At 43.5% G+C, this 144,179-nt stretch overlaps 1 protein-coding gene across 4 annotated transcripts; it reads right to left on the reverse strand.

The window, feature by feature from the left end:
* Nucleotides 1-341: 341 nt before the first annotated feature.
* BOC (BOC cell adhesion associated, oncogene regulated) lies at nt 342-79,661 on the reverse strand. 4 transcript variants are annotated; one of them, XM_077118368.1, is made up of 20 exons: nt 79,137-79,661; nt 74,517-74,602; nt 42,351-42,532; nt 41,388-41,666; nt 26,151-26,297; nt 24,242-24,385; nt 22,502-22,795; nt 21,854-22,126; nt 20,006-20,304; nt 16,476-16,635; nt 16,031-16,141; nt 15,320-15,526; nt 14,780-14,961; nt 7,684-7,789; nt 7,233-7,355; nt 4,501-4,719; nt 3,541-3,776; nt 3,263-3,339; nt 2,545-2,738; nt 342-1,430 (listed from the first exon to the last, which is right to left on the reverse strand). In XM_077118368.1, exons 3-20 carry the CDS (start codon nt 42,445-42,447, stop codon nt 1,243-1,245), a joined length of 3,336 nt encoding a protein of 1,111 aa, XP_076974483.1. In that variant the 5' UTR covers nt 42,448-42,532; nt 74,517-74,602; nt 79,137-79,661; the 3' UTR covers nt 342-1,242. The 4 variants fall into 4 exon arrangements, with proteins under 4 accessions (XP_076974483.1, XP_076974484.1, XP_076974485.1 ...); XM_077118369.1 differs by having other exon boundaries at nt 74,474-74,602; XM_077118370.1 differs by lacking the exons at nt 74,517-74,602; nt 79,137-79,661 and adding an exon at nt 51,894-53,925.
* Nucleotides 79,662-144,179: the final 64,518 nt, after the last annotated feature.

A 144,179-nucleotide genomic window follows, 5' to 3' on the forward strand; every position in this document is an offset into this window, starting at 1 on the left:
CGTGGGATCTTGTTCTCTAGTTCTTAGTGGGGCGACTATGAAGCAAGGGTCTGGCCCTAGGACTCCTAATGAGATTGTCTCAAGTGGCATTTCATTTGCATCGCAACACTACTAAAATCTATAAAATAGTCTGCCCCCCCCAACCAGTTCCAGTTCCAGAAATAAAGGCTTTAAAATTTAGATTTAAAATAGAATCTATGGTTGATCTTTTTTTTTTTTTTTTTTTTTTTGGCTGGACAACAGTAAATAAATACTGATTTTTAACAACTAGTGAGTCAGCTCCTCTGGCAATGTTTAGTGTATTTTTTGGAAGGGAAGTGAGTTTTATCAGGCACCATACATTCATGTGTGGTAACACTTTAATATGGTATTTTGGAGAAAATATTTGCTCTTCAACACACCCCCTATAGGGTTAGTTTCATTTCTTCACGCTACCACATCTTTACCTCAAGTCAGATCCTTAGGAGAACTGCAAATCTGCTTCTCCCCACCCGTCTCCTTCTTGGTTTAAACCCCATGGATGTTCAGTGTTTAAAAAGACACAAAACCGGAGCCATCTGCTACCTTTTCTGGATCTCATCTCTTGATCTGAAAATGTCAAAACTGAAGTCCACCATCTAGAGAAAATGCTGACTCATGCATGACCAAGGGGAAGGTCACAGGGAAGGCTAAACGTTTATTTAGAAGTTACAGTATTCGTTTTTACAGAGATACGTTGCCACAGATTATTGATTCTGGAAGGTCCGTTAATGCTTATAGTACTGTACACATCTTAAGTCTGTCCTCATGGGCACTTTATGAAAATGTTTCCCCCTTGGTAAAAAAGTCGGCCATCCTCACGTGTCTCTGTGACACAGGGGGCTTGGCTTTTCCCTTATGGTCAAATGGACAATGTGCCTGGGATTCTTCCTCCCACCAGGTTATCTTGGGGCTTCCCGCACCCTCCCAAGGCAGTTGTTGAAGTTCAGAGTGAAGGTCTGTATTCTCCCTTAGGCCTGTGTTCTGGCCAGTCTGGGTTAGTCTTGCCTGGGGGCCTCCTGTTCTGTGGCGGCTTCTTTGTTCTCCCTCTCATACCTCAATCGGTAGGACTCCCTAGGTCTCTCCAGAATTATAAAGACACATATACATTTATTTACAAGCGTATAAATATATAAATATGGCTATTATAGAAAAATAAATACCAATTTTCTCTGTCTCTTTTTAAAAAAAACAATATAGAGTCTTTCTGGGATACTGGCTTGCCTAAATTGTGGGAGGTGGCATTTCAAAAGACACATGCACCGGTGGGCTGGGGGACAGCCTAACCCCAGGCTCCTGTCCTGTGTAGGACCCCACGGGGTGCTGGGGACACCAGTCTCCTCCACGCACTCGACAGGAGTCAGGGCTGTCCACCTCTTCCACGGGCACGAGGCCCAGGCAGCACGGGTGCCCTGCGAGGAAAAGAGGTGGAAACATTAAAGTCCAGACCGAGGAAGAGCCAGTGCTCAGTGACACTGAGTAAACTTCCGTCTGTGATGGGAGCTAGTTACACAGGCCCTAAGGAGACAGAAAATTACAACGGCATCTACGTTCTTTTCAAGGTGGGCAAGGTCTTCCGTCACTACATTTCTTTCACGTATTACCCATGTTCCACCTAAGTATACCAGCGATGCAACCCTAGAGACTCTCAAGCACTTAGCCTGCACCCCGGGGACAGGAGAAGGCAGCTGAATCTATGAAAATGTGGGAAAAAGCCCTGCTCTTTCCATATGTGGGCTGTGTGTCTACCCCTTCGTGGTGACTTGTGGTTATGGTCATCCCATCACAACTCAATCCCCTATATCCTCTCGACTGCAGCAGTCCGGTGTAAATGAGTCTTTCAAAATTTCATCTCCCAGAGACAGGGTCTGGGATGTGCTCTTGAACTGACGTTCACACCATGCAGGCTAAGGAACATCAGTTGATCCTCTGTGCCAGCCGGTGCCCACACTAAGCCTGCACTGGTTTCCAATGGGACTGGCACAAAGGAGGAGAGTGGGGCGGGGTGGTGTGCATGGCTTTGAGTCCTTTGGAGTAAACAAAGAGTTATTACGATGATATTCTTAAGAACTTGGCTCCTTAATGACTGATGCAACCTTATTCCTTAATTAAGAGACAAGACCTAACAAAGCAAAGTATTTCGGAGTGATTAGAGAATGACTCTTAGTGTGATGTGAGGCAGTAGGAGTATATTAATGGCCTTGAAATGCAGAGACCAAAAAGGCTGTTGCGTGCTCTATAATGCAGAAGGGTTGTTTTTCTCATCTCTGAGGTTCATGGCTGGCATTGCTGGAGCAGGACCCACCTGGTACACCTTGCAGATCTGCTGGGCCTTCAGTCAAGCGAAGTGGCCAGCTAGCCTTCATTCTCCTGCCCTTTCCCAGATGAAAGCAGTGGATGGCTTCTTATTAAACATTACCTTTGAGGACTGTTGCAGCCCCCACCTCTGAGTCACTCCTAGGTAGAGGCTGCTTTCCTCAGGCCATCCCAGCCCACTCAATTTCCCTACCCTGTACTGGCTCCAACCTGAGTGATATGGAGGGTCCCACGTTGCTTCCAGCCCAGGACTCCCAGCTGTGCTCCTCATTCCTGACTGGTCTGTGGCGGTGGGCTGCTCCTGGAGGTGGCAGCTGCCTTGGTGGGGCTGGAGCAGCTGGTGCGTTGAGTCATCGGGCAGCGTGTATAAGAAAGAGTCCTCGTCTGGGCTGGGCTCAGCAGCCCTGTGTGGCGTGAGACCAGATGGGAAGGTGAGGTAGGGCAGAGTGGCCCATCTCCCCACACCACCATTGGCTACTTCCCTGTCTGGAGGGCATAAGTGCTAGTCAGGGAGCTCAGAGGGGCCAAGGACTGCTCCTCTTTGAGCACTGAGAGGCACTGCACTATTATGGCCACTCGCCATTCTAATCCATTTCCATTTTATGCAGTACAAGTCCTGAAAGTGTGGGAGGGTGTGAAGTCGGGAATCCAGAGACCTAGGCTCCAAGTTAGTTGAACAGGGGTGCATCTGGGCTGCCACGTGAGGGTGGCATTCTGAGAAGCAGAAAGGGCATCATTATTGTGAACACACAAGCTCCTACCCATTAGGGTAATGGGCCAGCAGAGCAAGGTTGTTGGATCTCGTGCTTCCTGAGTGAAACACTGCCACTCAACTTTGAGTGGCTGAAGTTGGGTTTGAAGAGCTAAAGATAGAGTGAGGCTCTGGGGCTCTGCAACAAAAGGAAGGGATAGGGTGGGGCCTAGTTACCTGGTAACCTGGTGACTTTGGGGGTCACAGACATTGCCAAGAATGTTCTGGCTCAGCAGGCTGCTATTGTCATCCTGCTGTTTAAAAGAGAAGTTAATGACCAAGTCATTTCAGAGTTCACAGTTTTGAAGGATGATCTAGTTCCTGAGTGAAGACGGTCTGCCCCAGCAGCCCAGCAGCCCAGGATCAGAAGGGAGAGGAGAGAAAGCCCCATGAGGCAGCCCGACCACTCCCTCCTTGGCCCCATGCCCCTGCCCACATGCCCTGGGGGCTGTTACCTGCTGATGGTCCCCTGGGCAGTGTTGCTGAGGCTTCATGCCTGGGTAGCCCAGCGCAGCTGTGGGGCAGCCCCTGTGCCCACGAACCCCACTGGCATAGGCCTGTCCACTGATGCCACTGAAGTAGGGCTGCCCATTGGCTCGGGGGCCCGGGAGTCCTCCCAGTGGCACCATGGTATATTGGCAGGAGGAGGAGAGAAGGGCACTTCGAGGAAAAGCCAGGTCTGTAGTATGTTCTGGAAGGACAGGAAGACAGAAGTATGCTTGGCCAAAGAGGCTTCAGGCAGCTTGAAAAAGTCCCACATAAATCTCAGGAAACTCCAGGCCACATGGGGTCAAATGAAGGAGACAAGGAGTTGACATTACCCAAGGGATAGAAAATATTCTCTAAGGAATATCTTTCCTGTTACACACTTCTTCCTAACAGCTACACTTTTTTTGCTGATGGCAGTGGGGAGAAGAGCAAGGAGATACAGGGGAGTAAGCGTTTGGGGGAAGGAAGTAGTGAATAAACAGAATAGAATGAGCAATATTTAAATGAGGCAAATTGACCAGACCTGTTGCCATTTGAAGCAGAAACGCATGGATAAAAGTGAGGTAAGTCCACGATAAGGGGAAAAGGTCAAGGCAACCCCAGATCCAGGGAAGAGCAGAAAACATTTGGAGGGAAGAGAAAGGGCCAATGATAAGCATGAGCATGACGTCAGAGAAGCAGCTTCAGATGTTAAAAGAAGATGGAGCCAAACAGCTATTGACCTCCAGACGCAGAAGAGACAGACCAACTTCCAATTCTTCCTATTCTCCATCAGCCAAGAACACGAGCTGGAGGAGACAGCTCGTTGCATGAGCATTCTCTGCTCCCCGGGGAGCGTGGGCTCCCATGGAGCCAGGCCCATGACCCTGCCTGGGTGGTGGCCTCCCTGGGGGGTTGCTTTGTGCCGAGGAGGGTCGCCCACTCACTTTGCTTGGACCAGGCCCTCCACAAACAGAAGGGGATGAAGGCAACGATGATGAGGACGATCGAGCCCAGGACGACACCAACAATCAGATAGGGCAGGTCGCTGGAGCGGGCCACCATGGCCCCGGTGCTCACAGGCCGTTCCATGGTTTCGGGGGGTGGCGGGTGTGGTGGGGGCATCGTTGGGGGTGGGAGACGACCGGGCTGACCAGACTTCCGAGCTGTAAATGTGGATAAAACTCACTGTAAGTATCCATTTCTTTCAAGTTTCCTTTGCAACAAGTAGAAGAAAACAATAATTCCATGGGTGGGGATGGTGGGGTCAAACTCACAAGTTAGGTCCTCAAAGGCCCTTACTGGAATGACATCTTCACTCATCATGAAAACAGTGTCTGAGGCAAAAGTCTGCATTGTTAAGGAGACCCAAACCTTATACTTCAAAATGAACCCTGAGATATCTGTGAACCCAGCTGGGTTCATGAGTCAAACCCAATCCTTTGGGCAGGCTTTCTGAAAGTTATTGGGGAACTTAGGAGAAAAAAATATAAAAATGCATGAAAACAGAAAAAGAATTGAGACGGGAAGAATTTAGCCACAAGTTTGCTATTACTGTGCTGATTAAGGAATGTGAAATGGAGATGACTTCCACCTCAGGTCATGGAGCAAGGACATGGACGTTTTGGGACTCAAGAGCACAACCACAGTAATTGTGAAATGCCAATTCAGGAGTGAGAAGTTAAGATCTTAAGCGCCTCTTCTGGGTCTTGCTGTTTTACCAGTGCAGGCCTGATATTAACTCCTTTCTCCTTTTCATAGCCACTTTCTCCCTTGACTTTCTCATAGTACAATCACATGGTTTTCCCACTAACCACTGCTTTTTTTTTTTTTTTTTTTTTTTTTTTTTTTTTTTTTTTTTAAGGAAAGACAGAGAGAAGGAAGGAAGGATAGAAGGAAGGAAGGAAGGAAGAAAGGGAAACATTTTTAAACATTTTCTTGTTTTATTGTATTCTGTTTCTCCGTTTTTGTTACATGGGCTGGGGCCGGGAATCGAACCGAGGTCCTCCGGCATAGCAGGCAAGCACTTTGCCCGCTGAGCCACCGCGGCCCGCCCACCACTGCTTTTTATATTTATTTATTTTTCCTACTTTTTCCTTTCTGACTTCCCCTCAGACACTGGGAATTCTTCCTAGCTCCTCTCAGCCAACTCTCTATGTAGTTCCATCTATTCCCACGATTTCAACTAATGTCCTAATGACTCCCAAATCAACAGCCCCAAACCCAGACCTCTCCCCAGGGCCAAGGGCTCTTTCTATTATTGGACACGCTCATGTTGATGTCTCAGAAGGATCTGAGACTCAGTACATCCCTGTGCAATCTCAGCTGTTCTTTTCTCATGAAATCTGTTTATCCTCTTGCCCTCCCTATTTCAATAAATGGCAATATCATCTGTTGTTACTTTAAGCCAGAAACCTAACTTAAAGGAAAGGAACTCCTTTCACGTTCTCCGAGCCCCAACATTCAATTAGTAGCCTGGTCCTGCCCACACCTCCTCAGAAAACACGCTCAAACCCATTCCTTCCCTCTACCTTTTCTTGGCAGCTCCAGTGTTCTCCCTTTAGCCCATTCCTTGAGTGGCCACTAGTGTTGCCTCTCAACAATCAAATTCAATGATGGCCCTCCTCCACTTCACTGCCTTGAGCAGCCCCACTGCCTGCCCATGCTAGCTTGTCCCACCAGGTCCTTGATGACTAAAGGCCCACCAACGTGTCCGGCTGCTTCCCTGAGCATTCCCTCTCTGGCCCTCCAGGCGCTGTACACTCCAACAACCTAGAGCTGCTTCCAGGCTTGTCCTGGAAGCCCCCAAGTCACGCCCTCTTCATTTCAGCAGAAAGTCTGATGGTTCAGAAAGAGCCAGGAGAATGTTGCCTCCACTCTTTCCCCTGAACTCCACGCACAATTTGATGTGGGGCTTTTGACTGGATAACTATCTGCCCCCTCATGCCACTGCACATGATAGAAGAATACAGGAAGCGGACATAGGAGGCACACAATAAGTACAGGTTCAATCAGTGATTGGAAGTGGTATAACAGTTGGGGAGATAATGTTGCTGCTTTTGATGATAGAAAAACGTGTTATTTTCTTGTCCCTATTCCTACTCCTTTATCATCTTCTCAAGATTATGTTATTTGCAATATCCTGCTTTACGTCACTTTTGCTCTTTGCAAAATGGAAATGATGATATCTACCTACTTGACCAAGTCTTGATATGAATATGTTTAATACTGTTTAGTGTGGAGAAAGAACCTTGGTTTGTGCTGGATGGATCTGGCCCAAAGGTGCTTCCCACTGATTGGCTGTGTGACCTTGGTTAAGGTATATCATTGCATGACGTTCGGTTTCTTCCTTATCTCATGAGCACGCAGTTAAATGAACTAAACTGACCAAATGTTATTGCAGGAATAAAGTCCTTCTAGAATGTTACCAACATAAGAATGGGTTCTCCTCCATGAATTCACATATGAGTTAATTTCTACATTTCTTTGCAGCTGCAATGGTCTCCTCAAATCTGTTTTGAGGGCAACCATACTTTATGTGTGGCACAAGAAAATGAGCAGAAGGGCTAAAAATGACAAAGATTGGAATGACAAAACCAGAATGGCTCATGGAATAGTGATTTTCCCCCGTTTACTAGAAACAGCAAGAGAGGAGAGCAGAGAACCCAAAGGGGATCACCTTTGGTTTCGCAGATCATGACATTGCTGAACTCGCTTTCCCCTCCTTCATTGAAACATTGCATCTTAATGTCGTAGGAGGTCTCGGGCTGCAAGTGGCTGATGGAGTGCCAGTACTTGTCCCCTAAGGAAGAGAGTGGAAATGTAGAGTGTGATAATATGTTTCTGGTTTGCTTGGACTCCATCTCATAGTCAGACTCAGACAAGGGCTCCAGCACAGAGACCAATTTGGTGCCATTGGAGGAAATGTTCTAGGTGCTCACCCATCACCATTGGAAGGAAATGTGGTTTTATGAACTTGACGGCCCCAAATGTGTCATGAATGAGTTAATGGTACAGGAACAGATGTATTGTGTCTCCCCAGACCCAAGTTTTATGCTTCACTGGCGACTACAAACACTCAGAGCCCTTTGCCATCATGGGAAACTGTGTCATGCAAAAGCGTTTCTCACCTTCCACCATGTCCTTCTTATAGTCACTATCATTGTCACTGTCTGTGGGTCGATAATAGATATAAAAGCCATGGATTGGGGTGTTGTTGTTACTTGCCGGAATATACTACAGGGAATGAAGAAGAAATAAATTAGCAATGAAACAGAGAAATCATCTGAGAAAAAACACTGGTATACAGGAATTTTAGCCCAGCCTAAGAGTTTGTAATTCCCTGGAGGCCCATTACAAACATTTCTGAGGCTATTCCAATGGTTCTCCGAAGAGTGCTAGGGAGAGCACTTATTTTATTTAGCTGAGAGGTCACCAAGCTTTTGGAGAGAAGAAACAAATTTCTATGACTCCAAATACATAAGTCCCCTCTGAACCTTCTTGGGAATTGTGAGTGTATCTCTGGCTTAAAAGGGACCTAGAGAGGGGCGGGGCCAAGATGGCGGCTTAGTAAGGTACGTGCGTCTTAGTTCCTCCTCCAGAGCAACTACTAGGTGAACAGAAACAGTGCAGAACAGCTCCCGGGGCCACGGCAGGGAATGGACACACAGCGTACCCCAGTCTGGACTGGCTAGTCTGACTGCGAGACTCTGCTGCGGTGAGATCCCTGAGCGGCGCGCGATTCCTGGAGCAGCGGCAGCTGTGGCGGCCGGAGCTCCTCCCTCCCTCCTTCCCGGGCCGGCTGAGAGTCTCGGAGAGGCAAGTTTCCCAAGCCACGGTGGCCGGCGCCCCTCTTTTGCGGGTGGCTTCCTGGACCGGCTACGAGTCTTGGATCAGAGGGCTACCCAAGCCACGGTGGCCCTCCCCCGCGGGCGGCTTCCTGGTCCGGTGGCGAATTCCCCAGGCCGCGGCGGCTGGTGACCGACGCCCCTCCCCCGCAGGCGGCTTCCTGGTCCGGTGGCGAATTCCCTGGGCCCGCTGCGGCCGGCGACCGACACCCCTCCAGGGAGAGGAGGGAATTTCCGACAGTGGCAGGGACTGGGTTCAACCAAACACCAATAGGGGAATTAATAAAGGAGCCACAGGGTCCCCTCAAGCTGCGGCGGCTGATGCCCCCACCACGCGCGGCTCCCCGGAACAACTGAGAGAATTGGATCGGAAATTCCCAGGCCGCGGAGAACGGTGACGGGGGGGGGGATCCCTTCCAAACACGTGAGACAAACGTGTGTCACGAGCGCCACCTACTGGGCAGGATAAGAAAAACAGAACCCAGAGATTTCACAGAAAAATCTTACAACCTTGTTGGGTCTGACACCCAGGGAATTCTGACTAAATGCCCAGACGCCAGCAGAAGATAACGGTCCACGCTCAGAAGATTGAGAATATGGCCCAGTCAAAGGAACAAACCAATAGTTCAAATGAGATACAGGAGCTGAGACAACTAATGCTGAATATACGAACAGAAATGGAAAACCTCTTCAAAAATGAAATCGATACATTGAGGAAGGACATGAAGAAGACATGGGCTGAACAAAAAGAAGAAATAGAAAAACTGAAAAAACAAATCACAGAACTTATGGAAGTGAAGGACAAAGTAGAAAAGATGGAAAAAACAATGGATACATACAATGATAGATTTAAAGAGACAGAAGATAGAATTAGTGATTTGGAGGATGGAACATCTGAATTCCAAAAAGAAACAGAAACTATCGGGAAAAGAATGGAAAAATTTGAACAGGGTATCAGGGAACTCAAGGAAAATATGAACTGCACAAATACACGTGTTGTGGGTGTCCCAGAAGGAGAAGAGAAGGGAAAAGGAGGATAAAAACTAATGGAAGAAATTATCACTGAAAATTTCCCAACTCTTATGAAAGACCTAAAATTACAGATCCAAGAAGTGCAGCGCACCCCAAAGAGATTAGACCCAAATAGGCGTTCTCCAAGACACTTACTAGTTAGAATGTCAGAGGTCAAAGAGAAAGAGAGGATCTTGAAAGCAGCAAGAGAAAAACAATCCATCACATACAAGGGAAACCCAATAAGACTATGTGTAGATTTCTCAGCAGAAACCATGGAAGCTAGAAGATAGTAGGATGATATATTTAAATTACTAAAAGAGAAAAACTGCCAACCAAGACTCCTATATCCAGCAAAATTGTCCTTCAAAAATGAGGGAGAAATTAAAACATTCTCAGACAAAAAGTCACTGAGAGAATTTGTGACCAAGAGACCAGCTCTGCAAGAAATACTAAAGGGAGCACTAGAGTCAGATACGAAAAGACAGAAGAGAGAGGTATGGAGAAGAGTACAGAAAGAAGAAAAGTCAGATATGATATATATAATACAAAAGGCAAAATGGTAGAGGAAAATATTATCCAAACAGTAATAACACTAAATGTTAAAGGATTGAATTCCCCAATCAAAAGACATAGACTGGCAGAATGGATTAAAAAACAGGATCCTTCTATATGCTGTCTACAGGAAACACATCTTAGACCCAAAGATAAACATAGGTTGAAAGTAAAAGGTTGGGAAAAGATATTTCATGCAAATAACAACCAGAAAATAGCAGGAGTGGCTATACTAATATCCAACAAATTAGACTTCAAATGTAAAACAGTTAAAAGAGACAAAGAAGGACACTATATACTAATAAAAGGAACAATTAAACAAGAAGACATAACAATCATAAATATTTACGCACCGAACCAGAATGCCCCAAAATACATGAGGAATACACTGCAAATACTGAAAAGGGAAATAGACTCATATACCATAATAGTTGGAGACTTCAATTCACCACTCTCATCAATGGACAGAACATCTAGACAGAGGATCAATAAAGAAATAGAGAATCTGAATATTACTATAAATGAGCTAGACTTAACAGACATTTATAGGACATTACATCCCACAACAGCAGGATACACCTTTTTCTCAAGTGCTCATGGATCATTCTCAAAGATAGACCATATGCTGGGTCACAAAGCAAGTCTTAACAAATTTAAAAAGATTGAAATCATACACAACAATTTCTCGGATCATAAAGGAATGAAGTTGGAAATCAATAATAGGCGGAGTGCCAGAAAATTCACAAATACGTGGAGGCTCAACAACACACTCTTAAACAACGAGTGGGTCAAAGAAGAAATTGCAAGAGAAATTATCAAATACCTCGAGGCAAATGAAAATGAAAACACAACATATCAAAACTTATGGGATGCAGCAAAGGCAGTGCTAAGAGGGAAATTTATTGCCCTAAATGCCTTTATCAGAAAAGAAGAAAAGGCAAAAATGCAGGAATTAACTGTCCACTTGGAAGAACTGGAGAAAGAACAGCAAATTAATCCCAAAGCAAGCAAAAGGAAAGAAATAACAAAGATTAGAGCAGAAATAAATGAAATTGAAAACATGAAAACAATAGAGAAAATCAATAAGACCAGAAGTTGGTTCTATGAGAAAATCAATAAGATTGATGGGCCCTTAGCAAGACTGACAAAAAGAAGAAGAGAGAGGACGCAAATAAATAAGATCAGAAATGGAAGAGGAGACATAACTACTGACCTCACAGAAAGGAGGTAATAACAGGATACTATGAACAACTTTACACTAATAAATACAACAATTTAGATGAAATGGACGGGTTCCTGGAAAGACATGAACAACCAACTTTGACTCAAGAAGACATAGATGACCTCAACAAACCAATCACAAGTAAAGAAATTGAATTACCATTCAAAAGCTTCCTAAAAAGAAAAGTCCAGGACCAGATGGCTTCACATGTGAATTTTATCAAACATTCCAGAAAGAATTAGTACCAACTCTCCTCAAACTCTTCAAAAAAATCAAAGTGGAGGGAAAACTACCTAATTCATTCTATGAAGCCAACATCACCCTCACACCAAAACCAGGCAAAGATATTACAAAAAAAGAAAACTACAGGTCAATCTCTCTAATGAATATAGATGCAAAAATCCTCAATAAAATTCTCGCAAATCGTATCCAACAACACATTAAAAGAATTATACATCATGACCAAGTAGGATTCATCCCAGGTATGCAAGGATGGTTCAACATAAGAAAATCAATTAATGTAACACCACATCAACAAATCAAAGCAGAAAAATCACATGATCATCTCAATTGATGCAGAGAAGGCATTTGACAAAATTCAACATCCTTTCCTGTTGAAAACACTTCAAAAGATAGGAATACAAGGGAACTTCCTTAAAATGATAGAGGGAATATATGAAAAACCCACAGCTAATATCATCCTCAATGGGGAAAAATTGAAAACTTTCCCCCTAAGATCAGGAACAAGACAAGGATGTCCACTATCACCACTATTATTCAACATTGTGTTGGAGGTTCTAGCCAGAGCAATTAGACAAGAAAAAGAAATGCAAGGCATCAAAATAGGAAAGGAAGAAGTAAAACTATCACTGTTTGCAGACGATATGATACTATACATCGAAAACCCGGAAAAATCCACAACAAAACTACTAGAGCTAATAAATGAGTACAGAAAAGTAGAAAATCAATAAGACTGATGGGCCCTTAGCAAGATTGACAAAAAGAAGAAGAGAGAGGACGCAAATAAATAAGATCAGAAATGGAAGAGGAGACATAACTACTGACCTCACAGAAAGGAGGTAATAACAGGATACTATGAACAACTTTACACTAATAAATACAACAATTTAGATGAAATGGACTGGTTACAAGATCAACATTCAAAAATCTGTAGCATTTCTATACACTAGTAATGAACAAGCTGAGGGGGAAATCAAGAAACGAATCCCATTTACAATTGCAACTAAAAGAATGAAATACCTAGGAATAAATTTAACTAAAGAGACAAAAAACATATATAAAGAAAACTACAAAAAACTGTTAAAAGAAATCACAGAAGACCTAAATAGATGGAAGGGCATACCGTGTTCATGGATTGGAAGACTAAATATAGTTAAGATGTCAATCCTACCTAAATTGATTTACAGATCCAATGCAATACCAATCAAAATCCCAACAACTTATTTTTCAGAAATAGAAAAACCAATAAGCAAATTTATCTGGAAGGGCAGGGTGCCCCGAATTGCTAAAATCATCTTGAGGAAAAAAAACAAAGCTGGAGGTCTTGCACTGCCTGACTTTAAGGCATATTATGAAGCCACAGTGGTCAAAACAGCATGGTATTGGCATAAAGATAGATATATCGACCAATGGAATCGAATAGAGTGCTCAGATATAGACCCTCTCATCTATGGACATTTGATCTTTGATAAGGTAGTCAAGCCAACTCACCTGGGACAGAACAGTCTCTTCAATAAATGGTGCCTAGAGAAGTGGATATCCATATGCAAAAGAATGAAAGAAGACCCGTATCTCACACCCTATACAAAAGTTAACTCAAAATGGATCAAAGATCTAAACATTAGGTCTAAGACCATAAAACAGTTAGAGGAAAATGTAGGGAGATATCTTATGAATCTTACAATTGGAGGCGGTTTTATGGACCTTAAACCTAAAGCAAGAGCACTGAAGAAGGAAATAAATAAATGGGAACTCCTCAAAATTAAACACTTTTGTGCATCAAAGAACTTCATCAAGAAAGTAGAGAGACAGCCTACACAATGGGAGACAATATTTGGAAACGACATATCAGATAAAGGTCTAGTATCGAGAATTTATAAAGAAATTGTTCAACTCAACAACAAAAAGACAGCCGACCCAATTACAAAATGGGAAAAAGACTTGAACAGACACCTATCAGAAGAGGAAATACAAATGCCCAAAAGGTACATGAAGAGATGCTCAATGTCCCTGGCCATTAGAGAAATGCAAATCAAAACCACAATGAGATATCATCTCACACCCACCAGAATGGCCATTATCAACAAAACAGAAAATGACAAGTGCTGGAGAGGATGCGGAGAAAGAGGCACACTTATCCACTGTTGGTGGGAATGTCAAATGGTGCAACCACTGTGGAAGGCAGTTTGGTGGTTCCTCAAAAAGCTGAATATAGAATTGCCATACGACCCAGCAATACCGTTGCTAGGTATCTACTCAAAGGACTTAAGGGCAAAGACACAAACGGACATTTGCAAACCAATGTTTATAGCAGCGTTATTTACAATTGCAAAGAGATGGAAACAGCCAAAATGTCCATCAACAGACGAGTGGCTAAACAAACTGTGGTATATACATACGATGGAATATTATGCAGCTTTAAGACAGAATAAACTTATGAAGCATGTAATAACATGGATGGACCTAGAGAACATTATGCTGAGTGAGTCTAGCCAAAAACTAAAAGACAAATACTGTATGGTCCCAATGATGTGAATCGACATTCGAGAATAAACTTGGAATATGTCATTGGTAACAGAGTCCAGCAGGAGTTAGAAACAGGGTAAGATAATGGGTAATTGGAGCTGATGGGATACAGACTGTGCAACAGGATTAGATACAAAAACTCAAAAATGGACAGCACAATAATACCTAATTGTAAAGTAATCATGTTAAAACACTGAATGAAGCTGCATCCGAGCTATAGGTTTTTGTTTTGTTTTGTTTTGTTTTTACTATTATTACTTTTATTTTTTTCTCTATATTAACATTCTACATCTTTTTCGGTTTTGTTGCTAGTTCTTCTAAACCGATGCAAATGTACTAAGAAACGATGATCATGCATCTATGTGATGATGTTAAGAATTACTGATTGCATATGTAGAATGGTATGATTTCTAAATGTTGGGTTAATTTCTTTTTATCCGTTAATTAATTAAAAAAAAAAAAAAAAGGACCTAGAACGTTGTGTTAGTAACTGGAGAAGGACAAAAGGGACACAAGGAGGTGGGGCAAAACCTGAAATTGGGAACCAACTTGGAGGTCTATACTAGGTTAAGCCACCAAAACCAAGAGGAAAACACTAATGGCAGTTCCAGCTAATAAGAGCCCTCCCAAAGTCCAACCACTGGGCCGTCAGGCATATTACATGGGAGAGCCCAATTCCCAGGCACACAATGGGTAGACGGGCACTTAGGGCGAGGGGTCTTGGAAGAGTTGAGGCAGAAAAGAGATTTCCTCCAGCCAGCTCTGCTCCAACATGAACTTCAGCGCCATCTTCCTGTTGCAGTCTTGTGGCCCAGGCCCACTTACCATCCACTTAAGCATGATGGTGGTCTCATTGACCGCGTCCGTGAAGGTGATGTAAGGGCCGGCCACAGGCCTCTCATACATGCGGCCGCTGTAGCCCGACACCACATAGGGCCGGGAGGGGGCGCTGGGCTCGCTCTCCCCCAGCATGTTCAAAGCCCGGACTCGGAACTTGTAGGAGGTGCCTGGTGAGAGAGACACTCAATGAACCCAGGAGCTGGGAAATACCTAATTCCTCCCCAGCCCATCAAGGCCCAGGATTAGGGGGATAATCTAGGGAGCCCTTCCCCCATAGGAAGCCCTCACAGGACTTGCAGGAACTTCTGATTCAGAAAGGAGCAACACAGGAAATGGCTCGGAACTCTCTTGTGGAGAGAGGGAGAAAGAAAGAAGTGTGGGGCTCAGGTAAACATCCCAGGGGGCATCAGGTGAGATGGTAGAGGACAGAGCAGGGGAAGTGTCTCCAGAGCTCCCGGCCTCCTTCTCAGGGTGGCCAAAGGGGCAGCTGGGGGGTCAATGGGAGAGTGGTCTGGCCCACCCTACCTTTCTCTAGGCCTGTGATCTCCACAGAGAGCCGAGAGGGAGGGATGGCACTGGTGGCCAGAACCCAGTCCCCCACTTTCTTCAGCTTCTTGTACTCCACGCGGAAGGACTGGATGGGGAACCCACCATTCCCACGGGGAATCCAGGTCACGTACACTGAGGTTTCAGAGGCCATGGAGATGGTGGGCCTGTCCGGGGCTTCTGGAGCTGGGAAGACACCAGTGGGGAAGGAAGAAGGGAAGAGGGGACATGATGAGATGACGGCTGTATTCCAACCGGACTTGGCCTGCTCCTCCCCACAGCCCTTCTCCCCTGCGGCCGTGGGATCAGATCTTCCTAGGGCTTCTTGGGCCACCTTCTCTAGGAAGGGGACCTTGAGTTCTGATCCCATAATGTTATACTTCTGCAAAGCCAGAGTATAGAGGGCCAGAGGGCCAGCTGCTCTCTGGATCCACAGAGCCAGCAACTACAGCATCAGACACCAGTCTCTTATTTCTAAAACTTGAATGTACCTTTTCTCATGATGGTTATCTGGAGAGATGCCAGGAAAAGTGTCATAAGGACTCCTGAACCAGTAGGCTCAAGACCTCATTTAACCTGAAGCAATAGGGTCTCAGAGGCAGTGGACCCAGTTCCAGTTCTTCTGCCTGCCTGTCACCCCACCCCCTGCACACACACACCCCGAACCCCATGCTGCCGTCGGGGGCTTACGGGAGAGGCGGCCCTGGTCTGGCTGGCTGCTACTCTGGGGGCTGGCTCCAGGGTCATCTCTCTGGATCTGCTGCTCCTTGCTGGCCACGATCTCAGGTTTGGGTCGCCGTCCTGGGTGGAAATGGGCTGAAGTCAGCAAAGGAGCGAGAGCGCATTAGGTCTCCCCTCCTAGGGGGTTTGACAAAGAAGAAGAAAAGACACTAGAAGGGTGGTTCGATTTCTAGCTCTGTCTGCTCTGCCCTGGTATTGCAGCTGGTCTCTGTGTCAGAGAAGGCCAAAGGGATGCCAGAGAGGCTTGTGGTGACTCCCCTCCTGGAAGGTGGGATCTTAGCCTGGGCACACAGTGAATAGCTGGGGTGGGGTGAGGAGGACTTCCCACCTGGGCCGGGGAGGACTTGTTTAGGCTCATGGAGACCCCAGGCCGAGGGCGCCACCTGACCCTCACCGGTTCGGAAGGTGACCATGGCCGTCTGGCCCTCGCCCGCGCAGTTGTACGCTGCCATCTCAACTTCATACAAGCTCCCGGGGTCGAGTCTGGTGAGGGTCAGGCGGTGCTGGCTGGCTGGAATGCTGGAGATGGTCCAATCGTCAGAGATATTTGTGACCTGTTGGAGAAAGTGGACTGTATGAGGACTAGCGTCTCCATCTGGAAGTACAGGAGGGCTGTAGTTGGTCAGGAAAGCCACCTAAGCCCAAGAGGGCAAGAGGTGGGAAGGAGTGGGCCAGAGTGGCAGAGGGGCAGTGCAGAGCCCAGACTGCCCCTGCTGGCTCTGGGACATCCATCCTCCCTGGAACAGTAAAGCCAAGGTGCTGAGCTCCAGTCCAGCATTCCCACCAAAGCAAACTCAGTGGGGAAGGCAGAGGACCCGACTGAGAACTTCTTCAGAGACCTCCAACTCCTGTGCTTCCTACACCCCCATTTTAAAATTTCTTTCTCTCTGCTCTATTTAAACCAAACAGTTTCTGTTCTTCAGTTTTTATTCTAATGAGAGATGATGATGAAGTAACAGCAACAGTAGAAAGAGCAATATTTGCTGAGTTCAATATGCCAGGCATGGAACTCGGCACTTCTTATGTAAGAGCTCATTTTTCCTCACAACAGCCCAAGAAGTCAGAGTTCATGTTATTTCCACTTCATAAGTGAGTAGACTGAGGCTCAGAAGGATGAGCATTTTGCCCAAGACCACATCGCTGCTGAGCAGAAAAGCCATGACTTTGACTCCAATGCACACTCAGTCGTAACTTACTCCAGATAAAAGAGTCTCAGAACCAGAAAGCCTTGGGTTCAAATCCTGATTGTGTCTCTCATAAATTGTGTTTTGCGGAGCAAGTTCCCTAGCCTCTCTGATCCCTAAGCTTTCCATTTTTAAAATGGGGCAAATAAAATCTCTCAGGGCATTCTGAAGATTGTATTAGATGGTATGTGCTGTGTCTAGCACCGAGTCTGGTGCACAGCAGGTTCTCAATAAATGCCTGTCCCCTCTCCTGGCAGTCCCACACCCACCACCCAGTGAGGTTTCTGCCACTTCAACCCTCCTTTCTCTGCTCTTGCCCTCAGCACTTGCCGTACTATTTTTCATTAATCTTCGGTGGTTTTGAATTCCTAGCCCTTTAAATTTCAGTAGAAAAATAAAGGCACTTCAGGTTGTCTACCAGTGATGCTTGCAGGCCTCTCCATCTCATCCGCCCTGTCTTTTGGGACAACAGGCTTCACTGCCAACTGTTTACATCACAGAGAGCCTGCTGGAGACCGAAGCTTTGCTGAAGGAAGAAAACAGCTGGTAGGAAAGCCTCTTATTCTGAAGCAGAATATTCAAACGGAGAACAAAACTACCATTCAAGGGACAGGGTTGGTCTGGGCTCATTAATGTCGGGTTTCCAGGATTTGTTCCAAGGGGAGAAGTTTTACAAACTGAGAATCCCGCAGTGGTGCTGGAAACCCAAACACAGTAGCCCAGGGTGTGCAGATGCACCAGGAAATGAAACTTGCTTTACGCACTTGAAAAAGTGAAAATTAGCAGAACGATTCCCAGTTCCCGGCAAGAGAAAGGGGAGGAGGGTGGAAAAACACAACCCAAACACTGACTTCTGATTTCAAAATCCTTTCTTGCGCGGTGATCTTGAAGACACATTAGTCCCTCAAGCGAGAGAACCGTTTTCAAGCCCTGATTTCTGCTTTGGCAACGTCCAGCAAACAGTTCCAAGCACCCCAGGGGCCAGAGCCTAGCAGAAGCCGGGCTCAGCAGGGGCATTGTCCTCTGACTTCCCCGGCGCCCCTTTCTCCCCTGTGCCCTCCCGGCGTGGCCTCGCACTTCCACTGGGCCCAGCAACGAAAATAAGCAATGGAAGGGCCATTAGTCACTGTCACACACACTGGGAGGCTGAATGCAGCAGCAGCTTGGCATTTCCGGATGACCGCGGCCTGGCCTTTGCCAGCCTGCCTCGTGGTGAGGCAGTTTTGTGGCCACCTATTGGCCTGAAAAATATTATTCTTGCTATCACACTGGATCTTGTCTCCTGGGGACTGAGGACATTTGGCCTGCCCCAATCTTTGTGTACAGCTCCGATGGAGGTGTCCAGTTACACGGGAAGATAAGGATTACTGCCAGCGCTGCCCCATAGCCTGTGCTGAACAATGCGGCTTTTTGTTTAAAACCCATTCATCCCCTTTGCCGGCTGTCCGTGAAGAGGCCAGCGGGCTGAGGGTTAATGAGAAATGGGCCCCTGCTCGCCCCTGCCCGGGAGGCAGCAGGGGGGCAATTTGTGGAGGAGACTATCCGCTTAGGTGCTTAGGTGCGTCCCTCGACAATTCCAGGGTCAAACCCTAGGGAGCGTGTAAAGGAAAAGCACAGAACGAGAAAGGCCACCAGGGTCCAAAGTAACACTTTCCACCATGCAGGGTGTTTATGTTTGTTTGTTTTGTTTTGTATTTTTTGGCAGAGGATGGGGTGGTGTGGGGGAGGGGGGAGAAAAGTAGATAAACACTTTCAGTTCCACATTTACATATTTTCCACATTTCCTACCGAGGACACGCAGCACCTTTCTAAGTGAGGAGAATATAAAGGCACAATAAAACTCAACATTCTGTGATACAGGCTATGTTACTTAAGTAATTTAAGAAAAAATCCATTTAAGAACAATAATTTCCTACTGACTTAGGGGCCTTCGAAAGAAAAGGGCATGTACTTGGGATAAAGGAGAATGTTTTCAAGGAGACTTTCTTAAAGGGAAATGTCCCCATCCCCCGCAGGGCAGCAACAGATAAGAGTGCAGTCTTGAAGGAGGGCAGCAGCTGGCTTCCCGGTTCTGCCTCACCGGGTGCCATGTCCAAGAGAGTGGGGCTGGCTTGGCTCAGGCTCCTAGTCCTGTTCCAGCCAGAGTCCCAGTCCCGGCCCCTGCAGCTCTGACGGCTCCCGAAATGCACACGGGGACAGAATTCCTTCTGCCAAGCAGAAACAGCTGCAACCTGAATAACGCGATGTGCTTTTAGCTCAAATACCTGCTTGTCAAACCCAAATCATGATGAAGCCTGAGGACTGAGGGGGTATTTTATAGAGAAAACACTTGTTCACAAATATTTGCCTTTATTTTCCTGGCTTCAGCTGTACCAGAGCTCCCACAGGTATGTATCTTCCAGAACATGCTTTGGTTAAGCGAACAAAACGGCACCGACAGCAAACGATGGGGAAAGAGGCGAGGCGGGATGACGGTTAGCAAAGGGATAGCACTCATCTCTCCTCCCCACCTGGAGGCTGGTGGTGGTAGCTTCTGGGGCCTGAAGGCACTCGAGAGGCATTTTCCCCATCAGATCCACATGGGATCTGTCGGGGTCGAACGGATCTCCCAGCCAGCTTCCTGGGAGGCAGTGGGAATGCACCTGGGAAGGGACATATTGGTCTGGGGGGGATGGCGGGAGGCAGAGCAACCTCCAACCGCCGCGCAGAGAGGAGGGCGGTGCAACGCCGGGGATCATACCTTGCGGTGCTTCACCACGTAGCGGAGGATCGGGGCCCGGCTCCCGCCCTCGTGCCGCGGCCGCCACACCAGCTCGTACGAGTCGGTCTTGGACGTCCTGGGCGAGCTGAGGATGACCGGGGCCTCCGCGGGAGCCACCTGCCCCTTCTCTCCCGGGCACTGCGGGGAGGCGGGCTGCGCTGGTGTCGGGGGTCCCGTGCGTCCCTTCAGCACCTGCTCAGGGCTGCTGGGTCTGGAAGGTGGCGTGGGGGGCCAGGCAGGGTCCGGCTGAGCATCCAGCCCTGGCCTTGGGGTTGTGCCTGGAGGACCAAGCAGGGAAGACAAGGGAAGGAAGAGGCCGGTGAGTCACCCGGGTTTGCCTGCTGAGCTACTGCCCTGAGGGAGAAAGCAGCCAAAGAAGTCCCAGAGAAGACCTGCTGCTGGCAAGTGTTAGGGGTTGAATTGTTTCTCCCAAATATGCTGAAGTCCTAACCACTGGTACCTGAAGGTGACCTTTTTTGGAACTAGGGTCACTGCAGATGAAATTCGTTAAGAAGAGGTCCCGCTGGAGTAGGGTGAGCCCTTAATCCAATATGAGCCATGTCATAGAAGCAGGGGAGAAGAGACACGGGGAGGAAAGTCGTGTGAAGACAAAGGCAGGGACGGCAGTGATGCACACACAAGCCAAGGAATGCCAAGGACTGCTGGCAAGTGCCAGAAGCCAGGAGAGCCAAGGAAGGCTTCTCCTCTACAGGCTTCAGATAAAGCCCAGCTGACACCTTGATTTCAGACATCTGGTCTCCAGGCTGGTGAGAGAATACATGGTTTTAAGTCATCCAGTTTGTGGTACTTTTTAATGACATCCCTAGCAAACTAAGACAGGCAAGAAGAGCTCAAGTTCAGGAGGTGAGGTGACCATCAGCCCATCTGACATGCAACCAGGTTCTGGAGGAAGAAGAGGCATGCTCCTGCTCTTCCAGGAGGGGAGGTGGCCTGGCTGCATGTCCAGGCTTCTCACTGTAGCTCAGAGGGCAGCAGGCAAGACACACTAGGTGTGTCTTGAGGGAACGATCTCAACTTGCTCCTGAAGTGCAAGACCCTAGCACCTCCCTTTTCGTGTTGAGACTGGAGATGGAGGTATGTCCCTTCACTGCAGGAGCTTAAGACCTTGGTACAGCACACAGCTTTTCCTACACCACTGAAGTGATGTAGAAATGTGAGACATGAAGTCTGTGAATCCCCTCTGAGAATCTGTGTGGTGAGGAGAGGCAGCACTTCCTTCAGGAAGCTTCCATGGACTCTGCCAACACCAGCCTCTCCTTTCCCTAACCTCCCACATCATAGGATGTTGGAATCTGGTCATGTTGATTCAGCATTTTATTACACATTGTTGTATTTTCTCAAATTGGTTCCTTGGTTTTATTGCCTCCATAAGAAAGGTTTTGAAAACAGGGATCTGGTCATGTTTCTCTGCATTCTCCATATTACCCAGCCCAGTGCTGGGCATGTGGTGACTGCTTGATAGTTACGGATGTCAACTGAAATTGAATCAAGTTGAGAAGGATGGGTTTCCTGTTCTTTGGTCTAGAGTAGTGGTTCTCATACTATGGAACCCTAGAAATCCACAGATTCTACAAAACCCATTAAAAAAATTTAAAACTACTATATATAACTACTATATATAGTAGTTAATGGTTTATTTTCCTTAGTAAAAATTTGCACTTTGTATGTATTAATAAGTTAAGGTACATTTCAAATTAAAATAACTACTTTCATCTCTTTTATCTACTGGGGTCTGAGTTCGGTTTCCCTGGAGAGGAGGCCTGTGCGACTGCCCAGCCGGGGTCTCAGCATGCGGGCTATACTCACCCGGCCGGGCGGTCCTCAGCTGCACCACGGCCTGGGCACTCCCGACTTCGTTCTCTGCCATGCACTGGTAGACGCCTTCGTCCTCAGGCCCCGCGCTCAGCACCCGCAGGGCCTTGGGGGACAGCCGGAGGCGCGGGCTGGAGGCCAGGGGCGCTGCGTTCCTCAGCCACAGCACCGAGGGCGGAGGGTTCCCGCGCACCTCGCAGGTAAGCTTGGCGCTCTGGCCCCACGGGATGACCAGCTGGGACAGCTCCATGGTGACCTCGGGGGGTTCTGTGGGAAGCCAGAGCAGGGGTGAGGAGGGCCGAGTCTTCCCGAGTCAGGGCAGGCCGGGGAGGGGACTGCAGACAGGGATCAGCTCCCCCCTTCCCCTGGGCTTTTGGTATCTCCTAATGGAAGGGTTGGAGGTAAGGAGAGGTCCCATGTCTCCTCCATCGGAGTGATGACAGGAAACGGAATAAAGAGGGCTTCCTGGATGCTATGCCATCACCCCTGGGACCCAAAGACCTTTGGGCCCTTTCTGTGTTCTGCTACCACTCACTCAGCATGCGACAGTCATAAGGACTAATCCCCTCTGAGCCTCCACAAAGGCCACGGGGCACTAAGAGAAGGCCGAAGAGCAGGCGGGGCCCTGCAGGAGCCGCTCACCGAACACCTGGACGTGGTAGAGGATGACGGCTGCCCCGGGCTCCCCCACCCCGTTGTCGGCCATGCAGCGGTAGGTCCCCGAGTCCTCCTCGCTGGCGGCGTCGATGAGGAGGTTGCTCAGCAAGAAGCGCGTCTTGTTGTAGCCCGCAACGCTGGAGCCGTCTTTGGCCCAGGTGACCCGCGGGGGCGGGATCCCACTGGCCACACACTCCAGGATGAGCCCCTGACCTTTGGTGACGATGATGGTCTGGGCCTCCGGGGGGTAGATGATGCGGGCAGCCTCTGCGGTGGAGCCTGGGTGGGGCCACAAGGGAGTGAAAGCCAGCATGTGGGAGAAGGACAGCGCGCAGAGTCCCCGGCAGGCAGGCCTAGAGAGCCTGGATTCACCATCAAACAGCCCTCCCGAGGCCTGCTGTCCACATGAAGTGGAGCACGTTATGTAATTCCCCTGGGCCTTGCCTGCCTTCTCTGAAACAAGGATTTTCTTCTGCAGATTGCTTAATGATTAATATATGGGATAATACAGTGGAGCAGCATCATCAACACACTTAACATATGTGTGTTCAACGTTGTGTCTTGACTAAGTGAGAAAGATGAGGGGGGTGGAAAGAGAGAGAGGAACAATTTAAATGGTGCAGGTGATTTTTCCTGCCTGCCTTCAGTAAGTGCAACTCTGAAAGCGAGGACAAGCTAGGACACCCCATGGGTCTCGGTTTCCCAGTGTCCCCACTGTGAACATCTATCTGAGCTGAGTGGGGCCTAGAACCTAAAGATACTCATTTCTCATATTGCTTGAGCTCAAATGCAAAGCAACCTTCTCTGATGCTCAGCTGAGGAAGCAGTGATCTTTTTGCAATGTACTGAAGAGCATCTTGGTCTTACAACATGCTACCTCATCTGGGACTCTCAAGGACTAGCCGACTGTGTGAGATTTTTCATTTTATGTGGAGCCAGGGGGCAGATGAGGTTTTACAGGACTTGAACTTAGTTTGGGAAGCCCTCTTTAAAAAGAAGAATACAAAGCTACAAATGCAAAAGTAGGCCTAGGGCCTCAGGAGGAGCCAGGGCAAGTGAGGGAAGTTTAGCTTCACTAGCTTCACAGCAAATCTGCCTCTGGTGCTAACAGTAAACTAACTTCAGGTTAGACATGACTGCACTGAAGATGCAAAGAGCCCGACTAGGTGCTCAGAAAGGACAGGGGAGCTTTGAAGGCTACCATGAACTTGCACTAGAAGGCAGTAAAGGGCTCTCCTCAGCAGTCCAGACAATGTGGGCCCAGCTAGGCCTTGGACAGGGAAAAATGGGCAGCCCAGGGCCTCACACTCGTGTACCAATGTGCCATCCTCTTTTCTATAGATACGCTGTGTCAGCTGCTGAGCTTGAGACCCTTCTGCCCCAGTGCACTCATCCCGATTCCCTGCTCAAAGTAATTCAGTGAAGGAAATGTCTCAGGAGGCAGGGAATGGCCCCCACTATGCAAGCACACACCAGCCTGAACCACGCCACAGGGCCATGTGCTGTGAGAGGCTGGCACTTGGCTGGCCAGAGGGGAGAGCGCCCAGCCTCCGTCCTGAGGGATGCCACCCCCTGCACTGGCCCGAGCCCCATAACAACCCCCTGGAGAACAGCAGTCCTTGGTGCTTTGATGGTGGCATCCCCAGGCTCCCACCTCCCTTCCCTGCCGTGCTGGCCCCTCCAGCAGCGGGGACCCTCAGCCAGGAAGAGGGTGCTGGCCCTTACGGCGCACGCGCAGCCTATCGCTGGAGCCAGAGGTTTTCACTTCCTGGGTAACAGGGTTGTAGGCCGCACACTTGTACATGCCCTCGTCCTCCTGGCTAGCGTTCACAATCTGGAGGTTCCCCGATGGCATGATCAGGTAGTTATCTGTGGAAAGGGCAGGGCGAGGGCAACAGGAGATGAGCATGGGCCCAGAACACCGTGTGCAGCAGCCCCCCGTCAGCGTGAGCCACAAAGGAGAGGAAGACAGGGGAGGACAGGTGGGGCAGGAGGCAGGGGCAGGTGCACACCTGAGTACCAACCAGCCCAAACCTAAAATGTTATCCTCCCCATGAAACCTTGAACTGAGAGAGACAGAACCAGCAGGGAGAGAAATTAACCAACCGACCAGGTAACTAACAGGCTAACTGCTGACTGTCAGAATACAGGTCTCTGGAAGAAAATTTTCTGCTTCCAAGGTTGCTGGGCTAGTGAAAAGAAAGCAGGATTTGGTATCAGCCAGACCTGGCTCCAGCTCTGGAGTTGCTGGGCAGTATGTGACCACGGGCATGTTAAATAACCTCTCGATCCCATTTCCTCATTTGTAAAGCAATATAGCAAATGTCTCAGAGCCACTGTAAGGATTGAAGGACTCAGGCTACACACATGGGAAATGGGATGATCATTCCTGCAAACCAGGGAGGAGGGAATTGACTGTGGAACTTGCTGTCAAGTCATAGTCACAGTTCTGAGCCACCCTTACTATGGAATTTCTGTTTGTGGAGAGGAATACGATAGCCTCCTTTCTATGAATGCCACCAAAATCCTTCCCTCTGTAGCACTGGCTCCCTAGGTTTTGCTGCTGGCCCAGGGGTGCCATGGGGTGATGCCCCCACAGTATGTTCAGGTTCTTTAAACTGGAGGCAGATTCCCAGCGTCTGGACCCCCCGGTGACTGGTGTGCCTATCAGCTACCTGGTAGGCAAAGCACTGGCCACCTGCTCTGAGCTGGAGGCAGACCTTGGGAGCTGTGGTGTGCCCGCAGAGCTGACCCACTGAACGGGTGCCTGCTACTGCTGGGCCGCCCCAGGTGTGCCCTGCTCAGGCAAGTGCCAGACGAAGCGGGGAAAGCCCTCCCAGGGGCCCGCTGCCAGGTTTCTGCTGGGGCCAGGAAGGGTTACTTCTCTCTTCCTCTGCATCTCCAGCTATTACTAAGTGCCAGGATCAGGGATTTTACCTTTTCAAAGAATAGTTTGGTGTCTTTTCTAAATTTTCCATAATGAACACATACATAAACCTTTCATATCAGAAAAAGTTAACAAAAAATATTTTAAAATACTGTGAAAGGTTTACATTTTTAGCAGTGGGTTCTAGGACAGAAGAGTCTATTTGGCTTCAAGGGCTGGGTCACTTGTGGAAGAAGCTGACTCTGTCTTACACAACCCCCTCCCACCAGTACTCTGTGGACCAAAAGCTTAGATCCCTTGAACTCCCTGTCGTGCTCACTGCAGACCAGAAAGGAAGTAGCAGATGCTATGACAGCTGAGGGGGGCTGTATCACCAGGAAAATGGGGAGAAGAAAAAAAGTAAAGTCCACTACAAAATTGCTCTGCCATGCAGGAAAATGTTCCATTCCCACTGGGGCTCCCCAAAGCTCCAGAAATGGCCAGGTTGGTCAGGCAGCCTTTCTGCGGCAACATCTTCCAGAACCTCAAAGGATGAAACAATTCCTTATAGTGGGGCTGAGTCCTCCATAATGGAGAGAAACCCCTTTGGGATCCTGCAAAGCTACTTATCAAGATAGAAGACAGCTGACCAACATAAGGAATGGGCTATTATTGAGTTTATAGCGGTAGCAGCAGGTGACAGTTTTGCTGGGTAGGAAACCATCAGGGGCCAGCCTCAGCCTCTGGGTCCTATTCCCACTCACTCACCTCTGGAGGCCTCCAGCCACTCTTGTTTGACACTATATCGGACCTGGGCTTTTGGGTGGCTCTCTGGCAGGTGGCAGGCAATGACAGCTGTGTTCCCCTCATCCACTTCAATCACATGCTGCACATCTAACTTGAAGTCCTGGAGGTCTGGGGAGAGAAGGGGAGCTCAGATGAGGAGAGGGACAATGTGACATTTCAGGCTAGGCTGGTGCTAATGAATCTTAAGTACCAAAAAAAGGCTGCAGAAGCTCACACACTGGAGGCTGCCAAGGGGTGGTCCAAGTCTTTCCTCCAGCCTCTTATTTATCTAAAGAAGTTTACAGGATGGACTGTATGGCCCTCTTCCTTCCATGCAGGCTCATTTTGTCATATATTAGCTGGCATAGTGAAGGTAGAGAATTCCATCTAGAGCTTCCCCTGACACAGACCAGCCTTTCCTATCCCATGAGACATGGGGTGGAGTTGGCTGTGCTCATCAGCCTGATTCAACTTGGCTGGAAATGGGGTCACACGTGCTGGCACAGCTGTCCAGAGGCTTAGCTAAAGTTTCTGATGACAAAGGGACCAAAGAGAGAGAAAGCCGATGTCCTTTCTCCAGTTTAATCAGAAACTTTCCAACTTCTTCTCAGACGTCCAAAGTGAACAGTACCTGACGGTTTGCTCAATTGTCAGCCGTGGTTATGACCAGAAGGTTCCTGCCACCCAGGAGCCACCCTCAATGTCATGGCTAATCTAGTGGAGGTGGGGGAAAGGGGATGGATCCATAGAGGCTGTAAAGAGTTTCTAGGGCCAAGGTCTCCTGGGCCAAAAGGCAGCACCCCCTGTGGCTTAATGGCAATAGAATGTGGGGAGCTGAGCTCCTGACAACAAGCTACAGTCTCTGGCAGCAGCATGTCTATGTCTTCCGACTTGCCTCAGTGGTGGGGAGACTAGAACTAAAGTGGGAGAAGATGGAGATCCATCCGGAACAAAAATGGAATGTTTCCCAAACAATCCAACAGTTCAAACAACAAAACTCTCTTTGTATGAGCCAAATTACTGATGTTGCTGAACAAAACAGGGCCCATTTGTACAACAAAACCACATTCCAAGTTTGGTTTTCAGGATTGTGGCTGAATTTACTTTGAGGAAATAAAACTAATGGAGAACAAGAGAGATGAACTATTTTAGCCAGATGCTTCAGGTGCTTTCTGAATAAAGGTACTAAAAAAGCCCTGAGGCCCCTTCTATGAACCCTGACCACACCAAGTTCAGCTCATCTACCAAGAGCCGATACCATCGGAAGAGCTTATTGCAATTCCACTGCAAGACTCCACCTGCCTGTGTTGTTGTTTCCACTGGAGACCCGGGAGAAGGCAAGAGGAGCAGATGGGAATCAGGTTTCGCATGGAAGACAAGAGGCAATTACCAAAAATAAACTACTGTCACTACAGGAGAGCCTGGTGATCAAGGCACTCAGCAAGGTCAGGATGTCTCCCATTTAATGGAACTCTCCAGAAGCCTATCCTCACGCCTACCCAGGGCTGGAAAGCTGTTTCATTTCTATGAAAAGATCGTTGTCCCTTTGACTACAATACTAGACTGTGAGCCCTTTAGGGATAGAAACCAAGTCTTACTCATATATGTCTCCCCTGAACTGAATCCAAGGTCTGGCCCAAGTAGAAGCTCAGTAAATGTGGAATGAATGAATATCATGACAGCAGTACTCTACAAGTCAGGATATAAAGTGTCCATTCATGTTGCCTATGAACTTAAATTCCCTAGTTGAGTCTGGTCTACGTTGTAAGTTCAAAAACAAGGACCTAGTACAACAAATGTTCTATGGACATTTTAATTAAGCACAGCCAATGGAAGCTATCGTGAAAATACATTTCTCGAGAGGTTTCTTCTTGGGTCAAAGGAAAGGTGTGAAATAGGTCTAACGAATGTGGAGTAGGAAATACATTGATGGAGTGGCATGGTAAAAACAATGACCCACTGCCCACTTCAGATCTTCTCTGGCTGTATTTCATCATCTAGGCTGAACAAGTGATACCCATGAGTCAAAGTGAGATGGCTCACGTGGTCCCTCCTTTGGGTGGGTGTTGGGTGTCTTGGACTTTTAAATCGTTTTCTCATCATTTAATTTTGTATGTATGATACCTGATCCTACAAAATTATAAATTCCTGGTGGGACGCTTATGGCTTTTTACCCCACTCCCCAATCTCAAGCCCCACTGGACAATATTCAGGGTACAGCAAATGCTCTCTAAATTCTTGCTGAGTGATGGCTTGGAAGGCTTCATGGTATGTGACTACAGTCTACAGAGTCCAGTGCTTAGAAGGACCTTGTGCTTGGTTTAATTCTCTGTTGTTGCTGTTTTGAAATTCTTAATAATTCTTAAGCAAAGAACTGCATAGGCATTCTGTGCTGGACCCTACAAATTATGCAGCCAGTGCTGGCTAAGCCTCCTGGCCAGGACACTGGTTTCCTGTCAGAGAGGAGGTAGAATTGAACTGTGGGAAAGGGTGGATTGCCTGTTCTCAGCGTGTTCTAACTAAATATTGGTAACTTTGTTTTTGAATGTCAATGCACTTCAGAAATGCAGAGGCCCTAATCCTCCTCAGAATAGTGTGTGCCGTACCTGCCAAGTCAGGAGGCTCCCCACAAAGTGAGCTGTGAGTGATTGAATGCTCAGGGGCATCTGGAAAATTCTTCAGTCACTGAGAGGCATTTTCTTCCATGGTCTAGTAAGTCGAAAACTACTCTCTCGCTCTCTTCTTTTCTTTGCCTCATTCCAAGGAAATCTGCCTCAAGCAAGAATATACTTAAACCTGGCAGATCATTTTGTGAGAAAGTTGTGAGCAACTGAAACAAATCTGGCATGAGAATGCCATCGCTATCTCAGCAGCCCGGGGCTCCAGCCCCTCTGTAATTGAGGGATTATCCAGGTACAGGCTCCTCCCAGCACCCACTGATTGCACTAACCCAATGCTAGAAAACACGATGCCTCCCTTAAGCTCCTCTAGGCTCCTTCACCTTTCGACAATTGCTCAGTTTGATGCAGAAGGCTGTGCAGTGGGGGAGGCACAAAGCTGGGCACCAGTTAGCCAGCCAGCCAGACAGTCCCCCTCTGTTCTGACGCCAACATGTGTGCGGCAGCCTGTGTGGGCAGTACCAAGTGCACCCCAGCCTTGGTCCTCACAAGGGCCCACTGGCAGGCGAGTCTTCCTGGCTTTAAAACCAATAAGCAGCAGTTTTGTCCTTGGCCCTGTCCCCTCCCTGTGCCTCCTAAGCTTATGTCTTAGCTGTTGCTTCACTAGACAAACACTCCTAATTTGGCTGCTGGAGCAGAACTTGAGTTGCACTGAGGGATCAAAGCACAGTAATGAAGTGAGGAATGCTCTGAAAATCGGAGCACCCCTGCTTCTAGTGGTTTTTCTTTGGTTTTTTTGAGCAGGAAGGAGGCCAAGGAGGGATGGAAGCTTCATGATCAATAACAGCCTAATCAGCCATCAGAGGCAGAGGCAGAGAGGAGATCTAGTTGGCCGCATATGAAGGGAAGCAGCCTGTTCCCAGGCCCCTTTGTCTGTAGAGTGGTTTTCCGGGCCAACTAACTCCCTGCGCTGCTGAGCCTGCCTCCCTGGGAATAAGGAGCAGGCCCTTCAATTACAAATGGAGTTAGCAGACCTCAGCTGCAGCGCGATGGATCAGGTTTCACAAGGAAATGGTTTGCCAGGACACCTGCCCTTGCCTGTAGGCTGGTGTGCGCTTGAGAAACCCATCAGAAGAATGTTTATGCAGCTTTAATCCTCTTACCTTCCCTCATGTCCCTTTTCTGCATCCTCTCTTTGTGTGTTCTTCCTGCTACTTTATTAACTCGTCCGCATTAATCAAATGCCAACAGGCCATCTCTTGTTTCTCAACTCTCAGCAGGTCAGAAGCCCTGGTCTCTGAGGCCATCTGTGAGTTTACCCATCTTCCTTTCTTGTCACGGAACTTAGTGCTTTCTGAGAAAGTGCTTTCTGCTTTATTTAGGTTCCATACAGAACTCTGCCCCACTTCTTCCTTCTAGGAGCCTCAGTTTCTTAAGGGACGATGTATATTCTCTTATATCACATCCATGGGTTCCCTGGATACGCAGATTACAACCGATCTGTTCAAACACAAGACACGTGTTGTGTACTGTGCCACCTCCGTCCATTGGGCACACATCCACTTGGCCACAGGAACAAAGGAGGAAAACAGATGACTTTTTGAGGCACGTGGGGGTAGCTGCCATCACCCATCATATGTGAAACAACAGCTATATTTTATCTTGAGTGCCTTTTTTTTGAGTAAGCAGACAGAAAGTGTATTAGGTCCACATGTACAAAGACATGCAGGCACTCTCACAAAGACGGTGAGGGAGGCGAGGGGCAAGACGCAACGTGGGCAGTTTGTTTTTATAGATTCACTTCATCCTCATCTTGTCCCCGTGGCAACTTGCTGGGACTACGACTAATGTTAAAACCCCACGGAAAGGATCCACCCTAATGGAGTGCTACTCAGCGGCATGCTGGCCTCATGGCCATTCCTGCATCTCAGCCCCTTTTTTAAAGACAGCAAAGGTGCAGGGCAGGTAACGCTAATAACAGCCTTCTCTGGCAGAGCCTGTGGCTCACTGCTGTACAGATGGACTTGGATTTGGAGTCTGAGGAAGTGGAAGGTACTTGACAGTGTCTCCCTGCATGACCTCTGGCAATACAGGCCTCTCCTGCGCCCCCAAATGCTTCACTGATGGGCAAAGACTCACAACAGCGCAATCTACCTCACGTTGCCTGAGGAACTGTGGCTGGCATGACTCTAGGTTTAGTCCTCCCAACTAACGTGCTCTGCAAATGCAAAACCACAGTGCTCATCTGCTAAGGATGTGGGCAAACTACAGAAGCAGAGTAGATGCTGGAGCCTGATGGGGCTTCCATGAGGCCAAAGAGCCTGGCGCCTGGTGAGTGGACAGTGTTTACTGTGGGCGAGCGACTGTCTCAGAGGCCACGTGTTCTGGGTAGTGACCAAATCTTTCCTAGTCTGCAGCTCTGACACCCACACCATGGAAGCCAAACCTAACTGTATCCCACAGGGCTGGGCAAAACCAACATATTCTGCAGTCAGTGTTTGCACAGTATCATCCCTCCAGGCATGCTTGTTCATTCACTCAGCCAGTCAGGCACAGCACGATTCTGCCTACAATGCCAGGCACTGCAGAAGATACAAAGAAGAATGCAGCCTAGCTGCTAACCTCAGGGGACTTCTCATCAAATAGAGAGGGCAGATGAAAACAACACAGGAGGCAAGAGATAATTCACAAGAGCATGTCCCCAGGTGTGGTCCCCACCAGCTCCTCCAGAATTTTAGCCTGTCAGGTCACTGTAACCTACAGAGAAACTTCTGGAAAGGGGGCTGACAGAGTGAGTACTGTTCCTCCGTTAGCAGCCTGCAAGAGTGCATAAATACATTTGCTTTCTTTGGGATTTTTTTCTGGCTGTCCAATTACAAAAATGGCAGCCATGGAAACATGACACAAATGTTCTCCAATATACTTCCTGAGGAAGGCAAGGTATACTCTCTCTCTTCAAACAAAAACAGTTTCCATGGGAGGGGGAAAAAAAATGCTTGCAGAGGCCAAACACAGGAGTTGTTAAATCTGTGTCTTGTTCTCTGAGTTGAGATCTAGGGTTTGTACTCAGTCTTGACCAGTGGGAGAGAGCCAAAACTGGGGTAGAGATGAACGAGATTGAGGATGAAGGCATAAAATCAAAATAAATAAAGGAGGGAGAAAACTAAGGTGGGCAAGAGAGGATGTAGGGCATAAAAGGCAGGCGTGTAAGAGAAAGGAAGAAAGAATAGAGCCTATTTTGCCATGTCATGAAATAATTTGCAATAAATTGGTCTTATACTCCAGAATTTCTTGGCTTGAAACAATCAAATTATATATATATATATAAAGACATAAAAGATAAGAACTGTGACAAGTAAGGATGGGAGCTGTGTCTCTACTGAGCCTAGCAGCCAAGTGAACACAGAAGATCCTCATTTATCTGACTTCAGTGCTATGAGGTAGGGCTGGTTAGCAGAACTGGGAAGTTTCTTTTGGACTGGAGGAAGGAATGAAATTGTTTGAAAAAATACACTGAAGAAAGAGAGAAGAAGGGAAAAAAGGATTTACTTGCCAGCAATCCACATCACAACCAAATATAAACTATAAACTTAGCACTAGGAAAATTAATGTGAATCCTGGTGGTCTGGACTCATCAGAGCCAAAGCTGGATCCTGGCACAGGCTTTGGCAGGGATGGCAGGCTGCAAAGGAAGAGCGCGAGGAGGGAAAACGAAGGCCCAGGTGCTCATCAGGAGAACGGAAAGGAACAGTTCAGTGTAGTTCTTATCCTGAGGATGTGACCCTGCCCCCAGGCAGTGGGACCCTCTTCCCCGGAACTGCATGCTCCCATCAGCAGTCTTGGCTACTGAGCCCATCCACTCAGCATCTCTGAGGCATCTGGAGGGAACTGGAGCTACCACATTTACTATCATCTCCCTCCAAAGGGTCCTCTGAACATCTCAGTTACCTTTAAATGGACGTTGTTTCTGACATCTGTCAATTTTTCTAAAACCTTCTTTAATAGATTGGTACCTTCAACCTGTTCATATCCTGAATTCCTGCTTCAGCTTTTCTGATTTATTATCCTAAAACTTTTAAGTTATCAGAATCTGGGGAAGAAATCTTTGTACAACTTCTGTATACCCTTTTTGATCTTCTAGATTTCAAACTCTCCTTATCTGGGACTCTTCCTCTTTCTGGATATCCCACGAGGGTCTACTGTGTACCAGCCCCCACGTAAAGCACTGTGGACGCAGAGATGGATGTTGCCAGGTTCTGCTCTCCAGGCAGAGGCCATGCCAGGAGAGGGTTAGAGTGAGTGATGTGAGGAAAACTGATGGCAAGTGGGGCGGAGAGCTGGGCCGTAAGCATCAGACCAGGTGTGACTGTTATGCTGTGGTCCCTGGACTCACCAAATGCTTTTAAGTGAAAGAGGTGCACAATCACTTAAAATGAAGCATAACTTTCCCTAGAGAAAAAAAACAAAACGCTGTTTCTGCTCAGAGAGTTTTTTTTTTCCTTTTGCTTACAATTTTTTAAGTATTAACTGATTAAGTTATTAAGTATTAGTAATTAAGTATTAAGTCCTTTGTGTGATGTGACTACTTTATCTCATTTTCAGGGAAGACTCGCCATTCTGTAGCTTCCAGGATTCTGACCAGATTCCTAAAATGGATGGAAATCTAAAAACAAAGTCAAAGTAGAAATAATCCCTCAACTGTTCCACAAGCAAAGAAAAAAGGGGGGGGGGGGGCAGCCAAGGGATTCATTTACTCTCTTGTTTTTTCTTGTTTTCATTTGAAAGGGGCCATCTTGTATCAAGTTCCTTAAAGGATTCCAATGATTTCAAGTCAGCTAGTCAATCATTCCCTTATCTTCCCATGCAAAGGTTCCTCGAAGTCTCTTTTGGCTCACTAAACCTATAGCTGGCACCTGCTTAAAACATTCTGTCTCTCCTTTTCTCTTACCTTAGAAAACGGACCTAGGTTTTTGCATAAGTATGTGACTATGTGTGCAAAGCATTGACTGAGGAGGAGAGAGGCGCTGGGTAGGGGAGGGGGGAGGGTCCCAAGCGTTTCCTTAGTAGAAGCTTCACCACAGACTTGAGGTCTTGGTTTGGTCAATACTGACCACTGCTAAATATGGAATGGGGACCCTTGATGTTTAGAGTTGACCTTTGCTGACAAGATGCCCTGAGCAGAGTTTACCACACACATCTGTATGGGATTAGTGCCATCAATGCCACCTTCAAAATTTTACCAGAATGTCAGGAAAAATCCTTCTGAGGCATGAGTTTCTGCCCATCCCTCTACACAAATCTGGTAGACAAAGGGGTTAATGTGACTTTGGTCTAAAGCTCTGAGATATTCCTTATTCATCACTTCTTTAGATATTTGCATTGTTTAGCATCTTTTGAGTCTAAGAATAATTTTCTTGCCAAAATAACAAAATAAAGCATACTTAATTTATGGCATAAAACAGCTAAATTTCAAGCTAGAAACTAGTTTTTCTCTTCCAATTATATGCCCCTATGTGGCTCTGTCTCTCTCTCAAGGGCAGAGGCAGACTCACAACCAGCCTAGTAAATATCTTTAGGCCCAGCTTTTAGCTGCAGACTCCATTCCTCTCGTGGGGAAGCCAAGGAAGCCACCTGTGTTTTCTTTCCTCCCTCAACTCATCTTCCTACTGCTACACCTTCATCCCCAAAGCAAAGGGCTTATACAGGACTCACTGAGAAGCCCAAGCCAACACACAAATGTTTTCCCAATGTGGCACCAACAGTGCCTTCTTGTTTTGTCAGGGAGTCACTGGCTGACTGAACCAGACTGAGGGGAGGAGGGTAAAGCTGGAAAAAGCATTCAGTTTCCTTTTGTAATCAGAAAATATTCATCCCCAAATGGAAAAAGAGGTAAGAACCAGTTAGAAATGGGAGCAATAGGGAATGGGATGGCTGTAGAAAGAGAGAAATAATCACCTGGTGGCTGCATTGAGAAGTTGACTGAACTCACTATGGAAATCCCAAGCCTCTGAGCCACCCTGAGGGTGCAGTGGGAGTAGGTCAAAGCATGCAGGGCTGACAGGTGAATTTAGCTTTTGCAGGTCTGAGAACAGGGTATGTGAGAACTCAAAAGAATCAGAGATAAAGTTGTTTCACTTGGTCTTCAAGGCTCAGTTTCTGAGTCTTCTTTAATCCCCTGAAATTGAAAGGAATCACTGCTACCCTTTGAGCGTTCATTAAAATCTGTTTGCCTCTCTATCAGGCAGCTCATGGGTCTGATCTGTTTTATGGCTAAAGGCTTAATGCAGTGTACCTTTTTACTAGACTGAGATGGTCAGTGACAGGGACAAGGTCTTGCTGTGCTCTGCTGGGAATTCTTAGCACTCCCCAGTTCTCAGGGCACCAACCTCCAAAACATCCAAATATAGAACTCTGAGTGGGAGAGCGGATGGTCTGCTATTTCCCAAGTGAGACAAATCCTGGCTTTGTCTTATTTAACAGAAGTCTTTAATGATAGAACAAACACACTATTAAGTGGTAAAGTACTGAGAAAGAAACTAAATTAAAGAGGCTGGCTTATAAATTGTGGTAAGAAAATTTATTCTGGAAAGAACACTGTAGTGAAATTGGAAATGAAAGGTAAATAATTTTTATTTATTTATCGCTTGCCTTTTTCTCCTCCCTCCCTCTCTACTCTTCTATTTCACAGAAGATTTGAGGTGGATTATAAGAGCATATAATACAAAATATAAACTTTTTAAAGTAAAAAAAATCAAGACCCAGAGAGATATAAATTTAAACGAAAGATCAAGATTAGGGGGAAACTGGAGTTTAAAAATGAAGGCCCTGGTGAAATTGTCAAAAATGAACTAAGATTTCCGCTCTGAGATGCCTGTGGCCAAAGCAATCCCTAACAACAGGCCTGGGCAAAGGCAAGAGACTTCATAAAGCTGTTCCTATAACCTCGGGAGGGGCATCCTGGGAGGGGCCAGGGTGTCAGGGTGTCTGTGTCTGTAGTTTTCCAATTGTGCAGCTTCATTCAAGGCCAAAAGCTAAAAGTGCCAGAGGAATGCGTGGAGTTTATGGCTCCATAACAATTAAGTAACAATAATTGCACCGGCAGTGTAGAAACAATTTAGGTCTAAAGGCACCAATAATGACTCTTCGTGTTGGACTTAAAGAGAATCTAGTTTCTTCACGTCCCTCCAAAGAGACATATTCTTAAACTACCCCAGGCAGATGGTGTATTTGAGGTAGATGGTAGCTAAAGGAAGCTAGTAATATTTTAAAGAAGAAATTTTTCCAATGCTCCTTAACTGCCCATATTAGTTCAGGCTCCATGCCTGGAAGACCTTAATGAGGTGTCTGATGGGAATCACAGCTAGCGGAGTTGAGCAATGCTAAGACGTGGCTTCCATTTGTGAAATCCACTGTGCCAAGGGCCAGCGTCAGCCCATCCTGCCGGCCGTAAACCAACACTGCCTGGATGGAAGAAAGGGCAGCAGTGAAGCAATGGAAGTAAAAATGGGCAGCTCTGTGGGCCGCACTAACAACATACAATGCGGTGGCACTGGGGGTTGCCACTGAAGGTGGCTGTGAGGGTGGGATTCTGTGCTGGAGAATACACAGAAAAAAGGAGCTAAGGAAGTCATAGGAAATGGGGTAGTTGGCTCTTCCTAACCAGTCAGCCCTCTCTCTTGGCTCTGGCTCTGATTGGAAGCTTTGCCTCTCCCTGGACACAGTCACCCTAAGAGCTGCTCCGGGAAGGGAGGTGAACAGTACAGAGAACCTAGTGCAAGGACACATTCCACACATGCCTGTATATCAAATGAGTGAATGAAGAAAGTCTGCAAGTTATAAAATGCTTCAAAATATGACTCTCTTGTAATATCATATTTGATTCTCAAAAACCCCATGAGGTTGGTGATGTAATTATTATCGTGCTCATTTCACAGTTTTGGCAATCTGAAAGATTAAGTAACTTGCCCAAAGTCATGTAATTGTTAAGTGGCAGAACAAAGACTTAAACCCATGACTTTTTTTTAATAGTTTCTTGCTTTTACCACTATGCTAGTTAAGCTCTTCACTTTACTCAAATGTCAAATGTTGGTAACAAAAGCCGTTGGTAACTTTCAGATTTTCCCCAAAGTCACAGAGTCATAGAGAGGGCTTCCCCATTTAAACTGCTGCCTGTCTTCCAATCTCTGAAGCCAGGGGGAGAGAATAATACAGGTGTTAGTGCTCAAAGGCTTTTCGATGGGGTTACAGATCCATTCCCAACTATACCAGCACCAACTGAAGATGTTGCATCAGCTTGAGAACAAAAATTCCTACCCTATTTTTATTTCTTATTTTATTTATTATTAGATAGTTGGGAGAATTAAATAATTAAAAAATAGAAAAAAGTTAAAAATAAAGAACTAAGTAGGAATTTATTTGAATGGTAGATTATTTGATTTCAAATTTGTATGCCGGTTCTGGTGGCCTGGTCCTGCCTACATGCCATGCTTTGTTGAGAACAATTCTGAGGCCAAATCAGGGCCCAGTAAGAAAGCGTGCTGTGTTGAGTTGCCGGTGTCTGCTGGTGGTTGGGCACCTGTGAGCCACCTAGTGTGGTTGCCCTCCCTGATGCCAAGTCTGTGAAAAGAAAGGTCAAAGGAAGGGGAAGAAAGGAAGTCAAAGTCAAAACACACTTCAAAAAGCAAGAATTAGATGAGGTGGTCTGAAGAGAGGCACTGATAGCAAGAGAGAGACTTACCAAAAAAAAAAAAAAATTAAGATTGAATAGAAAAAAAAAATGTTCACAGGGGAGAATGTGATGGGAGGCTCCACAGAGTGCAGACGGCGGTTATCCACATAGCCAGGACAACCTGGAGAAGAAGCTGGAAGAACACAGATGAGGTGTCCAGTGGAGGTCTCAGCTTCCGATCCATATCAGTAGCTGATGTCACCGCCATATAGGGGTGAGGGCCCGGTGGATCCAATGGCCCCAGCATCAGAGTGAAAGAGATCTTGGCAAGGAAAGCTCCTCCCTACCCCCTAAATCCTCAAGCCAAGTCCCAGTCCCCAACATCTAAAGCTTCAAGTGATCTCCAGGAGTCAGATGAGGAAAGGTAGACCCAACACAACTGCTTTGTCTGAGGTTGAACTCTGAGCATATGCAGAAGGGTCCAGAGGAAAAGAAGACTTAAATGATGTGTGTATGTGTGTGTGTGGGGGGGGTGCTTGTGTATGCAGAGACACAGCACTGCCCTGCCTTTCCCCTAAATGCAGACCATGCTTTCTGTAATCCCATCTACCGCTCAGCCTCCCTCGTACATCAGCCAGCCAGCAAAACACAGCCCCCATTCTGCTCAGGAATGTGCTTTCGGAAACTTAATCTAACTGCTGAATCCAGGCCAAATCCCCCAATGGCATTAACCCAAAGACAGCACCCCCTTCTTCCACTCCCTCCCACCTTCCTGCCTCCCCCACTGCCGCCTCCAAGTTTGGGAGGCAGCAATTCCACTCCACAGACTCCCTCTTCTCCTTGACGTGGCCAGGTTTCTGTCTTCCCAGCACTCCTCCATCCTTCTAGTCAGGCCCAAACATTCATGTCTGATTCATGTCTAAATGACAAGCTAATAGTTCTGGCTTTCAAACAGGACTAGCTCGGCTCCTGCACAAGCCCTCCGCGGTGCTTTCTTGGGTAGCAACCAAACCCAAACCTTTGTCCTCACTGCCAAGGGCAGATCCCTTCAAGCACCAGAGAAAGAAGCAGCCAGGAATTTTTCTTTTTAATAAAGGCTATAAATTGTCTCTCCTCACATGGATACACCTTGAAGCAGAAAGAGGGCTCCAAAATAAATCGTCTGCTCTCCAACTCTCCTTTCCTCCAAACAATAAATAAAGTTTCAGCCTGGCTCCTAATTAGGTCAAATGAATGGTTATGGTATTCCTTGAATTGAGTCTCCATAGACACACGTGCTGACCATTTGCAGATGCAATCTTCCCCCTAGAGGAGCCGTGCTACCCTTAAAAGAAACAAATGCTGCTAAAAGTCGCATCTCATTTTGTAATAATGAACAACTGAAAGCGACCTAATTGCCCAGCAATAGGAAAGGGGTTCAGTGTCAGTGCATTTTGAAGCCACTGGAGGGGGTGTTCTAAGGCCACTGATAATGATGAATGTGCTCTAGGGGTGGTGTGGATCAACTAGGAAGGGGCATGAGAGAGCCTACTGGAATGGGATGGGAACGTGGATGGATACATACAGTACATATGAAAAATGCAGCAGGTTGTTCACTTAAGATTAGTGCACTTTGCAAACTTTATGCATTTTATACTCAATAAAAAAGAAAAAGACAATCATGGTCATACGGCCAATGAAAAATGCTTATCATACCATATCATGGGGAGGAAATAAGGACAGAAACTGTATGTTCAGGAGTATCATTACGGCAATGTAAAAATATGAATATGGATAAAGAGTGGAAGGGGAGAATCCAAAATGATAATGGTAGGGGCATGAGGATGGTGGGTTTAGGAGAGACATTATTATTTTGTATATTCTGTATGTACTATGATATAATTATGACAATTTAAAAAAATAGAAGAGGAAGATGATGATAGGAAGTGTAGCTCTGCCCCAATGAGATGACTGCCCAGCCCCCACCTACTCCTCCCCACCTTCCTCACCCATGTCTCCTGGAGCCCGGTCCTGAAATGCGTAGTTGGCAGGGAAGGGCCCCACTGACCTCCCAGAGCCTACCCCCTCCCTGAGCACTCACAGCCTGCTCCCTGGAAGCCTGGCCTTGGCACAAGACGGGTGCTGCCCCTGCCACAAATAAAAGAGGCACCCACTGTCAGGAGGCCTCCAAGACACAGCCCATGGTCAGCTTAGACTCCAGGGGAGACAGTTGGGGACACTCCCTGCCCTTCTCCCCAAGAAAAGAGGATGGTTGCATGACTGTTTCCCAAGAAAACAGGATACTCCCTGCAGCCTCCATTCTCCCATGGAGTGAAGTCCCTCCAGGGCTCTGAGGACCAGAGGGAAGGGAAGGGTCTTTTCTTCTTCTCTATTTCTCACCACTTTCTTCCGAGGACTCACATACCCCAGGGATCCCAGTCGGCTTTGATACAGAAGCATTTCAGAAGTTTGCTGCCTTAGGAATGACCCATAATATTAGGCGCCAACCTCCTGGAACCACGTCATCCACAAGGATCTTAAAGTGAGCATCGAAGTCCAGAGCAGGACCGTCAGAGATAGAGGTCACTGCTGGCATGAGGGAGCAAACTGTGGAAATCTTCTCAAAGTTTAACTTCAAAGACCACTAACGTAGCCTATTCTTTTTAGCATTTTCTTATTCTTTACAGATGGGGCTCCACGAAAAGGGCCAAATCGAAGGCACTTGTAATATTTCCTGGCTAAAGGCTCAGCATATAAGAATGGGCGCTGAGGCAGTGCTGCAGCCTTCAGTAATTTATTTAATCGGTAAAGTCTCATTTTCCCAAATGTGTCATGGGTAGAAATTCGGGTAGTGTGTGTACTGTGCCTAGAACATGGTAGACTCAGATGAGAATCACGTGTAATGGTAATCTGAAGTCTTCTTCATCCTCCTTGGACAAAACTCAGCTTATCTCTCCCTCTTTTCTGTTTTATCACTTTTCATTATATCTATTCAAATGCCAGGTATGTGGAATAGGTCTGACCCTCACAGAAAGTAAGAGGGCGAATCTGGGATGGTGGAGTGTTGGTGACTGAATCTAGTACCCCACAAAAGGCATGTTCAGGTCCCAACCCCTGGTCCTGTGACTGTGAACCCAATTTGAAGATATTATTAGTTAAGGTGTGCCAACACTGAATGCAGGTGGGCCTTAATCCAAGACAGCCAAAGTCCTTATAAGCAAAGGAAATTTGACACAGAAGGAGAAGCCATGAAAAGCTTCCAGAAGCTGGAAGTCAACAGGATCCAAAAGAGAAAGGAGATGATGCCACCATGTGCATTTCCATGTGACAGAATATCCAAGGACCAGGGATTGCCGGGAGCCAGCCCAAGAATGCCAGCCTTTGGGGAGAAAGCATCACCTTCCTGACCCCTTGATTTTGGACTTCTCCTAGCCTCAAAACCATGGGTTGATAAAGTTCCTTTTTTTAAGCCAACTCATCGTATGGTATTTGTTTTAGCAGCTGAGAAACTATCAAAGGGAGGCTCTGTCCAGACCACTATAGCCTGAGTAAATGCTCTGAGGGTCAACTGTGGGAATGGAGGGAGGGAGATGGAGGGAGATGGATGAGCCATTGGCATAAGCAGAGGGTGACCAAGTAGAAGGGCATGGTACGGCCCAGCTCAGGGGCTTCCAGAAGTAGTTCATCCTTGTCAAAAGCGGTGACCACTTCGCGCTCTAAGAAATTCCAGGCATTGCCCCTATTCAGAATGAAGCTTCCCAATAGTACAATGGTCCCTCTGCCAGTGGGATTTTTGGGCAGCTACTATTATCTGATTTGAAATTTCAGCTGCCATGGCACTTTTTATAGTAAGGCTAATGACAAGGGTAATGATGTTGGGAAGTAAGAGAGATGCAGAGAGAAAGAGAGATTGCACCCACAGCAGAGGGGTGAAGGAAGGAGAGCAGCACTCACTAGCTAGCGTCACAGTGGCTGGCACACTTGCCACAGCCCCTGCAGGCATCCGGGCCACACACTGGTACCGTCCCACAGTGTGGTTGTTGAGGGCCATGATGACGAGTGTCCCACGGGTGATAAGAATCCCCAGAGCGTCGTCTGAGCCATTCAACTCCTTGCCGTTCAGGCGCCAGGTGATGTTCATTCCTGGGGGCTCTACCACGCAGCCCAGGATCACCGTCCCTCCAGGCTTCTGGACGGTAGAAACAGGCTGGACAGTGACCTGAGGAACCTCATCTGTAGGAAGTACAGGGATGCAGAAATGAGCTGACAGTTCCAAGAAACCAAGAGCTGGATTTATCAGAAGCTCATCACTGGGCGCCCTTCCAGGCCTGAGCACTGCAGATGATTCGCTTGTTCTCTGAATAACTCCACTGCCCTTGACCCTTTTCCCAACCTGTCCTTGTTTCTGGAAAGTAAGAGGGGCGTGTCAGTGTGATGCAAAGGTGACATCTTAGGCTTGGCATTGGACAGATTCCAGTCTGAATCCCAGGTCCACTACTCCTGAGCCGTGTGACATTTGCCTTCTTGAGTTTCAGTTTTTTTATCTATAAATGGGGCTAATTATACTTGCCTCACAGGGTTATTTTGAGGCTTAGAAACAGTGTGTGTAAATTGCCTGCCATGTCTTATATAATGGTGCTCAATAAAAGACAATAATAATAATTATTATTATTACTGTGAAATATCTTTAGAATAAACACTAAAATACAGTCAATATAATGCTGTTGTGATTACTTCTCATTTTGTATTCTTGAGCATGTGCCTGGATACTAATAGGAATGAAATGTTCTTTGAAATCCAGGAAGAGCTAGGCCTTTTTAAAGTGTTACTGCGGAATGCTTAATGCTTCCATTTTACATTAGGGGCACAACGTTCTTCCAAGCCGGGCAGGCTAAAAAAGGGAAGGAAAGCACTCACTCAAGTCTGCAAAGCAGCCTGCTGTGGCTAAGATGAGGCAGGCAAGTGTGACCTCAGGCCTCTTTCCTCTCTGAATTGTTGTCATCCCACGCAGCATGGTGTATTATTACAGAGGGTCCGAAGTCAGTGTCCCATCAGCCAGGTGCGACACTCTAGGAGACACTGCAGTTTCCTGCAACACTCTGTTGTGAGACAGACAAAGAGAGAAATAGCCACGGTGAGCGTACTGGGTGGAGTAGTGTCCCCAAAACTTTACACCCGCTCAGCATGCGAACTTATCTGGAAACTGGGTCTTTGAGCACGTAATCAGTGAAGTGAAGAGGAGGTCATGCTGGGCTAGGGAGACCCTAAATATGATGACTGGTGTCCTTATAAGAAGGTCATAAGAGACACAGAGTGAAGACAGAGGCAGCAATTGGAGGGAAGCAGCCAGGAGTGCTGGAAGCCACCAGAAGCTTGGAGAGGCAGGGGAGATTCTTCCCCAGAACCTCAGAGGGAGCATGGCCCTCAGACATCTTGATTATTTTAGACTTCTAGCCTCAGAACTGTGAGAGAATTACGTTTCTGTTGTTAGGCGACTCAGTTTGTGCTACTTCTTTATGGCAGCCTTGGGAAGCTAATATAGTAAGAATGCCTGAAATGTCCCCACCATAGTCACGGGGCCTGGGTTTGTCTCTCATTCCCCAGCTTCCATGCTAGTGACATTCAAAGCACAGACTTGCTCATGCTGCTGGAAGGCCAGGGAAACTCTCACCCCATTTTCTGTCTAAAGGAAGCTTTGTAAATTGTCCCCTTGAGCGCTTTCCCTTGAGCTAGAAGGTAATTTTATTCCAGTAAGAATGCTACGGATTTGCCCAGGAGGTTCACAGCAACAAGGACCAAGCAGCACAGGGCACAGTGGGGCCAAGACCTGCAGCCACGTCCAGGGTACGGAGCAGCAAACACCCAGCATGACGCTGGAGAGGTAGAAATCATCTTTATCCTTTGCTGGCGGGAGGCCAGATGTTCTCGGCTGTGCCAACAGTGCAGACTGTTAGGGACAGAACTGTCATGTGAGTAAAACATATGGAATCTCCTTTTCAGGGGCTATTCCTAATGAATGAATCTGAAGGTCTCAGCACCTTGCTAATGATCTACTTTGGCCTCTCCTCACTCCAGCGCTATTCCTATATCCCGGTCAACTTACTTCTTTTCCTGGAACTAACCCAATCCTCACTCAGCTGTCTTTACCTCTGCTCCCCCAAGCACAAACACAGAAAGAAGTCACACATCAGCCAAGGCTCCTCACCTCTCAGGGCATATGCCTCATTTTAGCTTCACTCACTGGCATTCACGTCTCTCAACCACCTGCGTTCTTGACTATTGTTTGGTTGCATCTCTAACCCAAACAGGGAAAGGATATATTCCTTTGGGGTTTTAGCTTGCACTGCACCTCTAGCTGCCTGAATACACAGCTCAGTTCTCAGCCACCCTCTTAACACCCGTCTAGAACTCTGACTCCTCCCTTGCACAGTATTATTACTTCGTGCTTCCCTTAAGCTACCACCCTTAAACGATTCATCGGAATCACATTAGGACAAGTGTATACACGAACACACACATTTCTAGCACAGCCCAAACCAAGATTTTCCTTTTATTATCCATGCTTTTCAGTGACATATTTATAAAATTAGGCAAATATGGTGTACCAAGATCCTTATTAGGCAAAGAAGCATTAGAATGAACTGCAGATAAGATTTAAGGTGATATGCAAATGATCTGGCAGAGGATAAACCCTCCTGAATCATGTGCAGGTGGCAATATTGATAGGATATTTCCAAGAGTGTGTCAAATATTCAGAATATCAATTCTTCTGGACTGATTTACCTAACCAGTGACCTTTCTCAAGACCTCCAGTCACCACTGAAATACACTGGGAAGTAATAAAGCTTTCCAAGTAAGAGATGTGTTCTACTTGCCGGTCTCCGATGTTCTGGCTGCCTATACCTGCTGCCATAAGAGCCGGGCATGAGCCTTTCAACTCCCAGCACTTCAGGCCTGGGGGACTGAAAACTGGGGTTCAAGAATCTTCATCTCTACTAGGTAGTGCCTGGGATTCGCCTCCTCCTCCAAGGCCCTTTGGCCCTTTTGCTTTCCACCTGTTGCTGAGGGGCCATATCCACTCAGTTCAGAAAGCAGCTGCTCTAGAACCTACACAGAGACTAGAAGGACAGCAGCCTCATGCTGCTGCACAAAATATATCTTCCAAGAAAGAGTGCTTTCCCCCTTGATTTTTTTTTTCTTTTTGGCATGGGCAGGCACCGGGAATCGAACCCGGGTCTCTGGCATGGCAGGTGAGAATTCTGCCTGCTGAGCCACCGTGGCCTGCCCTCCCCCTTGGTTTTTATTCCCTTCCTTTGCTTTATGACTTCTATATCAGACGACCTGCAAGGCTCCTGAACTGCTCCGAGAGAGGAAACAGCACATTTTCTAAATGGAATTTGGAAGAAACTTTAAAAAGAAGTTTTTCCAATGTTCTTTCCTGACAAGTTAAAATAATTTCCTGTCTGTGTAGGGAGAGAGCTTTTGTTCTTTTTTCAGACAATTCAGTAACTCAAAGTTGCAATGCTATTGGCAAAGTGAACAAGGGCAGGGATGGTGAGGGACACGGGGACTGCCCGCTACTACGAACAGGGACACCACTAAGCTCTTTGCACAGCTCTTTTCATTTCCACCTCAACCCTACAAGGTGGGAACTCTTATCTCCGATTTACAGGTGAAGAAATTGTATTCCAGAAGCTTAAATAACGACCATGGTCACATCACTGTAGGCCTGGATAGAAACCCAGCTTGGGCAGACTCCAAGGTTTTGTGTCTTCAGCCACAATATTATTCCTGCTTTCCCAACCTTTTCTGTCAGACCTGTGCACCCAACAGGTGCTTAACAAACACAGCTGGAATAAGGGTGATGTAGAACAGTAAGGAATTTTAACAGTGATTTCCAGAGAAAAAAATCTGTTAATATGTTTCCAAACCAAAACCAAAAAGCAAGATTTGGTGTCTTCAATTTTCCAGTTCTCATTTTAGTTCTCTAATTTACTTTTCCCCAGTTAAAAAAAAAATGTATTTATGGAGAACACTTTATGTTCTCAGTCCTTTGATTTTGGGGAACTAGCCTGTTCCTAGCCTGCCCCAGTTTCCCCACTTGTTTAAGAGATTGATAACAACTGTTCATTCCCCGTCTGACAAATGTGCTGAAAGGGCAAAACATTCTGCAAAGAGGGAAGAACGGAGGAAGGAAGGAAGGAAGAGAAAAAGGGAGGGAGACAGAGAGTGAATACAAAGTAATAAAAGGCAAAAAGAAAAGAGCAGAAGACCTAGAGAGAGGGACAAGAGAGCAGTTATCTGAGCACAGGGCGGCTACAGAGGTGTTTGGGTTGTAAAGTTGACAAAGGTTTTACTGAGGAAATTCAGCCCAGACCCCCTCCTGCTTAACGAGAATCAGCCAAACAATTCCTATTACTCCTGCACCTCAGTAATTTATAAGCTTCAAAATGGAAACAGATCCCACTACTGCTGCCAGCCATCAACCTGCTTTTACAAAAGCAACAAGGAGAAAAGAATGTAGCTAGGGAGGGAGAAGGGGCAAGAGGAAGCAGGTATCCTAAGAGGGAGAGAGGAGTTAACTCATTAGTCCCCACAACAGAATTGCAAGCAGGTACTATTTTAATGACCTCAAAACAGGACATGGGTGGTAGAATTCACATAAGAGCAGAACTGTGACCCCCACCCCCGCAAAAAAAAAAAGAGAGAGAGAGAAAGAAAAAGAAAAAAATGGGAGCTATGTGGTCATTGGAGGTATGATAAATTTTATTTAGGAGCTGGGGAAATTGAGTGACTTCCTGGAGCAAGATAGCTAGTAAGGTTGGTCTGGAAAGACAATTTGAAAGATTTAGGTAAGTGAGAACTTTGCTTTAAAGATTTAAAAAATAAAATAAAAAATAGAAAAGCTACTAAGGTCTAAATTGGAGTATCTAACTACATTGTAATTTTGTTCCAATGTGAAGTGAACAAGGTCCAATTTCAAAGCTGGGTGATGGCACCAGTTAGGTCTGTTATTTTTCTGGGCAAGCAGTATGCCATATATTTGGATGAGAAAAAAAGAAAGTAGATGCTTCTTAGTTTCTATGCATTTTCTTGGAAAAGTAGGAGAATGTTTTTTAAAAAGTCAAAAGCAAAGAAAAAATGAGCTCTTGCCACGAATTCCACATTGAGGTGTAGGTACTTGCCTTTTGGAAGGAAAAATAAAAGAAAAGCAAATGTGTCTGAGAAGTTGAACCGCTGACATACATATTCCCAATGAAACAATCTCCTCCAAAAAAGACGTTTCTGAAACTTTCCAAAAACAACAACAATAAAACACACTTCTGGAGTTGAGAGCAAGCATGAGAAATTGTAGCCTCAGAGTATTTTTTGAGAAAGTTACAAACAACTGAGAGTCAATCATTGGCAGGGGAAGGCCAAGCCCGCCTCCTCCCAGGGGACCAGAAAAGGAGCGAGACCCCAGCACCAGGTCAGGGCTCTTCCCTGAGCGCTGCGCTGCAGTCCCTCTACCTGTGCCAGGAAGGGAAGCTTCAATGAACTCAAATACAATTCACACTCCAGATGGGCTGGATAGGAGGGAGAGTTATTTGGCCGACATCCTGAAGAGACTTTTTAAAAAACATTCATCTAATGGTGAGACCAAGATCTAAGTCTTTTGTTCCACTGACTGAAATGGGCTGGCTTAGCTGCATGGAGAAAATAATTACTCCTTCCCCAAATTCCATTTTTTTTTATAAGTTCCCATTTTCATATATTATCTGAAACTTAGAGTAAAATATACCTGAGACACTTGGGTTTGAGAAAAAAATAATGTCCCAGTTATTTATGCAAGCAGAGAAAACTTTGCTCCTAGCAGAAGAATGCTCATCGTGCCACAGAGAGGGAAACGGGGGAAATATTAGAGAAATAACTGAATTTAATTCTCAAAGGGCTATCGCTTCTAGGCCTTTTGGCTAAGATCAAGTACAATTCTCAGAAGGCTGAAAATGTGACTTTAGATAGTCTTAAGAGAAGGAAATTTTTTAAAGGTTATTTTTACTTAAAAAGATATGCACAACTTGGGTGATAAGTGGAGACCAGAAATTTTTTTCAAGTATATGCTTTCAACCACACATCTCCAAGATATGGGAACATGTGCAGTAAGCCTAGAGAATCAAAGCTTTTCAAGTTTGGCCATAGTCGAGGCAGGAAAAGAGCAGAGCTTGTTGGAAAGATAATCTTACATAGCAAAGCAATAAAAGATTGCAAACACAAAACAAAAAAAGAGTCAAGGCTGAAAAAAAAAAAAAGATGTACACAGACCTACTTAAAGAGAAACAATTTGAATTAGGGGGAGTCTCAGAGAAAACAGAATAACAGCCTAGAATTCTGCCTAACATATAGAGTGTTATAAACAAGGAAAGCAAGGCTCAGAGACGCTAAGTGATCTGCTGAAGGTCTCACAGCTCACTGAATGAGATTTGGGGCCACAAATCAGGTCTTTTGGGTCCTCCAGTGCTCTTCCCACTAGCTCACCACTGCTTCCCAGCAAAAGTGTTTCTGGAGCCATATTACCCAACTGTTTGTTGACTTTAGAACTAATTTTAGAATATTTCTAAATTTACTTTCTTATGCATAAAATTGTTAACTGGATCATTATCTGTAACAGTGACTTCCTGTGTAATCCTTTTCAATCCTTTTACTATTTCCGTCCTAAATAGAACACTTTCCTACTGTTTAGGACAAAATCCCTTCGATTTATCTTCCAGAGCAGTGCTGCCCAACAGAACTTACTGCAATGATGGATGGAATTGATTTCTACCTATGTAGTCCAAAACAGTAGCCACTAGCTACGTAGGCTATCGGATATTTGAAATATGTCTTGTGTGGATGAAAAATTCTTTATTTCATTTCATTTTAATTTCAAGAGCTGCATACAGAGAGTATTTCCCACGTTGGACGGCATAGCTCTAGACTAATATTGGGAAAATCTACCCAGAACCACAGATGTCAAACAAGGGAGACTAACATAACAATGTTTTAATCTTCTTAAGTATAAGCCATGCCCTAGCCAGCCTCTAAATCAATTTTACCTTCATCTTTTCCTAGATTTTGTATATTTCTTGTATTAAGAGCTATGTGTACTGTGATTTTTAAAGTATTATAATATTGGGAAGAAGCAAAGTCACTGCGCTCTACCACATACAAGGCAATATGCAAGGAACTCTGAGTACTAGAAAATAGAGTTCAGTCCTGAAGAGCTTAAAGCCATTTTTGGCTCAAATGTCAGCTATTGCTCAGCAAATATCCATTAGGTTCTCTTCATTTCCCAGCGTCCTCTGCAGTTAGTTTAGGGCCATGAGACTAGTTCAGCTAATAAGATGTAATGGGTCACTTTGGGGCAAGGTTGGAAGTGCTAGGGAGCCTCTTCCATCTGTCCTGGTGAGCTTGAAGATCCCATGTTCCAGAAGGCTTAGCTATACGACGGGAGAGCGCAGCTCAGCCTGTGACACGAGGAGCAATAAGCTCCCATTGCACAAAACCTCTGAAATTTTGGGATTACTTTATATAACATTTTAGTGTTCTTTATAGCTAAACTCATCACCAATCAGTAATAAAGGGGAAAGGACAGATAAGAGCAAAGGGAAGAGCTCTTTTTTCAATTTCACGTCTTTGGGAAAGGTTTTTTGGATATAGGGTTTGAGAGTGGGCCTTCTGAGAGATGCAAATGTAAGGAGGAAGGTTCTGCAAGAAGATAAGCATGGGCCCCGTGGAAAAGCAGTTTTCCTGTTTGGAGGGTGGTGCTTCAGGCAACTTGGCTAAGACAGAATGCTTATCTTGAAACTTCTTTGATCTTGCTCCCTTGTGAGTAGAATATTATGGGCGAATACCCCTAATACATGTGCATTTCCTTATAAATGCATGTACTACTGAACTAAAATAGGTACAGTATAAAATTATAAAATGTCTATGCATGGTATATGGTAATCTTGTATTTTATGCATGATTGTTCTGTAAACCTACAACTTCTCTAATAAAAATAAATAAATAAACAGAAGAACCTGCCAGATAATCCAAAGATAAATAGATAGACAGACGGATAGGGTAAATAAGAAAAACAGAATATTTTAAAAGATGAGGCAAAAATGAAATGCCCTGTTTTAATGACTTGTTAATCATGATTGTTTTATAACATCATTAGCTAAGACCTTAAGACAGAAAGTACACTTAGGTCGGGGCTTATCATTAATGATGAAGACATAATCTCTCTTAAATAGTATGCTTGAGTGTCAATTATTTTATTGACTTTTCCTCAGATGTGATCCTATTCTCCTTCTTACTCTCTAGTATAGCTTGCAAAGGGTCGGCTGGGCTGTTTTCTTCCTGTTTGCATGTATGTGGATTATCAGCATTCTCTTCAAACACTGTTTCTTTACAGGGATCTCCTTAAGCCACTTGTCCTTTTGTGAGAGTTAATTTAGTTAAAACTAAATAATGTAATCTGTAAATCCACTTAACCTTGAGCAGGGGAACTGGTGAGTGAAGGAACAAATGAGTGAGGTCCCCACGTGGAGGCGGTCCCTGGGGCGCTGAGGTGTCACAGGAAGCCTGACGGGAACTGAGGCACCACCGTCCATCCCTGTATTGAATACTTTGAAAGCCGCATGTCTTTTCCGAGCCCTTTTTAGATGAAAATCAACATTAATTACGAGAGTTGCTAATATTTTCTTTCAGTGCCCGAAAGGAATTTTGTCTATTTCCCCTGGGGAGCTTGCACTCCACTTTGGGGACAAGTATCCTAGAAGAAGGAAAAGGGGCAGGCAAGAGAGGAAATTGAGATTAGGTCATGCTATGGAAGGCCAGGAAAAAAGGTTTGAAATGAACAAAATAGACAGTGGTACTGAATAAGCAAAGGGAATATGGTTAAAAGTGGTAATTTGGGGAGAATAGTAAAACCTCATTCTTTCTCACCGAACCCAAAATTCATAACAAACTGTTAACACGGACAGTGCCTATTTCCACTCAGGCAGGTGTGACACCCCTCGTCATCAAAGTGAGGGGAAAGAAAAGGAGGTGTCTCTCACAGAGAGACGGCACATCTGGCTTCTGAGTAAAGGGAAGGTCTTACGTTTTGATTTGCCCACTGGTAAAACACATTTACTCCTCTCCCACCTTCACCATTTGAGGAAAAACTTAACTCAGGCCGATGCTGAAAACTACAGGGGAGGCTCATTTCTTCGCCACATATACCCCTTCCTGAAAGTGGCCTCATTTCTTTAAAGATATTTTTAAAAATAAAGAGAGAGAGAGAGAGAGCTACTTCCTTTCTTCTACATTCCCTCCTCAAGTCCCCTACCCCTATTCCAAATAAATCCAATTTGACAACCCTGCTAATTGGATAATGCAGCTCCTACACTCCTAGAAGGCCGCCCCCTTTTCTTTCTTTTTTTTTTTTGTTTTTGTTTTTGGAGGGCTCAAAACAGGGTGATTGTGCTGTTCTTTAACACGAATTCCATCTGCTTTATTTCTCTCTCTCTCCATTCAACACTCCTCTTGAATATTTATGAAGCTTTCCCTCCTTTCCAATCCCCTCTTCTACCCAATTCCATCCTCTTTCCTCCTTCCACCTCCCTTCCTCCCCCCTGCCTCCTCTCCCTTCTCTCAGAGTTGCCACAAAACCCTTCCAATGCCCCCATCCTTGCTTTAGATAAACACAGGCAGTGTCAAGTGTGAGGAGTAGGGGGAGGTGGGGGAGGGGTTCAACTGCCAGTCAAGCCCTCTGGCCTTCAATGAGGCCCGGGGGCCTCCCCTAATCTGCTGCATGCTTGCCATATGGGGGCTGGGTTGCCCTGGGAAACACTAACAGGCAGAACAGAGCTTAATAGAGTCCATATTCATTGTAATGCAGTGAGATAGCTCAAGGCACCACTGCCCTACAGGCCAGTTTCATTCTTCTGTTTCTCACTTTCTTTCTGGTTTTTCTCCCCTTTTCTTTCTTTCTTTCTTTCAAAGGGACCATGTCCTCAGAGAGCTCTAATTTGGAGAGGCCGGGGTGGCCAAAAGGCTGGACTTCGGGGTTAGGAGTGAGAAAGGTGATGATGATATTGGAGGAGGGGAAGGGTTGCAGTTGTGGGGAGAGTTGAGAAGTGGGAGCTCCCAGGAGACCAAAAGGGAAAGTGGGGTGCAATACTTACACAGAGGAAGGAGCACGTGGTATTGTGTGTGTCTACACAAGTGTGTGCACACTTGAGTATGCACATGTGAAAGAGCAGGTGGATGGAGATGAGGGTGGTCTTTGGGGGTCTGAACCTAGAAGAGGACACCCATCAGGGCCTTGTGGGTTGTAAACCTTCTTATTTAGCCAGCCACCTATACCTAATTATCTCTGAAACTCTCTCCTGACTGCCCCCTACCCCCACCCCTCTTCTCAGCATCTCCAATCTTAACCAATTTAAGGCCATTAAAGGCAGTGACACTTACCTCCCCAGGGTGCCAGGCCTGCGGCCAACTCCCAGCTCTCCATGATTGCCTTGAAAGGTGTTGCAAAGGTATGAAATCACTTTAGAAATAAATCCCTGCAAGGAAAAAAGACCTACCAGCCTGTGGGTTCTGGTCCACTTTCTCCTCTGGCTAGCCTGGCTGGGTGAGAGAGCGAGTCCTGGCATCTACAGCCAATTTAAGAGCATAATGGGCCTCTTAGCACTAAAGACCTGAGCTGTGGGTGTTAGGCCTTGTCACTTCTGCTAGCTGTGAGACATGAAGCCCCTGAGGTCTGAGTTGATCTTCCCCCAGGCCTAAAAGCAAGGTAGGGGAGTAGAGCATGGAATGGGAATGATGGATAGTATGTTTCTCTTCACTGCTCAGAAAAACTAAAGGACAGACACATGACAGAATTCTTCAAAGAATAAGGAGTCGGTTTCCTAAATTGTGCAACATAAAGCTGTTTATTTTGTGACTGTAAAAATCATAAACTTAAAATCAAGATAGAGAATAAAAGCAAAGAAAAACTATAAGAACTTTCACATACTCTCCCGTGGTTGAAATTTTAATCCTATGGTGTCTGGCACATAGAAAGAGCATGATAAATGGCTGCTCAGTGAATGAATAGATATGTTCCTATAGTCTTACTATTGCTGAAACTTGAAACTCAATTGACAACCACAGTTGGGGCTGGAGTAGGGGGAAACGGCTTTAGCAGAAGAAGCAAACAGCTCCTGGAAAAGGTGCAGCGAAACTCCTGCCACAGTGATGTGAGTGTCCTACAGGGTTTGGTTACTCACCTCCTCTTGCCCAAAATCAGGTAGGCTAAGTCAGCTAAGTCAGATAAAATTGCCTAAACCAAGGTAGATACTGCACTGGTTTCATGCTTTTGTTTTTGCCTTCCAAATTTGTTATCTTCCACTTTCTTTGCTCTTATCACACAAGATGCAACATGAATCTATCTGTGGTTTCCTAGCTTAACCCAAGTCCCTATATCCCATCTGCCCTGCAGAGAATTGCGTACAATTTCAATTCTTGCTCTAAAACCTTAAAAGCATTTGGTCATCAGAAATGCTACCCAGCAACCACCCTCAGCAGCATAGCCACCTCTATCCATTAGGGAGGCGTAAAGGCAATACCACCTCCCTGATGACTTCCAAATCTTGCAGAAGCCAGAGCAGGTGAAGACATACAAGAAAGCGGGGTCTCCCAGGACTGTGAGAGCACTGCCCCTCCCTGCAGGAGAAATCTTTCTCTCTTAGTACTTTTTTTCTTCCTTGTAGCCCTATATTCTGGGCTGTTTTGATTCCAGCATGATGTATCTGTTACAAAGGGCAGTGGGGATGCCTGCAGGTCCATGGCCAATCGGTCTTGGAGAAGCTAAGCTCTTCTCAGCCTTCCTGCCATGAGCATCCTGGTCAGTGAGCTTCCACGTCAGGAGCCCTTCCACCAAGTATGTTCTGACCCTCGTGGCAAGTGCATGCAAGCCATGTTGGCTGTGAACATATAGGGGTGGACAGAAATCTCCTTGCACAAGGAATATAGGCATTGAGAGGACGTAATGGGAGCCAGGATGGCCTTCTAATCAGAGAAGCAGGAACAGTGAAGCTATTCCAGTCTCAACCAAACCCTTGCCTTTATTTTCACTGTCCAGAAGACACCCATTATGACCAGCTTATAGAACTCAAACTCATCTACTCTTCCCCTAAACCATGAAAAGTTTTACTACCCACTCAGCTCTCAATCTTGTACTCATCCTTGACTCTCCCTGATTCCCGACCTCAGTATCTGATTATCTTATGGACTCTAAGTCTGACACAAGCAGCACCAGCCAAGAGAAATATAATGCAAGCCATCTACATAAGTTTAAGTTTTCTAGCAGCTACATTTAAAAACCAGGTGAAATTAATCTTAATATTTTCATTTATCATAATCTGCCTAGAATATTATCATTTCAACATGCAATCAATGTAAACATTATTAATGGCATGTTTTTGCATTTTGTTTTAAACTAAGTCTTCTAAAACCAGAGTGTATTTTGCAGCACATCTCAATTTGGAGTAGCTGCATTTCAAGTGTTCAAAAGCCACATGTGCTAGTGGCTACTGACTGTATTAGACAGTGCAGGTCTAGAGCTCTCAAACTTTCTCCCTGGCTCTCCCCTTTCTCCATCTAATCAGCCTCCACATTGTCACCTGCCATCTTTCTAGAACATCAAGCTCAACCAAACAAAGATAATAAATGGGCAGCTACCACTCATTGAGCAAGCACCTCCTATAAGCCAGGTACCTTCCAAAATTCATCTAATTTTCTATCCTTCTCGCAATGGCCCTGCAAGGAAGGTGCATGAGCATCTCATTTTACAGAAAGGAAAACCAAGGCTCAGAGAAATTAAATATTTTGTCTAGCAGCACACAGACTGATTATCACAGAGTCAGGATTTGGGCCCTATCTGCCTGATGCTAAAACCCTTTAGTTCTTTTCACTCTACCATGATACTTTAAGTAAACTGTGGCATAATAATTGATGGACTACTATGAAAACTATAAAGATCAAGTAGCTACATGCAAAATCTCTTAAATATTTTAAGGAAAAACAGTATAGATCCAATTTTGTAAAAAGCACGTGAGCATTTGGGTGAGGCCTGGAAGGGAAAATGAAAAAATAAAAGCATTTGATTTGAAAACGTAGAGGAATTCTAGGTGATTTCATTTTTTCCCTTTTGAGATCAGTTCAAACAAAGAAATGGTCCCACCTTTGATAGTTCCCCAACTGAGTCAGTTCAATGAAGGTTCAAACTCCATCCCTTAACCTTCTAGGTTCTTTATAACTGGACTCAGTCAACCTTGGTTGCACATGCTGTTTCCTCTACCTGAACCACCTTTCCCTTCTTCCTTTATTCCACCTAAGGAACTCCTAATTATCCATCAAAACATACCCCAAACTTCACGTTTTGTAAGAAACCTTCTACGACTCTTCCTCATTCCAGTTTCCCCTACATTTTGTATACCTATCATGATCCTTTCCACATTGTCTTAGAGGTTTTGATCATATATCTGCCCATATGTGCCTCTTTCCTCTTCCCTACAACCCCTGACTATATACTTCTTGAAGGCAGCGATGTGTCTATTTATCTTGGTAATCCTAGCACCTAGAAAAAGAAAAGCCTTAGTACATCATAGGGATTCGTTCAATGATTTGTGAATCCAAAAAATTTGAGATTGAGAAGGAATTTGAATCTACCCCATGAACGTGTTAAAAGGGATGCCTAGAGAGAGACACACTGTTATTCGTGGTAGAAAAACACACACACCCAGATAAACCCCTTAGTTTAAAAAAAAATGACTCTGTGGCCTTTATTTTCCTAAATGAAATGATCCCAGATCAGTGGGGACAGTCCTGGAGGAGAGGGCCAGGCTGCCTGACAGAAGACAGTGCCACCCAGATGTTCCTATGGCTTGGGGTTTCGTTTGAGAAGCTTCTTTGTTTTCCTTCTAATCTGTTCCCCTCCCAAAACACCAAACTAAGCTTGAGGCTTTAGGTTTCCTACAGCAACTGGACTGCAGGAGAATTGACTATAGGATGATACTGTGACTATCTCAATACCACCATGGCCTTGAGCTGAAGGGTGGAAGGAGGCAGGGAGAAGAAGGGAAGAAAGAGGGAGAGATGAGAAAGGAAAAGAAGGTTTAGACGTGTACAGATTAAGAAAAAAGAGCTTGGGGAGGGAAGGTGGGATGAGAGCAGAGATGTGACAAAGAAACTATTTACTAAGCTCCTATTCACATAATTATCACTTTTAATCCTCACGGTCCCGGGGATTTCCCTGTCCCCATTTTAGTGATGAAGAGAGATGTTGTCAAAACCCTTTCTTGATGCTTTGTCACGCAAGCATTTTAGGACTCAACTCAAAATCGTACTTACAGACATAGCTTCCCTACTAAATAACATTGTTGGAACTCAGCAGGATTAGCTATTAAAAACCATGAGCCTTGGGTTTGGATATGGGCTCTGCCACTCTTACTAGGGCAAGGTATTCAATCTCTTCGAGGCTCAGTACAAATGTGAAAACGAGAATAATACCTACTTAGCCGAGCCGCTGAGAAGAGTAAATGAGATAACATGAGAAAGCAGCCTGGCACACAGCAAATATGTAACAATTTTGGGAGGAGGCTATCTGGAATTTTTCTACTGAAAGCCCTTTGCTGGATATCTAATTTCATACAGTGATATTGCCACCTGGTGGGCTTTCAAATTAATGTCCTTTAAGATTTAAAGACGTTGCATTTTAGCAACTCTAGACACACATGATATCATCTCTTGGCTCTTTCCTTATATACTGTGAAAAATTAAGCAATGGGCTGACTTTGCTGCTCTATACACATGTCAGAAGTTCAAGAAATATTCTTTGTTGAACAAAAAAACTAACAAAACATCTAGATTATGTTTCAATAGCCCTGTGGGATAGGGGACCCTTGGAGAGCTACAGTGCCCCCAATTTTATGGTCAGATTTAGTTTCTAACACCCAATTTCCACCCAACACTAGTCAACATTTAATATCATTTAAGCTAATAATTTCTTGTCTCCCTCACCACCTTGCCTCTCTCTGCATGTTCGTTATGATGATAATGACAATAACAATTATAATTCACTGCAATGTCACTACTTGTTTGGAGAGAAAGAAGAAAAAAATCCCCATCGAACGGTAGGCTGTCTGGGACAAGAAGTTACAAAGAAGTGTTTATAGAGAGGAAAACATACCCCAAATCCCATCCTGACCCCCAAGCCCCACACCCAGACCCAGAAAGAAGAAACCCACTTCCAACCTCGTTCAGAAAATGCATAAAACTACAACAAAACCACCTGCTCTTTTCTACCTCATTTCTTCAGCCAATAGCCAGGACCATACACACACACAAACAAATCACATGAACAATGAACTAAAATGATAGCTAACCCCTGCCTGCAGACTACCTGACGTTGAGTGGATGCCCAGGAAATCTCTATTGACAGAAATGCCTTTCCCTTGGATGCCTACTTCTCTTCAAAATCTTCTCCATCCCCTCCTTTGCATGCCCACCCCCACTCACCCTACGCTTAGACATGACAGCTGGGTTGTGCCTGTCTTCTCCACCGATCAACAACCACAGAGGGCTTCCAAGCCAAATACTGGAGGGAGAAAGGACCAGATGCTCACACCACCACCCACTGATCAAGCTCTGCCTTGCAGCAGGAGCACCCACTGGGGGTTCATCAGATCCAAACTGCATGGACCAAACAGAGTTGGGCTTGGGAAACAACACGGAGGTAGGTCTTTACAGCTCAATGAGTACCTACTCTGGGTCCAGGAGGAAGGCTTACAAACAAATAAGTTGCAATACAGTGACAGAGATGGCAGTGCAGGTGGCAAAGCTGAGGCTTAAGTGGTCAATGCCACTTTGGCTTCTTCTGTTAGTCCTGAGCCTTTCTCCTACTTAACTGAGGTACGATGAAGAATGCTCTAGGAATATGCCTGGAATCAACAAGGATGATAAAAAGAGGAACTCTTTTAGGATTTCTTAAAGGTACTACATTGGAGGTCTGACCTTCAGTACTGAGCAGGGCCTGAAGGTTGGTATGAGTGAGGGTTGGTATGAATGTACATATATTTGTACACATTTCCTTTGTTATTCCCTGCTGCCTTTGCTGGGGCTTCTGGTTCCTTGACTGCATGTAGTAAAATCCACAGTGCACCTTTCGAATATGATTTTTTCTTGATATGATGCTGCATTTTAATTTTGATATAATAGCTGTTGTCAAAATTTAATGTTAACTGGGCTCTTAGCTCTTTGAAGGCAGGAGGCTGTGCCTTGTTTATCTTTATGCCCCCCTCAGCCTTTGGTACAGTGTGGCCAGATAATCACAGATGGTGATTATCTCACCCCCAAGGGCATTTTCAAAATCTAACACAGTTCTAGGTATTCAGTCTATACCTGTCGAATGGGCAAATAACGAATGACCTGAGACACAAAGGATAAAGGTCACAGCAGAGAGGAAAGAGACTTGCAGCCATGTAGACAAGAAGATGTTTTTTTAGTAAGAGAAGCTGGGCATTTAGGGATCTTTGAGAATTGGAAAGACTTAGTTTGATTTACACTGTTAGCTGAGCAACATAATTACCAGCGAGTTCAATTAAGCTGTCACTTGCAATCATTTTCTATGTCCCCTCCTCACGATTAAGTGACCATTGGTACAAGATCCACGTCCACACCCCCACATGACTCAAAAATAAGACTTAGGTTCTGTGATCGAGACGGACGCTTCCTCTTCACCTGACTAGTTCCAGGGCTGATTCAGGCAATCCTAGGCAAACCACCTCCACCTCCTAGCACACACATGTGTGCACACCCACGGACACACACACACACACACACATCCCAATCCCTAACTTGTTTATGCATGCTCACAAGAACTTTGAAGCATTCAAATGAAAAGCTCAGACTTGGGTTAACAATGGCTGAAATGGCAAAGTCACAGCCAAGATGGGAGACGTGAAGTTATCAGTCGTTAGCGTATGTCTGACTAACTGTGACGTGGACCATGACCCTCCCAGACATTCCTACAAGCAAGAAACTCTTACCCTGAACTTTAAGAGGAACCAGCTTGGCATAGGATAACAAAATCTATCTCACACAGGGATTCTGAAGGAAAATAAATTACATCAGTAAATCACCCAGAGTTAACGACTGGCACAAGGTTAAGTATTCAATAAATGACACACTCATTACATCTGAATAACTCTTTTCAGATTTACTTTTAAGAATGTTCTCTGTCTGAACCTTACTGCAGATTCAGCCCTAGTATTTCAGTCCAAGAGCTTTAATAATAGGTCATATTGCAGGGGCCAGACACCCCTGCTCAGGCTCTCCCCACATCCTGCTCTGGGCACGTGCACTCACTACCTCTACAACGGACAGACAGACCTATACACATTCTCAAGTCCTCACACAGCAAACAACCCCGGATCCAGCTGGCAAGTGTGTTTTAGAATCATGACAGTTTACTTTCTTTCCCATCTGACCTCATACAAACCCGCTCTCTTCACCACCTCCCTGACCCCTAAATGTACACATTCAACTCCCCACCCCACCCTCAATCTTCCCTTCCTCGAAGCTCTTTAACCCACCTAAAATTTAAACAAATAGCAATTTGGAATTCAAGCGTGGTCACAATCTGTCAGTCAGTCCCTGCCTTTTGCAGGATGTAGCCCCCACCCCCAGCTCTCCCCAACTTGTGCATCCCAGTGGCCTTGGCGCAAAGCTGGCACATGCAGAGAAACAAACACATGGAGTTCTGCCAGCTGGATCAGGCTGCACTGTTTACAGCAGAAGCAAAGTATGGGGAGCTAGAGAGGCGTGCTGAAGTGGGAGGGGCAGGGGGGCCGAGGGGGTATTGGATAATCCCAGTCTCCAGCTCCTGGGCTCCACCCACTGCAAAAAGGGTCCCCCGACTGAGGTTCCATCATTCCTAGGTGCATCACAAGACAGAAATCCATCGTGGGTGTGGCTAGTACCATCACGATGTATTAGGTAACAGTGAAAGTCCTTGAACGCAGAGATGCTGCTATCTTGCTCAGGATTGTGCCAGTTACATAGTAGGAGCTCCAATATTTGTTGGTTAAATGAATAGATGAACTTTCTTCCCACCTACTCCACAGGTTACAGACTGGCGGGCAAAGGGGAGGTTAGTGAGGAAGGCCTCGAACGGGACTTCCGAAAAGCTACAAGATGTTAAAATATGCTAGCAGAAGTAATTTAGGGAAATGCTATGCTAAGGGAAATGCTATGCTAAGAAAGGAGAATCAGGTTTCTTTGCTGCAAGACTTTACAGAGCTTTAATACCCTGTTATGTATCGTGAATCATTCAGAGAGGTACAGGGAATGCGCTGAAGACCGAACGTACTTAACCAATGGTTTGGACTTACTTATGTGACCACACTCCCCTCTTTTCTCAGAGTACCATTAGGGATGAGAACTTCATCAAATACACTTGGAGAAATGGTGGCCTAAGAGATTCCGGGAGAATATCCCAAAAGCAACTTGCAGTAGTATGATCCCTAATGGCTCTGAACTATATATCTGAATGTGATTAAAAGGGGAATGCATATAAGCACACACACACACACACACACACATATGGTAAAAGAATAAAATTTTTTAGGAATCCATGGAACTGCACTACACAGAGATCGCTAATTGAAACATGGACTATAGTTAATAATACAATTATAAAAAATGTGTTGTAATAGTTATAACAATTTTCCATACCAAGGCAAGGTGTTATTAATAGAGTGGTGAAGAGAATCCTCTACTTTATGCATGATTGTTCTGTAAGCCCACAAAATCTCTAATAAAAATAAAATAATAAAATAAGTTTCATTAAAAAAGTATGATCTCATTTTTGTTACTTAAAAAATTACAAATGATTACGTGGCGTGTAGTTATTTGGACTGGTGTAGGAAAGGTTGGGAGAGACACAAATTTTCACATTCTTATCTCTGAAAAATGGGGGACTTACATGCTTTACTTCAAACACTTAAGACATATGCAAAGAGGGTATGTAGTATTACTTTTGTAATTAAAAATGCAATTCTGGAAAAAAAAACTTATCCCCAAATATTATCATGTCATCACTGATATTTTGTTTTCCATATGCCTGGGGGATCTCATTTCCCTATTGGTTCCAACAATCTTGTGAATCACAAAATGTTGCTCTTTGTCTCATTATCACATCTAAAGTGCTTTCTGTGTCAATCTACAGAATTCAACTCCTTTGGCTTGTAAAGATATCATCTTTAATTCCAGGATTCTGCTGCTTCCAAGAATAAGGACAAATATTTCAGAAAAAGTGAAAAAACATTTAATATTTTGTTAACCTTTGCAGATCCAAAATTACTTTATTTAGTAAATTGTCTAATATACCATCTAGTACTTAATTTGCTGAAATTATCATGTAGGGCATATTAACATCTAAAAGACTGCCCTTCTTCCTGCCAAATTTCTAATTTCCTAGTTTTACTGGTTTTGTAAATGTAAATTAAAAGTCATTAAGACTTAATGAATGTAGTACACCCCAGGTTTGGTCACAATATGAGATTAAGGCAGATATTTAGAATCAGAAGAAACCATCAATCTTGGTATAAATAAAATTATTCGACTGCTTATTGAGTTAATATGTGGGAGACAATGAGCTAATGTACATAAATTATCCTGTCTAAGATCTCACAACCCTATGAGGCAGGGTATTTTCTTAGTCCCATTACACAGATGCAGCAATTGAGGCTTGGAGAGATCAAGTTACTTGCTCAAGTAACGGATTCAAAGTCAGGGCTGTCTGCTTCTCCTGCCTGCTGCTCCTGATGTCCTTTGCATCAAGGAGCTGTAGAATGAATTGTTTTCAAGAACGGAACTGAGAAAAGCAGGAAAAAATTAAAACAAGCCTGAGTTGGAGTACTGCAACCTTTCCGGAGGGATTGGACTGGCAGATTCTCCTAGGCTCTCTGGGTTCTGATTCCTGTAGACAGGTTACACCTGCACCCTAGAGAGCTCCTCCCAGCACACAGAGACCCATAGCTCGGGTCAGCCCTGACTGCCTGTCTTAGTTTGCTAAGGCTGCTTTAACAAAGCACCACAGGCTTAACCTACAGTCATTTATTGTCTCACCATTTTGGAGTACAGAACTCAAAATCAAGGTGTCGGCAGGCTCACGCAGTCTCTGAGGTCTTCAGTGCTCTGGTGGAAGCTCCTGTCAGTCCATAACTTAATCTCTGCTTCTGTCCCTTGGCCATCTGACTCTGCCTGTCTCCTACTCCTGTGTCCAAACTTCCTCTGCTTATAAGAACCGAGTCATCTTGGATTAAAGGTCACTGCGATTCAGTGTGGCCTCATTTTAACTAGTAGGATCCTCAAAGGTTCTATTTATATACAGATTCATATTTGCAGGACAGGGGCTCAGGACTAGCATATGTCTCTGTGGGGGGCATGAGTCAATTCGTTACAGTGTCCACATGCAGTAGTTTGAGTCTAAGCTCCAAGTTATATCAATAAAATTCTTCCCATTTCTAGACCTCAACTCTCAGCTTCCCTCTGCTCTCACAAGTACACAAGCACTAGATCAGGGCTTCCCAATTCTGGCTGCACATGAGAATCAAGTAGGGGCATTTTAAAACACACCAATGCCTGGGTCAGACCCCAGTGAAATTAAATTAGAAACTCTGGAGTGGGCCTTTCCCCATAACTGTAATATGCAGCCAGGACTGAGAACACTGTACAAGTGTCTCTGCCATGAATTTTCAGAGTTGTTTTGGTAAAGAATGTCTGCCAGAGATGCCCTGTCTGTTTCAGATGCAATGGTTGAAATTGAGAGTTTTGTGTAAAACATGCTCCCTACTATATTATTTTAAAGAAATTCCTGTTATTTTAAAAGCTAGAATAAACATTTTTCATTCCACACATTTAACATTAAGATATTTTAACGAATAATTTTGTCCCCCCAGAAAGCTTCTCTCAGATTTTCTTAGATATTGTCTAGACCATGAAATTCATATTTTTCTCCCAAGAGAAGGCCACCATTGCAAAAAGCATCTACTCTGGGGATCAAGGCAGCAAAGAAGACATTCAAACAAGTCCCTGGGCCATTGCCATGGCCAGCACTTAGAACGCCTGCTGACTGGGGCCACAATTACATTACCTCTGGGGGCAGGAAGGGGTGGCACCAGGGAAAGGGTTGACAGGAGACAGAGAACCTTTCCAAGGTTATGCAAATTTCAGTGCTTGTACATCAAAGCCTGAGATGCCCCCAGTGATTCCCTCAATAGCATCAGAGCAGTCTCAAGGAGGTGACATACCACCAGGAGAGGCTGAACAGGTCCTGGCAATTCAGGGGGCCACACCCAGACCGAGCTAGAGGACAGTGATGCAATTTGGTCCCACTGGAAACCTGCTGTTTGAGAACCTAAAGGAGTCACTTTGCAGCTGGGTATGGGAGGAAACAGCTTGCCCCCACCTCAGAGCCTGGGTCCTGGCCCCAGTCCCTTTCCCCCTTCGACTCCAGGAATGAAACTGTCTGCTGCCCAACATATACCCTGGCTGGTTTCATCTCTTTCCAAATCCATTTTGTGTCTTAACTTCTGCCAAGAATAAAAATTAAAACACTCATACATACCATGCATGTATGGGGGGGGGGGGGGTAGGGCTGGAAGTTTAAAGTGTAAAATGCCAGGCAAGGACGGGGTGGGGGCAGGTCTGCTGATACAAGTCAGAGCGCGGAGCGCTCCCAGTCCGTCAGTAGGGTGGGATGTGAGGGGAAGCGTTTGTAGCTTCCCCCTTAACTCCCTCCAACACCCCTACCCGACCCTCATCCCACCCGGCCCCTGAGCAGCTGAACCTTCCAGAGGCTGGAAAAAGACTCCATTCCCCACACACAGAAGAGCCCAGTTCCTTGCTCCCCCTCTCTTGCCAACCCTACATGAATAAAACAGTACTTGGAATGGCATGTGGGGCCCAATGGAGCAGGCAGCTTGCAGGCTGCTTGTGGCCACCCAGAAAAACAGGTCTGGAGCTGGGATTTTCAGAATCCTGTCTGAACACACCCAGTGTGCAGATGCTTGAATCTAACGGTTAGGGCAGCTCTGCTTCAGCTAGCTTCAGCTCTCTCCTGCTCAATCTCACTGCTGACTTCCTCCTTCAGGGCAGAATTAGTAGCCCCTGTGCTCTAAAAGGATCACATTAACCCTTCATCCTGCCCTCTTCAGGCTCTGCCATCCACACTGGGTGGTACCCCCCTGGGGTCAGACAAGGCCCCCTTCATTCAGCTCTGTTCTCCATGATGCACCCTGGCCCCTTCTACCCAAAATGGTGAGCTGAGCACGAACATTGCTACAACCTGTCCAGACTGAACCCTGTCCTCTCATGGAATCATTTGCCTTACAAGTCAACACACACTTGCTGAACCCCATTAAATACGAGGCCCTGGGAATACAAAGATAAAATACAAGCTTTCACTAGGGGCTCAACATCTGTTGGAGAAAAGAGAACTAGCTCAGTGCTACATGGAATAATTCATCCTCAAACCCAAGTCCCCTAGGCCAATGATCTTTCCTTTCTACTCCACTGTTAGGAGGGGACAGAAGGGGCAGGAAGACTGGATAACACACTTCTTTTGGAGGGAAAAAAGTGACATTCATTTTTGTCCCCATCCAGCACTGAGCACAGTAATGAACACAAATTAGTATTTAAGAAAAACAATTTTGTTTGTCTTAATAAATGTTGGATCTGAGTAATGGGAACACAGGGTTCATGGAACTATACTTTCTGTTTTTGTGTACGTTTGGGTTTCTGAATTAAAAATAATAAAACTTGTTTTTCCAATAAGATGACTAGAACAAAGTCCTTCCCGACCTTCTCAATCCTGCACCAGCTTCCAGACACATCCCCTGACCCCTACACCCCACCCCTATGTCCTCTCAGTTAAGCTGAAAAGTCTGCCACACAGGTTCAATGAGTGCTGGGCCTGGGAAGAAAGAGGGAAACATCCTCTCTCTTTAACCTTCGCATGCTCCCCAGTGCCCTGGGTCTAACTCATTAGCCCAACCCCTGCGGTTATCTCCCTGGCTCCAACTGGCTGCCCACCATGCCCTCTGCTTCCTTTCTGGAGCTACCCTGCCTTCCCCAGAGCCATAAGCAGACCCACCAATAACAAGCCCCCGACGGCAGCTGGCTTCTTTTTGCTTTCACAGCTAAGTGTGGCGGCCTCTGAGTCCAAAGGGAGGAGCACCAGGAAAACCACTTTGCCATCCGAACCTATCGCTTCTCTCTGGGCCTCCATTTCTCTACCAATAAAACTTCCAAACATCTCCTAAATTAAAAAAACTCTTTAAATAGCCAAGTTCCCAAAAGAAGATGGGCTCTTAGGAAAGAATTATAAATCAGCAGCTCAATTTAAGCCAAACTATGGCAGTAATCATAATAATAATAAATAATAATAGTGGCCAATTGAGCACATACCCTGAGAGTAGCACTCTTCTAATGAGATAATGTGGACAATGCAATTCAATGTGAAATGACCTCTTGTTTCGATTTGAGAAATATTCGGAAACTAGGTTAAAAGTGTTTTGAGGGCAGTAAGCACACTGCTGGGTAGAACTTCGGTAAATATCTGCTGATTGATCATCTGAAAGGCCAGTCTTTAATTGTTACAAACATGTCTGTGGACACGTGGAAAATGTCTGAAGAGGCACTGACGGGGCTGTTCTGGGGCAAGGCTTATTGCTGCATATTTGGATAACCAGAAGCAGCTTTAGTGTGAAACCTTAAGCCACGAAGAGAGGCAGACTGCGACGGACATCATGAGCTTCAGTGGGTGGCATTTTTCACTCGAGGGAGACAACCCCAGCTTGCGTCTCATCTTGGTGGAGATGCAAACAAACGAGGTGCCTTTCTCCCACCAGGGCCAAGGGTGTTAGCACTGGCATTCTGCTTAATTTCCTGAGTGGGGAAAATTAGTTCCGCCTGCCTAAGATTCCAACTCAATTGGACATGCCGTTCCTCTTTACTTCCTCACTTTCAAAGTATGTAGAACTTAGCCTTTAAGGAGCCTCCTTGCTCTACTACCAAAGAAGCTGGCTTTCTTTGGGGATGGGAGTAGGGTGATGGTGGATACAATGGGGACCCTGCCCCTCACCACAGATTGCTATAGAGAAGAAGTACTAGGGAAAGCCCAGATCTCACTGCTGGACTTCCTTCCACCAACACTGGCTGAAGTTCCCCACGTCTGCACAACCCCACACTCCCCCACCGAGCCTCCCGCTCGAATAGGCAACCACACAAGCAACCACACCATTGGGATGTTCTGGGGTGGCCCCGACTGCACAGAATGCCACTCCTTACACTAAAAGTGCTTTAAAAAAATAAAAACGCATCACAAATTATCTATAAAATCAGGCTTTTCTGAGATTTTTTTCTCATTAATCAGAAAAAAGCAAATGCTTTGTCAGATCCTATGATTGTCTTTTGGTTTAAGACAGGGAAGGCTCCTGGCTTCTGATCTCAAACAGGTCTCTCAGCCTCTGGCATCTCTTGGGGTTTTCGGCATCTTCTGCATTTCCGAAATGTCTATGTCTACTCTCTGTGCCGGCTCTTTTAAGGACACCAGTAAACTAATTAAGACCTACCTTGGATGGGTGAGGTCACATCTCCATGGAAACAACTCAATCAAAAGATCCTATCATACAGTAGGTCTACCCCCACAAGACTGGATTCATATGAAAAGAACATGACTTTTCTGGGGTACATAACAGTTTCAAACCAGCACAGCTCACCAGAATGGGAACTGCATGGTTCAAAAACTGGTTTTCCAAAGAGTCCTATTTCTCCTTCATACTAAACTCTGAAACTTCTGGTCACAAACCCTCTGAATGAGAAGGTAGCTGGCCTCAGCTCTTCATTCCAAACAAGAAGCAATTGGAGTCATGGTCAAAATTTAAGCTCCTGTTCTCCAGGGTTGGAGCTCTCTCTACCGAGAATCCCCCTTTTCCTCTGCCCTGGGAACTGTTCAATCAGATGATCAACTTGAACCCCACATTCACAAGTACTTTCCTTTCCTCTAACTGTGGTTGAAAGTTGAGGTGGGGTTGAAGGAGCTCCCTCCTTCTGCCCGCATTATAAAAACCATCATCACCACCTATCTCTCAGAGAACCTGTTGTTCAGAGTGACTGGTGAGTACACTGAATATTGCAGATACTGCTACCAAACTCCCAAAGAATCCCAGCTTGTGACACTGACCCACAAGAAACAAGTACATCTTAGCAGGGAAAATGTTCTCAACCTTTTTACAACTGATTGAGCTTCCTCCCTCATGACCACAAAACGGGTCCCAAGTTCTCAGTCACTCCCAGGGCTCACTCAGATACCACTGGAAACTGAGAAGGGCTGAAAGCTGCTCCCCAAGGCTGAGGGACCTGTGGGCACCAGCAGAGGTCATTTTGCAGGCGTACTGCCTGCCGAGGGGAAGCCCACTTCACCACCGCCTGTCCACAGTTCCAAAGGAAGTAAAATAAACCACTGAGGAGGAAGGCAAACAGCACCATGTGTTACTCCTGTCTTTATATTTAGGAATGGGATGGGAAGGTCTGCACAGCTGATACTTCCAGATGTGGAACCAAAACACAGGCAGCTCTTGACAGTTTACCAGCCTGGGTTAAACTCTCAGTAGCTCCAGGGTCAGTTCATGTTCAGTGAAAGGTGATAAAAGAACTGACGCCCTGCAGACACCCAGGGCTCTGGTCAGGTGGGTCTTGGCACAAGACTGCCTGCCCCTTCCTCAGCCCCTTGCTCCCCAGGTGGATGTGTGTATAGGGAAGGGAAGGAGACAAGGCCAAATTTAAATCTGGAGGAGAAGACTTAGGCCATTCCCCAGCTTCCTGAGATGCTTAAGATGTTGGATTTAAGCATCTTGGGAGTACAATTTCTCAGGCACGTATTTCACCTCTGTTGTCAGCACAAGACGTCCTGGGATCTTCAGCCCTGTGTATAATCCTCCTTAGCTTACAAATCGCGAACCAAGTCAGAAAAGACACATTTTCAATTTGAAGTCAGATCCCTCCCTGTCTTGGTGGACATTCAAAATGTTCCTTGAACTTCCATGTCCAGTAAATTCATCAACAGCAGAGACCATCTTTGTTTCCCACGTGCCTAGCACAGGCCGGGCCCCACCAGGCCCTCATGTGTGTCTGGAGCTGAACAATTCTCAAATTCAGCCCAGATTCCTCTTGTCCCAGATTCTACAGAACTTCAACTCACCACAGGTAACTGCTAAAATGGGGAAGCAGCAAGCGGACAGCCTAGGCACCCTTAGGAAATTCCAAATGAACAAGGTGACTATGAACTCTTGTGGGACAGAGAGGAGCTGGGCTTCTCTGCACCTCCTTGCCATGGTTTGGACAGTGCTGGGCATAGAGCAGATGGTCACTAAAGTCTTCTTAAATGGATGAAGGAGGAAGGGGCAGAGAGGACATCCATCCTTACGTTCACCTTAAAGATGGAACATGCATGGACTTTCCTGAAGGCAGAGGAGAGAAGGATCTGGGCCCTTTTAGCTGCAGCCCAGCACAGTGTTTCCTGACTTTTCTAAATCAGACACTCTCATAATATTAGAATTTTCGGTGCCTCTCCCCTACATTTGCCCATATACATACACTCCAGAATGGATTTTTCTTATTAGATCTGCATATAATTATTTCATTTTGTTTGAGAGTCTTATTACATATCCTTTTAAGATTCAGAAGAGGTCTGCAGAATAGTAAAACACTTTTTGAGCATCCTGGGGAAACAGTGAGGAACAAAATAAAGCCTCTGATCTCAAAGACCTTTCGTTCTAGAAGGGAAGCAGGGAATAAACAAAGCACAAATAAATACATGTCAGAGGGAGATAATACTGAAGAAAAATAAATTAAGTTAAAGGGAGAGAAACTGACCACAGAGGGTGGTAAGGTGAAGCCTTGCTGACCTGAAGCGAAGGGCAAAGCTGTGCAGATATCTGGAGGGTGAGCCTTCCGGGCAAGGGGCAAAGCAAGTACAAACGCCCTGAGGAGGGAAACTGCTCAGGTACTTTGAGGAGCAGCAAGGAGGACACCTGGCTGGGGGAGCGGTCAGGGAAGAGGAGGTTCAGAGCAGCATGGAGTGGGGCTCAGGGCATTGGAAGGATGTTGGATTATTCTCTGATAGAAATGGGAAGTTACTGGAGTGCTCTTAGCAGAGAAGTGACCTTATTTGGCTTATTTCTCATAAATATGACACTGACTTCTGAAGAAAGGACTATGAGGTGGGGAGGGGGGCAGTGGAGGGTACAGGTGGGGAAGAGCATTTGGGAACTATGGCAATAACCCAGGTACGAAATGCAGATGGACGACTACAGTGGTGACAAGTTGTAGAATTCTGGATATATTTTGAAGGTAAAGCCAATATAATTTGCTAATTGTAGGTTGAAGATGAGAGAGAGAACAGTCGAGAAGGATGCCAAGGTTTCTGACATAACTGGTAGAAAGAATAGGTTCAGATGGAGAAGCAGGAGCAGCAGAGAAGCCCGGGTGGGGCCTACTGGAGCACCTGCTCTGCGTGTGCTCTTCTTTCTCTCGTCTTCTCATTCCTTTCTCTTCAGAGACGTTTAAAGAGCCAATGGGGGTTCCATCAGCATGGGCTTTCTCCTGCTCCTCCTTCTCAGCTGGCAAACCCCATCAATAACCCTCCTTTCACTTTGCTCCCCTTTCCTTTTACTTTCATAGTGACAATAGCTACCACGTAACAAATGCTCATAAGACATCTGATGTGCTCTATACGTATTACCATGCTTCCTCTTTGCAACAACTATAGGAAACTGGGGTCTCAAAGTTTAGGTAGCTCACTCGGCATCACACACCTGATGACTGGCAAAGTCAGGATTTAAACCTAGGTCTGGTTTAAATCAAAGCCTGTCCTTAACCAGGATGTCGCACAACCTCAGACCTGGCAGTGACCCCAGAAATGCTGCTTCCTACTGGAACAACCATCTTTCCCAGGCACTGTGCACTTTTTCTAATAGGATTTACTCCAGAATTCCATCTGGAATTCACCAAAAACTCTCCAGATTCCTTCTGCCTTCCTATCTCAGGAAGAATGTAAACCAGAATCCTCTTGCCACAAGCTCTTTTCCTCTCCCAACTCCAGCCGGACTCTGAGACCCTTCACTGCCTCCTCCCCCAAGGGAGAAAGCAGCTTGTCTGGAAGGATCCAGAAGGGTGTCTGGCCATAGAACCAAACTGCCTCCACTCCAGGCTCTTGCACCTAGAGACATGAGCAAACGAGCAAACACACCCCCCGTGCCTATCCTCTGGTCTCTGCTCAGTTTCCCCAGATCTCTTTCCTCCTCACTCACCTTGGCAGAGCACAGATGCCGAGGCCTTGGGCTTTCAAGATGAGTAGGAAGAAATTATATCAAAAGTGTTCCCTTGTGCCATTTCACTGCAACCTCATAGTGCCCTGAGAAGGCAGCTTACATGGCAACTCTTCACGACTTCCTCTTGTTTACCCAGTTAGTTGGTCATACAATATCTTAAACCCAGGTGACCTCCTAACCCAGAACGCCCTGGCTTCAGACTTTCCATATTGTTAAAGGAAAATGAGGAACAATGGTAACTACGTGTCCTCCACAGCCAAATCTCCACCGTTCTCCTAAGTGCGTAGGGAGAGATCTGTTTTGCTTTTCTGCAGGTAACTGCCTGTTGAATTCTTTCTGCTGGCTGCCCTGTGAGAATCTGCCCGGAAGGTACCATCTCCTGTCAGTTACCTGTCTGTCAAAGCTGCTGCTTCCTTCCCCAGGGTATTTTTCTGTGCAAGCTGCCACTTCTCCTGACCAGTAAAACTGTATGCTCGTCCTCCCCCTCAGCCCCCACCCAGGGCACAGAGGACCTGCCTGATCAGACTTGCAGAGCTCCTAGGAGGAAACAGATTCATCTGACAGCTTTAGTGGAAGCAGGGATTCAAGACAGCCAATGTCCCCAGAAAAAAAAAAAAATCAAGAGACATGTTCTGAGATCAGGTCCAACAAGATGGAAGCAGTTTCAATACTAGCGGTAAAGTCTGCCACTAGCTGCCACACCAAACCTGGATTCCCTCATGCTTCTGCTGCTGCTTCATTCAAAAACCTTCCAACTATGGTCCCAGTTTTAAATCCACATCTCTTAAGGCAAGTCCCAGAAAGCTCCCCCATCCCTTTGCCCCTTACACTTTGTTAGTTGCAAAAGAAACAGTTGTCCTAAGCTTTAGAACTCTCTTTTGGCGGGGGAGATGGTCTGGGCTTTTTTTTTTTTTTTTTTTCTCTACAAAGCTGGAGTTTTGGAGTCAGTCAGCCTTGCGATGAAACTTTGGCACTACCACTTACCAGCTGTGAGACCCAGACAAGTCAACACAATTATTTAAGCTTCAGTTCCCTTATCTGCTAGACAGAGTAGTCACGCCCATCTTCACCAAACTGTTGGGAGATGGAAGGGATCGTGCCTATGCTGCTTACCACAGTGCCTGGTATACAGTAGGTGCTTGTTAAAAGACAGCTATTCTCACAGTCTTGATAGTTAATCAAATGGTACTTAAGGAAGTGTTTAATAGTCAGAATTTAAGAAACTCTGATATGTGCATCTATAGATTTTTTCCTTCCTTGCTTTAATTTTATATTGGTTTATGAAACATATTGTAAAAATAGGCTTTATGATGATTTATGATGATTATTTAGTTTTTTTTTTAAACATGCTTGTGGATAAGCTAAGATATCTATTTTAGGTGGTTAAGATTTCCATACGTTAATTGTAAACATATTTGTATGCTCATATTCTCCTGAAATCATTTAGTAACATAAGTCATTAGACATTTTGAGAACATTCACAGTTCTGACTGCTGATCAAATGGTATCTAAGTGTTTGATACTGAGAATTTAAGAATTTTGCTATCTGAATTTGTAGAATTTTTCCTTGTTACCTTAATTTTAATTTGGTTTATGAAACTTATTGCACAAACTCAGCTTTACAATGATTATATGGATATTTAAATATGTCTATGGTAAAGCTAAGATGTCCATTTTTGGTGGTTCTAAGTGTATTGGTTTGTTTTTTTTAATTAAAAAGAAAAGAAAAGGCAGCTATTCTCCTCTCCACCAGCTGGAAGAGCGTGAAGCCAGGCAGGGCAGCACTGCCTCCCCTGCACTGAGCATTGCCAATATCAGCCTGCCCTCCAGTCCCACTGCCGCTTCCCTGAGCGATGGGGTGAGAGGCTGGGCCTGAGGTTTACTTCTTCGCCTGACAAGTGGGAATAATAATTCTTCCTTCACTGGATGAAGGCTGCCTGCTGCTCGTGTGTGTTCACCCTCTCAAGAGGGAGGCTCGCCACATAAATGCAAGGCTTCGTTTGTGAAATCAGGGGAATAAAAATTAACTCCATCACAATACCGCCTTCAGGCAACCTGTTCAATTCTTTTCACCCACACTCAAGACCTTTATGGTGTTTCAGCAATGAGGGGACTGGCTGCCAATGTGAAACCCACCTATAGAAAGCCACCTTGTTGTTCCCTTTTAGGAAGGAGAGCCGAGCTCCCCCACCCCTCCTTTCTCCCATTGTCAAAGACCACCCAGTGAAACCCGCTGGCAAACTGCCACAGTCCAGAGAGGCTAGAGCCAGGCCTGGCTGCTCCGCCCCTGTTGCTACAACAGAAGGTTATAGATGAGAAGCATCTACTATGGGACTTGCACCTGGACCTGACTGGTTTCACAGGATGACAGATCACTAAAGGTGAAGATGAGGCTGCAGGTGACTGGTGTAAAGCCATGCAAATCGGAAGAGTCATTAGAGTCTAATCTCTTGGCTCTACCACAGCCTGTTCTTGTGTGATTCGTGAACTACAGATCATCCATTCATAATGACAGAGGTAAACAGTGATGCTTCTCCATAACTTTATGTGGACTCACTTGCAAAAGTGGGTGCTGTACTAACTGATTGCATTATTAAATCCCCCATGCTTGGACACAGTATTGTAAAAAGGAAACACTACCATGATATTACTGTGGGATGATATTCATTATAGACAGAAAACTGAAAGAGAGTCAAGTTGGGGAGATGACTTGTGAAATAATTAACAGCAGCCTCTGCTTTCACAGAAAACTAATAAACCCAGAACCCCCAATTTTCCTCTCCAATTAACTGTGACCCATACCTAATAAACCTGCAGGGACTGTAATGTTAGGTAAGCTCAGACTAGTAAAGAAAGGTACTTGGCTGGGACTAATCTGGAAAAATATTGGCAGGACCAGGGAAGGTGGGGGAGGGCTGTCTTCAAGATTCCAATTCCAGTCGCGCCTGTGTGGGGAGCTTCTAAGATCCGGTGATAGTCATCTTTAAGGCAGCCAAGGAGGGTCCTGAGCAACTGAGGAGCCCAGAGATAATCATTTGTTCTAAAATAAATGCCCCCTCACTTGCTACTCGTGGAATGATTTCAGAGTTATGCAAACCTACTGCAGAAAGGAGAAACAAAGGACAAATAGAATTTAAAGGCCAAAAAACTGAACATGGAAAAGTTAGACGGTTCTTTGTCTCACCCATAGTTATACAGGGGCATCTAGAATTCTCAGCTAACATCTGAGAAAAAAAATCACACATTTCCTTTTCTCCCTGAAAGCAATTTAGTAATTTGCTTTAGAAACTTGTCTAAGACCCAGATTTCTGAGACTCTCTTGTAAATGTAGACATTTCAGGTTTTAACTTTCCTAAAATTTAAAACTATTTTGAACTTGAAATCTCATTCTCAAGAATACTTAACCCTATATCCATTGAAGAAGAAAGTGTTTTCACAGAAAAAAATGATGAAGACACATATAGGTGGAAGTTAAAGAATATTTTAATACTGCCAGTTCCACCTTTGCCTTTAGGGAAGGCTCAGGCTGATTTGACTCTCCTTCCTCAAGAAGTCTTTCTTAATTGACCCAGTTCAAGTACTTGAAAGTTTGTGCTACAGTGTTTTGTACATCCCTCCTTTTCAGTAATAGAATTCTGGACGGCTTGGGTTCTGGTATTGATTCCTGCCAACACATGCCTTGAGGCCAGGCACACAGCAAGTACTCAATAAATGCTGGTTGAAAGGATAAAGGCTCCAACCTACACATGGCTTCATCACCCTCCACTTTGTCTAATGCTGTCCAAACTCATTTTGGAGAAGAACACGCATTCCTTTGCCATACTTTCCACTGCTCAGCTCCTTGTGGGTTGTTTTTCCCTCAACCCTACTTACCTTGCCCAGACAGTTCATTTTCCTGTTACTAATCTGGAGAACTAGTTGAGATTTTCCTCAACATTTTCTCTGGCAACCAAATTAGGTTGACTGTGTATTATTGGCTACGACTTCTCTGCTACAATTTCTGACCCAAACATCAAAGGCCTTCTTTGAAGATAAGGCCAAATACATCATTAGGAAAAGGGAAATTATTTCCCAACTTTATTTCAGAAGATGGAAAAAAGTGGAAACCCTTTGGGTTTTGTGAGAACAGCACTGCCCAGTACATCATTAAACAAGGCATTTTCTGTAAAACCATTGACAAGAGATATAAACACAGGGCTTTCCTCACTCAGACCAAGCAGGGACCTCACAGCAGATTTTGACTCCAAATCCCATAGTAAATGGTTCATATCCAGCAGGTCTGCCAGTGTTTGCCCCAGGATGACTCACATGGCCACCCCATGGCAAAGAGGCTACCAGAGGTATTGACCAAAAGAGTATCTCTGTCAAACTAGAACCAATTGGAAGTTTAGCCTAGATTCCACTCAAAACTGGATTCTTCTGAATCTAAAGGGGAAGAAACAGGGTGGGTCACAGTGGTTCAGCAGGCAAGAATGGTTGCTTGCCATGCCAGAGGACCCAGGTTCGATTCCCGGTGCCTGTCCATGTTAAAAAAAAAAAAAAAAAAAAAAAAGTAAAGGGGAAGAAACACTCTTCAAGCAGCAACACAAACATGAAAAAGTGGCTGCTCACCCAAGTAAGCTGGAGATATTAGACTGTGGGCAGAAGATCTCACCTGCTTCTTCTACTTCATTGCTGCTACGCTCAGATGGCATGAATATTGACAAGACTTCAGGGGTCATGGGTTCCAGGAAGCTTGTTCTGGATATGGGGAAGAAAGAGAAGTATTTCATCTTTTGAACAACAAAATAAACAGTGTTGAGTACTTGTTTTTTCATAAGGTGTATTGCTATAAATCATGGTGATTCCCTATTACTCCATTAAATAGATAAGAAAACAGAGGGAAAGCAATTATTCTCAGTCCTGTCTCCCTAAACATCCAGTTAGCTGGCTCCTTACTAGAACTGAAATGCACACTGGATGCAGGGCAATGATTACACTTAAAACTTCGTTGATCAGCATATAAAACCATTACCTTCGTGTCCAGAGTCCATCTTGATCAGTATTTACCAAATATTTCTTAGGAACACATTATGAGCCAGCATCATACAAGGTAAAATAGGCTTGCAGGGAAGTGTTCCAAGGCAATAAGGTGCAAGCAAGGAATGAAGACAGCAAAAATCTACATGGGTCAGGCTGGAGCAGAAGATGCCAACTATTTATGGGACAGGATCACCTATGAGAGGGCTCAGGAATTTGGATTTTAACTCCTGAGTACTTTTAAGCTGTGTAGCAACTTCATTATCTTATGGAACCGATGGAGGATGGGTGCTGTGGCAACAGGTAGGCAGTAGGGAACCTGGCCAGGTGTCAGCAACAATTGTCAATGGCATGAACTAGCACGGTGGTAGCAGGAATGGAAAACATGGCACAGATGGATGAAATAATCAAAGGACAAGAAAGACTTGGCAATTAACTGGACACTCTGGGCAAGATTCAGGAAATACTTTTCCAGTCACTGATCAAATCATTCTGGGATTCATCGGGGGATCACTCTGGACAAACCAACAAAAACTCATGTGCTACCTGAGATTCCAAGTACTTATGACATTCAATCAAAGTATTTGCAAGCCCTCTTCGGGGAATGGTGAGAGTGGGGAGAAATTCAACCTCCCCAAGTTGAATTCTTGATATTCTCACAAGCAGTGTGGACAACCAAAGCTATAGGCTAAGCCCCCAGTCTTGGGGTTTGTTCACAAAAAAAAAAGAAAGATTCAGGAAATGTCTAACTCCGTGGCAGCCGAGATGTAGGAATCGATTAGTTCAGTGCTTCGAGTCGGTGTGAAAGGAGTTCACAGGCAGAACCAGGGCTCCAACCCAAGTTTCCTAATCCTAAGGGCAGTGACATGTGAGATGGATCCTCTGAACCTTATTTCCTGCTTTCTACCTCCCCTTCTCTTGCCATTACCAACTCCAAGGACTCCAAGGAGCAAAAGCCTTATTGAGGAAAGTTTTTTGTAAACATGGATTTCTATATTAAAAACAAACACTCTCTCTCATTCCACCTCCCAACCCCAAATATTTGATTCAGCCTCATAAATTATGAAAATATTCCATGTTTATGACTGCCCATGTGGGAGGCTTTTAGGATTTGCCTTGTTCCTACCAACAAGAAAGTGGTTTCTCATCATAGGCACACTGTGGCTCCATAGAGTATTAAATAAAAGGCATTAAAAGTGAGAGCATTAAGAGAAAGAGCACATTTTGTTTGGTCATTTTGTTCTCTGTGAGTCTGGTAAAAAATGTAGGCTTCTGTAGATACTCCAGAGCTCTCTGACTATAAAAGAGTTCATACTATTATCACAGCTATGTTAAAAGTATGTATACACGTGGATGAATGAAAACAAGTCATGCCCTAGTATAGAACTGTGGCTCATTTTGAAAAAAACATTTTCTTTATTAGTAGTAGGTGTTTGTGCAATAAGTAAAAATTGGTATTGTGTGGGGAGCCATTCTTTGACTAAGAAAACTTCTTCTCCTGTTACAGAAAAGCTCCCAGTCTGATGTCTGATGAACTATATGGAAATGACAAGAAGTTCCTTGGGCTGAAGTAAATAAATTTTAGCAAATGTAACACATCATTTTCTTCCCTCTCCCTCCCCAATTCTCATTCCCTTTCTCTCTCCTATATTTTCTCAGACAGCAAAGCTGCTTGGAATTTGTAGGGAAAAACAAGCAAGGTCCAAATGCTTTTGGTCCTGACACCATAATATCTTTTGGTGTCAGGTTAATACTTGCTTATTCAGAGGCCAGAAAGAAGCAGCAATTATCTGGTGCACTTGGATATTCCTCAGCTGTAATTTGCAAGGCACAGAGAGATATACCACTTAATTCATTTATCATACCGATGATTTTGCCTAAATCTGAACCCACTCTAAGGGTGTCCTGGAATACCGTGACCATCAGGCTCACTCTGACCCTCTGTTTTCTGAAACCCTGTGGGGAGCTTGGGGAAGTCAACTGAATTATTTCATGAGTAAAATCTCCTCTTCACCCTTAGGCCATGGAAACCAAAGACCCAGTTGGTGAAGAGAGAAGTGTGATCACGAACACTTGAATAAGCACTGCAAAGAAAGGAAAATCTCCGGACCCATTTGGAGGATTTTGAAAGGAACATAAATTGCCCTCTTTATCACAATTGGCCAACCAATCCACAGCTAAGCAGGGTCACCCCTATCCATCCCACCTCCTTCACCGCAGTTGTGGCAAGGAACAAACAACCATTCTGAGAACAAGTTCCTCTCCAGAGCAGAGCCAAAAAGCTACTTGGGCACCTTCTTCTTCTGAACGTCTTTTGCAATGTCACTGTTCTTCAAAGAGGAGCAAAGGGACCGTGTCTGAGGGTTCAATCTTTAGACTTCAATCCTTAGCCTCTTGAAGGGCCAAGCTCTGAATAACGAATTTAAATGGCAGCAGGCAGCATCAGCAAAGTGGCACAATGAGGCAACTCCTACTTCTTTCATTTATACCTCTTTCCATAACTCACTTCAAATTGCATCTGGTAGGAAAATCAAAACTCCATTGCTGTTTCCACTTCGCCTCCATCCCACTGACCTCAAGGTGCTTCAGGATTACCATGGGAACCTTCTGGGTTTCAATTATGAGACCATTAAAAAGTGCCAATTATAAGACCTCAGAAATGTTCCTGGGAAACCTGTTACACACCTCAAAATGGCCAACCTCTTGCCTCAAATTTGCTTTAAGTAAAGTTCAGCAAATAGGTCAACCAGATGGATGGGCACCGTAGCCCCCACTCAGTCTTCCAAGATTGTACTTTAAGTTTTTCCATGTTGCCCTTGAGAAAGTGGAGATTGATTTATTGACTGTAACCAAAGGAATCAAAAAGCCAGTCATTATGTAAATCACAAATGTTTGTGCATTCAAGAATTTTAGAAATTACATACATTACATGGCAATGACTGAAAAGTTTTAGGCAACAAAGAATTAAGTAACAAATGTGTGCTGGATGGAGGCATTTAGAGATGGCACAGGAGTTTGAAATCAAAATATACATGTCACTCAATCCACTCAAAGAGGTAACTCTGGGTGAGAAACTTATGTGAACCCACATGAATTTGCAGAGAAGGGATGAGGGGAGGGGCAGGATACCCCACCACACCCAGAAAGTGCCTGTTTAGGATTACTAGTGTGTGGTTTGGGTATTCTTAGCTCTGCTGCCACATATTTGGAGCAAAGCAACACCACAACTTTTCAAGTACCTCTACCTCTGCCACCCCCAGCCCCAAAACAAAATTAACAAATTCCCAAGACTCCTTAAACTTCTCTAAGCCAGGTCTGCTCACCGTCTACCTCTCGAAATTCCCCCACTTCCTAGAAAACCAAACAAACCGTGAGCACCCTGAAAGTTAAACAGGCTCAAAAAAGCCACACAGCAGGAAATTCTTCCTCGATTCCTTTCTCCCCACAGCCCCCTTACCACTTGTTCCTGAGGTTCATTTCTCCACCTCGGTTGCACAAACAAAAATTCCAATAGCACAAGCCCAGGAGGATGTTGAGTTCCCCCACAGCTACCCCCCCCCCCCCCCGCTTCTTTCTGCTGTCCCGAATCCACATACATCTCTGGACATCCCATCTCAGCTTCACCCCCTTTTAGTCCTCCAGCCAGGGATGCTTTTTACTGGACCTTTGGCTCCTAGACTGTTCAGTCCTTCATTTTAGTGTTTTCCTTTTTAAAAAGTCAACTACTATAAACCCTCAGTCCCGAAGAGGCCAAAAGGGTGTTGGGGTGGTTCTATGTATTTACAAATATCTGTGCAGACTTCTCCTACGGCCTGACGCAAGGAGCCGGAGCACTGGTGACAGCCTTCCGAGGAAGTTTGGGAAGCTGCCCGGGCCCTTCTTTCACTCAAGAAGCTTCCGGGAACGCGGGGACGTAGTTACCACGACCCCGCCGGAGTGGACCAGCAGGGAGCCACTCGCCGCACTCCCCTGGTCCCGGCCGCGGCTCGGAGGCAGCAGCTTGGGGAACCCCGACTGCCTGCCGCGCCCCAACTTCTCCAGTCCCCGCGCTGGGCGCGCCCCGCCTCGGCCGCAGCCTCCCGCCGGAGCGTGCGGATCCCGCTCCCGCCGCGCGCGCGTCCCCCGTCAGCCACCCGCCGATGCTTCCTCGGCAGCTCCCGGCCTCCGCCCGCCTCCGCTCCCCTCCTCTTCCCAAACCAACAAATAAACACAACTTTTGATGCAAGGAATACAAACTTTCAGCGACTTGACTCACCTCTGGGGCAGCCAATGCCGGGGAAGGACAAGCCGGGGCCCGGTGGCCAGGGTAGTGCGCGCGCGGCAAATCACACAGGACCGCGCCGCACGGACACACAACCACACGCACAGTGACACCCCGGGACACACAAAACTGGAGAGCAGACGCAGCGGGAGCAACAAAGAAGTCCTGGACCGAGAGGCTGCCGGCCGGGGAAGGAGGGAGCTTGCGGACGCGCGTGGCTGCGGCGGGTGCGAGGGTGTGTGTGTGCGTAGTGTGTGTGTATGTGTGTGTGTGTGCGCGCGTGAGAGTGCGTGCTTGGCGGTCGACACCCGGCTCAGGGTCCCTGCGGCAGGAAGCGGGGGCCGCGGTGGCGGCGGCTGCAGGAGGACAAGGCGAGGGACGCCGCGCGGGGCGCACCCGGTCCCTCCATATGGAAGAAGCTTTTTTGGATGAGTGAACTCGCAAACAATCCCTTCTTTTGCTTCTCCTGCCTAGGAGCCTCCCATTACCGCGCGAGGAGGAGGAGGGGTGGAAGAGGAGGCGGGGAGGAGGGGGAGGAGCAAAATGGAGCAAAGAAAAAGTCTTGGAAAGGAAGCTGGGGTGAGAAAAAAAAAGAAAAGTCCCCCAAACTCTAGGGTAATTTCTCCCCTGACATCCACTTTTCTTTCTGCTGAGCCTTAGTCGCGCGCTCTCCCCTCAACTTCTCTTTCCCATAACAAAAGCACTGTCCTCTGCCATTCTCCCACACCCACCGGCGTCCTTAAACTCCCCACTTTCTCTTTAGTTTTCCCTCAGAAACTTGCCTTCCTGTACTATCCTTCGCGTACCCATGTCTCTCCGTCTCTCCTCCCCGTTTTCTGACACCCACCTCTCAATTGTTGCTTCTTTCATTGTGTAAACAAACTACTGGATAAATAATTAAAAACAAATTTGCTGTTATTAAAAGCGCTCTATCTCCCCCCCCCCCAATGGGGGTAGCGGCAGTCAAGAAACCTAATCTCGGGGACGCCCCAACTCCCCGAGGACCCCCTCCGCTGTCCCCACCGCCATATCCCGACCCCTCACTGGGTAGGGATGGTTTGCCGGGTCCGCTGTTGACAGTGTCCTGACCTCCATTCATCGTCCCGGGATACAGGGGCAAAGTGAGGAGAAGGCCAGAAGGGCGAGGGGGTGTCAGGGAGAGGGGGATTTACACCCTCCCCTTAGGAGCAATGATTTTCACATTTTAGCTACATTAGAACCCACCCCTGGAAGGCTAGTTAAAAACAGATTGCTGCCCACCCCAGAGTTTCCGAATCAGTCCATCTAGGGTAGCCCGAGAATTTACATTTCTAACAAATTGCCAGGTGATGCTGATGGTGCAGATCAGGCGCCACGTAGTAAAAACCACTGTTCCAGAATATTCCGAAGTCAAACAAATGCTAAGTTACTGAAGCTGGGTCCCCTCTTCATTCTTTAGGGATGAAATGTAGATTGTGAGGGGTCATCCAGTCTAAACTCTCATCGAGTAGCTGAGGAAGCCAGAACCAGAGGGTTAAGCCTTTTGCTCAGACACAAGCAACAAGGTAAGGAAATTTGCAACAAGGGAGTTTGCAACAAGGTAAGGAAGCTGTCCTGGGAGTCTGCCCAGGCCAAGAGTGTGTAGTGAATAAAGATGCCTGCTCTGCGTGGGGAGAGCTGCAGAGCAAGTCAGGAAGCCACTGTGTCACTTCACCTTTCTTAGCCTGAGTTTTGTTTTGTTTTACTTCTAATCGATACGAAGACATACTTTATGCCAAGCATGTGATTCAGATGGAATCTGATGACATTTACAAAGGCAACATAAACCAGGTATAGATACTTATATTCACTTTTTTTTTTGCATTTGGCAATTCAGGCAAAAGCCAGTTTCTTTATGGATTTGGTACTTTCAGCCTTGTGCACCTGGATTTTTGAGTGTGTGCCTGTGGCAAAATGGATAAAGTGAATGATCCATTTACAACAAAAGTGGAAAAGGCTCTGAATTCTCTCTTTGAGCTACTCAACTGCATTTTCCTTTCCTCTGCAATCCCTCTTCCCCATTTTCATTCACTTTTCACTCTCTAATATTTTTCCCCAAAACTTTTAAAGATTTATTTTTCTCCTCATTCAGTGACCCTGTTTGTTACCTTCCACTTTCCTATTGTCTTCCTTTTGAAGCACAATTCGGAACCACAAGACTTAGAGTCCACCTGATGTATGAAATAGTTAATCTCCCAAGCGAGCTTGTCAGCCAGCCCTCCTTGCAGTTTTCACTGCAATGAAAACACTAGTCCCAGAGTTCTGAAAGGATAGAGTTTCCTTTTTTTCAGACATGACTCCAAGTACCACTTCTGCTGATGAAGGTGGGATTCCACTGAGAACACAATGCATAAAGTTCTCAGATTGATTTTTCTGTGTTCCTGTATATATACTGTATTTATTATTCATTGCTCAACATCTGAAATATCCACTACCCCTTCATCCATCTTTCTTCTAGGACTCTCTGCTCCCTCCTTCTTTTTTTTTTTTTTCCCCAGCTAACACTGTTCACTTTGAAGTCCTCCTGAGCCTTTAGACCTGGGTTCTGAGCCAACGAATGAAAGCACGACAGAAAGCAAAGAATATCCCAATCCTTACCAACTACTATTTAGCCAGAATGGACCATAGCTTTCCACCTCTCTCCATCCAGGATGATCACAATAGCTGCTTGCTTTTCTTGTGGAGTTTACATGTAGGACAGTTCACAGATTGAGAGGGTTTAATTCTGCCTCAGCATCAAGCACACTATGGGCACCTCAGATGTATTTACTGTTTTGTGGTTCTTTGTATTAATGTGATTGTTTTCATTGTTGCTACTTCTCTGAGAACAATATATCTGTAAACTCCCCCTTTACCTGGAGCATATTCCTTGCCTAATTCTTCGCTCTCTTTTCCATTAACTTGACTAGTCTACCCCACCACAATCCACCCTGACCCCTATGCACCTCAAAACAGACAGCTGCTCTCTGTTTTAGATGGGTCTGGTCTCGGTAAGGTGCTTTCTGGCACTTACGCTGTGCTCTATTAATGGTGGTTTACTTGGCACCTTGCTTCCTTTGGGGCTTTATAGGTGTCCACCAAGAAAGGGGCATATAAAGTGGAAATGACCATCACATTAAATTATTATGTCAGGGATGTAGGTCTGTATCAATCGTTATGACACTTAGGTGTAGGAACCCCAATCAGTGACATGAGGAGATGTGTACCTTGCCTCCGTATGCTGCAGACACTCGACCTCTACCCTATAAACAGGGAACCCCTTGATTGTGAAGGATAGCTGGAGATCAGTGTGTTGAGAAAACTACTAAGATGCAGACAAATAGATATAAGAACTTGATACATCTACCTCTGCTTTAATATAAATCTTTTTTTCTGATTGTAAAATATGGTCATTGAAGAAAATTTAGAAACTATAGTATAGCTTAAAGAGGAAGGAAAATTGCCATATATCCAACACTTAGGGATAACTGTTAACATAGTGGCATGTTTTCTTCTAATCATTTTTTCTCTTTCTTTACATATATACACATGTGTTTCGCAAAATTGGTTCCATTGTATATGATACTTCTTAAGTTTGTTATTTATTCAACCATTCTCCTATTGTCATACATTTAGATTGTTTCTATTTTTATTATTATCATGCCTTGCACTTGAGTAAACGTCCTGTCATAAATCTTTATTTATAATTCTATTTCCTAAAGATGAGTGCTATGAGTAAGAGTTTGGGATCAACAAATACAACATTTTAAAGGCTTTGGATTGGTATTGCAAGTTGTCTTCCAATAGTTCCAATGAGCATTTCTATCTCTTAGTGGCAACAATGAGATCATCAAGCACAGGGTCCCAAGTGAAGACTTATCTGGAAATATCCAGTTTGGGTATTTGCACTGACCAGATAAAGAAAACAGTTACCAAAAATTCACTACAGTGGAGACAACACTCAAGTGGAAAGGGAGTTGAACAATAATTGCTTGCTGTGTGAACTCAATTAAATTTATGATCTTATTTAATCTTTCCAAAACGACTCTGAGTAATAAGCTAACATTTATTGAGTACCTACCTCTCCCGGCCTCTGTGCTGTATTCTATGCATGTATTTGAGCTTGAATTCCCAGCACAACCTTTTACTGTAGCTCAGATGATCTCCATTTTACAGATAAGGAAAATTAAGTAACTTTCTAAGATATCCAACAACTAAGTGGTAGTAATTCCAAAGCCTCAGGATTTTTCCAGTGTAACTGCCTCCAAGCAACTTTTTCCTGAGTTACTGACTACTTCTTGGAGTAAGAAAGTTTTGAATTTTGTTAAGCTATTAAGGGATCCTTTGTGGACTTTCAAATGATCTTTTATTTTCTTTTAAGAGGCACCAACTAATTTTACTTAATATAAGAATTGAACAATTATATATCTCAAATGAATGGAATGCAGATACATGGCTTAAGGTTAAAATTCCGAATACTAACAGTAATTAGTACATTGACTTTTGTATACTTTTCCATTCTCAAAACTAACATTCAGATCAAGATGTTTTATTTTGGTCGGAGGTACAAGAAATAAAATATTTATGATCTCAACTTCATAGTTGAAAACTCTAGTCATCAAATGCATAAAGTTTTCATTTATTAAGGCAATACTCAGTACACTTTCAAAATGAATACATAAGTTAATTCATTAATTTATTCTTGGGAAAATTACCCTTCATTTGTTTTTCAGCAGGCCACCTAGTTACCTGAGTTGGACTACCTCTCTGGGGAGAGTATCCCAGGGACTGCTGGAGACAGAATATATCACTCTGAAATATTTGTTGACTGAATGAAGAATGATGAATGAAAGTATAAGCTTTACCTATGCAACAATTAGTAAACAATGCAAGGCAGCATGTAATTAAATCCTAAATTGCATGGTTCAGGCAAAATTACAGGTGAGTCTGGTACAATGCCATCTATTCCCTATACAAGTTGAGCTGGCTGGGGTTGACTTTTCTAGCCCAGGGCTGTGAACTCAGGTGTTCCTATTGGTTTGTTGACTTTAAGGAATTAGTCTCCAGTGCCCCATGAGGCTTCTTATAAACAAGTGTAACCTAGGGGGAGGATGCCTTAGAAAAAGTGAGATTGTAGAATCAAGAGAAATCAGGTTTGAACCCTGTCTTACAGAAGATGGGAGTGAGCTCAGACAAATTAGTTACCTCTCAGATCCAGTTTCCTCATCTGTGAAAATTAGAAAAAAAAAAAAGAAGTATCTTTCTTAGTTTATGACTCTTAGTGTGTCATCTAGTACAGCTGTACTAGGTGTTTATGGCTAGTGTTTGCTGTGATTGGTCAATACTCACACCTCGACCATTGTTTTATATATATATATATATACACACACACACACACACCATATATATATATATAATTATTATACATATATTAGTAGGCACTCAATAAATGGTAGATTAGTAAAAATTTGGGTAGGAGATGAATCTAGGACAGAGAAATGGAAAATAGGGCACTCCAAGGTCATTTCTGTAACCCATCCTGCATGCTTGATTTTGCACACTCCTTAAGTCCCAAATAAGTAGAATCTGTCTGTTGATACCTAGTTCTAACAGGCTCCATTCTTCCAAGATCTCAGATTCTCTGAAGTAGACTCAGTCTGGTTTAGTCCCACATGAAACCTCCATCTTCTTCAACTCCCTCTCCCTGTCCCACCCCCTCACAAACCCCTGCCCCCCTCACATGCCAGGCTGAGAGACTTGCATCCTGGAGCTGCCTAGACTCCAGCTGTTTGATATTGTGTGGCTGATGGCAGCAAAGAGGGCAGGGGGCGAGAGATTCCAGATGAAAGCAAAAACTCAAAGAGAACTGGACCTCTGAGCTTTGATACCAAACTCAGTGGGTAACAGCCTCCGTTAAATTTGTTCAGTCAGCCATTTAAGAGGGAAGAAGTTTCTCACACATCTTGTAAGAATTTTTTAGCTATGGGACGCTTCTATGGAAGAAAATAACGGTACTGGGGGACTGGGCAGCTGCTGTTGCAAGTTTAGAGACAGCTTGCTCACTTGTTTTGCTCCCAATGTATTATTTTCTTTCTCCTTAATAGGAAACTGGGAATTTACTGGAACTTTTGGCCACAGCCACAGAATATCAGCTGTGCCCCACCCGACCTCACTCCTTTGGGCTCTGTGGGGCAGCCCTTCCCCGACAGGCAGAATTTAACAAGGAGGCTTGAGCTATGCCATCCTCCTGGTAAAAAAGACCATTTCATTGACACTCCTAAGGGTGGTCCAAAGGTCTCTCCTGAATTCTGTGCTGAGATCACCAGGAAAGGAGGGGAATTGAAATGGAGAGGAAGACAGACCCTCCCCACCACCTCTCCCACGCAAATTCAGAAACCAGTTTCATCTTTTTTGCCTTCTAGTGATCGGATTCAACAACTAGGAAATGGAATTGTTTGAGGGTCTGTGAACCCAATGTGAGAAGCACATCATACATAAAGCTCTGACAAGATAAGGAAGGACTGAAAAAATTAATCAGACAGTCCATTTGACTTCCTCATTCTCATTAAAAAAAAAAAAAAACCCTAAATTTTGTTTTTATTTATCCAGGAGAGATGAAAACGGGGCCATCCTACTTATCCCACTACCTATATCCTATACTCCAGTATCTCGTTGCTCAAAGCATTACACTTTCTCATGTTCCCCAACCTGTCCAATTTCTATCCTTCTGACTTAAATCCTTTCTCCTCTTCTCCATGGATTTAACTTTTACTTTCTCTTTAAGAATCTCCTTTAACAGCACCGCCTCCTGGAAGATTTCCCTGAACATCTCCTCCCACAACTCCAGTTGTCCTCCCATGGTATCCTCTTCTTGTCTTTATCATAGCATCTCTCTTGAGCATCTCTCATCTAATTATGCATCTGTTTGACTTCTCTTCTAAGCAGGAATATCTATAAGCACACGCACAATTCCCATTGCTTATTTGTACCCCCAATCCTTAGTATAATATCAGGATATAGTAGGTACCCAATACACAAATATATCAAAAGGATGAATGAGTTAACAATTAATAAAATAAAGTATCCCTGTTGTATCGGTGGAAGCCTATGGATCTATGTGGTCAGAATATTGAAAGGATATCAATAACTGGTCTAGAGCCAGAGGTAGAATCGTAGTTTTAAAACCAAAAGCCAGAACTTTGACTAAAAAGCAAGTGAAGAGTGATTTGTCTTAAATGAAATTTGGATGCTTATTATGAAGTATTTTGCATTTAGATGCTCATGGTGTGTTTGAAATGATAGCATATGACTGACTTATAGCTGTAGGGTTTTTATTTTACCTTTTATTTTGAGCTAATTGTGGATTCACACACAATTGTAATAAATAATACAGAGATCTCCCATAGGCACTTCACCAGTTTCTCCCATATACACTTCACCCAGTTTCCCCATAATAACTGTACAGTATCTTGTATAACTATGGTACAATATCTTAACCTGGAAATTAAAATTTATGCAATTACTGACCTTCAGATTTCACCACTTTTTCATGTATGCTTATTTGTGAGTGGCTGTATGTCTTAAAAATGATTTGTGGGTTATTCATGCCTGAGCAGCCAATACCGTGAATGTCTGGCCTCAGTCAGGAAGAGTCATGAGCATAATCTGCTGGTCCTGTAACAGAGAGAGCTTGGCACTCCGGGAAAGCTTATGGCAACAGGATTCTCTACTGACCTGGCCTTTAGCACCTGCTGAGACCCCCCTGTAGGGTGTGTTCTTCTCCTGACTGGACACAGACTGCATGGGGACTTGAAACAATCCCATCCACCCTTTTCTGCCATTTGTCAACACACCCAGCATTGACTACACAATTTGTAGGGCCCTGTGCAAAATGGCAACATGGGGGATCAGTCGGGTGGGAAGTCACACCCTCACTGCCCACTGCTCCAACCCGTTGCAGACAAGTGACTCCCAAGGGATTGTAACCTCTGTACCAAGACACGCTATGCTAAATGCTCTGTGGCACTGCCAGCCTAGGGTACAGACAGACACGGCCTTACCCTGCCCCAAGTCCCATTGGGGTGCATTCCCTACCTTGACCCTCCCAAGCCTTAGGCTCTGACTAGGCGCAGAGTGAAACTGCAATCAGGGAGTAAGGTTGGATTGGTAGATGGTGGGGAAGGCCGTGACACCAGGAGACAGGGGAGTGGGTAGCCAAGAACCTGTTCTGGGAAGGTGGGGAGCAGGGAGTCAGCAGCAGGTAGGACTGTGTGTGAGCTGAGGCTCCAAGTTTCAGTGCATGTTCTATTGTACCATTGAACTTCACTTAAGAAACACATATTTACAGATAAAATTATTAAGAATTTCAAGATGGCACTCAGAGCAATTAACCCCCCAGCACAAGGCCCTTCTGAGTGTGAAGCTCTGTACGACTGCACTGGTTGCATGTCCATGAAGCTACCTGAAGACACCAAAATGATTCGACCAAATCTAAAGTAGTGGCTATATACAGATACGGCTTGGCCCCTAACCTTGAAACTTCTTCATGCAAAACACAGAGACACTGATGCTCATCTCCCTCAGGAATTACCAATTCATACAGTCATTGAAAAGCACTTGGAAAAAAAGAAATGTCTGAAGATGTACAGCAAGAAAAGAAATGTCTAATTTTATGGACATAGAAAAACGACTTAAAAATTTATAATATTCATTTCTCAAAAGCCATAGAACTAACTATACACCACAAAGAAAGAATTTTACTGTATGCAAAATTTTAAAAAAATCAACCAAAATAAGGAGAGAATACAAAATGGAATACAAACCATAAACCACTGAACCTAGCTATATTAAAAATGAATAACATAAGCATAACGTGGGGGAGAGGTGGGGAGAATGGCACTAACCTAAATTACTTTGCAAAATATTACTTTGATTAACTACTCTAAGGCTAAACACAAAAAGGACTGTACACAAATACTATACTCCAGTTAGTAAAATTGTTTCTCATGAGAGTATGGATTAGCAATTCTGGAACTACTTTGTATATTAATGTTGAACAAAAAGTAAATACATTGTAGGTAATGAAAGCCAGGTTTCACTTTCAGAAAAGGAAGTAATAAATAAGGAAAGGGGGAAGCTAGAATAGATTCTGTGGTCTTGAACTGGAATCAGAGTTATAAGAATGCAGTAATCTGGCTAAAAAATATATATACAGATAGAAAGATTCAGAATAAGTATAGAAGTATATAGGTACCTAATATTCAATCAACTCTGTCTGCTAAGAGGCTCTGGCAGCCCAGTGGCAGTAAGCACACCTGGCGCCCAGATCTTGGTTGCTACATACTTATCTCCAATAAAAGAAATTAGGGACCCGGAAAAGTGACTAAGACCAAGACTGGAGCAAGAAAAATACATAATGAGCCAGGAGCATCTGGTGTTGTCAAAAAATAATGAAGTGCTAAAAAAATTAATGTTAATGGGTATGTGTTGAAAGGGCAAAGGAGCCAACCTGTGGCCAAAGCTGAAAAGATTTCAACAACAAAATAAATAACAGCTGAATTGGACTATAACCTATAGAACGAACTAAATATCCATGAATCCATACTGAGAAAAATAAGTAATTGAATAAATGAAGGAGGAGAGGCAGCTCTTCCTTGCAGAAAAATTTCAGATAATGTAGAAGCATTAAGGAAATTGAAATCTGTATTAGAATACTAAAGCAGTAATTTTGCAGGTACGATCCACTGATGGGCAAAAATCTGAGGAGAAATAGGATATTTGTATAATCTTAAAGTACCTCCCACACCTCTCTCTCCAGCCAATACAACAAGCAAACTCACCACCCTTCCCCTGTCTACGTGGGACATGACTTCCAGGGGTGTGGACCTTCCTGGCTACGTGGGACACAAATCCTAGAATGAGCTGAGACTCAGCATCAAGGGATTCAGAAAACCTTCTCGACCAAAAGGGGTAAGAGTGAAATGAGACAAAATAACATATCAACGGCTGAGAGATTCCAGAGTCGAGAGGTTATCCTGGAGATTATTCTTACGCATTGAGTAGATATCACCTTGTTAGTCAAGATGTAATGGAGAGGCTGGAGGGAACTGCCTGAAAATGTAGAGCTGTGTTCCAGTAGCCATGTTCCTTGAAGATGATTGTATAATGATATAGCTTTCACTATGTAACTGTGTGACTATGAAAACCTTGTGTATGATGCTCCTTTTATCTACCTTATCAACAGACAAGTAAAACATATGGAATAAAAATAAATAATGGAGGAACAAATGTTAAAATAAATTTAGATTGAAATGCTAGTGATCAATGAAAGGGAGGGGTAGGGGGTATGGTATGTATAAATTTTTTTTCTGTTTTTGTTTTATTTCTTTTTCTGAATAAATGCAAATGTTCCAAGAAATTATCATGATGATGAATATGCAACTATGTGATGATATTCTGAATTACTGATTATATATATAGAATGGAATGATCAAAAGTTAAGAATGTTTGCATTTGTTTGGTGTTTTTTGGTATTTAAAAAAATTTTTTTAATTAAAAATAATTTTAAAAAGTACCTCCCACAATATATTATTAATCACAAAGTTAAAAAAAAATAACTTTACTGTGAAGAAATCCAGCAGATACTACCTTATCCAAGTGATCAAATTCAATATCACCAGTAATGAGATTTATCAACGTTACATATCCTGAGTGAATTAGTTTTCTAGGACTGCCGTCATAAAGTACTAAAAAATGGGTAGCTTAAAACAACAGAAATTTATTCTCTCATGGTTTTAGAGAATAGAAGTCCAAATTCAAGGAGCTGGCAAGGCCATGCTCCCTCTGAAACTGCTAGCAGAATCTCCTTACCTACCTCTTCCAGCTTCTCGTAACTCCACGTGCTCCTTGGCTTGTGGCCGCATGTCTGCCTCTGTCTTCACATGGTGCCTGTATTCAAATCTCTCTTGTTTTATAAGGACATCAGTCATATTGGCTTGGTGCCCACCTTACTTCACTATCACTGTATCTTAACTAATTACAACTGAAAAGACCCTATATGCAAAAAAGGTCATGCACACTCAGAGCTACAGGCTTTAGGATTTAAACAACACTGAATATCGTGCATATGTATCCCCAGATATGCTGCTGAGAAGGGCATATCACTTCTGTGGTATTCTTGTCAAAAAGGCAAAACATCAGACAAACCCAAATTGAGAGACATTCTTTAAAATGACTGGCCAATATTTCTAAGTTGAATGCTGTGTAGGAATCCAGATTGAATCCTAGAACAGAGAATGGGTACTAATGAAAAACTGGCAAAAGTCAAATATAGTCTACTATTTAGTTCATTGTGTTGTAATGATGTTAATTTCTTAGTTTTGATTATTGTATATGGTTGTACAAGATGATAACAATAGAAGAAACCAGGTGAAGGCTGTGGAAACCCACTGTACCATATTGGAAAGTTTTCTGTAAGTCTAAAAACATTTTATAATACAAAGCTAAAAAAATTAAAAATGAAAAAAAAGAACAGGGACCATACAGATAAAAAGGGAAGACCAAGAAGAGAGAGGAGGAAAGGCAAGTTTGAAGTCCTCTAAGAAAAGAACACAGTGCCCTTTGGGATTGGAAGAGAGTTCAAAAAGGTTTAACCTGGGGCTGCAAGGGAAGTTCGGTGGTAGAATTCTTGTCTGCCATGTGGAAGACCTAGGTCAATTCCCGGTCCATGCACTTCCCAAAATACAAATAAGCAAACAAACAAAATTAAACAATGGTGCTGCAATAACAGGATACTCATGTGGAAAAATAATGAAATGTGACCCCACCATACCAAAAAAAAAAAAAAAAGCTTAAGCTGTAGCAGGGAAATGCAAAATGTAAAAGATTAAAAAATAATAACAAGCACTACCAAAAAATCACCATTTCTCATTTTAAGCCACTCATTTAAAAACTGGAGGCCCCTTCATACAGCTATGGCCTACGGCCCTTGCAAATATTAAGGCCTATTTTGGAGCCATGAACATTACTTCCAGGACTTGCTCTAGTTGTTTCAAAAGAGTGAGTGTTCAACTGAGGACCAGTTTGGGGTACCTGGAAAAAAAGGGAGTCTGTATCTCAGAGACCCCACAACAAGTAAATCAGGGAAGCCAAATCACAGAGTTTCTTCCATGAGCCTAGAAATAACACAAGGGGGGATAGTATTTTGCCTCAAACATTGAAGGGTGTCCATCACCAGGTGAAGTTGCCTGTGCCACTGGGCTTGCATGGGCCAAACTAGTTGGGCCAGGGCACCCTCTCCCCTAAGCATAGCTCAAGCAGGTTCTGCCATATTTGTCTCTGGACACTGATAAGTTTCTCTTGCCTACCACGTTATTTCTTAGATATATAAAGATCCTCCATTCAGATGATCAAATCTTATAAGTTTGGGATCCATTCTGCCTGTATAATGACTTGGAACGTCTCTGCTCATCATCTACTAGGGTTAATTTTATAGATTACTTTCCATGGACTGGCTCATTTCCAAGTTTCTGAAAGACACTTGTGCAAACAAGTAATATTTTCACCATCACAGTCTAGTTAACCATCAACTTAGACATGGTACCTGTTATGAATTGACTTGTGTCCCCTCAAAAAGGACATGTTCAAGTCCTAACCCCTGGGTCTATGAATGGGATCCTATTTCTAAATAGAATTTTTGAAGATGTTATTAGTTAAAATGAGGCATGTATTAGGGTGGGCCCTAATCCAATATGACTTGTGTCCTTATGAGACAAGAAAATTGGACAGGGATGGAGAGACAGAAGAGAGAACACCTTAGATTGCTGGCAAACCACGAGAAACTAGAAGAGGCATGGAACAGATGATTCCCTTTGGGGTTTGATTGAAGCATGGCTCTGCTGACACCTTAATTTCAGACCTCTGGCCTCCACAAATAGGAGACAATACATCCCTGTGTTTCTATTGCCAGTTCATGGTACTTTGTTATGGCAGCTGTAGGAAGCTAGGACAGTACCCGTGAATCCATCCACTTCTCTGTCTGTCAACCACATTTGAAGTGATCAAACACTGAGGCAACTAGCTGTGAAGCTGAACTATATCATACTGTTGAGGCATGAGGGTGATACTGCATCCCCACTGATTGCCAGAGTTCATTCAACAATGGTCAAATCACAGACTTGGGAATCAGAAGACTTGAGATTTGCTTCTGGTGCCACAATTTCCAGCTGTGTGACTACTTCAAACAAGTTACATCAGTCTACCTGTTTGTTTTCTCAACCATAAGGTGGGGATATTGATGATACCAGGCTCACAAGATTATCATGAAAATCAAACGAAATAGTACATGTGAAAGAACTTTTTAAAGGGCAAAACACTTTACAAATGTTAGTTTTAATTTCACTGTCCCAACACAAGGAAACATGTGGCTTTTTTAAATGTGAAAAGAAAAGCTACAGGGCACAAATTGCTAGAAACAATTTTGGAAAAGTAATCACTTATTTTTAACCTAAAACATATTTTTCAGCCCTTGGCTAGGTAGTCAGATGTTAGATGCAGCAGTTCTTTTCTATGGCGTCCATAGCAGTGTGAGCCCAGTGTGGCAGCCGGGCTGTGAAAACAGACGGCTGTTCATCATTAGTCTGTGTAAAACATAGCACTTGGGCATCTCACTTGGAACTCGCTTTTTTAACTTGTTTCAAGAGGTGGCGCTTAGAACTGAAGAGAGTATTGTATGCTTGAATGAGTGCACCAAAACAGCAGGCCAGACATGGGGTGTGGGCACCCACTTATGTGTGCAACTGCCTTTTTACCTAATTAATCCTCTCCTTGCAAGCCTGAACACGGCCTGTGAACTCCACATTCCGCTGGTAACTGGAACTCTGGATCCTACAAAACCTGGAGGCTTTAATGGAAAGTTATTTGTTCAGGGCCCTTGAAGCAAAGTTATCTAATGGAGCAGAAGCAAAAAGAAAATGCCCTGAGCTTTAGTAAGAACAGTTGATTTCCATCACAGGTCTGGCCCTGTCACTCCCCTGCTTAGAAACTTTGGAAGGCTCCCCTTTTGGACAGAGTCCAAACTCTTCTCAAGCAACCCTTGCCTCATCTTTCCACATGCTCCCCCTTCTCTTCCTCCCCCCACTGCCATCCTACTCTCCACCCTCTAAATCTCTGGCCTGTGTTTCTCAAGTATGTTTTGCAGACTACCTGCAATAAAATAAATGGGTAGCGTCTGTTGAAAATGCAGATTCCCTTCCCTGACCTCAGGCCCACTGAATCAGAATTTCTGGGTGTAGAAACCTCAGGAATCTGCATATCAAAACTAGATCCTCGACAAGTCTTATGAACACAAAATTGTGGGAGACATTGATCTAGCCAGGCTACACAAATGCCCGTTCCTTGAATTCAGCAGGTATGGAATTCCTCTTATTCTTCTTTTCCTCACAACAATAAAAGCTTATTAGCTTCCTTTATTGAATACCTTCCGTAGGCCATATGCAGGGCTGCATTAAGGCATCCAGGCCCAGTTACTATTTCTGGGTTCTCTGATGCCTCTCCTCATCCCTCTCGGTCAATCAGCAAAATTAACTGAGCACTCACTAATGACCAGGCATGATGGGCAGAGAATACAGAAATGAACTAGATTCAGTCTCTCTCCTCGGGGTGCTCACTCAGAGTGACAGAGACCTCCTGTGTCTCTCACATGAGAGGCTAGAATCACAGAACTATAGCAGTGGAAGACACTGGGGTATCATAGATAGGGAGGATTTGGGGGATCCTAAATACCTAACCAAAGGCACCATTATGATTGGAATGGAATGTGGGCTAAGCCTGTGGCCCCTGTTTTCCAAAATGTCTTTCACCAAGGGAATGTCAAAGTGCTTTTTGTAATAGATTGATTTGGATCTAAGTTTTATAGAGGGTAAAGAGAATGAAGCACTGAAGTATTAGGTGTCCTTCTCTAAGTCTTAGAGTGAGTTTATGGCAGACCTGAGAACATGAGAATATCTCCATTGTTTTGTAGCATGGTGCCTGCACAAAATAGGTGATAAATGCATGCAAAGGAAAAGGATGAATCAATGAATGACCAATCTATTTTCTAATCTTCTCAAAACCAACCAAACAAAAGACCTCTGACAGAGTTAACCTGGAGCTTGAGTCTCTATGCTTCTATATTGAATGCCCCCATGTTCTGGGCATTTTTTAAGGTTAAGTCATTATTTTGTTCCTTGTTTTCTTTGCATTTTGGATTTTTAGCTTTAATTTGTCCAAACTGGGTTTTGTTTTGTTTTGTTTTTCTCACAATTTTGCAACTTTTTCTCCCTAGATCTGTCACTTGGTACTTTCAGAGTTTTCTTCTACTCTTATTACTTTATTTTCCTCCTCTCCCCACATGCTCCCCTTCTTCCTTGCTGCCGCTCCTCCCTGCCTCTCCCTCCTGTGGCCACATCCCTTGTATGAAAGCAACCACTAATAATCCAGCTTCGAACACAAAGTCTGCGAGCCTTGACAGACTCACTAAAGCACGCAATGGTGATAAAAGGCAGCTCTGATGGGCACTGTCAGGAATCCCTTGGAAACAGTGAGGAGAAACACTTATTAACCCCCTCTCCCGGCTCCGGGCACCCAGGCCCCACAACATGAGCATACCTAGAAGAGCGAAGGAGGAAAGTGATGAAACTAGAAAATCTCATTCTCCTTCTGCTACCGCATGCACCAGACTCTTCTCCCAGAGCTGAAATTGTCAAATACTTTACCTGAAATGTCAGGTTAAAACTGTGAGCAGCCACTAATTTTTTTTTAAGCCCTGGGTTGTTGAAAGAATACTGTAAAGCATCTCTGGAAAGAAGATTATGTAACCTACTTTTGACTTGAAAAGAAAGGGATGAACAATAGGGGGCAAAAAGACCCTTTAGGGCTGTGTCTAATTCAATATCCAGGGTATGGATAATTCAGTATCCAGGGTATGGATATGTGCTCAAATGTGCATACGTACCTATAGGCACATGAATACATATGCATGGGCATTTAACTTCGGTTACTCCTCCAAGTGCATTCAACTACAAAGGATTTACCTAGCTAAGAAAGTCTGTGGGTATACAGGACAAGAAATGGCATTTTGTTTTTTAACAAATTAATTTGGCTTAATAAACACAACATACTTTTAACCAAGTTGAGCTAATTAACCAAAGAAATGGTTGATACTCTTTGTGTAGAGAAGATGCATGATGGTTCCTAGCATTTATTCATATTCATATTTACTTCTTTGTTTGATCCCAGTGAACTCACTCTATTCCCTAGACCTGTTCCCCATCCTGAATGCCTCAGATTAGTTGATGACCTAGAACAATGATCACTGTCCTTATTCCATTGGGCTACAGTATAGTTCTTTAAGTGTAGCTGCACTGGTGTTCTTTGTTTCTGTCTCTCCTCCCTCTTTCTTCTTGATTTTTGCTCTTTCCAATTCCGTGCTTCTGGTAGATAGGGGTCCCAGTCAGGCTAAATGGATAATTGTTGGGGGTCTTTTTTTGGGGGGGGCATGGGCAGGCACTGGGAATTGAACCTGGGTCTTCAGCAAGGCAGGCAAGAACTCTGCCACTGAGCTACCATTCCCTGCCGACTGTTGGGGTCTTTTGAGATAATAAAAGCTGGGTCTGTACATGGGCCTTAGTTCAAATGTTTACCGCTTCCTGAGATCCTGGATTTCAATCCTTTCCCACTAACACTTTAGCATAGATTCTTTTTATCAGATTTGGCTGGTTGATTAAAGGTCATAAATTCAGTCCTTTATAGTTTCCTAGAGAAAAGCAAGATAGCAATAACATTCATTCATTCAGCAAGTGATTTTCTAAAGCTATCATGTGTGAAGTACTAAATGCCAATGGACAGAGGTCTGCATGGGAACTTTGGAAAAAGAGATACTATTTCTAGAGTAAAGCAAATCCAATTCTTTTTCTTGAACAAGCAATACCTGAACTCTTAGTGTATGCAGGCAACTCAGCTTAGTTGTGGAGAAAAAGGGAAAATAAGTCAATTCTCTGCCCTCAGGCTGCTAATATAAGGCCTTCTGTGTCAGATGCTATGAGAAAGCTCAGCCAGTGTTCTGGGGGAGAGCAGAGTTTGGGGGACATGGGAGAGAAACAGGGTGTAATAGGTTCAGGTGACAACTTGGCCAGGTGATGGTGCTTAGTTCTTTTGCTGTGGACTTGGAACATTAGCATGTGAAACTCATCTAAGGCTGATGACATCTGCAGTGGCTAAGGGGCGTGCCTTCCACAATGAGTGACATTTTATTTAATTAGCTGGAGGCTCAAAAGAGAGATCAGAAGAGCTCAACACCACACAGCCCACACAGCTCACCATATTTCATCTCAGCACTAGCAGCTCAGCCTAGACATATGAAGATGCAGAAAAGGATCATCCCAGGGAAGGCCGTTGGAACCCAGAAGCCAGGAGAGAAGGCCAGCAGACATTACCATGTGCCTTCCCATTAACAGAGAATCTCAGGTGAAAGCTAGCTGCCTTTCCTCTGCAGAGGAAATTTTCAGCTAAATAAATCCCCTAATTTAAAGCCAATTCAAGGGGGTACAAGAGTAGTTCAGTGGTAGAATTCTCACCTGCCATGTGGGAGACCGGGGTTTGATTCCCTGTCCATGCACTTCCTAAAAAACAAACAAATAAAACAAAAAAATTCAACAAATGGTGCTGCAATAATGGGATACTCACATGGAAAAATAATGGAGCATGACCCCACCATACAGCTTGCAAAAAAAAAAAGCGATCCATCTCTGGTGTGTTATATTCTGGCAGCTTTAGCAAATTAAGATAAAGGGTGTAAAAAATAATCAATGAAGGCTGCCAGGAGGAGACAGCACTTCAGCTGTAGTGTGGATAAAGGTAAAAGAATAAAATGTCAAGCTATAGAGATGAAGGTAGGAACATTCTAAGAGGAAGAAGCAGTCTGATAAATGGCATGAGGATAGGATAGCTTGGGGGACAATTTTTCAAGGATGTTGAATGCTAAATATGTTTTAGTTTTTCTTTTATAGTCATTAGGGGACCATTAAAGTTTTTGAGCAAGGAAGTGACATAATTTGACTTTTGTTCTATGAGACATGGGAGAGCCATCAGGCTGGAGTGACTAGTTTGGTAATTATTGTAACATCTTGGGTGAGAGGTAGTGAGAGTCAGAACTGGATAGCAGAAGTGGTAATTACAAGAATATGTGAATGTAAGAGACACAAATTCTTAATTGTGGTATGTTGTAAGTAGGAGTAAAAATAATAATTGAGGCTTTAGAGAGTGGTGATAAGACAGAAACTTCTGATTCAATATGGTTGATTCAGTACATGCTTTTATGTCTTCCCCTTCCAAAATATATTAAATTATGCTGATGAAATAATAGAAATTAGTAATCTTCCTTTACTAATAGGATAGAATGGGAACCATGAAGGTACAGAGATTTCAACATATTTAATGGAAGACTACAAGTGGATGAAAGAGTAGTGACTGATAAAGCAGAGTCGGGGAGAAAGAGCTGAGAATATATGCAGAGATAGCTGCAGCTAAGGAGAAAATCAGTTTATCCTGCAGTCCTAGAGAAGCTTGAGATCTCAGGAGAGTGACCTGGGCCTAAATAAAGGGAAGATCATCAAAAGTCTATAGTTACAGCAGCAGTCAATTTTTCATATACCCTACTGACTGAGTGCAAAATGTAAGGCAGTTAGGTACATATCTATAAATGGGAAGAAAAGAGGAGTCATCTCTAAAGAAGCAGAGCAAATGATTTGGGAGGAAACTAACTTGACTATTGTGAAAATTGACACCTCTGGCATTTAGGGATCTTAAAGCAGAATGTTTTGTTTACATCACTTCCCATTGATTTGCTCAATCTGTATACATGGAGCCCACAATCTGTTGTCTTATATTTAAATTTGAATGAGGAACTGTCTTAGTTTTCCAGGGCTGCTATGACAAATACCATGCACTGGGTTGGCTTAAACAACAAAAATGTATTGCCTCATGGTTTTGGTGGCTAAAAGTCCAACATCAATGTTTTTCCTGGAGTTTGTAACATGGTAACCTCTCACTGCTTGTGTCTGCTGATATCTGACTGCTACTGACTTCTGGCTTCTTTTTTTTTTCATGGGCACACACCAGGAATTGAACCTGGGTCTCTGGCATGGCAGGCGAGAATTCTGCCACTGAGCCACCATTGCAGCGCCCCCAGCTTCTATTTTTGTGTTCAATTTTCTTTGCTTACAAGAACAACAACCATACTGAAATAAGGCTACCCTCATTCAATTAGGCTTCATTTAAGTAGGATCTTTAGAGATTGTACTCTCAAGTGATTCTACATAGCACTAATGATAACATCTTCAAAGGTCCTATTTACAAATGGGTTCACACCTGCAAGAACAGGATGTCTTAAACATGTCTTCATGGGGGTCTTGATTCAATCTCAAACAGAACCCAAAGATGTTACAAACTAATATGAACAGATTGGAAGTAGGAGAAATTCAGAGATGCAAAATAGGACTTTAAAAAGAACCTATAAGTTTTGTCTTATGTATGCCATAATTTCTTGAATATCTCCAAGAATACAATAATTTGTAATGGCTTAAGTGAAACAAGAACAGGATGTTACTTAAAAGCCCTTAAAATATGGCTACCTAAGACAAAATCAATGATAAATAGAAAAGTTGGAAAGTAAAATGGAGGAAGTCTCCCAGAAAGTTGCTTTAAAAAGACGAAACATATAAATGATGAAAGAAAAGATAAGAGACAGAAAGAATATCCCAAGTGTTCTAACAGCTAATTACAAGCAGTATCAGAATAAGAAAATAGTTAAAATGGAGAAAATAAAATTATACAAGAAATAAAAGATGAGAATTTCACAGATCCTAAGGATGTAAGTTCTCATATTTAAAGGTCTCACTTAGTACCGAGCACAATGAATGGAAATGTATTCACTTAGACACATATTTGTTGAATTTTAGAACATCAAGGTGAAATAGAATAGCTTCCAAAAAACAAAACCTGAGCACTTACAAAAAAATGAGAACCAAACTAGCATCAGACATCACAACAAAAGTAACTGAATATAGAGAAAAATGGACCAAAGTCTTCAAATTGTGAGAAAATTCTATTCTATTCTATACCCTGCTAGCAGTCAACCAAGTTTAAGTGCATAATAAAGACATATTCAGATACAAGAAATCAGAAAATTTATCTCCTGTATGCATTTTTGTAGAAAGCTATTTGAGGATATAAAGAGAGAGAGGTGTGAGAGAAAAGAGAGAAGAGAAAAGAAAAAGAAAGGAGAAAGAGTATGAGGAGGTTGGAGAGATTGAGAGAGAGGAGAGATAGAGAGAGAAAGAAAGAGAGAGAGAGAGAAGGAATGGGAGTGCGAGTGGGAGAGGAGGTGAGAAAGGAAGAAGAAGAGAGAGAATCCAGAAAACAATGGATCCAGACTAGAAGATCAGTAAACACCAGTACAATTGCTGGGCAGTAAGTCAAAAGAGCAATGAATCCAATATCCAGTTTAGAGCAGGAAGGGTAGAAGACTCTAGAAGAAATATCTCCCAGAACAAAAGTGGATGGGGGGTATCAATAGAAGAAATGATACAATGAAGGGTTTTGGTTAAATGCAGCTCTAACAAAGGCAAATTTAAAAAAAGAAGAAAAAACATAAAGGCAATTAGAAACTTCAGGAAAAGTCAAAAGGTGAAAAAATAAGGAAATATGATTCTTGTGAGCCACTTGGTACTCTAGTAAATAATTATTACATAGCTATAATAATGGCAACATTATCAATTTTAAACTTTTAAGATTAACCTATAGATGAAAGTTGGAAGACAAATATAGTTGAAGAGCAGAACATGAATGTTACATGCTTTGTGTTATGTTTTGGAGCTATGTATCTCAGAAAAAACATACTCTGAAACAATCCATTCCTATGAGTGTGGACCCATTGTAAGTAGGACCTTTTAATGAAGTTACTTCAATTAAAGTTTGGCCTAACCCAATCAGGATGGGTCTTAACCCTATTACTGGAGTCCTTTATAAATGGAATGAGATTCAAATAGAGACAAAGCCACAGACGGAGCAACCAGAAGCTGAAAATCAACAGAACTTGAAAGAAAAGAGAGAGCCCAAGAGAGGCCACCATGTGCACTGCCCTGTGACAGAGGAGCCAGGATCAAGGATTACCAGCAACCAGCTCCTGAACAAAGTATTGTCTTGATCATGACTTGATTTTGGACTTCTCCTAGCTTCAAAGCCATAAGCCAAAAATTCCCATTGTTTGAGCCAACCCTTTGCATGGTATTTGCTTTAGCAATGAGGAAATTAAAATACCTTGACAATGTAAGGGTACAGAGGACAGAGTTGGGAGATGGAAAAAAGTAATGATTCCAATATCCTTATCTCTCTAAAATGTGAGGAAAGATGGTGGATGACAAGTGATAGAGGTAATCACTATAAAATATCTAAAACTGATATAATTTATCTACACGCATGCTCGCCCATTTTTACAAAAACATGTATACGTGGATATTTACTGCCAGGTTGCTTGTACTGGCAACAGATTAAAAACAACTTAAAGGCCCACCAGTGGGATCCTTGTTTAATAAATTATTTTATATCTATATAAGGCAATGCTATGTGGATTTTAGAAAGAATGAAACAACTGTATAGATACATGAAATAAAATCTTAGATATGTTGCTAAATTAATTTTTAAATAATTTTCCAAGTTGTACATTTGTGTATCTTATTTTATAATTAAAAGCTTAAGAAAAAAGAAAAGAAGAATAAAAAAAGAGTGTCCAAGGCTGTAGGTGCCAGGTAATATCTCTTGGATGGAGAAAAGGCCAAGAAACTGTGATGAATCTTTAATATATTCCACCCCTTTACCTGTCCCAAACACCTGCCCCTTCCATAAATGCAGTTCCGAAGATGTCCTTAACCACCTCACAGAGAAACACAAATATATTCATCCCTTCACCAACCAGCCCAGATCACATTCAGTATCATACCAAGAGGCAATTTTGCAGCCTCTAAAAAAGCTGCCTGTATCCCAGAGTCCTCAATCCTCAGGTGAGAACCGTTTCTATTCTATCTCCATCATGAATCTGCAAACTCTGTACATCTGAGTGGCTCATGGATGGACAATACAAAAGGCATTATTAGGAGCTGATTAGAGAACAGTATCTACTGAAAGGAAAATATCAGGTTGAACATTCAAAGGCGGCAGCAGTTAGATCAATCTTGGTATATGGAAGTTCCTGCTTTTATATCCATTGTGCCAACTCTATAGTGGCTGATGGCAAAATCTGGCTAATTGCAACTGGCTGTGCCATTTTGTGTACTTGACTATGCTATGTCTCCCCCACAGTGGATGCATTCTCATGGGCAATTAATTACCTGTGCTCAAAAATCCTCACCCTTTGCATCCATTCCCATCTGACCATCCACATCCCTCTACCCGAGATGTATCCTGTCTCTAATTTTCTAGTTCTTTCCCTTCCAATTCCCCAAACTGATGACCAGGCTATTGGTTATGGCCCAAGAATATGGATATCCTCGTCTCAGGTCAATTCTCTTGCCATACAAAGTAGGTGACCAAGTGTATCACCCACTACTTCATTTATAGAGTAGATTTTCTCCTTTCCACTGTCTTTCAGTGTCATCCCTGAATGTGGCCATAATATAGTTACCATTCATTTTTGGCTTGCACCCTCAAAATGAACTGAAACATCTGCAAAACAAACTCAGGCTTTAGCTGGTCATATTGGAGCTTACCTTTTCCCTCACCCCATGGCCATAGTTACTAGCAGAGGAAGAGCTGGTGATACAGCTGTTGTGAGTAACTTGGAGGTCTGGGTTACCTCCTCTGGTCCTGCATATCATTTCCAACTAATGCTGCTCTTCATCCTGGTCCTGCATATCATTTCCATCTAATGGTAGTTGCTGCTGAGCCCATCTGACTTTATGGCTTGGTGAGTCTGACAGAATCTTTCTCATAATGAACAGTCTGGGTGAGTGGTCATTGTTGTCCCATAGACAAATGGTCTATCTCCACCAAGGCCCAAGTAATATACCCGGAGTTGTTTCTCAAAAGGTGTGCAATTCTCTGCTGTCATGTAATGGTCTAGCGCCAAAATCCCAGAAGTCTCTAAATTGTTTTTCTGTATGGGGCTTGACAAAGGCTCTATGCTGCATTTTTCCTACCACCACCAACACAGAGTCTGCTGGATCATGTTGCACACAGGCAGGGTTTTCTTGCACAGCAGCCTGGACTTGCTGCTGAGTCCTTTTCTGCTCTGACTCTCACTCAATGATAGAAGCTGTTTGTGTCATCCAGCATTAGGCTGAAGCAGCAGAATGTATTGCCTCCAGAACTGAGAGGCCTATCAGTCTGCCTCTGATTTTCATCTTGTGGAGCACATGGGTTTTACCAATGCCTCCAATATACTAACACCTGTTGTTCCTCCTGCCAACTGGCATGATGACATTGATGTAATGGATCAGTGTGATGTTCTTTGGGATGTTCTGGTAGTCTAGCTTGCTTTGGATTATATTATGACAAAGGCAGAAGAGTTGACATAGCCCAGAGGTGAATCTGTAAATGAATTAATGCAAACTGTTTCTGATCCTCTGTTTTGAGGATTGAAAAGAATGCACTTTCCAGATTGATGATCACATAACATTGTCTTGAGGACATAGTAATCTGCTCTGGGACAGATTCCATGTCTGCCCAGCAACAGCAGCTAGGCTTACTACTTGATTGAGTTTGCGGTTGTCCACAGTCATTCTCCAAGATTCTTCTGATGTCTGAAGGGGCCATACTGGTAAATCAAATGGAGATAGGAAGGAGCCCATCACTTCTGTGTTCTTTAGGTTCTTTAACAGTGGCAATAGTTTCTGATACTCCTTTTCCCCTGGTGTTTCAGTTTGCTAAATTGGCTGTAATGCAATGTACCAGAAATGGGTTGGCTTCTTCAATGGGGATTTGTTAGCTTACAAATTTAAAGTTTTAAGGTCATGAAAATGTCCAAGTTAAGTCATCAAGAGGAAGATAACTTCCCTGAGGAAAGGCAGCTGACATCCGGGGTTCCTCTGTCACATGGAAAGGCACATGGTATCATCTGCTGGTTCTTCTCTCCTGGGTTCTGGTTTCAGTGGATCTCTATCTCCTCCACGGCTTTCCTCTCTTTCATTCTTTCACAAAAGACTCCAGAAAAGGATTAAGACCCACCTTGAATAGTCTAGGCACCTCTCAATTGAAATACCTAACCAAAATTTCCAACCCACAACAGTTCTGTACCCACAAGAATGGATTTAAAACACATGGACTCTCCTGAGGTTACATAACAGCTCCAAATTATCACACCTGGGATAAGATATTGTTTTCAACTTACTATCTTGGCCTAGCATAGAAAGTGGTTGTGTGTGGGGGGTGGTATTAGAGGTTTCCATTTGGCTTTCCCCACTATGGTAACTCTTACTCATCTAGCCAACGACCCCATGAGGTGATTACTCCAAATGCTAGTATATCATTTCCAATTATACATTTGGGGACTGGGGCAATGAAGCCTGAATGTATTTATGAACTCAGTGGGCCCACTGTGAGTCAATCTTTAGCAAGGACTTTTTTTTTATCTTGAATTCCATGATCCCCCACCCTAAAAACAGGACCATGATGATGCTTTGGGTTGCCAGATATCTATGTCTGTTCAGACCCTGTGTCCAACAGTTTTTAAAAATGTCTTGGAAATCTGATGTGCAGTCGCTGGAGTAAATGGCTAAAGATCACTTTAGGGAAGGATTAGGAGTACCATCACAATGTATACATGCTATAATGTTGCATTTCTGCAATCAGTAGGTTCCAGATCTGAAATGGACTCAGGTTTGGAAACTGAGCAAGAGATAATGACTTCATGACTTTTACTTGGGATGACTTCCCTCAGCCTCCTGCTCCTCACTCTTGGCTTTTTAAATTGTAGATGTCAAGCAGCACCCTTGTTAACTACCCATCCACTTTGCTGTAGGTTTTATTAGCCATCTCTACCTCCCACTGTCAACCCTTTTTGACTGCCTTCCAACTGTCTTGGTAATTGCAGCCTCCTAGCTTTTTTGTGGTTAAGTGCCACCACTTAGTTTCTATTACTTTAGGGCCATCATCTCCAGAATGACCATTAGCAAGCCCAGTTCTGTGATCATCTCACTTACTATCAGCCCTGTCTGCAGACTGTTGAACTTCTTATTGATGCTAGTACACTCTTTCAGCATATTTTTTTTTCTTTTTCTTTTTTTTCAGCATACTCTTGATTGTCTTGGTGAATGCTGGGTCATCTGGGCTCTTCCAAGGAACATCTTCTGGTGGTATCACATAACATATTTATTCCTGCTAGCCCACTTTGCTCAGCCTCTTTATTCCTTCATCTACCTTCCTCCAGGGTAGCTTGGGCATTTCACCTCTGCTTAGCATTGACCATCGCTTTCTACAAGCCTCTAAGAGCCATCCTAGCTGCAAGTTTGCCCCACTTTCTGGAGTTCTTGCCACAATAGTAAGTCCATATCCCACGAAGGAGTCCCAAATCATTGAAATCTTGCTAATACAGTCTGATAGTCTGCTCCCCTTAATCAAGCACCCTCAAAATATCCTGTTTCAGTTTGTTAAGCTGCTGAAATGCAATATATCAGAAATGGATTGGCTTTTAACATTGGCTTTTTACAGTTCTTAGGCCATGAAAATGTCCAATTCAAGGCATAAACAGAATGATACCTGGACTCTGGAGATAGGCTGCCAGCATCTGGGACACCTCTGTCACATGGCCAGCATCTGCTTCTCCTTCTTTTCTGGGTTTCATTTGCTTTCAGCTTCTGGCTGCTCCATCTTTCAGCTTCTCTTGGTGCATCCCTCAATTTCATCTATTAGCTTCTGTATGTCTTTTATCCTCTTATAAAGCCCTCCAGTAAAAGGATTAAGACCCACCTCTCACTTGAAATCACCTAATCGAAAGGCACCACCTATAATAGGTCTACACCCACAAGAATGAATTAAGAGGACATGGCCTTGTTTTGGGTACCTAACAGTTTCTAACTACCATATTCCACCCTTTGAACCCACAAAAGACATGTTCTTTCTATGGCAAAATGCATTCATTCCATCACAACATCACACAAAAGGCTTAACTCATTTCAGTAAAACGTTAAATGCAACGTTTCATCAAAATCAGTAACAGGTATGGTCTGTCCTGAGGCAAAATTCTCCTTTGGCTGTGGACATGTGGAACTTAGAACAAGATATCTGCTTCCAATATATGAAGGAGGGGCAGTTAGAGTAAGGGTTCTCATTGCCATAGGGAGACATCGGTAGGAAAACTGGGATCACCAGATCCAAACAGTTCTGAAAACCTGCAGGGAATAATTCATTAGATTTCCAGGTCTGAAAGTCATCTATTGAATGATGTTTTCTTCTCGGGGCTTGATAGAGCAATAGCTCCATCTTTTCCAAGGTCTTGTGCAGCAGCCCTTCTCTCTCCAAACATAGGGGTGAGGGCTCCAACATCTCCAAGCATTGGGGAGATGGCCAGACTCTTGGCTCCACCCTCTTTAAGCACTGAGATATGTGGCAGTTTGAAGCTTGCTGGGATATTCCTTTGGCTCCTGATGGGATCTCCTCTGGTACATGGTCTCATTCCTTTATCAAGCCTAGAGCTTCTCCAGACTCCTCATGCTAGAATTAAACCCTAGTTATTGGCTTACTAGCCAGGAGAGGAACTAAGGTCAGCTCTAGAGGGGGCATGCCCTCCAGGGAAGGGACCTCTGCAGCATCAGGGGAAATGCTAGGGAGGAGTGAGCCAACTCTGCAAACTCTAAAGGTTTAAGGGGGTTGTTCTAGAATCGACATCTTTAGGGACATCAATCCCAATGATCCCATCCCTTGTTTCAGCGTTTTCAGTTAGCATTGCACCTACCTTGGCTGAGCACTCAAAACTCTCTGGTCTGTATTTTTGCTTATTCTATTTGTATGTTGCAACTTTGTAAGCTACAAAAGAGGCCCCCTGGTTCTCACATTTAGCTACTATTCATGACTCTCAGTTTTTCATTATTCCTCTGCAAGGAGTTAATCCATCTTTGCAGTAACCAGAGACAGCTCTGACTTTGTAGGCACAGTTTCCTCCATATTTTTCAAATGCTTGACTTATTGTACCCGCCACTACATTTCTCTCACTGAGACATTTCCCTGGTGACCTCTAGTAAAATTGTTAGTTAAAGGATGCTGTCTGTATGCTTCACCCGGCACTCAGGATGGTGTCCACTTTGTCCATTATCAGCCACTGTGAGTGAGTCAGTCATAGAACCCTGCGTTACTGCCCTTTTCCTCAAACCACTGCTGGCACCCATGTATTAGGTCAGGTCCTCCAAGAAGCAGATGGTGAGACAGGATTAGAAATGCAGTAGATTTACTGGGAAAAGTGCCTGTTCAAGAAAACAGGGAGGGAATGAGAAGAGACTAAGAGAGCTATCAGAATACAATGCAGGTCTGACCCAGTGGAGTAGAATGGGAAAGGAGGAAGGAAGTTTGGGGAAGAAAAATCTTGGATTGAGGTGCAGTTAAAGGAAGATTTAGCAAGGTTGATGGGTAGGTCTCAAGCCAAAGCTGCCCTTGGGAGGAGCCCCATATCTCTCTGCCTTAATATTTTTGCTGGGCTCAAATTATATCCTCTGTGTATGGTGGTAGATTTCAGAGTATGGCACTTTGGTCAATACCACTTCTGCAATGGGAGACCTGAGAAGCACATTTTCATGACAGTTATTTATGATCTTTTTTACACTTTTGAACTTTTTTTAAAACTATGTGTATATTTTACTTAAGAAGAAAAAAGGAAAAGAATAGTGATATAAGCATACTATTATAAAATATGGAGTTAGCAATCAGAAAGAAATATTAAAAGTAGCTACATCCATAGAACAAGTATAGGTTTGGGGAAGGGTGGGAGAAGTGACTATTGCTTTTCATTGTAACCCCTTTTTTACCATATGGTTATTTAACCACGTAGATATATCACCTTGATAATTTTCTTTATTATGAAGAAAAACAGAAGGACAGAAAGGGGAGTCAGGAAAAGTACATTTGATTCTGATAATAATAAAAAATTAACATTTATTGACTGCCTTATTATGGCTTATCTTCAAAGCATTTCTAAGAGGTAAGAAATATTATCTCCATTTTATGCATAATGAAAACAAGACTTAGTTTTTGGATTTTGCCAAAGACCACACAGTTGCTAAGAAGCTGAGCCAGGATTTGAACCTAAGCCTAGGCCTGTACTCTTTCCACAAGGAAAGGGGAAGAGGCTGGGCTGGCCTCTGAGGGTGGTTTGGGGTGAGCCATCCCCTGCTCCTTGGCCCAGTGTGCTCCCAAAGAGACGTGGTTAGTCATTGTTTAGCTTTCCTGAGAGACCATTTCTTTCCACTCCCTTAATCATCCCGAATATCTTTTTATGATAAAAATGTGTGGTGGAAGATGTCCGCGAGTGAGAGCTGGGGTTCTGCCTGGGGAAGGACTGGAGGCAGGATGAAGTCAGCGGCCTTTTTCTCTGGAGGTGGACAGAGTACAGACTACCCAGCCCTGTGCAGACTCTCTGTTTATCTCTCCTAGGGCCTGAAAAGGACTCTGCCGACAAGTATAATCTTGCTTGGTAAACATACTCGTTTTCTGTCTCAGCTCAGTGGCGACAACCCTCAGATTTGTGGTACAGCTTCTAATAATATTTTTTGTTTCTATGGTGCCTTCTCCTGGGTTAGCTTAGCCAGTGAAGAAGAAAATCAGAGGGGATCTGTTCTAGTTTGCTGGCTGCCAGAATGCAATATACCAGAAACAGAGCGGCTTTTAAAAAGGGAAATTTAGTAAGTTGCTAGTTTACAGTTCCAAGACTGAGAAAATGTCCCAATTAAAACGAGTCTATAGAAATGTCCAATCTGAGGCATCCAGGAAAAGAGACCTTGGTTCAAGAAGGCCCATGAAGTTCAGGGTTCTCGCTCAAGTGGAAGGGCACATGGCGAACACAGAGTTCCTCTCTCATCTGGAAAACCACATGGCGAACACAGTGTCATCTGCTAGCTTCTCCTGGCTTCCTGTTTCATGAAGCTTCCTGGGAGGCATTTTCCTTCTTCATCTCCAAAGGTTGCTGGCTGGTGGACTCTGCTTCTCGTGGCTGTGTTGTTCTGTTTTGCTCTCTCTGAATCTCCTTCATTCTCCAAAATGTTTCCTCTTTTATAGGACTTCCAAAACTAATCAAGACCCACCCAAATGGGTGGGGACATGCCTCTACTGAATCCAGCTTAACAGCCACTTTGATTAAGTCACACCTCCAGGGAGATGATCTAATTACAGTTTCAAACATACAATACCGAATAGGGATTAGAAGAAATGGCTGCTTTTACAAAATGGGATTAGGATTAAAACATGGCTTTTCTAGGGTACATACATCATTTCAAACCAGCACAGGACCAGTGTCCATGAAGCAATAGTCTTTGGCCTTGGGACTGGTAAGATTGTAATATGCTGTGACACTGCCATGTATGGTCCAGACTGCCAAGCTGGTTAGGCATACGACTGAAGCAGGGATGAAAGGGAGTGAGGAGCACTTTCAGGGCTGGTAGATTTCCTGGATAAATTTATAGGTGCTTCAATGAGACCAACTCCGTTCAGCTCACCTCTGCCACTTACTGCTGAGTGACCCTGGGCATCTCTGAGTCCAGGGATTAATAGGAGTAGTATCTGCCTTGTTGGATTCTCATAAGGAGTAGATAACAAAAAGCATATAAAGTATTGACAATGCTTAGCAAGCTGTGTTTGTTAGCTATCACTATTGAGAAACCTCCTAGTAAATACTGGTGGTCAATGAGAGGGAGGAGTAAGGGGTATGGTATGCATGAGTTTTTTCTTTTTTCTTTTTATTTCTTTTTCTGGAGTGATGCAAATATTCTAAAAAATGATCACGGTGATGAATATACAACTATGTGATGATAATGTGAGCCATTCATTATACACCATGTATGGAATGTATGTATGTGAAGATTTCTCAATAAAAATATTAAAAAAAAAAAAAAGAAGCCCCTAGTGTATCTAATTTAATGCTCAGGGAATGAACTGTATATTTATAGGACTTTTGAAGTAGACAAGTATGGAATCAATATGCAGTTATGTCCATCAATCGTTTGGTATTTGTTTTGTTTCTTGGGTTTCATGTGTCCCCTCCTCTATGATATATAAATATTCAACCTATATTTTATTAGATAATTTTTATGATTACTTTTTTCATCTATCTCTTTAATCCATCTAGATTTTTATTTTGGTATATAGCATGAGGTAAGGAGATTATTTAACTTTTTCCAAATAAACAATTTTCCCAAAACCATGTTTTAATTTAATACTTTCATTTTATATTGATCCTTATTGATATATTTGAGTCTACACAGTACATATTTCGGAGCACTTTTATTCCTAACATTTCTCAATAATTTAATTGCTTTCCACAATAAGGATTTCCATGTGATATTTTCTATTTAAAATTTTGCTCAAAATATTATTGCCTCTAGAATGAACTCTATGCTGGTGAGAGAATAATACAGGCCAACTTTCTGGAGAACAATCTGGTTTGGAACTCTTCCAAATATTAGCTCCACTCTTGACAATTTTTTCCTAAAGGAAAAAAGAAATTCCCACAAATATTTTGTGTGGAAAGTTGTCTGTACTACCATTATCTATAAAAGCAAAGTGTTAGAAAAAGTATTTTTTTGGAAGGGTACGCAAATTATATTATATTCATAGAATGAAATAGTACATACTCATTAAAACTATATTTTTGAAAAGAATAACATAAGAAATGCATTTTATATTAAGTAAAAAACTGTGTAAAATGAAATATGTAATATTATCCCCATTATGTTAAAAATATTATGCTTAAATCAGTGTTCTCACTTCATTTCCTTAAACAAGTTCTTTCCAGCCTCAGGGACTTTTTTTTAAAAGTTTTTTATTAATTAAAAAAAAATTACAAGAAAGAAACACAAACATTCCCAACACATGCTTATTCCGCTCTACACATACACTCAGCAATTCACAATATCATCACATAGTTGCATATTCATCATCATGATCATTTCCCAGAACATTTGCATCAATTCAGAAAAAGAAATAAAAAGACAACAGAAAAATAAAACGAAAACAGAAAAAAAATTTTTACATACCATACCCCTTACCCCTCCCTTTCATTGATCACTAGCATTTCAGATTAAATTTATTTTAACATTTGTTCCCCCTATTATTTATTTTTATTCCATGTGTTCTACTCATCTGTCGACAAGGTAGATAAAAGGAGCATCAGACACAAGGTTTTCACAATCACACAGTCACATTGTGAAAGCTATATCATTATACAATCATCATCAAGAAACATGGCTACTGGAACACAGCTCTACATTTTCAGGCAGTTCCCTCCAGCCTCTCCATTACATCTTGGATAACAAGGTGATATCTACTTAATGTGTAAGAATAACCTCCAGGATAACCTCTCCACTCTGTTTGGAATCTCTCAGCCCTTGACACTTTGTCTCATTTCACTCTTCCCTCTTTTGGTCGAGAACAGCCTCAGGGACTTTGCATATTCTGTTTCCTCTCCCTGGAAAGAATTTACACCTGCTCTCTGCAAGGTTGGCTCTTTTTCATTCTTCATTCTTTCACTGAGTTAAAAGTACCATTTTAGATAGACTTTTCCTATTACCCTATCAAAAGTAGATCCAAACTGCTTTCCCTGCTAGTCTTAGTGTTTAAACTTCTGGTTTTAATTTGCATGTGGATGAATTCTGTCTGCCTATTTGGAAGGTTTGCCTCAAGAGGTCTATGGACATTTTTTTTCTTTTTTCTCTCCCATATGCCCATTTCTGTGATCTGAATGCAATGGCTGTGCATTGAATATAGCTGACTATATTGCCAATCTCGGTTTTCCATTTCCTAAAGATTTTAAATCACAGGATTTATCTTTACAATCAGCATTTCAGTGTGTAGACGTTGTTACCCGGAAGAACCATGCACAGGGATAAGTTGCTGGTGATAAAGCTTAAGGCAGGTGTAAAATATGAAATAAATTGATGTATTTCCTGAGGGCATGAGAAAACAGCTGGGAGGCCCCCTATTCCTCCTGTACTCCTTTAAATTCTTTTCAGAATATGAATGAGTGTCTGGAGAGAGTGAAGTCAGACTAAGAATCGGAGCCAGATGGGGCTTCTCTTCTAGGTAGATGGGACCTGGATAATTGCATCCATGTGTTTGTGTTTGGGGTTGGGGGGAGCAGAGTTTGCAAGGTGTATTCAAGCCTTCTTTGCTGGCGATCACTAACAGCATGTGCCCTCGGGGTCGGAGTTCTCTGGGCTTCTAATCTGACAGGAATCTCCAGTTTTTCCCTTCAAGCTGAATTCTCTCTCATTTCCCTGCTGTTTCTCACAACCAAGTCCGCTGGCTTTTATCTCCTACTGCTCAGGGACTAGAGCTCCATTTTCTTTCCTAACCCTGGGATCTATCAGATGACGCTCTAACTCACAAACCCCAGTGTCAGGGATTCTCTTAGCATAGCACCGCGGGGGCAGAGCTGGAGGCAGGCTCTGCGCGCAGGTGAGCGCTCCCTTTAGCACCGCGGCTACACATCCCCTGGCAGGTCCGCCGGCCTCCGTGGCAGTGATTGCTAAACTCCTGGCACGACACCCGGATTGCTCTAGCTCATAAAAATCACAGAAGCCCTGGTCACAGCTAGCCCCTGACATTCACAAGTTAAGTACTTGCAATTTTGAGAATTTTTGACCAATCTTTAGGACCTACGAAATGTCTTTTATTTTTCTGTGGCCCAAATTTGAATTTCATGCTTGGGAGTGGGGGGTGGGGTGGGCTAATCTGTAGGGACTAGTGATTGAGCTGAATTAACTGCTCAGCGTCCATATTTCCAAGTAACTTTTCATATTTTCTTTTATCAGTGGGCAGTTGCTCTCTCATTTAGGAGAAAGGGACTCCTTAACATTTTCACCCACACCCTACTATAATTTGGGGGGGAAATGATAGGCTGTAAAGATATGTACAGAGGTAGAGAGAGATAAGGAACAAATCTCACTTTTCATGGATTTGTTGTAATGCTTGCTTCTAACTCTTCCCTGACAGGTCTAAGATACAGCAAGATAATAAATTTCATGTCTTCAGGTAGATAGCATTTGCCTGGTATCTTTAGCGCTGTTAGAGGGCCAGTAAAGGGCATCACAAGAGTGCCCACTTCAAGACTTTAGCCACAGAGATGGGCAAGCCTGTGTTTTATCCTCAAAACCATGTCCACAGGATCCCTCTCTCTACTGCAAAGAGAAGGAAGCTCCCGGTGGTGCCTGCTCCAGGGTTAGCTGCAGGCAGTCCAGGCCAGGCCTCCAAGGACCCCATCCCCTTCCCTTCCCATACCCCCACATGGGGGTGGTTACTGCAGGGCCTTCTCCCCTGTGGAGAGTTAATTGGAAATGTTACACTTCAAGAGGAAAAACAAGAGTAATGGAAAAGGCATCTGCATGTGACCAAAGCCTTAACTGAAAACAGGCTTTCTCTTCTCCCAGTCTGGGAAACCGGGAAACCAGGGAGGAGAAGCAGCCAGGGAGAGAGCAAGTGTGTGTGCTCATCTGGGGATGATAGAATGTGTATGAGTGTGTGTGCGCATGGGTGTATGTGTGTGCGAGTGCAAGTGGGTGGTGGGGAGGCATGTACAAGGGGTTTCAGAGATTTGGGGGAATTGGGGGGGTGGTATGAGAAATGAGAAACGCTGGTGGGTGTTTAAGCAAAGAAGGGAGTTGTGAGACTCATTCCCCTCCCCTTTCTTTTAGGGACGGGGTAAGGTGAGGAGTGGGGTAACAGCAGTAGGATTTCCTCAGAGGGTAACTGGGGATGTATCTGGTGGTCTTTGAGGAGACTGGAGTTTTGATGAATTGATTAAGTAATCATACATACATATATATATATTTAGCACTACTCCTTTTTATCTATACACATTATATATCTGTATCTATCTTTCTTGCTTCTTCAATGTCTTCCTCTCCAATGGCTTCTACTTCTGAGTTTCAAAACATGCCAAGTCTTTCCTATCCTTAAAATAATGAAACTCTTGTCTCATCCTTGCTTTGTCCTTGAACTTTTCTATATCTATTTCTTAATTCACTGTCAAACTTATCCAAATGGTACTTATAAATACAATATTTATTTCTTTTCACCCCTCCTTGGCCCACTCACTCTTAAAAGTGAAATCTGGCTCTCCACCATCAGGAGTCAACAAAGCTACAAATAGTTTTCTTAGAGATCATTGACCTTTTCTCGACCTTTATCCTTCTCAAATTGTCTCTGCAGCGTCTTTCAAGGCTGGTCACTCCTATTTGTAAGATATTCTCCTCCTTTGGCATGTCTGACCCTATTCTCTACTGAGTGGGCTCTGACCACTCTTTTCTGTCTCCTTCTCTGGATCCTTTTCCTCCCCCACATATTTGAATGTATGTGTTTCTAAGAATCTGACCTCAACCCTCTTCTTTTCTTGCTTTACATGATCTCCTTGGACAAACTCATTGCTTCCACGACTTTTACAGTCACTCCCTAGATTTACCTCTTAAATTTTTGTCTCACAGGCACAACTATTTTGAAAAACAATCCACTGCTATCTTATAATGTTAAACACTTGTGTGCTGTACCACACCACAGTTCCATTACCAGATATATGGCCAAAAGTAACTCTTACACATAAGCATTGAGAGCTGCATGAAAAATGTGCACAGCTTCCTGTTTAGAATAGTAGAAGACTGGAAACAACACATATTCCCAATGACAAGAGATAAAAAAAATTGTGTGTATCCATACAATGGGATATTATACAATAGTGAAAATTAATGCTATTCAGCTACACATAACATGGATTAATCTCAGTGACACAATGTTGGGAGAAAAGCAAGACACATAATAATATAAACTCTTTAAAACATTAAAAACAAGTGAAACTAATCAGTTTGATATTTAGACAATCACATACATGCAATAAAGCAGGAAACAAAGCATGGGAATTAAAAACACAGAATTCAGGATGATTGTTCCATCTGAAGTAGAGGGAAGGGATGAGATGAGCACATGGGTGGATGTGGGTTACTGGTAAAGGTTAATTCTTGTGTTGGGCTATAGGTTCATGGTGCTCTTGATATTATTGAAGGTGAAATAAATAAAATAGGTTCATGCATGGACCAATGATGAAAAAAATTTTTATCTCCAGTTCCAATCTTTCCCTAAATTCTATTCTTGTTTTTCTAATTGCCTACTGAACATATTCACTTGAATAGCTCCTCAGCACGTGAAATGTGAAAAACTGACTTTATATTCATCTTCAAACTTGCTGTCTCCTCGATCCCAAATTCTTATAAATGAGGCTAACTTCCTCCAAGGCAGATTGGCCTATGGCTAGACTTTTAAAAGAATGTTTCCCCTTAATTCAGCAACTTGTCATGACACTCTCATCCCCAATAAGTTGCATCAAAGGAAATGCAAAACCAGAATTTTGATGCATATTGTCTGTTGCCACAATCTGCCCTTTTATCACTGTATTTTTACTCTGTACAGGTGACATTGGGTCAAAATGACCCCTGGGCAATGATCTGAGGCGCTGGTCCAAGATATGCCCTTCCCTGAAGGGAAGCTGAGGAACCCAGACCCTCTACTCTCTGTTGAGCCCTTGTCTCCAAATCCAGGCTACTGAGTACCCAGCCTCACCTCCTGAAGTCCTGCCCAGTGGTCTAGCCAGGTCTGCTGGACAGCTATTAAGGCCACCCTGTAGGGAGGAGGACAACACTAGGCTCAGTGTTGGTGGCAATAAACAGTTCTTGTGAGCAGCTGGGATCAAGGTGGACCCAAGAAGATGGAATTCCTGGCTTTTTTTATCTTGGGCCCTGCCAAGCAGTATCTCAATGAGCAAGCATAGTGTGAGTTCCTGCAGGGAGAATGGGGAGAATAGGTCAGAGCTAGGAGGGAGAAAGGTTTTGAGCACAAAATGTGTTTAAACGCCTCAACAGCCTCTTCTTTGCCTGGAGAAGGGATTATTCCTAATAAGGACACAGCAGTTCCTGTTTACAGTTACTCCAAACATCCCTCACAGCACAGCCCATTGAGAAATACATGCCAAGGCCCAAGTCTTTGCTGGCTACAGATTCCTCTGACTTTACAGCTGGTTAGGTCCACAACGTCGCTGAATTATGGCCTCAGCTCACTTTTACAATAGGCGTGGTCTTTCCTTGCCTCTTAGACCAGGATCCCATGAGATGGAAAGCATCTTGTGAGCAAGAAAGCCCTCTTTTCTTTCCTTTGTGTCTTACTTCATGGTTCTCATTTGGGCCGAAGCACATGAGCTTTGAACAGCAACAATCTGACTGGCATGGTCATTCACAGTTCTCCAGATTTAGGTCACCCAATACAGAGTTCTTCAAAATGCTAAGTAGGTCATTCCAGAGAGATTGCCTGTAAAGGTGCATTATTCATTCCACAGCTTTGTGTTCTGTGAGGGGGGATGTTTCCTGGCTGCATCTGTCGTGCATTAGGAGAAAGAGTCAGAAAAGAAGGTGAGGATGACAGGGCACAAGATCTAGAAGGGAGCAGAAAAATTTCTTTCTTTAGGCAATTTGGTGACACTCCCGATCTTTCTGAACCATTCAACAAACATTTATTAAGGATCTTCCAGTATGAAGTAGTGCTTTTCCAGAACTGTTGTCTTCATAAGATTTTAAACAACTGGATGCTTGATTCCTAGCTTTCCCCTTCTCCTTCTTCGCACCCTCTCTTTACCCTCCTATATCAAAAGGAACTATCCTATCCTAAGGACTGGGCCATTAAAAATACTTTTGATTGCAATACAAAAATAGGAATTTATTCCAGTACTTTTTGTAGTTGAGGCTTGGGCTTTGGAGTTGGTCAGATTTAGGGACACCAGCTCTGAAGAGAATTAGTTTTGGTACCCAGGGCAAGGAACAAAATTTTGTCAGTGTAGAGATTTACTTCATGGAGGGCTGGTGAAAATTAAATGAATTAATGCAAGAAAACCATGTAGCCAAGTTGGCATTACAATGATCAATACATGATGAATATTGTTATTTTAATTAATATCATTACCTCATATAACCAAACTCAAGTAAGAACTTCATCCATATGGAACTCAGAAAAAACTATGGAAGAAGCCCAAAGAAAAAAGGTTTCTGAGCAGCTATAATTAGTGTCTGTGGGCTAAAATACAAATACTTTACTTGCAGACAAAGATCCTCTTTTCAAGTTTATTTAATATTTTATACATAACAATATCAAGTTCACAGATGATGAGGAGCAGCTAATTAAACAGGGAGCACAACAAAAGCATTAAAGTTTGAGTAATGAACTCTGATAACAAGTAAGCACAACTACAAAAGTCAGACACAAGAGTTACAACCCTACACTATTCAGGGGCATTTAGAGTCAGATGAATTATAATTATCTGAGCACACACTGGCTGATGGATCCTGAATTGAGGGAATTGGGCATATTTCTTAATTTCATCATCACAGCAATCCTCAGCAGTGTGTATTTTTACCTCTCTGATTTTATAAAGGTAGACATGGTGGCTCCTACAGTGTAAGGATTTTTGTCACAAATTTAGGAAGGGACAAAGCAGGGAATTGACCTCAGACCCTGCCTGGATTTAGAGCCTCCACATTTCTGCCATTCTACCCTCTTTCCCACATCCCTTTACAAATCTCTAAAGGTCCTGAGTCCTTCTTTCCTCCCTCCCTTCCTTCCTTCATTCATCCACTTGGTAACTGAAGCAGCATCCCTTTTCTCAGGGTACTTTTAAAAAACTTTTTATTTTGAAATATTTTTAGATTCGTAAGTAGCTGCCAAAGTAGTTTAGAAAGTTTCCAGGTACCCCTTGCTCACCTACCCAGCAATGATATCATCCTACATAAGTATATCTATGACCAAACTCAGGAAATTGACATTGATACAATACTATACTAGACTATAGATTCACTTAATCTTGTTTAGATTTCACTGTTTTTCACATGCACTCATTTCTTATGGACCTTATTGTCTGGTATTCCTTTGTATAACACCATCATTTGTAATTGGCATTCAGTAAGTGAAATTAAGTTCACATTATAGAAGTTAAGAAAATGTATATATCTTTGAGAACAACTGCATGAAAAATAATTGAAATAAATAAAAATTTGATACTGAAAAGGGAAATCCTTTGCCATCTGGAACATATAGCTCTTCAAAACAATGCATTTCTGTAGAGAAAGCATTCGGCAATGTAAATATAAATGTAAATTTCTGACAGAAAGCCTTCTGTACATCTAGGGATAATACTCCGTGATTTCTCTTCAGAATATGAAGGAATTGGCCAAGTCCTAAGTGATACAAATTCTCATGCAGAATTAAGGTGTCCATGTTTAACTGTGGAGAGGTTTTCCCTCCCGTTGCACTTCAGTTTCCAGAACACATCAGGATGCCACATTGCACAGTGTGGGCTGAATATTTGTAGGTTTGGCTGTGCTCTCAACTCCCTCCATATGTGCTATGGAATTTAAGTGCTGGAGTCAGGCATTTCTGAATACAGTTTTCCATATGTAAATTCACCACTACACACTGAAACACACACATCTGATCCAGTTTATTGAGGGTGTGAGATTACTCTTTTCTTTAACTTTGAAAATATTTACAGTGATCAGAAGCAAACAGAGACATGAGCTGGTTCTGATTTAGGGATACCCTGGCTGAGAGAGCCAACTGTTTTTGCCAGTCAAGAATGCAATCCCTTTGAGAAGGGCTCTCACGCTCTCTCATCTTATTCTGCTCTATGTTTTGCTGCTGGTGTATAAATTTTCTAATCGGCCATTATTTTTCCTCCTGACATTTCCAAAGAAAGGCCCCTCCTCTTGCTATTTCACCCAGCTATTGCACGGACACAGTGGGTAGGCCCCAAATTGACCCTACTATCTTCAGCCTCTCCTCCTTTTGTAATCCTCATTTCGGATACTTGTCCTCAGGGGTGCTGAGACTTGTAACTAGTACCGTCCCTGGATGCTGCCTTTTCCCCTGCCCTTTGCATCTGCTCCGGGCTGAGTGCTCATGTCCCATCTCTTCCTCAGGCCTCCCTCTGTCCTGTCATTTCCATTTACACTCTCTTGAGTCCTGAGTTGGCAGGAAGGAAGCTGGCACTTCTGCTTTGCCAGATTGTGAATTCTCTGGGGATGGGGACCTCCCTCCACATCTCTGCATCGCTTCCACTACTGTGGCTCTGAGACAGCTGTGCCACGCTTGACAGATGGTAGGCCCTCAATGATGCCTGCTGAGTGGTTAACTCGGATGCTGGTTATCACTTTCATAGGACTCACTGCCCAGGCAGCACTCTGCTCCTTTTAGGCTGAGCTCCAAGGTGTCAGAAGAGGGAGGACAATGGGGAAGCAGGCCAGGCAAGGAGACTGCCAGCCTCCTTATGCCTCTGCTTCTCGCTCTTGTTTAGGCCACTGCTGCCTGCTCTGTGGCCGTCTTCTGTTCTCTTGTGATCCCAGTCTTCCATGTTCCCACATTGGAACCACAGAGCCTATCATCAGTGACTAGGCAGTCAGGGTTCCTTTAACCTATTCTCAGCAACACGTAGTCACTCCTGGTCAGCAAACCTGCATTGACCTTCTTATTTGTGTTAGGTGCATGGCAGTATTTTTTTTCCATCAGGAGCTCTTGCATTCTCCATTGCTCACTCACTTTGGCCTCAGTATGTTTATATGGGATGTGCAAATAGAATGCATGTGTGTGTGTGCCCATCAGCATGGCTTCAAAATTTACCTACCCCATTTCACTGTTTACTTAGCCTTCACAGACTCCATGGGACCTCCACATTCCTGGTCTCATGCCCCACCCTGAGCTCCATTAGATGGTTGCAAATTTACCCCAGAGAACCACATGTTTGGTGCATTCTGGTTCTTCTTATCTTTGCCAGGTTCTTCTTTAGAACTTCATAAGTTTTCTTTAACACACTGGCATTTAAGTTTTATCTGCTTAAGGAGATAATCAGGCCCCAGCCATGCATTTTCCAGGAATACATATTGAACATGAATCTGAGGATTTTGTTGTAAAATATACTTGGGAATCTCCAGACTGATTAGGCTTTTCTCACTGTTGGGGTATTTAAGGGTCACAGATTTAAAATTAAGGAAGGCAGCCGAGTCTACAAGCCTGGGACCACTGTCTATGATTCACTGAGGAAAGAGGGGTATAACTGTGGGTTGCATGGGCCCTTTACACATGGGTTTTGGAAAGGCTCTCAAATCTTTTTGCGTAAAAGACAATGTGTTTTTTGAAAAGCACAACTTCCTGTTTTCTTTTTTCTGAAAGCAAGGTTTAAACTTCCAGATAATGTTCATAATGTTTTTTAGACATCAAACAGTTCTTGCAAAACAATATTTTGATGATCTAAGAATAAGTAAATCAAAAACATATGGATTAAATGTCCCTCAAAATACACATGTGTTTTAAGATTATGGGGGAAAGTGCTTGACGAAATGCACATTGGGTTTCATTCAGCCCCAAATGTTTGAAAAATAGTTGGGGCATTCAGTAGTTTTCCAAACAAGGGCAGGTTGGCTCATCTATGGGTATCCATGGTAGAAAACTGTGAGCCAGTTCCTCCTATATTTTCAAGAGAAATCATCTGCTTAATCCTGAAAAAGAACAACAGCCCCCCACCCCTGCGTGCAGAACCTGGCAGTCTGAGCCATCATTTGCACTTGAGAAAATAAAAGTGAGGTAATGGCTATGGCAGCACAGTTCACCCTCGGAGTGGTCTGATTTATAACTGCCTGGGGGAGCCTCACAATATTACGTCTCTTCATTTCATGCACACATACTGTCTCAGCCTTCCCTCCCCACAAATGCGTGAGGTAGTATTAAGGGTTTTCCACTGGGGCATGTAAAATCCTTGGCTTTTGTCCAAGCCAAAATTCAGCCATCCCTTGAGCATATTAACTGAGATCTCAATAGAACTTGGCATTATCCTAAGGTCTCGCAATCAATCAAGTAACATTAAATGCCTACCAGAGTGGGGCAGTACTGATATTGCAGGTGGGGGTGGGTGGGAGGACATAAAATAAAAATTTAAAAGACAGATGACAGAGTCCCAGTCTAACCAGCTAATGGTCTAGCCGAGGGGCTAAATCACATGGGAAATTGTCAAATGTCACCAGGTGGGTACAGATAACAAATAGTGTAAGGAGTACTGAAAAGGGAGTATCTCCCTGGACTGGGAAGTTTCTCTGGAACAGAAGGGACTTTTGACAGGCCTCAGTAATTGAGCTGCTTCACTCATTCATTCACTTGCTAAGTATTTATGGAGAACCAACTGTGTGCAATGCAAGGGCTAATGCTGGGGATACAAAGGGGAAACAGTAGGCTTGGTCCTCGCCCTTGGGCAGCTTGCATTTGAGTAGAGAAGATGGTATCAAACAGCTAATTACACCATTTATCCTAAATTGTAATAGCTGTGAGTGCTAAAAAGGAGAAGGACTGGGTGCTGGGAGAAGTTATATAAATTTGATTGTCTTTGATCTTTAGTTAAGATATGACCAATGGATCAGCTAGTTATAAATGCAGAACCTTAGTTCCCTCCCCAGTCCTAGTGAAGCAGAATCTGCATCTTTAACTCAGCACCAGGTGATTCTTAGGCACGATAGGTTTCTAGAAGCTGTGCAAAGATAATACTTGATGCAGCAAGAGAGCCAGGACTCCTGAATCACTCACGTGCTAGGATACCTGAATGAAATGGAACAGACGGGCCTCTTCCATATTTATACACCTGAATTGAGTGTGGGAAAGCCTGTATCTCTTGCATAGATACCCAAAGTAAGACAACAACAGATCAACTTTGCATCTCGTTGGGGGGCTCTTTGTCTATTTGTATCTTATTTTCAGTTATATGTCTACTGAGTCAGGATCCTTTCATATTCCAAAGTCGGAGATCTATTCTGTTTGGCATCTATTCTGTTTGGCATCCCTATTTCGCCCCCTTGCTTCCCACCCTCCACTCCCAGTGCTTGCTAATGCTTTCCAGATGAGGTGCGAGCAGCTGCTAATTGTACCCGGATCAGTCTTGATTTGTGTTTCAGTCAGCAAGGCACCTCGCTAATGGGTCTGAAACTTGGCAGTGGGCCTGGAACCTGCGTCAAAGGAAACAGATCCGAAAGGCACATGGAGAGAGGGAAGGAGACGGGGAGTCAATAGAAAAAGGTTTGTAAGATGAAAGGAAATCAAAGGGACAGGAGAAAATTGCTTTTTGCGGAAAATCAGTAGAGAACCCGACCTGGGAAAGCCGGGATGTGGGGGAACGAGAAGAAAGGAAAAAACATTAAGTGGGGACAGGGCAAGGGGAAGGGATCAATAGTGTCTGAATCTGTGAGAGGAAGCAAGAGAGAAGGCAAAGTGAACAGAATGTATTTTGTGATGTGGTCTCGAACCCTGATAATGCCTTTGGTTGCTTTTAGCAAAACTGTACTTGGGGACTGTCAGGCAGCATAACCCCGTCCTTTCTGCAGGCAGAAATCTGACCTCTCTGTCTGTCTGTCTCTCTCTGGCCCTGGGCTTTCCAAGGGAGCATTCAACTCTGACAGCAGCCAGCCAATGAAGGCTCACGTTTCCAGCTTGTCGGGATTGAGGAGCTCAGCACACCTTGGCTTTATGAGTTGAGGCCCCAGGCAGGGCCTCCTCTGGCTTGAGCTCCTGGAGCCAGCTTTCCTGGAAAGGGGCCTTGTTAGGGGAAGCTGAGAACTGAGGCCCAAGGGCTTTCTGAATTGGACACATTCATTGTGCTTATTAAAATAAAAAAAAAAATTAAAAAGCCTCTACAAGAGGCGGGAAATCCACTTGCCAATATGAAATCCAAATTGTTTGAGTTGGGGAGAACCCACCTACAAACACAAATTTGCACAGGGAAGTAGAGGGTGAGAGAAAGAGGGACGCATCCTCAGGGGCAATGGGAACAGGGAAAAGGAGAGGGTTAGCAGGGGACAGGCTAAGCGTTGCTTAGGACATCAGCAAAGCAGTGGCACACCCACCCCTGCCTCCAGCAAGAAACAAATAAACAAGCCTTTTGGAGCGGGAATTAATATTTTTAGAAAAAGCACTGAAATCATCATCATTGTGAAAAATCTGAAAAAATGAAGCTTGGTCTCCCATAAATTTGCTTTCTGGTTAGGTACTGCTTTTACTTTGATTCACGTTTAGAGGGATGCTATATTATAGTGCTTCTGTCTTAATATGGCCCCGAGAGAGAAAGGGAGAATAGGAAGTTCTGAAGAAAGAAAGAACAGGGGCAGTGGAAAGGGGACAGGAAAAGAAAAAGAAAGAAGCCGTCCATAGGGCAGGAAATGAATGAGCAGAGATGGCCTGCTGAAGAAGGGACCAGGGTGAAGTGGTGGAGAAATAAGCTCATACTTCTTTACCTTGGAGAAGAAAAATCTCATACATAAAAAGAGAGGCGTGGAGAATAGGGTAAATCTTTGAGTATTTGCCTGACAGCAAAGATTAAGAACTAGGTGAACCAGGAGAGACTTAAAAAAACAAACAAGCGAACAAACAAAAACAACGAAAATTTCAGTTCTTCATCTAACTCCCTCTTTTCTTTATAGTGGCAGGAGTTCTTAAAACTGTGAAGGTCCATAGCTCTGGGGAACCTGTGGGTGGTTATGTGGGGCTAGAGCCTTCCTTTCTATAAGGTGGACCTTCTTAAATAGAGCCTTTAGTGCAGGCCGTGGTGGCTCAGTGGCAGAGTTCTCCTCTGCCATGTTCTCACCTGCCATGCTGGAGACCCGGGTTCGATTCCCGGTGCCTGTCTGTGCCAAAAAAAAAATAGAACCTTTACTCACCAGTGGCTCATTGCCCCGTAGTCCCCATCCTGGGGCGTGATCAAGCAGAGGCTGGATGAGCCCCTGTCAGGGATTTATCAAAGAGAGTTCCACATGAAGTGGGCAATCGGGCAGGACAAGTTCTGAAATCCTTCCAATGCTGTGAGCCTATGTGGGAATGATTCTAAGCCATGTGCAGGTGTCTAACGGAAGGAGGTTTCTCAGCAGGTCAAGCGATCCATCTAAGAATGTTTCCTACACACGGGTCCCCTATTCCAGGGAAGAGAATTTATTGGAGGGAAATGCAAGGCCCTGTCTTGTGGAACGTGGATAGTTTGGAGGATGGAGGCTGACACTGAAACTTTCTGACATGCCCAGAGCGTTGATATGTAAATATTTTAAAAATATATATTTTACATTTGAAAATAAACATGAAAAAAGATAAAAATAAAAATTACCTTCAATTCCCAGTGCCTGCCCATGAAAAAAAAAATTACCTATGGCCCCATCACTTTGGTGGATACACTTTCAGTCCTTTTTCTGTGTGTCTTCGTCCCTATTTAAAACACACACATGCACACACATGTGTCTCCAGGATCATATTGAACATACTACTTCATGCCACATCATTAAATAGTCTTTGACAACATTCTAATGACCTGTGTGTGTTCAAGAACTTTATGAGAAATGAAGTTTACAGACAACAACAACCACAAAGCCCCTTGTCTTTTCAGAGGCTTCCAGGAAGGATTCCGGTGAAAAGAAATCAGGTTCTGGTATCTGGGGTTCCTTCTGTACACGAATCTACTAATGCATTTGAATCTTATAAAGAAGTGTGGGTTTTTCCAGACGGGACCTTTAAAATTTTCAGGAAGGGCTCGTTCTTTCAATACATGGGAACTTGGGGAGATAGTTCACTTCCTATGTACGGAAGGAGCTTGGGAAGGCCTACTGTTCTTAGTCCCAGGTGGAAGAAAATGGGCATAGCAGGTGTCCTCCTAGGCTGAATTAGAAGAGCCCTGGTCTATTGAGATGCTGAGAAGAAGGAATTCAGGGGTGAGGAGGCAGATGCTGTTTCCTAAACATGAGAACAACAGTCACTTACTGGTGCAAATGCAACCCAAGGCAGTCCCTTCCCAGAGGGCTCCCCCACACTTGTAGCTACCACCATCCGGATGAGGAGCTTTGCTGACGTGGCCTGAGATCTGCAGCCTTTGCTGGTCTATGTCTTTTGCCCATCTACAGGCCCCTTTGCAGCACGGCAGCTGCTCGATTGAAGGTTGAAAGGGCACAACTGTTTTCTCTGTATTTGGAAACTTGCGGGGCTGGGGGCACAATCTCCTTACAGGATAGGAGGTAAGTACATCCCTGGAGGTTCTCATAATGGCACAGGATCTTCCAGGCTCTCCAGTATCCTGATGAGTGTGCGAGCTGCCGGTGGCCACCCATTGCACTTAGAATAAATTCCTACTTCCGTACCATGGTTTACAAAGCCATAGGTGATCTGTACCTGCAACCTCTGCCCCCAACCCCTGGGTCAGGGCTTACCTTTCGTTCCCTTTGCCTTGAATGCTCTTCCCTTTGATGTCTGCATTGCTCCCTCCCTCACTTCATTCAGTCTCTGCTCAGAGGTCATATTATTACCACCAAGGCTATCTCTGACTGCTCTGTCTGAAACAGTATCCGTCCTCTGTCACTGACCTCTATTTATTTCATTTCCCGGTTTTATTAGCACTTATCACCACTGTTTTGTATATATACCAATGTCTAGGTCTATGTCTATATCCATATCATCTCTTACCGTATACGTGTATGTATACACACACACATACACACACATGCACACGTTTATTATCTGTCTCTCCCGGTAGAGTAGAGGTACCATGAGAGCAGAGACTTCATTTTGTACACTCCTAAAGTCCAGCATTGTAAACACTAATACATGGGCCATAAAATTCAGAGAACAGTCGTTGAATGAATGAATGGCCACAGTTTCCCTTCTTGCTGGCTTTTTACCTTTATCTTTCAGCTTACAACATAGAGCCATCTTTCTCATCATTCTTGGTCTCTTTTTGTGCATAAGCCCCAAGTCACTACCATGGTTTCAGATAGAAACTATGGACCTCAAGCCACCTGAACCCTGATTTGGGGAACATCAGAAGGGCATATACCTGTAGAATTTCCTTGGATATTGCTTTCTCTCTATTTGGACATAGCCCCCTGCTCAGCTCTTCGGAGTCAAACGAGTCTCCTCTTCTCTCTACACAAATTAGAAATAGGTAGGGCTACCTTAACACCAGGTCTAACCTGTGTGACAACTGATGTCTCAAATGTTAAATGACCTTATCACGTCCAGTTGGTGACTGAGCAGCAACGGCAGAAGTGCATCTCCAGGCCTCCATCAGCAGGCGCTATCAGACCATAACAAAACTCCTATATTCCTCAACCTCTATTGATAACTCTACCCCAAGATTCTACATTGATGATGCATTCCATTACCCTGATTTGATATGCCCAGGAATCCTGGCATCCAAATCTCCTAATTCTGATCTCTGCACTGCCCATGACTCTTTTCTCTTGTACCCAAACAGCTCAAGTATTCATCCTCCTATAGCCCAAGTCTGAGAGCACCTGATGATTGAGGGTAAGACCTTTAAAGTGATGCCACAATGTATGCCCAAATGGCAGCAGAGCTTCTGGCCATTCTTCTTGGTTTAAAACCCTGTGTGAGAAAGAAATTGAATCAGTCATTCAAAAGCTCCCTAAAAAGAAAAGTCCAGGGCCAGATGGCTTCACATGTGAATTCTACCAAACATTCCAGAAAGAATTAGTACCAACTCTCCTCAAACTCTTCAAAAAAATTGAAGTGGAGGGAAAGCTACCTAATTCATTCTATGAAGCCAACATCACCCTCATACCCAAACCAGGCAAAGATATTACAAAAAAAGAAAACTACAGACCAATCTCTCTAATGAATATAGATGCAAAAATCCTCAACAAAATTCTAGCAAATCGAATCCAACAACACATTAAAAGAATTATACATCATGACCAAGTAGGATTCATCCCAGGTATGCAAGGATGGTTCAACATAAGAAAATCAATTAATGTAATACACCATATGAACAAATCAAAGCAGAAAAATCACATGATCATCTCAATTGATACAGAGAAGGCATTTGACAAGAGTCAACATCCTTTCCTGTTGAAAACACTTCAAAAGATAGGAATACAAGGGAACTTCCCCAAAATGATAGAGGGAATATATGAAAAACCCACAGCTAATATCATCCTCAATGGGGAAAAATTGAAAACTTTCCCCCTAAGATCAGGAACAAGACAAGGATGTCCATTATCACCACTATTATTCAACATCGTGTTGGAGATTCTAGCCAGAGCAATTAGATAAGAAAAAGAAATACAAGGCATCAGAATTGGAAAGGAAGAAGTAAAACTATCACTGTTTGCAGACGATATGATATTATACGTCAAAAACCCGGAAAAATCCACAACAAAACTACTAGAGCTAATAAATGAGTACAGCAAAGTAGCAGGTTACAAGATCAACATTCAAAAATCTGTGGCATTTCTATACACTAGCAATGAACAAGCTGAGGGGGAAATCAAGAAACAAATCCCATTTACAATTGCAACTAAAAGAATAAAATACCTAGGAATAAATTTAACGAAAGAGACAAAAAACCTATACAAAAAAAAACTACAAAAAACTGTTAAAAGAAATCACAGAAGACCTAAATAGATGGAAGGGCATACCGTGTTCATGGATTGGAAGACTAAATATAATTAAGATGTCAATCCTACCTAAATTGATTTACAGATTCAATGCAATACCAATCAAAATCCCAACAACTTATTCTTCAGAAATAGAAAAACCAATAACCAAATTTATCTGGAAGGGCAGGGTGCCCCGAATTGCTAAAAGTATCTTGAGGAAAAAAACGAAGCTGGAGGTCTCATGCTGCTGGACTTTAAGGCATATTATGAAGCCACAGTGGTCAAAACAGCATGGTATTGGCATAAAGATAGATATATTGACCAATGGAATCGAATAGAGTGCTCAGATATAGACCCTCTCATCTATGGACATTTGATCTTTGATAAGGCAGTCAAGCCAACTCACCTGAGACAGAACAGTCTCTTCAATAAATGGTGCCTAGAGAACTGGATATCCATATGCAAAAGAATGAAAGAGGACCCGTATGTCACACCCTATACAAAAGTTAACTCAAAATGGATCAAAGATCTAAACATTAGGTCTAAGACCATAAAACAGTTAGAGGAAAATGTAGGGAGATATCTTATGAAACTTACAATTGGAGGCGGTTTTATGGACCTTAAACCTAAAGCAAGAGCACTGAAGAAATAAATAAATAAATGGGAGCTCCTCAAAATTAAACAGTTTCGTGCATCAAAGAACTTCATCAAGAAAGTAGAAAGAAGCCTACACAATGGGAGACAATATTTGGAAACGACATATCAGATAAAGGTCTAGTATCCAGAATTTATAAAGAGATTGTTCATCTCAACAACAAAAAGACAGCCAACCCAATTACAAAATGGGAAAAAGACTTGAACAGACACCTCTCAGAAGAGGAAATACAAATGGCCAAAAAGCACATGAAGAGATGCTCAATGTCCCTGGCCATTAGAGAAATGCAAATGAAAACCACAATGAGATATCATCTCACACCCACCAGAATGGCCATTATCAACAAAACAGAAAATGACAAGTGCTAGAGAGGATGCGGAGAAAGAGGCACACTTATCCACTGTTGGTGGGAATGTCAAATGGTGCAACCACTGTGGAAGGCAGTTTGGCGGTTCCTCAAAAAGCTGAATATAGAATTGCCATACGACCCAGCAATACCGTTGCTAGGTATCTACTCAAAGGACTTAAGGGCAAAGACACAAACGGACATTTGCACACCAATGTTTATAGCAGCGTTATTTACAATTGCAAAGAGATGGAAACAGCCAAAATGTCCATCAACAGACGAGTGGCTATACAAACTGTGGTATATACATACGATGGAATATTATGCAGCTTTAAGACAGAATAAACTTATGAAGCATGTAATAACATGGATGGACCTAGAGAACATTATGCTGAGTGAGTCTAGCCAAAAACTAAAGGACAAATACTGTATGGTCCCACTGATGTGAACCGACATTCGAGAATAAACTTGGAATATGTCATTGGTAACAGAGTCCAGCAGGAGTTAGAAACAGGGTAAGATAATGGGTAATTGGAGCTGAAGGGATACAGACTGTGCAACAGGACTAGATACAAAAACTCAAAAATGGACAGCACAATAATACCTAATTGTAATGTAATTATGTTAAAACACTGAATGAAACTGCATCTGAGCTATAGTTTTTTGTTTGTTTGTTTGTGTCTTTTGTTTTTTTTGTTTTTTTGTTTTCTTTTCCTTTTTTATTATTATTATTTATTTATTTTTTTCTCTATATTAACATCCTATATCTTTTTCTGTTGTTTTGCTAGTTCTTTTCCTAAATCGATGCAAATGTACTAAGAAATGATGATCATGCATCTATGTGATGATGTTAAGAAATACTGATTGCATATGTAGAATGGAATGATTTCTAATTGTTGTGTTAATTTCTTTTTTTTCTTTAATTAATAATAAAAAAAAAACCCTGTGTGAGTAGGGCATTCTCTCAAAATGCCTTAAAGGATGAGGAAGCCAATGAACAAATCCTTGAAGTCTGAATGGTGCTCCCTGGAAGAAAGCCAAGGTGCCCTGAGCAAAGTTTGGGTCCAGGATTGGCCAGCTGCTCTGCTCTTCTGATGTTGTCAGGATGCTGGGAGAGGGAGCTGTTGCTCCTGAAGACTCTGATCCCGATCTCTTGTACTCCTCCCTGATTGGCTGAGGCTTTCCAATCCTGCAGGAGGGCAGTTTTTCCCACCCCAGGTGCCTATCTGGGACTTTGGCCTCACCTGAAGGTGGGAGTGGGACCCATGATGCTGGGGTCTGTGGCTGGGGAAGGCAGGGAGAATGGAGGAGATGGGATGACTCCAGCTTGTGGTGGTTGCCTTATTGCACATATGTTTATGTTTGGTTTTCTCTTAAGACCTACTCAACTAAGGAGTCTGCATGTTGACTGATTGCCCATGCACCCCCATGTATTGGGGGATGTTTTTTAAGCTGTAATAAATTTCACAAACCTTCTGTGGCGGAATCTTTGAGAATGAAAACATTAATAATGATACTATGTAGACTGGCAGTGTCTAGAAATGACAGGAAAGAAATGACCCTATGATATGCAGACATGAAGAAACTCAAATGCTTGTGTCTATTTGTCATCAAAGCATTTTAGCATCCTTATTTCACACACACCCAACTGTGGTGCTTAGGGCATCTTCATTTGTCTACACTTACTGGACACAAGTAGACAGGTGGATGGCAGAATAAGTCCAAGCCCTCCAGTCTTGCAACATAGCCAGGAGTGGAGATGATGTGCATGCAGATACCTCCCCACCCCCTGGCCCATCTACTTCAATCCCTGGATCCCTCTTTAACTTGTACCAGTCACATACAAAAGACTTGTTGATTGATATTCAATATAATGCATGAGTTAAGAAGGTAATGAAGAACTCCTCTCCCGCAGAAGGACTTTCTAAGTCTGGAACAAAACATACTCATCCAAAATTTAAAAATTAATCCATTTTACTGCATATAAACTGAACATCTTTGCAAGGTAAAAATTCTTGATAAGCAGAGTCAAAACGGCACACAGGAAAAAATGCACATCTCATCACAGATAAAGGGTTAATTACCCTAATAAATAATGAACTTTGAAAAAATATATCTTCCAAACCACTAGAAGGAAGAGCAAAGAATATTAACTGACATTTAACATAAAAGAATTAAGAGAATATACACATAGCTATGAAATGTATGAAAGATGAACAACCTCACTTGTAATAAAAGAGATATGAATTTAAAATATGAGAGACCATTTTTTATTTCTCAAATTGACAAAGCCCCTCACATTTAATAAACTGAGTTGGTGAAAGTGTAGGGAAATAGGTGCCCCATCCATTGTGAGTGGGCGTTAAAATAGTATTTTTTATGTTGGGAGATTTGCCAATATTGATCATAATCACAAATGCACATAGCACTTGACTCCCTCCTAGGAATTTGTCCTACAAATATACTCTCATTTATTAAATGACACATGGGCAATGCTGTTCCTTGCAGCATTGTTTTAAATAGTGAAAGTCTGGAAACAATAAAATGTCCATAAACAAAGTACTAGTTAAATATATCATGAAACATGTATACAGGAATCACGTTTCAGCTTATAAGGGAATAAGAATTTTTTTATGTACTGAGCAGAAATATTTTGAAGAATGAAAGAAAGGTGCTAGAACAGTGTGTAGACATCTTTGTGGAGCAAAGAAAGAGATGAATATGTGTATCTGTATTGCCCAACACAACTCTGAAAGGATACAAGCGAAACTGGCAACATGAGTTGTGCTGAGCAGGGGCCTTAGGTGTCTGAGAGACAGGGAGGTGAGGGAGATATTTCATATATATCCTTTCAAACTTCCTAAATTTTGAACCGTGTGAATTTATTACCTATTTGAAAAAAATTCAAGCAACTTATTTTAGTTGTTGGGGATCAATTAAGCCAATCATCAGCTTCAAAAATTAAGAGCTTAGAAAACTGATCAATAAAAGCAGCAAATAACCTTTTAAAAATTCCTTATTCTTCATTCATGGTTCGGTGCAGGAGAAAAAAATGGATAGTGTGGGAAAGGAAAAGGAATAGACGCTATTTAAGAGACTGGAGAGGAGTGATGGGGAATGAGGCAAGAGACGGGGAAGGGAAGAACAGGTGCAGAAGGAGACAGAATCTCAGGGAAATAGGGAGACGAGCCAAGCAAGAGTTACTGAAGTAGGTGCTGCAGTTGGGTAAAGAAAACTGCTACTGAATTTACTTCAGACCAAACTGTCCTCTGTTACTATTGCTCTTTGGGATTATTTGAGTTTATTTTTCCACAGACTTCTCAGGGTTTCTCCTGTGTATAAGGAATTGACAAAGGTTTGAGAAATTTACTTAGGAAACATGGAGGTCCTCTGACCCCACCAGAGAAAATAAACAAGTGTAAAGTGGTACTTACTGGAGGATAAAATAACTGTGACCTCATGATTTGGCAGATTATATCAACAATATGAATTGCAAATATTCAGTGGGTTAATCGTATTTTCCTGTGTATGGACATGTATTGTAAGGTGTGAGAATTCAGTAATGAGATAAATTCTACAAGTTCTACCCCAAAATATTTTGCCTTCACATCAACAATGTTTGTTCCCATAACACTTTAAACAAACCATCACTTGAGAGCCCATTGGCTGCATTTATAGTGGTTTACTTATGTAACATCCCTCACCTGTTAGATTGTGAACTTTTTGAGGGTAGGAGGTCATATCTTCCTCATTTTTGTATTCCTAAACCTAGCATGGTACCTGGCACACACTAGTGATCAAAAAATGTTTGCTCAATGTAATTGAATTCAGATGGTTACCAGTTAGGAGTTATATTTGACTGCATGCTACAAAGACCCAATGAACAGTGGCTTAAGCCAGACACAGAGCTTAAGGAAAAGTACAGAGATAATAGCCCAGAGCTAGCGCAGACATTGCATGGATTCATGAAAGATCTACACTGCTCCCATTTTCTGTTTTTCAGCCTAGCATTTGACTATCATTGTGGTAGTTGAAAGAAGGTGGCTGCTTGTCCACACTCCAGTTTGGAAAGGAAGGCAAAGGGCAAAAGGCCAAAGTGATGCAATTTCCCAAAGAACTACCAATGAGTTCTCCTTACATCCCATTGGCCGGAAGTGGGTCACGTGTCCTGCCCTAGCTGCGTGGGAACCGGAGAAGTGAAATAGTTTTGGGTGCGCTGCTACAGCCCCGAATAAAATTAAAGTTTTCTCAGTAAGGAAGGAGGGAGAAAATGAATAGCACAGTTGACTGCAAGTGCGTAAGGCTAAAAGATTTCATCCCAACTCTGAACTTCCTCTTTCATATGCCGTGTTTCTTCTGTCTGTGGATTTGTAATGGTGACATTCCATACTCTTGCAAATTATAGCAGGTTTGCTGTGATTGTAGAGTCCCTGTTTTCCTTCTAGGCCACTCTCCTCCCGGGTGATGTTTCTGGCATGTTCTAAGATTAACTAAAATAACATAAGGGGGGTCGAGGATTGGGATATTCCCCAGGCTGAACTGGATGCAAATCCCTTCTCATTCTGTTGCTCTTTGGCAGTTATAGCCTCCTCCCCAGTTGCTGCAGTTCTTCGTGATTGTCTTCATGGGTGAATTTCTTACAGACATCTGGCAGCAGAACCTAGTTTGTTCCAGAGTTTGAACCCTCCAGACCCACAGGTGTTCTTGTGGATGGTCAGATGAGCTTTCCCCTGAGCCTGCTGAGGGAACTTGTGTTGGTCTCCTGTGCTGCTCTCCGAGCAGGAAAAGGTTATTTATTCCAAATAATTAATGGACGGAGAAACTGCCTAATTTATTTTACTCATAGGAATGTAAGACTGTTCTTTCAAGAAAAGAATGTGTGTCTTTGCCTCACCCAAGCAGACTCACAATTTCCTCTAAGAGAGAAATACACTTGGGCCAAAGGCAAAGGAGATGAGCAATTCCTAACAATAACTGTAATATCAAAAAAACCTTAAACAGAAACTAAACACTGTTTTTTTAAAAAAATTTTTTTATTAATTAAAAAAATTAACAAAACATTTAGAAATCATTGCATTCTACATATATAATCAGTAATTCTTAATATCATCACATAGTTGCATATTCATCATTTCTTAGTACATTAGCATCGATTTGGAAAAAGAAATAAAAAGACAACAGAAAAAGAAATAAAATGATAATAGAGAAAAAAAACTATATGTACCATACCCCTTACCCCTCGCTTTCATTTACCACTATTTCAAACTGAATTTATTTTAACATTTGTTCCCCCTATTATTTATTTTTATTCCATATGTTCTACTCTTCTGTTGATATAGTAGCTAAAAGGAGCATCAGACATAAGGTTTTCACATTCACAGAGTCTCATTGTGAAAGCTATATCATTGTTCAATCATCATCAAGAAACATGGCTACTGGAACACAGCACTACATTTTCAGGCAATTCCCTCCAGCCTCTCCACTACATCTTGAACAACAAGGTGATATCTACTTAATGCGTAAGAATAACCTCCAGGATAGCCTCTCAACTCTTTTTGGAATCTCTCAGCCATTGACACTTTGTCTCATTTTACTCTTCCCCCTTTTGGTCAAGAAGGTTCTCTCAGTCTCTTGATGTTAATTCTCAGCTCATTCTAGAGTTTTTCTCAGTCCTTTGATGCTGAGTCTCAGCTCATTCCAGGATCTCTGTCCCACGTTGCCAGGAAGGTCCACACCCCTGGGAGTCATGTCCCACGCAGAGAGGGGGAGGGTGGTGAGACTGCTCATCATATTGGCTGGAGAGAGAGGCCACATCTGAGAAACAAAAGAGGCTCTCCTGGGGGTGACTCTTAGGCCTGAATTTTAAGTAGACTTGACCTATCTTTTGTGGGGTTAAGTTTCATGTGAACAAACCCCAAGACTGGGGGCTCAGCCTATAGCTTTGGTTGTCCATAAACACTGTTTAAAAAAAAAAAATCATGTTTCTTTGTTTTGGTCATATCTTAAGTGCTTTGTGTGATCAGTTTAAATTATTATTGAGAGGTATTTGATGAGGATATTGGATCTGGGATGCATGCTATAGACTGGATTTCTGGGTACTTACAGAATTTTCTGGCTCTTCAGAAAATCAGTGCTCTTTAAGTTACCTTGAACCAATTTTACTCACACATTCAAGCTACCTAGAGACCTGCACAGTTTGAATGCTGCCTGCTGTATACAGAGCAATGAGCTCAGGGCAGTCATAAATTGCAAAGGCCTTGTTCTGAGACCCTAGCAGATTGCTTTGCAAAACTCTTCAACTCTTCACAGATTTTATTTTTACTTTTATTTTTAAACACTGTTTATTGTGAAATATAACATATATACGAAAAAGCAATACATTTCCAAGTACAATTTAACAAGTAGTTATAGAACAGATTTTAAAGTTTGGTATGGGTTACAGTTCCACAATTTTTTGGTTGTTTTCTTCTGGCTGTTCCAAGACACTGGAGACCAACAGAAATATCAATATAATGATTCAGCAGTCATACTCATTTGTTAAATCCTATCTTCTCTTTAAATTCTCCTTCTCTTTAAATAACATATATGTTATTTATATTCCTCCTCTTTAAATAACATATATGCATAAAGCATAACATATGCATAAAAGCAATAAATTTCAAAGTACATCACAACAATTAGTAGTAGAACAGATTTCAGAGTTAGTATGGGTCACAATTCCACAATTTTAGATTTTTACTTCTAGCTGTTCTAAGGTACTGGAGGCTAATAGAAATATCAGTATAATGATTCAGCACTCATACTCATTTGTTAAACTTGACCTTTTCTATAGGAGTCCACCATCACCTTTGATCTTCCTCTCACTCTCTAGGGGTATTTGGGCTATGCCCATTTTAACTTTCTCATGTTGGAAGGGGCTGTTGATAATATGGGTTAGGGGGATAGAACTAGTTGATATGCTGGAAGGACAGGCCTCTCTGCATTTCAGGAGTTATCTGGTCCAGGGACCCATCTGGAGGTTGTAGGTTTTGGAGAGTTACCCTAGTGCATGGAACCTTTGTAGAATCTTATTTAATGCTGTAGGTTTTCTTTAGGATTAGCAGGAATGGATTTGGTTGAGGTTTGGCAAGTTATGATAGTCTAACATAAGCATGAGTAAGAGTGACCTCCAGAGTAGCCTCTCAACTCTATTTGAACTCTCAGTCACTGATACCTTATTTGTTACACTTCTTATCCCCATTTTGGTTAGGATGGAACTGCTGATCCCACAGTGCCAGGGCCAGACTCATCCCTGAGAGTCATGTTTCATGCTGCCAGGGATGTACTATGTAGTGGGGAGGGCAGTGGTTTCATGTGCAGAGTTGCACTTAGAGAGAGAAAGACCACAACTGAGCAACTAAAAAAGAGGTCCTCTGGAGGTGATTCTTAGGCATACCTATTGGTAGGCTAAGCTTCTCTGCTGCATACATAAGTTTCACAAGAGCAAATCTCAAAGTAAAGGGGGTGGCCTATTGATTTGGGTGTTTGGAACAGTACACAGACCGGTTTTATGAATTCTTAGAGTAGCTCAGCAAAGACCTTCCCAGCAAAGGCTGTTAATTCCACACCCTGTTAAAGTCATATGTCTGTGTAGTGATAAAAGCAGATAGAAAACTGGGAAAGCATGAGTTTCAGAGCAGGGCCTGTGTCTTAATTCTAGCTCTCTATTTACACTAAGGACATGACTGTGAGCAAGGAATATAGTCTCTCTTTGCCTCAATTTCTTCAACAGTAATCCTGGCTGTGAGATTGTTGTTACTGAATGTAAAGCCCTTAATTTATGGTGAAGTGTTTGACTGATGGTAGTTATACTTGATATAACAATCATTTTCTTAGCATTTAAGTTCTTCTGAAGTCTGCTAAATTCAAATCAAGGTGGGCATCAACTTCACGCTACCTCCCTTGAGGTTGATGCTAATGTCCCTGTTAGTGTGGGTCTCTCCCATTTAGTCTGCCTGGAGCAGTCTCCTTTGGGAAACTTCCCCTGAGCCCCAAGATTGGGTTAGGCACCCACTTGAGTGCTCCCCTAGTCCCCTGGGCTTCCCCCTTTGCTGTCCTTAACAGACAGTGTCTTAATTGCCTCCTCTGGGGACTGAGTTGTTCATTGTTTTGAGAGTACATAGGCTATGGTAACCATTCCTTTTTTTTTTTAAACCAGCTTTATTGAGGTATAATTTACATGCATTGAAGTCCTCTCATTTTAAGTATACAATTTAATGATTCTTTAGTAAATTTACAGAATTGTGCAACCACCACAGTCTATATTAAAACATTTCCATCATCCCAAAAAGATCCCTCTTGCCCATTTGTAGTCGCTCTCCATTCCTACCCCCATGCCGGGTAACCACTAATATTCTGTCTCTCTAGATTTGTCTTTTTTTGCACAATTCATAGAATTGTCCAATATGTAGTCTTTTGTGTTTCACTCTTTCACTTAGCATGATGTTTTTGAGGTTTATCCATGTTATAGTGTGTATCAGTCATTTTTTTTCTTATTGCTGAACAGTATTCCATGATATGGACGCTTCTGTACACTTGTGTGTGCTGTGGCTAACTCAGTGCATGCATATGGCAGTAGGAGCCAAGAACAGATTCGTTGCATGGATTGAGTTCACATTGTGATAATATTGAACTTGGTCTGACTTTTTTTTTTTTAGTTATTATTTTTTTGTTCTGACATTTTAATGTACATGGTAATGGGGAAAAACCAAGAACACACAGTCAAAAACCATTTTTTGGCAATGTCAAACCATTATCTGAAGGGACTACTCAGTAGTTTCCTACTTTGCCATTTCACCTTGTGTGGTCTTTTAAATTCTGAAGTGAGAATTTTTTTTTTGACCGACTGCTTTGACCTTCCCACCTTTTACTCTGTGTTAGATTTAAACTGCTCATACTTGTCGTAATGTTTTATGGGTGTCTAATAAATATTAAGTGATGACTTATATATGTAAGTCATCTATTTACATATATAACAATTTACTTGTGTAACATTTACTTATTGAGCACCGACTGTTTCTCTGGGACTGTTAATTGGAATCCACTAGTTAATTGGAATCCCTCAGTGAACAAAACAGACCAAACTCCCCACTTTCCTGATGCTGGGCGGATTCATGTTTAGGATCCTCAACATCTGTAATGCTTAAGAATTTGGCCCATGAAAGTCTTAAATGATTTTCAAAAGTCATTAGACATGAGGTCAAAAGACATGAATAAGCGAGTCATATAGGAGGAAATATGGAAAATGATTCAACACGTAGAAAATGGATCAGCTTCAATAGTAATGAAAGAAATGAAAATATAAACAACTTCATAGAAGTAAGTAGAGACACTACACAAATTTTCAGTTACCGAAAAGTATAAAAATATATGCAATGTAGATGGGATTATGGGGAAATAGGAATGCTTATAAATTGCAAATAGCATTATAAATTGATTGGGTCTTTTGGGTGTACAAATTTACAACAGAGAGTTACTAAACTGATCACATTCATTGACTTAGAAATCCCTTTTCTGACTGAATGTCCAAAGCATATAATTCAGGGAAAAAGTTATACCAGCGCTATCAATAAAATGAAAAGGACTGGACATTTTCCAAACATCTCACCAATTCAGACTCACAGAGCAGAACCAGAAAACAAAACAAATCAAGTCATCTGGAGGCAGATAAGAAATTTATGGAATAATAGAACAGAATGATACCCATGAAGAATGAGAAGACTATGGACTTTGTGATACAAGAATGTATTTACAAAATAATGTTTTTAAAAACGAATAAAAAATATAATGCATGAACTGATTATATTATACTATATAAAATATGCATCAGAAAAGAGCATAAAGTGATGCACATATTTGTATTTGAGAATTTTGTTTTTGATTACATTTATAATGCATTTTTAAAACTCGGTGGTTCCCTCTCCCCACCCTTACCACCAAATTGGATTTCCTCACACAATATAGTCTCCACTTCTATCATCTCCTTTGGTAGTTCTTTTTTTTAACATGGGCAGGCACCGGGAATCAAACCCGGGTCCTCTGGCATGGCAGGCAAGCGTCCTTACCTGCTGAGCCACCATGGCCCACCCCTTTTGTAGTTCTTTTAACTTACATCAGTGAGAGGACATAATTCTTCTCTTAGGTGATGTACCCAGGCTGACTCCATCAGTATAGACCCCCAGGAACTGTATACAGAAGGATTAGGAAGAACCTAGAGACCAATCAACCCACCTCCTCAGTTTACAGAGGTGGAGAGTCCTGTCCATAAAGGAGAGAATCCTGTGCAGTGTCTCCCGACTTGTTTGTGGCAAGGATAGTGTGGTGGTTTGAAGATGTTATGTACCACAGAAAAGGCCATGTTCTGTTATTCCGTTCTTGTGGGTACAGACCTATTGTGGGTAAGCCTTTCGGTTAGGTTGTTTCAATTGAAGCTCAGAGAGGAAACCACTGGAACCAGAACCTGAAAGCAATGGAATCTGGGAGTGAAGGACCAGCACAGGCCAGCCATGTGCCTTCTCATGTGACAGAGGTGTTCCGGACATCAGCAGCTCGTCTTCAGAGAAGGTATCGTCCTATTAATGCCTTCATTGGGACATTTTCATGGCCTTACAGCTATAAAGATGTAAGCTAATAAATTCTCATTTTTAAAAGCCAGTTCATTTCTGGTACGTTACATTCTGGTAGCTTTAGTAAACTGAAATCGATAGTATAAAACACAAATCTCAATCTTTTTCACCACCTGACACAAGCCCTGGCCCATAGTAGGACCTCAGGAATGTTAAATGATGAATGACATGTACAGTAGAAGAGTGGTGTGCCTGGGGCCCATTGGGATGCCCACATCCTGGGGATCTTGCCTTTGGGCAACCAACTGACAGTTAACATCTGAGTATGAAAAATTCAGACTCACAGAGCAGAACCAGAAAACACAACAAATCAAAACCAAAAACCAAACAAATAAAAAGAGAGGAAAAGAAACCTAAAGCAGTGTTCTGCCTTGGTAGAAGGCTGCTATTTGGCTTAAAATACTCAGAACAGTTTCAATTTTCTTGGGAGTGCCTACTGTCTTGTGGACCTAGGTCTTGGGCCAAATGAAAGCTGTGGGTTTCTTTTGGTTTATTTTAAGCAACCAGCTGTGGCATCTTCCTGTTGTGGTGGACGACCCCGTGGATGGACAACACTTGGGCACCTATTTGGATTGGTGCATAATGCTCATTATTTTACTTCCAAAAGAAGCAAAGCTGGTATAGGAAGTCCACAGTTGCCCTGAAGGGAGAAGGGTCTTCTGTCTCATTGCAGGACCAGGACTATGTAAAGAAAATTAAGATGGAGACAGGCTTCTTGCTCCTTGTGTTTGTTTGGGAGGCAGTTGGGGCAAAGGGGAAAGGACCTGCCTTCAACCTTCTGGAGTGATCATGGGCAAAGTCACTCTGGACCTCAGTTTCTTCAAGGGTAAAGGATGATCCTGGTTAAGAGGTTCAGAGGAGGCAGCACATATGAAAGACTTGAAAAATATGAAATGTTTCACAAAACTACGGTGGTTGAAATTGAAATAAATAGCATGAGTAACACTTTTTTTTTTTTTTAAGAAAAGCAGTTTATGTGATGTCATTTCTTTTGAAATGATAGTGAGAAAGAAAGAGGGAGCAGAGGCTATGCTTCTACAGAGGGAGGGTGAATGATGGATTTTATGTAACAGGGAGAACAGTAGCAATCCTTTGGCCATAGTTTCCCCCCGTCCACTCATCTACCTACCAGCTTCCTCTAAGCAGTTTCGGGCCTTGGCCAAAGTTTTATTGTCCCCCATTTTCAGTGTCATTTCCCTATCAGCATATTGGCCATCATGGGACCATAGCAAATAGCTGCAGTCAAATAGATAGGACTACAAATGTAGTTAGATTCAAGAGCTTTCAGTGTGGATCCGAGTTCATCCACTTGTTAGCTTTGTGAGCTGGAAAAGTTTTTTTAACTACTCTCAGCTCAGGTGTCTTTATCTGTGGCAAAGGAGGAACAGCCTACCATACAGGGTATGCCCGAGTGAAATAGTGTATATGGAAACACTTTACAAATGCCCATTGTTGTCATTCCTTAGCCTCTTTTTTGTCTCAGCTTCTAAATATGTGAAATACAGATGAAGTATCTTTCTCAGCAGGCTTTCAGTGCTCTTATCTGAACGTCTTCTGTAAATAACTGAGTTACATTACAGCTCACCTTAGACCTCTAGTCTCCTATTTCCCTATCACATAAAGGAATATTTATTTCCAGCCAGATATTCTTTCTATCCTGTTGCTAAATTTCACCTTTGAAGAGCTTGCAATTTCACTGGTAAGCTGAGACCCTCCCAAGATTTTCCTGACCACCCCTCTTGACTTAAAAGGGCTTGTCACTGTGGGAAGTTGGGACCCATGTTTGATGACAAGAAGCCCTTGGTTCTCTCCTCCAGGTGGATTTAAGCATTTCAGCTCCCTCCAGTCATTCCCACTGTCCTGATTAGAGGAAGACCCAGATAGACGGAAAAGTCAAATGGGCTAGACTCTGTAAGGAAGAGTGGATCTGTGCCATTAATTGCCAGAGTTCAGTGAGAGGAGGGGCCGTGTCCTGGATCCGGCCATCCCCTGTCTTCCCTCACAAACAGATAGTTGGTGCCTTCACATCCACATGCATGCTTCTATTCTCTGCCTCTTGAGTGGACCTGAAACTGGAAAACATCTGCACTAGTTGCAGCGGGGTGTGATTTATAAGGACTCCCTGTGGTCCCCTCTCTCCCTTCTCCTCTTCACCGCTGGGGCTTGGGGGTTTCAGGTTCTTTTTGTTTTTGAACAGGCTTGTGTTTCTTGAGACTGGGTCACCTTGATTTATTATGCTCTGAACTCATTAACTAAAGACTCTGGGACAGGTCATTTATTTTCTGAGTGGTGATTTCCTGTCCTACCCCGGTCCGTCTCAGCAGGGGCTTGGTGGAGCACAGATTATATTAGCTGCACTGTCACCGTGGGAGAACGGAATTGAGCAAGAAAGGTTCAGAGAGCAAAAAATGTCTCTTTTTCTTAGGAGCTTTTCTCCTCACTCTAAGGATTTCCTTCACTCTCTTGTGGTAGTTCTTTCTTTTTCTCCTATCCTGGCAAATGGGACAAACTTTAACAAGTGAGTTGCTGCCTTTTAAAAGGAACCAACACTGGCTTTTCTTCCCTATTTCATATCTGAATTGTCTAACATGAATATGCAAAAAGAAAAAGAAGAAGATAGGGAGGGTACTAGTGAACACCATGGCTGAATGTGAGTTACACGAGTTAAACTTTCAGGTTCACTAGAGTCAACATTGTTGTCAGGCCCTTGTTACAATAACTCATTCATATTTGGGAGCTAAAACCTGAGACATTAATAACACAGAAAGATCAGAAGGCAAAAATGAAAATTATTCAAGATTTCAGATAGGATCTTAGAAGGAAGATTAAAGAAATTACTGTTGTTTAGCCTGAAGTTCAGAGGCTAAAGAATGATTTATTAACTTTTTCAGGTTTCTGGAAGGTAGTTATATATAGAGATGATGGCAACCAGCTGTATTCTGACTGCACTAAAGATAGAATAAGAGGAAGTCGAGTTAAACTGCTACAAAATGACAGAACAAGTAGTCCTAAAGGTGAGTAACCATGGCTAAAGCTTGTCAAGAAAGAAGTGATCCAGGTGTGCATATGTATACCTGAAGTTGTTAAAGCTACCATTTTTTGTTCATCTATTAGTCTATGTGCCAAGTGTTCGCAAACATTATCTCGATTAAATCTTCATAAGATTGTTAGCCTCTTTTTATCAATTAGTGAATGGAAGCTCAGAAAGGTTAAGAAACTTGCCCAATGTGGCACAGCTAGAATCAGGTTTAGCTGACTCCACAATCTATGTTCTTTCATGATATGGCTGACTCACAGTGCAAAAAAGTTAGCAACAAATATAGAAAAAATTTTTTTAGAAAGCTCCTATTAGTGTAGATGGGTTTATGTGCAGAGGACAGGGGATTCCATTCTGTGGGCTTAAGGTCCTTCATAGCCTTGGATTTTGGTCTATACATGCCTCTCTGCTGGAAGTGCAGTAGTTCTGTATCCACCCTTTGGCAGAGAAAATCCCTGCATCATGGGCCTCCTGAAGCAGTTTGAAGATCTTTGATGTTGTTTGGGTGGTTGTCTCTGCTGCTTGCCATGGGCTGTGCTCCAAATAAAGGTTTTTGTCTCACAAGGCCCACAGGGCTGGTGGTTGTGGTTGATTCAGGCTTTGGAAAGGAATCCCTACTACTCACGTTGCATGTTCTCCCAAAGGATCATCCCTCTACCAGAAGGCCAGTTAAGGAATTTCCAACATTTGTTCCACAGTGAGGATAGGAATTCATCCTGGGTCACCAAAGAGGCTGGGCTCCTTCTAAGGAGCATGCTGGTACAGAAAGAAGAAATCCCTGCTGGGTTATGGTCCATGCCCAAGGGCCAGTTTTGGAATGACCATGATGGAGTAGAAAGACTATAAGAAACCAGGACAGTTTACTGACAGGGAAGAATGGTTATGATAATTATTTCACAATGGCTTGGCTTAATCCACAGAGATATATGGCCTTATGGTTTCAGAGGCTAGAAGTCCAATGCCAAGGTGTTGGCAGGGCTTGCTTTCTCCTGGAGTCTGTAGTGTTTCACCAATCCTCTGCCATATGGAGCTCTCCTCTCCCTATGTTTATTCCTCTGATTTCTGCTGACTTCTGGTTTCTTCTGACTTCTCCTGCTCAGTTGTCATGTTAGATTTCCTTTCCTTGTAAGATCTTCAATCATATGGATTCTGGCCCACCCTGTTCAATTTTGCTCCATCTAAATAGGTCCTAGTCACAAACAGTCCATACCTTATCTAACAACAACTTCAAAGGTCTTTTTTAACAAATGGGTTCACATCCATAGAAATGCTGTTAAGACTTGAACCTGGCTTTTGTGGGGGACACAATTCGATCCCCAACACTAGTATTTGCTGCACACTTACTCTATGCTAGACATTGTTCAAAGGGCAGAAAATTGGATTAGATAATATAGGTGAACTGTGCTGGCTCATTCAATCTTCGCAAGATTGTGAAGTTGGTACTATTATTCTGACATACGAAGAAACCAAAACTTTTTCAAGTGCAATATATCTGAAGAGTTAGAACTTGAATTCAGACCCAGATGGTCTTACCCCAGAAAGTGCCTTCATCATCATCATGGCTCAGGATGAGGGGCTTAGGTGACCCCCCACCCCCACCCCTGGAGGAACTTTTGCTTCAGGGTGACATAGCTTCTTGCTACCTGGTCATAAGTAGTATTGACATTGTAAACATTGTCCAAATGTAAGGCTCCTACACTTTTTCTCTCTCTATCTTTAGAATAGGCCAGAGAAAAGAAGAGCAAGAAGCAAACATTTGCACATTCCCCACTTGGAACTTGGGTATCTAAGGGTTAATTCTCTCATTGCTCAAATAATTGCTTGGATTATGTATGGGACACTGCAGGAGGAGGATAGGTTTTCCAACAGTAAACCTTAATGGGAAGGGGATGGGGAGGAACCAGCATCTGGGGTTGTGCAGACCCTGAGTAAATGTTTTCCCACTTGTTGCTTCATTTTTATCCTCTCAACAAGTCCTTTGAGGTAGGCATTATCGGCACGATTTAACAAATGAGGGAGGTTATGCAATGTGCTTGAGGTCACATTGCCAGTGCACAAAGAGGCTGAGATCTGAATCACAAAATGCCATACTCCAGAGATGTGCCCAAGACACTGTACACTTACCATGAAGATGATCTAGATGGAGGATGACAGGTTTAGCCAGGAGCACTACTGAGGACACATGCCTGGGTGACCCTCCAGCATCCTCTCCAGGAGCACTACTGAGAGCACATGCCTGGGTGACCCTCCAGCATCCTCCCCAGGAGCACTACTGAGAGCACATGCCTGGGTGACCCTCCAGCATCCTCCCCAGGAGCACTACTGAGAGCACATGCCTGGGTGACCCTCCAGTATCCTCCCCAGGAGCACTACTGAGAGCACATGCCTGGGTGACCCTCCAGCATCCTCTGTCTCAGGCTGGGCTCAACCCTCCCACTCTCTTGGGAGGATCTCAGTCTTCTGTGAGTGGGGCAGCAAACCAGACAAACAAGAAACCATCATTTCTGGGTTCTGCTTTGCCAGAGGCCTGGGACATGACAAGATGGTTAATGCAAAGCTTGGCAGACCTTCCCGTCTTAGTTTAGGCCTCCTCCCAGGAGAGAATCCAGAGGCAGGAAACATGTGAA

Source organism: Tamandua tetradactyla, chromosome 10, assembly GCF_023851605.1.
Source record: "Tamandua tetradactyla isolate mTamTet1 chromosome 10, mTamTet1.pri, whole genome shotgun sequence".
In the NCBI taxonomy this organism is placed as follows: Eukaryota; Metazoa; Chordata; class Mammalia; order Pilosa; family Myrmecophagidae; genus Tamandua; species Tamandua tetradactyla.

Coding starts and splice junctions, on each gene's coding strand:
- BOC (XM_077118368.1), bottom strand. CDS start 42,447: ATGCTGCGTGGGATGACAACAATTCAGAGAGGAAAGAGGCCTGAGGTC. Junction 16,636..20,005: donor ACGTGGTGAAGCACCGCAAG/GTATGATCCCCG, acceptor TTTCTCCAACAG/GTCACAAATATCTCTGACGA. Junction 16,142..16,475: donor CATGGTCACCTTCCGAACCG/GTGAGGGTCAGG, acceptor ATTTCCACCCAG/GACGGCGACCCAAACCTGAG.